The sequence below is a fragment of the Gopherus flavomarginatus genome, chromosome 3 (genome assembly GCF_025201925.1).
Source record: "Gopherus flavomarginatus isolate rGopFla2 chromosome 3, rGopFla2.mat.asm, whole genome shotgun sequence".
NCBI lineage: Eukaryota > Metazoa > Chordata > Testudines > Testudinidae > Gopherus > Gopherus flavomarginatus.
In genome coordinates this window covers 273,270,196-273,395,141 of record NC_066619.1, presented here as the reverse complement: position 1 = coordinate 273,395,141, position 124,946 = coordinate 273,270,196, and the positions used below count along the sequence as shown (strand labels likewise).

Here is a 124,946-nt window from a genome sequence, read left to right as displayed (position 1 = left end):
TAGGTGCACTTTGTTTTTTTCAGTGTGGACAGACCTGTTTGACCATATTTGTGTAACCATCTAAGTGGCACTCCTTCCTCCGAGCTGTTTGTGCGGTAGGGCATCTCAGAGCACCTTGACCCACATGTTGTATGAGCATCCCAACTCTATCCCTTGCTGAGGCATTATGGAGTAGCTGTCCAGACTTCACAATGCAGTAATATCAATATAGTGATGCAGCCAGGTAGGCATGGATGCACAAATATGGTGGTAGTGTGAAAGAAAAGCTAATGTGCAGATACAGCTTAATTGTATTTGTTTAGCTCTGGTTAGATTCATTTATACCACTGTACAAATTATACTTTGTACAGGACAAGGCCCAAATCCATGCATTACAAAAGCACAAGGGAAGGCTTGCTATTTTGGAATATTTTTTCCTCTTGAGTTCCAGCCAAAACCAGCTCTGTTTAAAAGTGGCTAAAGTCCATTTTGTAAGATCATGTGCTTGGCTGACACTCAGAAAATGACTACACCCAGCACCAACCCTGCTTTCCGCTGCTTTAACAAAAAGGGAGGTATCTGAACCTATTACATTTGAACAGAACTTCCTGAGACAATATGGTCACTCTCGACCATTTTCACTAGGGAAAGTGCCTTAAGAAAGACCTGAGAAACCCAAACCGTATGACCTGTAGCCAGGAATGGCTCGGCAGCATCAGTATGGTACTGGGGTTCAGATGAGGGCTTTGAAGTCTGCATGTAGGTTTCCTTTGTCCAGGAGCACCAGCTCCAAAGCCTACTCTCCACATTACAGAAACTTCCAGAGGGTTTCCCCAAGGCTGGTTGTTGGCTCCACTAGTCAAGCCAAGCCAAGCCTACAAATGTGTGTGATGGCGTTGGAAATGGTAAAGGAGTCCTAACTAGTTCAGCAAACAGTACCAACAGATGTGTTCCAGGATGGGGTCACTCAGGGCAGAGTGAAGAGAGGGATCCCCAGCTCGAGAGACAAATTACAAGCTAAAGGGACATGGCCCAATGCTGGTTAAGTAAGGACTTGTCGACGTTAGAAAGTTATTCCACTTTAGATACGCTGATATAATTTTTAGTATCCCTTTAATCTTGTTGTTGTTGCCATATCCCAGTGTAGTTAAATTTCATTCTGCCTACTTAAAATGTTACCCTGCAATCTCAAATTCAGAAATATATCAGTTGGATAAAACCTTCTTTTGTTTTTGTCTCTGTTATATTGTGTTTCGATCTGTTGCACTGTTCGAAAAGTTGCTGCATTTCACTCTGCACATGACAGGCTCTCAGTGGTGGTTGTGGGTAAAGTGGTGCTTATCTATGTAGTCCGTAGATTATGTCTGAACTCTTCTGGATGGAAAGCACTCTGTTAATTATCATCATTCTGATCAGTATTATTTTACATCACCCTTGGAGTGAGAGTCTCAAGGTACATTAATGTATTTTTCACTTGTTGCAACATGGACAGACCACAAGATGGCACATTATTTCTTTCACTGCCCAGCCCTATTAGTTATAGAAAGCATCTACCTGACTATAGTTCTGAAACATCATGGTAGTTTCCAAGCAGCGGACCAAATTTGGTGATGAATCTTGGTCACATACCATCTTAGGCACATTGCACATACTCTAAGAAGAAGATGGTATTTAGATGGAAAATACCTTTTAGACTGACTACATCTTCCGGCAATTACAGATTATAGTTTCCAGATAAATGACTGGTCAGATATTAAGTTGATACTATACTGGATCAAAATTAATCTCATATATGCCATCAGGACTAAACACAGTTCTCATCACAAAGAAGGAAGTTTTGTCTTCCTGGCACATTTCTTTTTTTTATATTGTGTAGCATAATTTCCTGCACATACTATAGGTGTTTGTTTTAAGGACTTGCATATATCATTGCCACATCATTTCTTGAATTAACCTCTTAGAAGAGAAAATCAATCAATGTTAAATTGCACAATGCTGTTGGTATTTATTTTATTCTAGGTATAATACAAGTTTTTATGAACCAGAACAAACTCTTGAGAACAAGTAAAATGATTTGAAGTTCAGTTGTAATCTGATATTTATTACTTTTTCTGGTTACTAGTATCTATAAACACCCTGAGCTAACTGTTATTGCAAAGTGGCAAGAGATATGTTACTACAATTCAGGTGGGATAGCACTATATTTACTCAGAGACAGTACTAATTTTTAAGTGTAATGGAGTTAACTTTGGGCATGGCAGTTCATAGCATTGCCCTTAGCATCGCATTCTGTTTAATACCTTGTGCTCACGTTGTGTCTAAATCTTTTCATGCCACAAGGCTGTGCTGCACCAGTGTTTGTAAATGTCATCTTACCATGACCCTACGTCTAAGGCCTTTGTTACCTGTTAGCTCTGTGTTCTTGTATCCAGCCTGTATCCAGCCTGTCTGACTCACGAAGGACACTCCTCCTCCCCCAGCCTCTGCTTGAACCAAAACCGATCAGAAGAAAGACTTACAAAAAGCAATGAAAAGGCAGTGGGAGACACACCTAAACCCCTCTGGACAAGGGTGAGAGGATTAAGGCAACTACCCTAGCCTCATTTGCATCGAAGATGGGACAGGGAGGCATCTCCATTAGCTACAGAATGGAGAAGAGAGATTCCAAGGCAAGAACCGCATGGAACTCTGGGACCAGAAAAGCTGGGAAGCAGTGCATGATGGGAGATCTTTGCTCCAGATGTTAATGAACCCGCCTGCACCCACCCAGCTCAGTGCTTATCAGACCAATTCTAGTAATAAATCCTTTACTGGTATCCAAAATACTGAAGCTGCCTAATTGCATTGTGAGCTCCCTTGAAGGAACACGACCCAGAGCCAGGAATGAGCAGTTCCTATTGTCTAGCCTGAACAAAACAACTTTGGTATACTCCCCTGAGCCATCAGTTTAACCATAAACAAATCTAGTGTTCTCCCTTGAACCCTTATTGTTTCCCTACAAAAAAAACCTAACTACTCTCAAGTGTTCTGATGCCTAGATCCAAAATCTGCATCAATTCCATTGGGACTTCATCTTCTCCTGACTGACTGTGCTGGGGGCTCTGCCTGTCTCCAGCACTCAGCTACCACCACCACCACCTGGGAACCCCAACCGGTTTAAGCTTCACGGAGTACTGAGAACCCGACTCTTTCTGTTTTTTTTTTTCCTACTCTAGGAATAGCTTTCTAACCCTGACTTGTATGATCAGGTATAGTTTTCTAAACCTGACTTTTGTAATCAAATGTAAGCTAGATTTAATATTGTAACTGTTTTGTTTGTTTTGCTCCCCTTGTATGGTTATTACCCAGCAATAAATAAGTTTTATGGTTAAGCAGGTTGCTTCCCTCCCTCTCTCGCTCTCTCTCTTTTGTTTTTTGGCTTCCCAATTTGCTTTGCAGCAACGCTCCTCTTACCTAAGCTAAAGACCCCTGCAACACCCAAATCCTGTAGGGTTTGCTCATCAAGTGGGTTACTACCAGAACAATTGTAACGTGAAAGTGAGGATAGATCCATGCTGAATCTGTGGCATAGGAAGGTGGCAACTTAGAAGTGCTGCTCGACCAGCCTGCTTAGGCGTACTCTATTCCGGTGCAGTGCCCATGGCATATGAGGATGGCCCCTTGGAAGTGCTGCTTGACCCAGCCTTCTGAATCCAGAGACATATAAGGGGTCATCTTGGGAATGCTGATTGACCCGGTCCTCTCAGCTGCTCTCTGTTAGAGAGAGAGAGAGAGAGAGAGTGTGTGTGTGTGTGTGTGTGTGTGCGTGCGTGCGTGCACGCGTGCCAGCCCTGGGGAATCAAGGTCCTGCAGGATAGCTCCATTGGGAGGGAACTTGCAGCAGGGAGAAGTAGAGCTCCGTATGAGAACGCAAGTGACACAAACAGTACATTGATAGAATTACCCACCCCAGAAGAGTAACCCTAATAAATGAGCATACCCCAAAGTAATGGGCAAATCTGGTAACACCTTGTCTACACTACAGAATTTTGTCAACAAAAGTTATGCTGATGATCAAAAAGTGCTATAATAACATCACTATTACATGTTCACACTATGCTCCCTGTGTTGGCAGAGCACATTCATGCTTGGTGCTTTAGCATCAATATTGACAGCAGTGCACTGTGGGTAGCTAACCCACTGTTCTATTCACCACCTTTGCAGCTAAGACTTATGAGAAGGTGGAGTGGATCGCAGCACAGCATGGGTATGGGTTCAATATCCCACGATGCATTGTTTTCTGTCCCAGTATTCTGTGGTCTCCTGACTGCATTTCGTGGCATTTTTCAATGTCCCAGCCCCTGTGTACTGTGAACCCGCCATCTCTATGTGAAAGGGTGGATCCCGCACTGCTCTCTACTGTTGCTGTAACTATCATTAACGTATGGTGGCTGGTCATGCAGTATATCATGAACTCCCAATGTGAACAGGAATCAGAATTGCCTGAGCTGCTGTGTGCCATGGAAAGAAATAACACCAGATTACTTTTGGAATTCACGAAGCAGTTGCACACGGTGGACCAGGGGTCAGCAACCTTTCAGAAGTGGTGTGCTGAGTCGTCATTTATTCACTCTGATTTAAGGTTTCGCGTGCTAGTAATACATTTTAACGTTTTCAGAAGGTATCTTTCTCTGAGCCTATAATATATAACTAAACTATTGTTGTATGCAAAGTAAATAAGGTTTTTAAACTGTTTAAAAAGCTTCATTTAAAATTAAATTAAAATGCAGAGCCCCCCGGACCGGTGGCCAGGACGCAGGCAGTGTGGGCAGCCAAAAACACAAGAGAGAGCGAGCGAGTCCATTTCGCCCCAGTCCCTTTAAGACACCCCCCCCATTTTACCATCCGCTTGGTTTGCCCCAGTTGCCTCCATTGAGACATCCCCTTTCGACACTCAGAATCGGCCACGTATGAAACACTAGCGTTGCCCAATCAGGAAGAGGCGGAGATTAGCGGACCCCAATCGTCGCGCTACAGCCGACGCCTCCAAATTATCCAATCAGAAATAGGTTTTAAGGGGACTAACCAATCACAGAGAAGGGAAGGAAGTGACTTCTTTCCATTGGTCAGTCTGATTTAGGAGGCGGGACTACGTATAAATCTTATTGGTCAACAGATGTGTTGACAAACATCGTCATTGTGCCCGCCCAGTCAAGCCAATTCGACCAATCAGAAACAGGTACCGGTTCGAATGACACCAAGTCTGTCAAATGGGCTTCCTATCTCTAATAGGGTGAAAACTAGCAGGGATGGTTGTATGCAGGACGCCGGTACGTGGCCGCGGGCAGGCGGGAGGGGGCGGGGTGAGCAGGGTTGGTTGCGGCGCGGTGGCGCCCCGTTCTCCTGGTGGCGGGAGCGAGTGTTCATGTCCTAGCGGCCGGCGGGGCGCGGCGCGGCGGGGCCGGGCTGAGGGGGCCGCTCCATGCGGGCGCCGCGGAGCCGGAGCGCTCTGGCTGCCCTGGCTGTGCTGGTGCTGCTGGGGGCGGCGGCCCCCGAGCCGGCTCGCGGCGATGCCCGCGGAGGCGAGGTCGGGTTCGGGCTCGGGGCGGCCGCGGCTCCCGCCGCTCTCCCCGCTGGGCCCGACGTGATCGTGGAGGACGATGAGGCCGGGGTGGCGGCTGCGGGGCCTGGGGAGCAGGAGCTCGAGGAGGAGCAGGAGGAGGAGACCCGGCCTGGCGGCAGGTGAGGGGGTTGTGCGGCAGGGGCACCGGGGGCACTTCAGGGGGGCTGGAGAGGTGGAGGGTCGGAGAGCAGAAAGGGATGGGGGGGTGGAGGGAGCTGTTGGGGAAGGGACTACGGGAGGGGGTACAGGGAGTGGGGTGTAGGGTGGGAGGGGGTGCAGGGAGTGGGGGTGCAAGGAGGAAGGGGGATTAGGAGGGGTACAGGGACTAGGGGGTGCAGGGAGGAAGGAAGGGGGACGGGGTGCAGGGAGGAAGAAAGGGGGACTAGGAGGGGGTGCAGGGAGTGGGGTGTAGGGTGGGAGGGGGTACAGGGAGTGGGGGTGCAGGGAGAAAGGGAGACTGAGGGGTGCAGGGAGGAAGGAAGGGGGACGGGAGTATAGGGAGAAAGGGGGACTGGGGGTGCAGGGACTGGGAGGGTGCAGGGAGAAAGGGAGACTGGGAGGGGGTGCAGGGAGGAAGGAAGGGGGACTAGGAGGGGGTGCAGGGAGTGGGGTGTAGGGTGGGAGGGGGTACAGGGAGTGGGGGTGCAGGGAGAAAGGGAGACTGGGGGGGTGCAGGGAGGAAGGAAGGGGGACGGGAGTATAGGGAGAAAGGGGGACTGGGGGTGCAGGGACTGGGAGGGTGCAGGGAGAAAGGGGGACTAGGAGGGGGTGCAGGGAGGAAGGAAGGGGGACTAGGAGGGGGTGCAGGGAGTGGGGTGCAGAGAGGAAGGGGGATTGTGGGGTGCAGACATGGTGCTGCAGGGAAGTTTCTTGGTAGAACCCACAAGTAGGTTTAGTCTTTTCTCCCCTCATGCTCTGTAGGGGAGAAGGGTGGTGTTGCCCTAACCTTCGTTTCATCACATGATAGGAGTTAGTCCTCCTTGTCATTGCGGGTAGGAAAGTGATAGCTGTGGGTGGGTCTGGCTCCTTCCCTAGTTTATTACTGGGAAGTAGCTCCTTCTTGTGCCTTCTTTAAAGCATCTGGACTTCTGGATATGTAGTTTACAAAGTCTTTCTTTACCCTATGTCCTCTCCCAAACCCTGCATAAAGTGTGTTATGTACCTTTCTGTCATCTTGCTATATACTGGAGAAGAAAAGAAGGATTCTAATTAGAGTTTAATTAGTCTTTTCCATTAATGAGTAATAATATAGCTTGGTGTGAGAAAAAGATGAAAGACAAACTACCTTTTCCACTGGTTTGTTTCCTCCCAGCTCAGTGAAGAAAGATCAGGAATTATGTCATTGCAGGAGCTAAAGGGGAAAGAATATGATCAAGTATCACTCTTTTCTGCTAATGAAGCAAAGTAGATTTCCAGACTTCGTTTTGAAGTGAGAGATTTGAAACCTTGAGTTCATAGACTTGAGAATAATTCAGTTTCTACAAGTAACTGTCTGGTTAACCCACATCCTGTGCCAGTTAAAGATTTTCCTCCTCCTTAAACAGTGAAGAGTCATTCTTTTGTGCATTGGCTCATTAAAAATTATAACCTGGCTTGCCGCACTTCTCATTCTGGCTGGGGAAAAAAGCAGCCTTCTGTTCTTCAATTTAAAATTTGCAAAATACATTTTACACTGAACTACAAGAAGAAATCTTGGATGATCTGTCTATATAAAATATTCAACCTAATAATTTGAAGCCAAAGACTAAAGGCAGCCATTCTCTGATGAGTGCAGTAGAACAGGCTATTGCTGGATGACAGGTAGAATTGCTATATAGCTGTAGTAAAAATGGGGGACTACCGTAAATATTAATTCTTTATCTTAATTGCCTGTACTTGAAAGATGCAGACTGTTATCTGGAGTCACACTTGTTCAGTTGCTCTTGAGCAATAGAATATATAGTATGGCACTGCTGAGGGTAGCTGTACTTGGGCCATTAATTGCTAAAATAAATTGGTTTTGCACTAACTGTTAAATCAATACAATGAGCATCCTATATTGTAGTTTGTGAGGGGGTTTTCCTCTACTCCCAAAATACAGTAAATATTTGGAGGGTTATGAAGTTGTAAAGTTCAATGACTCAAGTGCTGAAAAATGTTGTTATACATAGATCTTTAGGTGCATAGATTATAAAATTGGAGGAGCACTTTGCTATTTGCTGACTTAGTATTCTAAAGTCAGCTTGCTGTATCTTTTATATATTGTACCTGAGAAGATACTCATAGCAGTTCCAAATATGGCTTGATTTATTTGTTTAAAGAGCAGAAGGGATGCTAATTCTCAGGTGTTGGACTGACCTGACTGTTCAGTTTAGAGATTGGTTGTTTTTGTTTTGAGTTTCCTTAAAAAACGTTGACGCTTGTCTTTACTGCATATACAGCTGCTGTGGACCCAGTGACAATGCAGTTGTTTCCTGTCCTGGTTACATGTCCCTTTGCGTGGGTCTATATTGTGTTGTAGTCAGAATCTTAATCCAGTTTCTGTAACTGGGCAGGTGAGATCCTACTTATTTTGCTGATGGAATAGAGTTGTAATGGGGTTACTTGATACAATGGTGGTAGATGTAGTGCACTCTGTCCATAAATAGATACTGCTAGAGGTGTTAGTCTCCAGATTTGACCAGTTTTTTTTATCTGTGTGAAAAATCTATCCCTGGATTTTTCTGCATTAATTTAAAAGGCGGAATCAATGCTCGCAGCACTTAAGTATCATACCGGTATCTGTGAATGAAGGACAGAAAATTAGTAATTCCAAATGGATTGTTACAAACAGCTGGATGGAACAAGTTTAAAATTATGAGAAACACATGGACGTAGTTTATTAAATTTCAAATGTACTTGTATAATATTTCTCATCAGTGCAGTCCTTGGTTGTTTTTTAGGGTACTCGACTGTGTCAAGCAGATGGAAGGTGGTATTGACATGTCACTTTGTGCTGCTGATGTTGCAAGTGATAGGGCATGGTGTTTCTAGAACACATTTATTTGTAAAGTTCTCAGACTTAAAAAAAAATACAGACTAAAGGGAGAATGCAGTCACAGTGGATCCTCCATCATTTAAAATACTTGATCAGATGTCTGCGTGATGCGTACAGAATACACACATCCTCTCAAGTCTGCTCGTGTAACTGGTAACAGTTTTATTTGAAGCATCTTCAATCAACACAATACTTGTGAAGAGAGATGGCTAAATATGGTCATCTTATTCCTTAACAGTTCTCCTTTTCACTAAACATGTTCTGCTTTTAAGTGTGATCATTACTTTAAGAATTTGGCATAGTATGCTGATGTAATGCCAATTATAAGTCTCTTTCACACAGAAAAAGGGAAGAGAAATATTTTTAAAACACAAAAATGTGATTAAGAAACTACAAAAAATGATGGGTTCTTAGGGCAGGTGTGTAGTACCTGAAACCTTTTCAAAAACTGATTTAGATGTTAAGTTAACAGTGTCACTTCAACCTGGCAACCACCAAAGGGTGGGCAAATATAGTAAGATTGTGTAACATATAAAATATTTGAAATAGTAAATTTAAAACTAATCTTAATATCAGAACTAGGAAAATATTCTAGCAAATTTCTACTAGTCTTGAATTTTAAAATCTATAAAGTCCTAAGATTACTCTTTGACAGCAAGCTGAAGATTTGGACCAGAAGTATTTCAAATAATTACAAGACTGTGAATGTGGTGTGCAGCATTTTAGTTCAAAGTGAAACAATCCCCCAAAGACTACCAGGGGTAATCAGTTATTTATGTCAAGGTCCAAATTTCTGGTCCAGAAAAAATAATAATGACAATAATAATCATAATGACAATAATAAGGAAATAAAGATTTTGCGGTCCGTTCAAAAGCATCTGGCTGTCTGGATTTGATCCATGGTACATCTATTGACTGTTACAATCTAATACAGGAGAAGTGACTACTCCTGTAGCCAATCATTTGATTCCTGCTCTAAATGTAGCTAGCTGTAAGACTTGGATATCACTGAGCTGGTCTTGTCTTGTGACTGTGGTCTGTTCAAACAAAGTAATCATGGTTTGAAAGGAAGTATTTGCTTAGTAGGTAGGGCTTGTGATATAAAAAGTCCACTATATTGTAGCTACTTAGTGGGAAATGTGATTATGTATAATGGCATTCAAAAGAGTTTTGGGGCAGCAAATAAGTGGTTAAAAAAGAAAAGTTTTGAAACAAGCGTTTGTAACTGGTGCAGAGTATTTTTGTTTTTCAGTGAAGACATGAATGAATTCTCTCTTTTAACACACTAAACGTAAAACCCACGATGGTGCATCTTCTCAGCCATAGTTACTTCTTTCTAGTGAAGAGGCTTGAGTTCATGGTGTGTATATATATATAGGTAGACATGTGAAACCAATAAAGCTGGTAAAAATGCTTCATAGCCAGATAATTTTGGGAAGGCTGAAGCTTGTATCTGGGGAGGAAGGTAGTGTGGCTATGTATGTAAAATGCAGAAAGACAAAAAGCTGCTTATATAGAGACAAAGCAAGTTGGGCAAGGGAAATGGTTACCAAAAGCAATGGTTTAGGTAGGAAGGCAGTGTTTGGCACTGACTAGGTGCCAATTATTGTTTAATCATCTTTCTTTGGTGTTGATTTGATCAAGGTGAAATTTAAATTAGAGCTGTTGATTTAATCACAGTTAATTCGCATAATTAACTCAAAATTAATCATGTTTTAACAAAATAATTGCAATTAATCGCAGTTTTAATCATACTGTTAAACAATAGAATTCCAATTGAACTTTATTAAATGTTTTTGGATGTTTTTCTGCATTTTCATATACTTTGACTTCAATTACAACACAGAATACAAAATGTACAGTGTTCAGTGCTTGCTCTATGTTTTTTATTACAAATATTTGCACTGTAAAAGTGATAAAGGAAATAGTATTTTTCAATTTACCTCATACAGGTACTATAGTGTAATTTCTTTATTGTGAAAGGGCAACTTACAAATGTGTGTTTGTGTGTTACATACCTGCACTCGAAAACAAAATAGTGTAAAACTTTAGAGCCTCCAAATCCACTCAGTCCTACTTCTTGTTCAGCCAACCACTAAGACAAACAGGTTTGTTTACATTTATAGGCAATAATGCTGTCCACTTCTTATTTACAATGTCACCTGAAAGTAAGGCCACGCGTTTGCATGGCACTTTTGTAGCCGGCATTGCAAGGTATTTACCTGCCAGATATGCTAAATATGTGTATGCCCCTTCATGCTTTGGACAACATTCCAGAGGACATGCTTCCATGCTGATGATGTTATTTAAAAAAATAATGCGTTAATTCAGTTTGTGACTGAACTCCTTGGGGGAGAATTGTATGTCTCTTCCTCTGTGTTTTACCCACATTCTGCCATATATTTTATGATATAGTAGTCTCTGATGATGACTCAGCACACGTTCATTTTAAGAACACTTTCATAGCAGAATTGACCAAAAGCAAAGAAGGTACCAATGTGAGATTTCTAAAGATAGCTACAGCACTTGACCCAAGGTTTAAGAATCTGAAGTGCCTTCCAAAATCTGAGAGGGATGAGGTGCGGAACATGCTTTCCGAAGTCTTAAAAGAGCAACACTCAACTGTGGAAACTGCACAACATGAACCACCAAAAAAAATAATCAACCTTCTGCTGGTTGGCATCTGACTCAGATGAAAAAAATGGACATGCATTGGTCCACGCAGCTTTGAATTGTTATCGAGCAGAACCCGTCATCAGCATGGATGCATGTCCTCTGGAATGATGGTTGGTGCATGAAGGGGCATATGAATCTTTAGTGCATCTAGCATGTAAATATTGTGCAATGTCAGCTACAACAGTGCCATGTGAACTCCTGTTCTCACTTTCAGGTGACATAAACAAGAAGTGGGAAGCATTATAATTTAGCGGGGAGGGATAGCTCAGTGATTTGAGCATTGGCTTGCTAAACCCAGGGTTGTGAAGTTCAATCCTTGAGCAGGCCACTTAGGGATCTGGGGCAAAATCAGTACTTGGTCCTGCTAGTGAAGGCGGGGGCTGGACTCAATGACCTCTCAAGGTCCCTTCCAGTTCTAGGAGATAGATATATCTCCTATTATTATTATATTATATTATCTCCTGCAAATATAAACAAACTTGTTTGTCTTAGTGGTTGGCTGAACAGGAAGTAGGACTGAGTGGACTTGGAGGCTCTAAAGTTTTACTTTGTTTTATTTTTGAATGCAGTTTTTTGTACTTTCATGATTGTTCAACTTTCACGATAGAGATTGCACTACATTAATTATAATAAGGGAATAAAAAATACTATTTTTTGTTGTTTTACAGTGCAAATATTTGTAATAAATATATGTAAAGTGAGCACTGTACACTGTGTTCTGTGTTGCAATTAAAATCAACATTTGAAAATGTAGAAAATATCAAAAATATTAAATATTAACAGTGCAATTACTTGCACTATTAATCATGATTAAGTTTTTAATCACTTGACAGTCCTAATTTAAATAGATACATTTTGAATAGTCATTTGTGTTTGTTTTATTGTTAAGTGTGTTTGAGCTTTTGGGTTGTGAGTAAGCACAGTCATTAGTAGAACCCAGTTACACTGAGAGCTCCAATATAAAGTACAATTGTGTGATCATTAGAGTGCTTGAGTATAGATACACTGTACTACGTTATTAGCCTGCTTGTGATTCCTGTATCTTTATAGCAGTAATTATCATATTCCGCTTATAAAACTGGTAATAAGTTTGAGTGAAGCTGTAGTACTCAAATATTTGGCAAAAGAATTGATGCCTGTCCTAGTACATTAAAATTTACACTTCTTGATTCAGAAAACAAATATTACACTTGAAAATGTGGTGCTATTTTGTTGGAATAGGGGCGTGTGTATACTTGTCACACAGAGTTCAGATTTATTAATAACAGTGTGATAAATTCTTTACAAGGATTTGGTTTCTTCAGTGGTGGAATGTGTTTAAATTGAAAATTGCAGCACTGCACGTGGTCTCTTACTGTGGTAGATGTTTTACCAGTACGGTATAAGACACTGCCCTTGTGTATACCTCTTAGAATCATGCTTGTTTGGGGGCTTATTCCTTCACTCTCTCACTTCCCTGGTCCTTCTCGCATGAACAGAGAGCAACAATACCCGAAGTCCAAAGACGCAAACAACTTGATGTTTATTGGGATGAACTTCCAGCAAGCCTGATTCCAGTTTCCTTCCTTAGTGTCCCCCTTCCCAGCTCTAACACCTCAGAACTTGCCTGTGTCCCTGTTTCTGTTCCCATTCCCCCCCCCTTTACTTCCTGATTGACTGCAGACTATATAGTAAATCCTGAATTTTGATTAGCTATACCTTAACTAATCATTTTACTGAAATGTAACTAACCAATCCTAACATATTGTAACATGGTTATTTAACCAATTATATTCCACCACCTTCATTGGTTTATACCCAACAAAATTAATTATACAGCAGACAGAAACAATTACAGAACGAGACAGAGACCATGCAAATAAACATACAAAACAATACAGAAGTGGGGATTTCACAACTCCATCTATACAGACATAAGGGTTTTGCAGCTGTGTTTATTGATAAGTGAGTTCTTGCTGGACAAGTATCAGAGTAGCCATGTTAGTCTGGTTCTGTAAAAGCAGCAAAGTGTCCTATGGCACCTTGTAGACTAACAGATGTTTTGGATCTAGAGCTTTCATAGGTGAATACTCACTTCGTTGGATGCATGCTTGCCAGACAGGATGCTATCAAACTAAGTTTCCTTTTACATCTTCTAGACTCTTCCCTTTCTCTGGAGGTGATAGAAATATCTGGTCAGGATTCAAGTATCAGAGGGGTAGCCGTGTTAGTCTGGATCTATAAAAGCTGGTCAGGATTGTATTCCTGGTAGCCCAGTAGCACCTTATTTCAGTGTGTCTAGTTTACAATGCGAGGATGTGACCATACACTTCCTAGCTTATGACTGCCTTCGCTGCTTAGCCGAAGAACCAGGCCTCAGACTGTCACAGTAAAAGAAGGCCATGACACAGACAGTGATTTTGATTCTTTCTTTTATACCTCTATAATTAGCTAAGTGATAAGAATACACTTAAATTCTTAAAGTATAGGCCTTTGCAGAAAGGCCTGAATATCTATATCCTAACAATGTTTTATATTTTTTAGGGAAATTTTTAAAAGAATACTGACATATCCCTTAATTATATATATGCATTATATTGCTCTCTGAACTCCAAAATTGTGTGGTGTCAGTTGATCTGAGTCTGAATTTTCATTTTTGGACTGCAGTTGATGGATCAAATTTAGGTGGTCTTTAATTGCATTTTTACTGCTAGTCTTGAAAATATCTGTAAATCCAGCAACCTCCTTTCACATCCACTTTTGAGAGTAGCCAGCCAGAAAACTAAGAAAAATAGTGCATCTTCTCAACAAACACGTCCTTTATCTATGCTCTCTACTCCCCAAAAGCCTGTGAAAATAGGCAAGCTTTTCAGCATGTCCAAAAGGTCAACAGATTTCAGCCATCTGCCTTTTTTTTTTTTTAAACGAATTGTAGCCCAACACTTCTGATTTTAACTGTGGTACAGTCTCATGTGGATACACCCTCTCCAGTTGGCAGGTCCCAGGCCATTTAGAGCTTATATTCTAGAAACCAACAGCTTGCCCACTGCTATCATGTGCTGTCAGTTAGATACACCACTTACCCTAATGCTAAGGCAGCCTGCCTGCTTGTTATGTCTACACAGCAGAAATTATACACTGCCTAGCCTACATTTGAGAATGTGAGCCGAAAGTAACACAGGAGTTCTGTAGCAAAGAAGAGAATTGAACCAGATTTCCTTTTGTCCCAGGTCAGTGCCTTGGCCACTAGACAAGGAATTAATTCAGGAGGACAGACTAGTTGATCAGAGTGGTTGTTTATCTGTGAATCTATGACCAGTGCTTAAATTCAAGCTATCTTGAATCCAGATAACACTCGTCTCAATAGCAGTAAATACATCACATTGTGGGCTTCAGAGAGGGCTAATGAGCAGAGTGCATATCAGTGCCTAAGAACATAAGAATGGCCAGACTGGGTCAGACCAAAGGTGCATTTAGCCCAGTATCCTGTCTTCCAACAGTGGCCAATGCCAGGTGCCCCAGAGGGAATGAACAGAAGAGGTAATCATCAAGTGATCCATCCCCTGTTGCCCATTCCCAGCTTCTGGCAAACAGAGGCTTGGGACACCATACTTGCCCATCCTGGCTAATAGCCATTGATGGACCTATCCTCCATGAATTTATCTAGTTCTTTTTTTTAACCCTTTTATAGTCTTGGCCTTCACAACATCCTCTGGCAAAGAGTTCCAAAGGTTGACTGTGCGTTGTGTGAAGAAATCCTTCTTTTGTTTGTTTTTAACCCTGCTAAATTGTACTACTTGCAGTGATACCAGTGCTGTGCCGTCTTTACAGTTATTGTTTGATTTAGGCTAGCTAGAACAGGCTAGCCTGTTTGCTGTGTAGGCATAACCTTTGTTTCCACATGAGTGAATGCCTTTACTCTGCTATGTTGTTGTCTTGTAACTATTGCTTTCTTGTAAGACATTTCCTGACATCCAAATTTGTTTCCGTGCTTTGCTCAAGCTTTTTGCAGATTTGCTCAGTCTGTGTTGCAGTATTCCTTGCATGCTGACCTAGTGGGTTATTTGTTTTTGAAAACCACATGATGGTTTTTTGGTGTTTTTTGGTTAGGGTGCACAAATCATATGAACTTCAAATAGGAAGATTGATTTATGTTTTCACCAATCTTAACAGTGACAAACTTATTTTGCTTCCAAGTGACCTCTTGAAATGATTAGAAGTTGCTTCGTGACATATAAAACAAGTTTGTGAGCTCCAACTACAAACTTACAGCTGTTCTAGACCTGCCCAGTTAAATGATACAATGCAAAATGGAAACACAATGGTTTATTTAAAATGTAATCTGAAGTCAGAAAATATAGTTAGGCATATCTATAGCAGCTTTAGTTCTGAATATGAATGTTTCTGTGATTGGCAGGTCCTTAGTAATTATCAGCACTTTGGATGGACGAATTGCTGCTCTAGACCCTGAGAATAGTGGCAGAAAGCAGTGGGATCTGGATGTGGGATCTGGTTCTCTTGTGTCATCCAGCCTCAGTAAACCAGAGGTAAGACTTTGTATCTGTTACCTGATTTTTTTTGTTTTGGTTTTGTTTTATTTTTTTAGGCTTTGTCTGCATGAAACCTTTTTTTTTTCCTTTTCTTTTTTTTTTAAATAGCTCCACCATGGCGATAGTGGGAATTTTTAAAGGAGGAAGAAAATTAGTATAAACACAGCCCTTCAGATATATTGTATGGCTTGATAGCTATGAAATCTATAGATTATTAGGAATTGTATGCAGTTATGTATAGTTCAAAGTGGCCCATGAATCTACCTAAAAAGAAAAAGGTAATTTTGCTCATTGTAACAAATGATGTATCCTTTTCTGCTGGTAGCAGCAGAGGAAGTCCTTTTTTTCCTCTAAGACACTATGTAATCTTTTGTGCATATGCTACATAACATTCTATTCTGTCAGCAGGCTGGCCTAGCAATAAAGTGGAGCATTAAAAGTGACCTGTGGATGGAAGGAAGGGCTTTTAGCATCTCTCGCTGTTTTAATATTGTTTCAGTGGCAAAAAACTATAGTAACACACGGTTAAGATTTCTTGGTACTATGTAATCCCCTTGTAGACAACATCTAATATCAACATGGCCAGTATGAGTGTGTGCTATATGCGTATTGAGGCTTTGCTTGTGGAGGGGAGAGGCAAGGTGACGTGGGCAATCCTTTTGTTTCCTTTTTGTTCTTTAATAGTATTAAATGGAATCTGGTGGGTGAGAGTGAATAGGTTGTTGGAGGTGAAGAACTTGTATGTTTCAGGAACCTTGGTGTTGGCAGAGTAAAGATGTGGTATTGGGGTGTATTGGGATATTGCTGAAAGAAGGCATAGTTAATGGTGCACAGACAGCATGAATTGTGCTTTTTTTGGTTTTCAGACGTTTGAATTTGGCTCAACTCAGTATTCTGCAAGGGAACAACATACCACCAACCAATCTTAACTCTACATTAATGGAATTTCTTGCCATGGAATTTCCTTTTAGAACAGGAAAAGATGTAGTGTTGGTGCATATTGGTAGGCCTTTTAGGCTGTTGTACTTTTCATGTTCTGCAATTTGCATACTGAGCCAAATCAGTCCATAGTCAGCATTCCCCATGTCATGATGTATTCCTTGCTCTCCCACAAACTTTTGCAACCTTGTGATCCAGGATTTGCCCAGAATCCACACACTGGCAACCCTGGCAAGTGTGCGTGTCTTTTTCCTAAGGGATCAAGGTACCTGTGTTGTCAGTTCCAAACCTCTGTGTATGTCTCTTTTTTTGTAAACACCACAGTAATCTTCCATCAGATCAAGAAGTAGCCACTTGACCCCCACAGCCCTCCCTACACCATTCTATCAGGAGCTAGTAAAATACAGATATTCTCAAACAACTAATTCAAGGCTTGCCTACCACCTACCCTCATTTTCTCAACCCATCACTCCTTCCCCCCTCCACAAAATTCCTCAGTCTCCAACTCCTCTTCATCTGGTATCACAAAAATTTTTTTTTTCTCAGACTGGCTGCTGACTCTTCTGCTGTGCTTACAGAAACCTCTCCATAAAATAAAAACATGTTATAACAGAGACAACTTGTAGCAAGCAACAGGAGTTATTCAATTTTTATTGCACAGGTTTACAAAGGTTCAGCCTAGAAATGACAGTGGCAGAGTATACAATGGGCTTTTCTGTTTTGGGTGCGTGTGCACTATAATCCTTCAAGACTGCACATCTGCACGATGTGAATATGTTCTTAAATACCATTCACAGTTTGGGTCCCCCAAAGACTTAGTAGGTGCCCTCCACTACCTTGGGTAAACATTGATTAATTTAGATCATTTTGACCCACAGCAAGAATTTCATCTCTAACTCTGCAAGGGGAAAAAATCAAATGCCACCACTCTTAGAAGCTTTTTGCGAAAAGGCTTGCTTATTTATTTATGAATGAATGAATGAATGAATGACTTGGTGACTCAAGTTTGGGTTATTAACCCTACTCTGCACTACTTTGAGGTATTGCAAATGTCAAGAAAATCCATGCAAGCATGCAGATTTTAGAACACTTAGAAACGCTGTCTTTTTAAATAGGAAGTATAAAGCTACGATGGAGGGAAAAGGCTCCTCTCAACTGAGGCTTGGGTCTACGCTAGGAAATTAGTGAAAAATCCACATTTCTGAACAACATAGCTAAATCACTCTAATCCCCCGATGTAGAGAATTCTCCTGTCGACCTAGCTATTGCTTCTTGGAGTTGGATTTCTGATGACGACGGGAGACGACCTCTTATTGGCATAAATAGTGTCTTCACTGAAGCGTTACAGCATTGTAAGTGCGGACAAGCCCTTAATAAGACCACCCCAAGAAGAAATACAACTGGAAACAGTAGCCCTGAGACATGTGAACTGCTCCATTCATCTCGGGGGGGTATTCTCATCCCCCTTGGAGTGCTTTGGAGACTGTGGTATACATGAAGTATACCCATTCTCAGCTATCCACCCAGAGCGGCAGGACTTGCCCAAATCCTGCCTCACATGGGAGGCAGGGAGTGGGGGGTCTCAGACCATCTCAAAAGGGCAAGCTGTCCCAGAACCTGGCTCTCATGACGGGGATATGTGGGGGATCCAACCCTTGTAGATGGGAGCAGTGAGAGTGCCTCAGATGCCACCCAGAAGGGCAAGGCCCCCCATATCCTAGATCATGAGAGGGTAGGGAGGGGGACTTAGACCCACCTAGAGGGGCAAGAGTCCTTCCAGATCTGGGTGTACACATGAAAGGGGAGAATGTGGGGCTGAAAGATGTCCTGCCCTTCTATTCTCCGCAGTTCCCTCTCCCCATTCCTATTGTTCCACTTTCCCAAGCCTCCCTCACCTGAGTCCCCAACCTCTCTCTCCTCCTCTACCTTCCATCCCCATTTATTCCCCTCTCTGCAGCCCCAAACCCCTTTCAGGAAGCATTTGCATGTCTATGTTTTTCCTTAAAGAGTTTGATTACATCTCCTCCTTCCCCCCTCAAATAAATCGCCACACATGACCCTCAAATTGTTGCAATCTCAGGCCACCCTATCAAAACTTTTTTTAACTTAGGTGGGACTTGTGATTAGCTTTACCTTGGGGTAGGGCAAATGGAGGGCAAGTTCACAGCCATCAGTCTCAACAAGGTCGTCCCATCATTAGTATCTCTCAGTGTAACAGTACAAGGCAGCAGAAGGAAACTGATTTTATCGAGGGTCCTGTAACTCAGGATTCCCTTGGTCAAATGACCCCAAATCTGGATCACTCATGAGGCACATCAAATTTCAAAGTAATACCAGTAACTGTTTGGTTTTAGAACATTTGCAAGAATTGAGATATAAAGCATATAAAATGGTGGGAATGGAAATCCTCTAGCTGTTTTTCTGTATTGATACATGCACACTGTAAAAAATGTACCTTTTTTTACCATTATCCATTTGGGTCCCCCAAAGATTTAGTGGGTGCCCTACATTACCTTGAGACCATTTTGACTTGCATTACATCCGTAGTCTTACCTCTAGCTCTGCACACCCCACGTCACCTCTGGTCCCAGGAACCTTTTAAAAAATGGCTGTTTTTCAGGACTTGTATCTCCATATTCCTTGCTCAACTGACTCCAGATTTGAGTTGCTAACCCTATACTGCACCATCTGAGGCACACCACATTTCATGTGAATCCAACTAAGCAAAGGTTTAAGCAGAAGCTATGCCGTAACTTTAACTGTAGTAGTGCTGTCACACCATTATAATAAAAGAGGGTGAAAGGGTTTCAGAAAAAAAAAACTCCTTGTTTTTACACAAGGAGTTCAGAGCTTCACCAGCTGTCATACTCTTCCAAACGAGATGACTAATGCAGTTTTGATACCATAACAGTCCAGGAATGAAAGTTAAGCAGCTAAGTCCATGTCTACATTATAAATTACTTCAGTATAACTTATGTTGCTCGGGGTGAATAATCCATTCCTCCGAGCGATATAAGTTATACCGACCTCCGCACCAGTTGTAGATAGATGGTGCTAGGTTGGTTGAAGAGCTTCTCCCACCGACATAGCTACTGCCTCTTGCAGAGAAAGAGAAGTTAAGTTGATGGGAGAGCTCTCTCCTGTTGGCTTTGAGCATCTTCACCAGAAGTGCTACAGCGGCACGGCTGCATCGGTGCAGCTGCACTGATGTAAGTCATGTAGGGTAGACATACCATGAGAGGTTAAATCATTGTTGTTCAGACTGTTTGAACGTTAGTTTGTGTTTTTGCTGTTTAATTTAAATGGTGAACACTTTGGAGCAAGATAGTCTTTATTAAAGGCTCAGCTCTGCCTCTCTAGTTAAGCTGTGAGAGCTAGCAATATGCATCCTCTGAGATATACCTCAAGTCTCCCAGCAAAATAAAGGAACACAAGCGTTGATATTCTTGATATTTCTATGATTTAAAAAAAAAACTTAAGTTCTTTTTTTTTTAAAGAGGAAACAACCTTTTTTAGATCTCTCTACATCCTAAAGAAGTTTTTTTTTAAAAAAAAAGCAAAAGCGGGATTCTTATGTATCGTTTCAGATCAGAGTGGAAGGAGCAGGAAGATTTCAGAGAGCACTAAACATCTGTTCTATTTAGGAGTAAGACAGGTTCTGTCATTTTTTACTGCTATCCAGTAAAATGTTTTGTTTCTAGATGTCCCTTTGCAGAAGTGATGTACTAATTTATTCTTTAGCCAGTTTTGCCTGTAAATCCAAATGATGTAGGTTGATTGCATGACAGATATTTTTGCCACATGCAGTATCTTTGGGGACATATTGTATTACCTTTTTGAAAGGCGCATGCATCACTGTGTGCCAGGAATTGTAAGCACTTTGGGCAGGAAGGTCACCACAGCTTCTCCAGGAATTAAAAACAGTGGAGAGTGTTTAAGGTGAATCACTCGGGTTGTTAACACCTCCAGAGAGGTATCATCCCCAGGGAGATTTGCATTTACTGCTTCAAACTGGGTTTTCCAGAGACCAACGGACCAAGTAAGGACTTCTGGCATGAAGAGGCTAGGTTTGAATTGACATGGGGCCTTCTTTCTGATCCATCAAATGTACAGTATCTTCTGTCCAAGGGGCCACCCAACTTTCATGGAAGGGTTGCAAAGACGTTTGGCCTACTAGAGCCCCATAAGACTGATGCATGATGACTCCTGGTATGGTTAGTGTTTAAATTTTGTTTTGTATTGTTTTCTCTGTAATGCTTTAACCTTAAGAATAAACATATTTTGCTATGTGAAAGCTGGCTGGTAACTGGTACACACTGTTGTAGCATCTGGAGACGGGTTAACATAGGTGCTGGACCCCTGCTGGGGAAATCAGTGAGATGCAGAGGAACTGGAAGTCTGAACCCTCAATCTGAGGCAGAGAGATATGGGTACGCTTAAGGAAGACTGAGTGGTAGGAGTTTGGGGGCAAGGGGGTCAAAAGTGGAGTTAAACTTGAAACTGTGACAGGTTCTAATTGACTTCAGGTGCCAGATACCTAAAGTATTAATTGTCTGTCTGAATTTTATTGCTCCAGATGAACTGTATGTGCTGACTACTGTCAACAGGGCTGCTGTACTTTAAATGCATCTGTGGAACGTCTGAAGTTTTATGAAGTCAGTATTACACAACAAAACAACTAATGAGCTAAGATGCCCAGGCATTAAAAATTGGCTTATTTACCAATTTGTATTTTGTCCCTTTTCCAATGCTGGTATGATTTTTAGCAGCTGTGCTTGAAAATATGATAATAGATGCCATGATTTTTAAGGTCCAACATTTAATTCCCCTCCAGAACTAGAAATTAATTCAGTATACCGTGGGGCACTTCAAAATATCCTACTTGAAAATAATTTTATTCTCTTGCTTACCTGCCATAATAGATTATCACACTTTTGTATTTCTTTTGCTGTAATTAAAGACACTTACTGACAGCTACAATACAGTGGGGATCATAAATCTCTCTTCTTCTCAAAATATCAGTAATGTCAATAACTGCTGAAGAAATGGAAAATCCTAATGGGGTGTTGGTAGGTAAAACTCTTCATTTTACTTGTTAGAGACCTTTAAGGGTGTGACATATACCTTCCAAAATAGGACTTTCAGGGTTTAAAGGTTGTATGTAACATTTATTTTTTAAAAACAAAAACTTCAATTTCTAGTTTGTCAGAGAATGACAGTTAATGCTAACCACTCCAAATAAGCAACTCAGCCAGATATTTAAGGACACCAGTGACTTAAAGACTGATCTATTTCCCACTGAAATTAATATAAGCCTGTCCTTTTCAGTCAGTTACTTTGGATTCTAAAAATTCCTGAGGTAAAATCCTGGCCCCAATGAAGATGTTGTTAAAACTTCTATTGACTTTAATGGCGCTGAGATGTCACTCGAAGTGTTTTCTCGCTCCATCCCCCGAAGAAGGTAATCTTCTAATAAACTCTTACTTTTAAATAAACACTTTCTGATCACCTTTTAACAGTTAGTTCTTTGGGTTTTTTCATTTTCTCTTCTGAGTCTCCTTTGATAGAAGATGATTAGAGTAGCTTAATTTAGGCCTTGGCTACACTGGAGAGTCGCAGTGCTGTAAACCCACCACTAGCACTGCAACTTACTCACCGTCCACACTTGCAAGGCACATACAGCGCTGCATCTCCCTGATTGCAGCGCTGGCTGTACTCCTGCTCTGCTTGGGGTATAAGGATTGCAGCGCTGGTGATGCAGCGCTGTTCCACCAGTGTGACCACCAAAAGCGCTGTAATTGGCCTCCAGGGTATTAGGAGGTATCCCAGAATGCCTGTTCAGCCACTCTGCTCATCAGTTCGCACTCTACTGCCCTGGCCTCAGGTGACCCACCCTTTAAATGCCCCGGGAATTTTAAAAATCCCCTTCCTGTTTGCTCAGCCAGGTGTTGAGTGCAATCAATCAGTGAATCTTTCCAGGTGACCATGCCTCCACATGCCAAACGAGCCCCAGCATGGAGCAACGGCGAGTTGCTGGACCTCATCAGTGTTTGGGGTGAGGAAGCTGTGCAGTCACAGCTGCGCTCCAGCCGTAGGAATTATGATACCTACGGGCAGATCTCAAGGGCCATGCTGGAAAGGGGCCATGACCGGGACACGGTGCAGTGCAGGGTTAAAGTAAAGGAGCTGCGGAGTGCCTATGCAAAGCCCGCGAGGGAAACCGCCGCTCAGGTGCTGCCCCCATGACCTGCCCTTTTTACAAGGAGCAGGACGTGATACTTGGGGGTGACCCCACTGCCAATCCGATGACCACGATGGACACTTCAGAGCGGGGGGGGGGGAGGGTGAGGGGGAAGAGGGGAGAGGAAACAGAGAGTGAGGGTACTGGGGTTGGAGGAGACACCTCGGAGTCCCAGGAGGCATGCAGCCAGGAGCTCTTCTCAAGCTAGGAGGAAGCTAGCCAGTCGCAGCAGCTGGAACTAGTTGGAGAAGGACAAGCAGAGGAGCGGGTTCCCGGTAAGCAGTTTTTAGTTTCAGGTGCAAATGTTTCGGGAGAGGAGGGGGGGTTTGGGCTGCATGCATGCATGCTTAGATGTGGAATAGCCCATTGATGTGGTCTATCACGTTGTGGTAATCAGCCTTGGTAATCTCTTCAAAAGTTTCAGCCAGAGTGTGGGCAATGCGCTTGCGCAAGTTTATAGGGAGAGCCACTGTGGTCCTTGTCCCAGTCAGGCTAATGTGTCCGCGCCACTGTGCTGCGTGGGGTGGAGGGACCATTGCTGCACACAGGCAAGCTGCATAGGGGCCAGGGCGGAATCTGCATTGCTGTAGAAGACCCTGCCGCTCTTCCCAGGTGACCCACAGCAGCGAGATAGCTTCCAGGATTAACTCCTGTGGAAACTATTGGGAGAGTGTTCAGTGTAGGTGCCCCCTGCAGCATTTTGCTCTCCCCAATGCACAGAAACCCCTGCACATCCCTGAAGTAATCATTTCTCCTTACTCACCATTTCCTGCCTCCTGTGGGTTAGGTGCGCTCTGTTTGGTATGGGAAAAGTATGCTAAAGTGAAGACTGTAAACTCCTTCACTGTGTGGGAATAACTGTCTGGGTGAGATTATAAACAGTGCAGCCTGTGTCCTGTTTTAACTGTTGCCATTTTTGTCTTTCGAACAGTGTCCTTGACTACTGGACTGCCCGTATCATCCACTGGACAGAAGCTACAAAACCTCAGGAAGAAGCCGCGAAAAAGCAAAGAAGACATGCTTAAAGCAGTTATGGATCACTCTGCCAGAGAGAGTAAAAAACTGCAGGACTGGAGACAAAGGGAAAGCATGCTCCGCCAGAGAAACGCAGCAGCTGATAAGCATCCTGGCGCGCCAAACGGACTCTATCCAGTCACTCGTAGCCATGCAGGCAGAGCACTACCGAGCCACCCCCACCCCCCATCCCAAAGCTCTTTCCCTTGTGACCCAATGTCAGCTCCAAACCCCCTTCCCCAGCATCCAGGTTCTTACCACCACCAGCTGCCCCCAACACCTGTACGTTCACCAACCAGCTCTGAGAACTACGACCCTTACCCTCTGCACTCAACCCCCATCACCATGCAGTATTTTGATCCTGAAGTGCAGCAGTCATTGCACAGCACTCCAGACAGGACATATTCAAACCTGTGACTGTACAGTTCACCACCCCACCCCCATGTCCTTTTAGGTTCCCAAAATGTTGTGTGTCTGTCAAGAAAGTTATTTTCTTTTCAATAAATGAATTCTTGTCTTTGAAAACAGTCTTTATTATTGCAGAAAGTGAAAGATACCATAGCCCCCAGGAAAGAAACATGCACTGCAAATCATTTTAGGAAAAACAGATTCCTACTATTGTAACCACTGCACTTCACTCCCGTGCAAGGCACCAAACGTTACTGTTGGTTTTCAGCCTCAAATTCCTCCCTCAAGGCATCCCTTATCCTTGTATCCCTGTGCTGGGCCTCCCTAGTAGCCCTGCTCTCTGGCTGTGCAAATTCAGCCTCCAGGCGTTGAACCTTGGAGGTCCATTCCTGACTGAATGTTTCACCCTTCCCTTCACAAATATTATGGAGAGTACAGCACGCGGATATAACAGCGGGGATGCTGCTTTCCCCCAAGTCTAGCTTCCCATAAAGACACCTCCAGCGTCCCTTTAAACGGCCGAAAGCACACTCCATAGTCATTCTGCACCGGCTCAGCCTGTAGTTGAACCGGTCCTGGCTCCTGTCAAGCTTCCCTGTATACGGTTTCATGAGCCAAGGCATTAATGGGTAAGCAGGGTCTCCAGGGATCACAATGGGCATTTCAACGTCCCCTACTGTGATCTTCCGGGCTGGGAAAAAAGTCCCGGCCTGCATCTTCCTGAACAGGCCTCTGTTCCGAAAGATGCGTGCATCATGCACCTTTCCAGGCCAGCCTGTGTTAATGTCAATGGAATGCCCACAGTGATCCACAAGCGCCTGGAGAACCATAGAGAAATACCCCTTCCGATTAATGTACTCGGATGCCAGGTGGGGTGGTGCCAGAACAGGAATATGCGTCCCATCTATCGCGCCTCCACAGTTAGGGTAACCCATTTGTGCAAAGCCATCCAGAATGTCCTGCACATTCCCCAGAGTCACGGTTCTTCTTAGCAGGATGCGATTAATGGCCCTGCAAACTTGCATCAACACAATTCCAACGGTCGACTTTCCCACTCCAAACTGGTTACCGACTGATCGGTAGCTGTCTGGAGTTGCCAGCTTCCAGATTGCAATAGCCACCCGCTTCTCCACTGGCAGGGCAGCTCTCAATCTCGTGTCCTTGCGCCGCAGGGTGGGGGCCAGCTCCTCACACAGTCCCATGAAAGTGGCTTTTCTCATCTGAAAGTTCTGCAGCCACTGCTCATCATCCCAGACTTCCATGACAATGTGATCCCACCACTCAGTGCTTGTTTCCCAAGCCCAGAAGCGGCGTTCCACGGTGCTGAGCATGTCCGTTACTGCCACAAGCAATTTAGCGTCACACGTGTTAGGCGACTCGATATCATCGTCCGACTCCTCACTGTCGCTTTGGAGCTGAAGGAATAGCTCAACTGCCAAATGTGATGTGCTGGCGACACTCATCAGCAAAGTCCTCAGCAGCTCGGGCTCCATTTCCCACAGAAATCATGCTGCACACAAACCATTGGGAAACTCAGGTTGGCGCCAAACGTGGACAGAAAAACAGTGACTGATGGGATGTGAAGCATTGCACCACGGGCGTTGGGACAGGAAGCAGAATGACCCGCACCCTTCCGTCCCCTTCCCACAACCCACGGCGCCAAAATGGGATGAGGTGCTCTGTGGGATAGCTGCTCACAATACACCACTCCCAACAGTGCTGCAAATGTGCCCACACTGCAGCGCTGGTAGCTGTCAGTGTGGCCACACTGCAGCGCTTTCCCTACACAGCTGTACGAAGACAGCTGTAACTCCCAGCGCTGTACAGCAAAAGGGCTTGGCTACACTTGAGAGTTACAACGCTGTTGGTGGCTTTACAGCGCGGTAACTTAATCCCCGTCCACGCTGGCAAGGCACATACAGCGCTGTATCTCCATAGCTAAAGCGCTGGCTGTACTCCACCTCGACAAGAGGAATAAAGAGAACAGCGCTGCTCTTGCAGCGCTGGGGTGCCAGTGTGAACAGTGATTAATCTTACTATGCTGTAACTGACCTGCGGAACCTTCCCATAATGCTTTTTAAGTAAAGATAACACTCTTTGTTTTGTTGTGAACTCGGGGCTCCCGGAGCTGCTTATCTAAAAAACAAACACAGCTCCTGTTTGCTCAAGCAGAGGCAGGCAGGGAATGTCCACAGATAGTGTTTGCTTGAGGAGAGAAGCAGCCCGGAGGAGGGGGGTCGTTTTGGAGCAGCTGCTTATCTGGTCTGAAGGCTGTTTGCATTTAGTGAATGAGAGAGGGGTGGAGGAAGGGGTCGATACTTTTAAAATGATTGAAGATTGGTGCTGTGTATCTTCAAGTCCTTAGAACTTGCAAGGCAGGGAGCTGACACAGTGTCAGCTCCAAAAATTCACTGTCTCCCCCACGCTCCCTGTCACACTCCACCCCACCCCCCTCTTTTGAAAAGCACGTTGCAGCCTCTTGAACGCTGGGCTAGCTGCCCATAATGCACCACTCCCAACACTGCTGCAAATGTGGCCACACTGCAGTGCTGGTAGCAGTCAGTGTGGCCACGCTGCAGCGCTTTCCCTACACAGCTGTACGAAGACAGCTTAAACTCCCAGCGCTGTACAGCTGCAAGTGTAGCCAGACCTGAAATCTACACTTACAATGCTGCATTAGCACAGGTGCAGCACAAACTGTGGGGCATGCCCCCCTAGGGGGCAGGGAGGAACATTCAGGGGGTGCAGCAGGGCCCAGGCCAGCCTCCACCCAGCCATGCTCTGCCCCCTGCCTGGCTCCCAACCCAGGCCATGGCTCCATTCCTGGCCCTCAGACCCCGCCTGCAGCCCGCTCTGGGCCCCGCCCCCAGCCTCAGTCCTTGGCTGCAGCTCTGCTCCCAGCCCCAGACCTGCCCAAGCTGCGGCCCCAGCCTCGGCCCCTATACCTCTGTCCATACTCTGCTCCCAGCTCTCGCTGTGGGGGCGGAGAGGGGTTAAGGGGACGGCCGTGATGTGAAAAGTTTGGGGACCATTGGCTTCATTGATGATGCTCCTACACCAACAAGAGTATAGTTAGCTATCGCTTCTCGCAGAGGTAGATTATGTTGACAAGTAAGCTCTCCTGCTGACATAGCGCTCTGTGCGCTGGGGGTTAGGTCCGTGTAACTACATCACTCAGGGGTGTGGATTTTTCACACCGTTGAGCGGCGTAATTATGCCAATATAAGTCTGTAGTGTAGACCTCATCCTTGTCTCATTCACCAGCTGAAGTTGGTCCAGTGAAAGACATTACCTCATTCACCTTTCTCTGTGGCTGTTGAGACATCATTCAACATTTTTAACATTGACCATAGGGATTAAGCTCAGCCAATCAGGAGCTGGAAGTGGTCCCCCTAGGAATTGTTACTGATCACAACAAAATATGCCTGAAAATCAAAAAATATACATTAAAAAATTGGTGTACAATCATCAAAATTACCCTAATGAAGACATTTTATTTTAAATGTCTTCCATATTTTTGCTATCATATGGAAGCTCAGCAACTCTGAAACAGGAAAAGTTGACATTTTTTTGGCACCAGATTTCACCCAGCTCTAGTGTTTGAACATGAACATGTCATGATACTTACTTTCTGCAACAAGAGTTTGGTCATAGAATGAAATGTAGGAATATTATTTCTATTAAATAACTTATGGAAGCTTTAGCACTTTAGATTCCTTTTATGTCTGTTCATTTGAGCCCCTTTCTAAAATGAAATGGTAGCTTTACCCCTTTCCTGTCCCAGCCTGTACTGGAATCCCACATGTGATGCCCTCCTTTCCAGTCAACAGTCTAGACAATGAATTCCCTGGTAGCATGTGCCATTTCTTGTTGTTATGCCTTTTTGCTTTTGTTAAGGCTTTTAGAAATTGCATTACCTCACCAGCCTGCTTGGTGATTGTGCAGAGACTGATTCCAATTGGCTGCTTGGTATAATACTGCCAGCCAATGTATGAATTTCAACTTAAAAACTCTCATTTGAACTCTAGAGTGTGTATTTAAAGTGTTACTTCTGAAAGACACGCCACTTAACAATTATGTGCCATATTGCTGACCAGTGAAGCTGAACAAATAGCTATTTACATTGACAGATGAGAGGAATACATAAGTGCATCATGGTAACCTACATTTGCTGTGCCAAGAGACTTGCAGCTGACTGCCTGTGTGACTCACTCCTTGGATTAGGAGGTGAGGTAATGCTTTTGAGATAGAGGGTGATGTCATTTCTTTACCTGAGTTGCATACCGATGCTGATTTCTGTTGCTCTCAAGGAATTTAGTCCCTTTCTGCTTCCTCAGATATACTGGGTAACAGTTCAGATAACTCTTATGAATTCGGGTACTAATTTTCTATCTCTGTAGAGACCTTGCAAGTAAAATGGCTTACATTTTCTTTCTGTTTTTATATATATACCTAAACTGAGAGAAATTCAAAAAGTTTCTTTCAAACCTGCTTCAGAACTGCTGAGTGTAAATACACTGAAAACACCTAAGAAAAGACAAGTGTCCTGTATTCAAAAAAAGAACAGGAGTACTTGTAGCACCTTAAAGACTAACAAATTTATTTTAGCATAAGCTTTCATGGGCAACAGCTCACTTCTTCGGGTGCACAGAATGGAACACACGAAAGCTTATGCTGAAATATGGTGAAATAAATTTTAGTCTCTAAGGTGCCACAAGTACTCCTGTTCTTTTTGCGGATACAGACTAACACGGCTGCTGCTCTGAAACCTTCTATATTCAGATTTACCTCTGTTAAACAGATGGTGTAATATTATAAATCTGTTTTGGTCTCTGAAGTTAGTTGAAATGACAGTACAGAAGCTATTTCAGCATTAGTTCAGTTGAATAACTGATTAAAAAGAACTTGCAACATAATATCTGTCATTCAGTCTTCATATTTCTTATTCCATAAACTGTTTCATACCAATGGAAATATACATAAGGACAAACGTGCTGTTGAGCACTTGCTCGTGAGTAGTTCCATTGACTGTAAGTGCATGAGTAAGAGCTCACCAGCATAATGGCTCCACAGTCTGGCCAACTGTGTGTTTTTTGTTTTTTTGTTTTTTAATCCGGCACCTGCTGACCTGACCTGACAGTCTCACACCTGCTCTTTATCAATGTCCTTAGACTTGTACATTCTGGGAGAAAGTGGTTTAAATGCCTTTGTATTCAAGTCTGCATGTGCAAAACAGAGTAACATCAACCCAAGAGAACTCTTCAGTGCTGTAATTAGTTGTATGGGTGAAAATGGAATGTCATAAATGCTCAAATAGTGATGGACTACTTGATTCACTCTGTTCTTATAAACTGTACGTTTGGAAGGCTTTATGCCATCAAATAATGTTTGGAATCCTTCACCAAAAAATTACCACATTATAAATATCAGTGAACAAATTTATGCTGTGAAACAGATTTTTTGCACAGTATAGAGGAGTTTAGAATTACAACACATCTAACTTTTTAAAAATTTGCTCAAATTCTGTTTGAGATGCAACTTTGATGCCTGAAAGCATGTGATCATCTGCTAATCTTATTTTGAGAAAGATACCTTGCAAAGTCCTGATCTGTATTTCATGAGAGCAATCTTCAATGGTTTTAAACAGCAATTTTCAAACTGTTAATTCTTTCATTACTTTACTTAACCACAGGTTGCTATAGATCTTTATTATGCAAGTACTTGTTTTCTTTAGTTACTATATAGGGTTTTTTAATTATATACAAGCAGTAAATCAAAATGCAACATTTTTCATATATCTTACTCCTCCATACCTGACTGGATATCCCATTTTTGTCTTTCCTGTTTTATATTGTAAACTCTTGAATCTGGGAACATCTTTTACTCTGCTTTATAGTGTACCTACTAGCAGGATTTTATTTTAATTACTTCTGCCAATTAAACGTTTTTATAAATAACTATGCCCAGGAAGGATGTCATGAACTGCAGTGTCTAGGTTTGTGTGAACTTCTGCACTTTTTTTTTTTTTAATATTTTATTTTCCTTACTGGAGTGACTTTTTAGATGCTTGGGAGTTGACACACAAAGTAAAGCTTCTCTGGTTTGCTCAGTTCTAAAGACTTAAACTCTCAAATGGGGTATTTTTTGTTTAGGACTTGCTTTATCAGTGTGAGCGTTTAATTGCTGTGCTGGTTATGAATGGGAAAACCTGTGAATTTCACTTTGGTTAAATTTCATAAGTTCTGGTCATGCTAGAATTTGAACTGGGGACCCAGATATAAATGAAAAAAATTATTAAAGCACAATGAGACCATATAAGGTGCTGGCTGGCATCATGCTTTTTCATTTTTACTGAGAATAAGATCAGTTTATTATTGCTGAGTTGATTTTTATTCATATTTTAAATTTTGCTAAGGCTTTGTTTACACCTGGTAATTTTAGCTTGCAGGTTTAATTGATGTATAGTAAATGCTAGAAACTACCAAAGTCTTGTCTATAGCTGAACTGGTAATAGCACAAGTGGAAGTTTCTGCACAAAATTTCTGTTGTAGAAGTTGTCGTAGATGCTGTTCTGTCTAGTGGCAAGGCTAGGGAGGTAGGACTTCAGGCTCTGTCCTTGGCTCTGTAACTAAATTGCATTATAGCCTTGGACAAATCTCTTAAGGGTGACCTGCAAAGGAGTGATATTTAAATACATTAGGCTTGTTTTTTCACAGTTTTACAGTGTGTAAGAAGCCATGAAAAGTATTCTGTTAGATTTGTTCTGTAAATTTTTATATTTATTTGGAAGTATGAAATGTAAAGTATGGTCTTCCTTTGCTCTGTTGGAAGATCACTAATCTAGTATGCCAGATGTTTCGTTGCACTTGCACTTCAGAGTATGTGAATTCAATGAGATTATGTTGTTGGGCATTGACAAAAGAGACAACTGTTCTGAAATAGCATTGAGGTTTGTCATGTTAATCCACATACTGAAGAGTTAAGAATTTGAAGTTTTAGTTTCCAGCTATTCTTGGCACAGCAGAGCCATTGCGGCTCCATAGAATTAGTTGAGATCTATCAGGATGTTAAGATTGTTAATAAGTCCCCAAGTACTCATTGACAGTGAGTCATACTTCCGACCTGTGATCTCTGGTGAAAATCTGAATGTACTGGAGACTGAATTCTCTACTCCTTTGAGGATTATTTGACCTGCTGTATGTTGAAAATGAAATACTTAAAATTTAGTTGAACAATGTTTTTATTTTTAAAAGTACATATTGTGTGTGGTGGTGGTGTGTGTTTTCAGGGGAGGGGTTAGACCTACAGGTGTGGGAAGCAAAAAATTCAGAAATAAAACCCAAACTCTGAATTTAACATTGCTGTGACTCGTGTATAGGATAGGAGCTCAATAAATATGAAGGCACAGTGGTGTAAATTAGAGAGGGTTCCCATATTGCTTCACAATTTTCCCTTTCATGGGATTCAGTCTCCTAGCTATACTGCAAGGAAAGGTAGGTTTCATAGGTATCAGCCAATGGGCTCTTAAAAGAGCAGAGGGCAAAGGCAATGTAATATCTATAATATAAGAGAACTCTCTTTTGAAAGCATCGCAAAATGTATGTACTAACGGTTGTTCACCCTCTTATAGAAAGATCATCATTGCTTTCCATTCGCATCATATTTTACACAAACTAGATGAACGCTATCCCATCAACTTACTGAACTTCATTATAAATTTAACAATCCCTTAAAACCTGGCACAAAGCACTAACCCATCTTTTTTCTTTTTAGAAATTGAACAGGGCAGGTTTGATAGTTTTTGGTTTTGGTCTAAATGTACACGCAAATGCTCAGTTAACTTTATTTCTGACAGTTTGCCTTTCTAATAGTTGGGAAAAAAATTAAGGTATGCTGTCATCTAACACCACACTTGATTCTGTGAAACATTTCTGGCTCTGTGGCATTGTGTGTGTTGTGTACTCAGTTTTATTTAATGCTTTTAGGTATTTGGGAATAAGATGATCATTCCTTCCTTGGATGGAGATCTTTTCCAGTGGGATCGTGATCGAGAGAGCATGGAAGCTGTTCCTTTCACAGTTGAATCGCTGCTAGAGTCATCCTACAAATTTGGAGATGACGTGGTTTTGGTTGGGGGAAAGTCCCTGACCACATATGGGTTGAGCTCATACTCGGGGAAGGTAAACATTTGACAGTGGGGAAGGCGGTGTGTTTGTGTATGTATTTTTGAGAACTGTTTCTAAAAATGGAATTGGGGTGGGGGAGGAGGAGCAGGGGGCAGGTGGGTTTAGAACTAGAGATCTGATTCTAGTGTAAAACTCTGTGGCGCACACAAGATTTGATTAGCTTTGCAACTTCTTTGGTCAACAAGACTTGCTGGTGCCTGGGTTTAGAATAAACTTATCCTTGATGGATATTCTGTCATTAGCCTCCCAAATTTTCAAGAAAGAATTAGATGGTACTTAAATTTCAAGCTAGATTTTCTATTCTGTAATCAAAAAACCCAAAACATTTAGAGCAAGCTGAAAAGCAAAGGTGGAGGGTGGGGGCGTGTGTGAGAGAGATCAATATCTGGCTAAACCTGTGCTTATTTCTGGCAAGTTTATTTTAGTACTTGTTATAAGAACTATTATTTACACTTTCTAAAGTCATATAAGATAACTAGTAGAACTACCCACTGACTGCCCACAGAAGAGATTTTATTTTATTTGTCAAAAAGCAACTTTTAAAAAAATTCACAGAAAATTGTCTGCATTGTTGAAATATTTTGTTTCAATGAAAAAAAGTGTGCCTTTCTGTGTCTTCAAAATTTTGATTGAATATTGGTCAAATGGTTGTCTAAAGTTTGCTTAGCAAAAATTTGGTTTTTGCTAAAAGCAATCTTGAGAGTGTCATCTTGTGAAGTGAAAAAGCTGGATGGAGAATTGGAAAAAAAATAAAGTGGTTCTATTTTGAACTGAACCTTCTACAGTTTTGTGCAAATTTTTCAGTAAACTATATGGTGGGGTTTTTTTTTTTTTTTTTTTTTTTTTTTTTTTTGCCAGCTCTCTCTAAATCAACCAGGTGCTTTAGTGCAGCAGGCTGAATGTAGTACACCTTTGGGGAATGGTATGCAGCAGTCGCTAAAGATAGTGATGTTGAAAACCCGGGACTGCACAGTAGAGGAGTGCATGGGTTCCCTTTGAATCTCTGGTTGACAGTTTCACTGTATATGCTGCAGATGATGTTTGCCTCCTCCTTGGGGGGAGGAGGAGAGAAGCCTTTTGGGTTTCTTCTTTTGACTTCTGGCTAGAATTCAGAGAAGCAGAGTTGCTCTGAACAGGGAAGAGTGCCCAGCCTTCCTTGGCCACAGAGTTAGTGACTTACAGTAACTCCTCACTTAAAGTCATCCCGCTTAACGTTGTTTCGCTGTTACGTTGCTGATCAATTAGGGAACATACTCATTTAAAGTTGTGCAATGCTCCACTCTTATGTTGTTTGGCTGCCTGCTTTTTCTATGCCCCCCCACCCGCCTGCCAGCAGACCTTGCGGATCAGCGCCTTCCCCCTCCTCCCCCTTCCTATGGCAATCAGCTGGCTTGCGGTATTTTGGAGGGAGGAGGGAGGAGCGAGGACTTAGTGCGCCTCCCTCCTCCTTCCCCTGCCTCAGGAACCCAGCAATCAGCTGGCTTGCGGTGGTTAGAAGGGGAGGGAGTGGGGAGGAGCCAAGATGCAGTGCGAAGTAAAGGGGGTTGAGATGGGGGCGGGGCGGGAGAGGCAGGTCAAGGGTGGGGGCTTGGGGGAAGGAGTGGAGTGGGCAGGCTGAGGGTTGAGCCCCCTGCCCCTGGTGCTTGCAGAGTAGGGGAAGCTACCCTGGAACCCCCCCGTCATTTACATTAATTCTTATGGGGAAATTGGATTCGCTTAACATCGTTTCACTTAAAGTCGCATTTTTCAGGAACCTAATTACAACATTAAGTGAGGAGTTACCGTATAGCATTTTGCAGGATGGTACTGAAGAAGGGATTGAGGTTTCCTAGAGGGGAGATTTCCACCCACCTTCCTAAATTAAAATTGCCCACTTGGAAGACCTGAATTAGGAAAATAATTCCAGCCTAGCTCCCCTGGGATTAGGAATGCTAAAGTCAGTGCCCTACTGCAGCAGGTAGATTGTGATACTCTTAATCATTCTCCAGGCTAACTAGGCAGCACTGAAGGAGTATTATCTATTCTGTAGACAAGAAAATTGTCGTCTCAACATTTGATCCGTTACACTGGTATAAATCAGGAGTAGCTGGTTTGAAGTCATTGGAGCTACATTAATGTGAAAGTAGTGTGACATCAGAATTGGGCTCTGGAAGTCTTATGGAAGGGGTTTTCTGAATCTTTCTATTTGTCAGCATATGATAGGAGAAATGGAGAAGTATTGATCATGGTGGAGTTGTGACGACTTCTATATAAGTCACATAAGAATTTTCTAAGAATTTTAAGACCAAGATTTCCAAAAGTGACTAGTGATTCTTAGGTCCCCTGTCAGAGACTTATTAGCACTTTCTGAAAATCACAGCTTTCTGAGTACCCATCACCTGAAAACAAGGCCTTTTTAAGGTGCCTCAGGTTGAATCAGATTGGCCACCCAAAACTTAAGAACCCCAAAATGGCTACTAGTTTTCTAAACGTTGGCCTATGTCTCTAAATCATTTTGCTCATAAGGAGCCGAAAAATTCTCCAAAGATTTGTTGACTTTGAATGTCATCATTGAGCTATCTAGTTTGCATTCATGTTGATGTTTGATGTTCCAAGGTTATGTGAATTTCTTGTCTTCTCCCCTAGGTGAAGTACATATGTTCAGCTATAGGCTGTCGCCGCTGGGATGATGATGAAACAGAACAAGAAGATATTCTTCTCCTGCATCGAACCCAGAAAACAGTCCGCGCTGTCGGGCCACGAAGCGGCAATGAGAAGTATGTATGAGTACAGTTTGTGGTCTCAGAGAGTGATGAGTTCCCAAAATCCTAAGAACCAGTTCCCTACCGGGTCTTCCGCAGCGGGGATGGGGTCCTCACTCGCTCTGGGTTTTCGGCGGCATTTCGGCAGTGGGTCCTTCGCTCCCTCGTTCCCCATCCTGACTGCCCCTCCGGAACCTCTGCCCCATCCAACACCCCCGCCTCCCCTCTCTCCTGGAGCCTCAGCGTGTCGCAGCCAGGAGCGACCCTGGACAGCGCTGCAGTGGCGTGGCTCCAGCGGGACCTGAGCTCCTCCGCACTTGGAGACATGTGGTAAGGAGGCACGGCTGAGAGCTCTGGGCCGACTGGCAGGAGCTCAGGCTCATCACTGGTCTTAGAGCTGTTCTTAAGACAGTGTGACAGTAGTGAGTGGGAACAAACACACATGTCTTTTAATTCTTTTTGCTTCAGGATTTGATATTCTTTTACCCCTATTGAATTGGGGAATTTATGGGGTTTTAGCCTTCCCACTAGAGACCTGCCAGACTTCTGTCATTTGGATTCTTACCCTGTGCTTTCTAACATTTTGAGGAAATCTCTCTAACCTCAGGGTGTGTCTACACTACCTGCTGGATCGGCAGTTAGTGATCGATCCAGCGGGGGTTGGTTTATTGCCTTTAGACGTGATAAATCGACCCCTGAGCGCTCTCCCGTCAACTCCTGTACTCCACCACCACGAGAGTCGCAGGTTTAGTTGACGGGGGAGCAGCAGCAGTAGTGAAGACGCGTGGTGAGTAGGTCTAAGTATGTCGACTAGTTCAGCTACGTTATTTACCCCCCCCCTTCCCCGCCCCACCCATGTAGACCAGGGCTCTGTCTCCAGTTGTGTCATAGATGAAGTAAGAAGGTACCTGGACATTTAGTCTACCCTTCCTATATCAAATGGGAATGACTTTTCCTTGGGCTTGAATACGTCTGAGTTTGTCAAAGATGCCAAACTATGGAAACATTGCCACTCTGCTCATCCTAACTGTTACAAGTATTTCCAGATAGACAAATTGAAATGTCCTTTTCCAACTTAAGCAAGTTGCTCCTGGTTTGATTGCTATTTTTCAGTGTTCTTTTCCCCACCTCTTTACCTTAATAACCTTTTGTATATTTTTATACTCAGTGTTTACACTTGTCATTTTCAATGTAACTCTTTTAAAAATAAAAACACTTTAGTTCTTTAAACCCTATTCTCAAATCCCTTTATTTTGGCTGATCACTTACTTTATTTTATATGGGATCTTGTATCACAGAATCATAGATTTTTAACTTCCTAAGTGAAGTACTTTGCATGTGGCTTCATTGAATATCATCTTGTTGAATTCAGATCAGTTCACCAATTTGTCAAGATCACACTGAATTTCAGTCTTATCCTCCAAAGTGCTTACAGCCCCTCCCAGTTTGGTGTTATCTACAGATTTTATAAGCATACTCTCCACTTCATTATCCATGTTGTTAATGAAATACTGAAAAGTGCAGGACCCCACTTGATTTGCCCTCCTAGTTGGAAAGCGAACCATCAATAACTTTTTGAGAATGGTATTTCAACTAGTTGTGGACCCAACAGAGCTAGGGGCGAGGGATTTGGGGTGCGGGAAGGATTCAGGGCTGGGATAGAGGCTTGGGGTGCAGGAGGGAGTCAGAGCTCTGGGCTGGGGGTGCAGGCTCTGGGGTAGAGCTGGAGGTTTGGGGATTTGGTTGCAGGAGGAGGCTCAGGTCTGGGGCAGGGGCTCTGATCTGGAGGTGCGCAGGGTCTGGGGTGGCAATGAGGGTTTTGGGGTGCAGGAGGGGCCTCTGGGTTTGGGGGGTGCTCAGAGCTGGGACAGGGGATTGGGGTGAGGGCTTACCTCAGGCGGCTCCTGGTCAGCGGGCGTGCTACGGCAGGCTTCCTATCTGTCCTGGCACTGCAGACCACGCTACTCCACGGAAGTGGCCAGAAGCAGGTCCGGCTCCTAGGTGGAGGCGAGCAAGTGGCTCAGGATGGCTCTTGCCCTCAGGCACCACACTTCCCAGCTCCTGGCGAATGGGAGTGCGGAGTCGATGCTTGGGGTGGGGGCAGTGCACATAACCCTGTGGACCCCCCCTCCCCCACCCCGCCTGGGAGCCAGACCTGCTGCTGGCCACTTCCTGGGTGCAGCACTATGTCAGAATAGGTAGGGACTAGCCTGCCTTCACCGGGCAGCACCGTTGATGGGACTTTTAACGGCCCGGGTGGCAGTGCTGACCAGAGCCGCTGTGACCCAGTGCCTTACAGTCTGCGACCCAGTACTGGGACGTGACCCACAATGTGAAAACCATTGCCCTAGAACAGGGGTAGGCATTTGGCACGCAAGCTGATTTTCAATGGCACTCACACTGCCCTGGTCCTGACCACTGGTCCGGGGGGCTCTGCATTTTAATTTTATTTTAAATGAAGCTTCTTAAACATTTTAAAAACCTTATTTACTTTACAGACAATAGTTTAGTTATCTTTCTATAAGTTTATAATATATATCTTCTAAAAACATTAAAATGTATTACTGGCACGCAAAACCTTAAATTAGAGTGAATAAATGAAGACTCAGCACACCAGTTCTGAAAGGTTGCCGATCCCTGACTTAGAATGACTTTCATCAGGCCCCACTTATCTAAATATTTTTTTTAACCTGTTCTTTCCATATTTTGGCTTGTGTTCCTTCTACCTTTTTGTTAATATTATTTGTGTTAAGCATCTGGTCACAATTAACATTTTTAGTGAAGAATGAAGCCAACAGGCATTAAACACTTTAGCCTTCTTGATGTCATCATTTATTAGCTTTTCTTCCTTATTAAGTAGAGAACTTTCCTTCATCTTTCTCTTGCGCCTAATATATTTATTGACCCTCTTGTTACCTTTTTATGTCCCTTGCTAGATGTAACTCATTTTATGCCTTAGCTTTCCTGAATTTGTCCCTACTTGTGCTATTCTTTGTACTCCTCTGAACAATTTGTCCATATTTTCACATTTTGTAGGATTCTTGGTTTTTCAGGTCATCAAAGAGTTCCTGCTGGAGCCATCTTGGCCTCTTACTATTCTTCCTATCTTTCCTTCACCTCAGTATAGTTTGTAGTTGTCCCTCTAATACTGTTGCTTTCAGAAATGGTGAGTTCTCCTGAACCCTTTCCCTTAGGTTTCCTTCCTGTTAGACCTTATTTACCAGTTCTCTTTCTTCAAGTCTGCTTTTTTTGAAGTCCAGTGTCCTTTTTCTGCTACTTTCTCTCCTTCCTTTCCTTAGAATAATGAAATCTATCACTTGTTGATGACTTTCGCCTTCTGATTCTCTATCAATTCCTCCCTGTTGATCAGAATCAAGTAAAAAATGGCTTTCCGCCCTTCTCTCCTACACTTTCTATATTTAAACTTAAAAAAACTTCTATAGGCACCTATTCCTTACAGTTAAAAAACATAGTACAAAATATAAGAGATGGCCAGTCCTTCATACTGTCGACACAGTAAATATCCACCAACTACTTTGAGGATAATAAAACCCCTCTACGCCCAAGTTCAACTCTACCTCAGAAGCCTAAATTGGGGAATGCCCAGAAAGTTAGCAGCTGTAGGCTCTGGCAATAGAGTCCCCATTCTGAATCTGAGCAGCTTTGCAGCCCCATAACTCTGATTTGGAAGCTGAAACTTTCTGGCTTTTTTGTGATTAGCATTGGCCAGGATAGGGATAGTGCTAAAGTGTAAGGCAGCTGCCACATTTCCTCTTTCGTTGCTCCCTGGAGTCACCATGACGTCTGATTCATCTAGGTCCCTCTATGTGTAAGTGAGAGATCAAACGCAGTTCTTTCTCTGGCAACATTGCAGGAAGTGTTTATATGGTAGCTTTGATTTTGGTCCAGAATAGTAGCTTTTATTTTATACATTTCAGTAGAAAAAGTTGAGCATATTTTATATATAAATATACACATTTTAAATTGGTTTCAGAGTAGCAGCAGTGTTAGTCTGTATCCGCAAAAAGAACAGGAGTACTTGTGGCACCTTAGAGACTAACAGATTTATTTGAGCATAAGCTTTCGTGGGCTACCGTTTTAAATTTACAATTTTAAATGGGCAGTCTCTGGGTCCTGGTAAGTTTACAATATGGTCCTATATATCTTTGGGCACCCAAACCTATTGTTACTTATGAATAAGTATTTGGCCCCTTTGTCATTCAGTGTGAACTGCTGTCAAAACTGAGTGTCTTGACAGTTCTAGCATTGTTCTGCACAGTCTTTCTGTTCGTAATAATAGTTCTCAATGGTTCTGCCTTGGTTTATTTGTACCATAAAGCTAATGGATCTCTGGCATCCAGGATACAGAACTATCCCGAACCACATTGCTGATATAGTCTGTCTACAAAAAATCAGCCTTCTTTCTAGATTAGGGGATGATCAGTTCTAGTTACACCAATGTCCTTATCAGTAAATTGCAGTCGTAGTTTGCTTTGTCCGCAGAATCCCATCTCTACAACTGGCATAAAATTTCACAAGTTGTAAATTGCTTATTAGTTAAAAGCTGTGATATATTTTAAAATACTGTAAAGTTCTTAAATTTTAATGTTTTTTTTGTTATCTGATAAGGGCTTCCTGGGTAAACAGCTACACTGGTATTTAACTGACTGATATAGTCCTTAATGCTTGCCTCCCCTTCCTCCCTCCCTCATCAAACTTTGATGTCTCTTTAATTACTTCAACTTCTCAACTCATGAGTCATTTTTGGTGGAAAAAAACTGTACACTTGTTTTGTGTCTTGCATTCTGGAAATAACACAGTTAAGTGTGTTAACACTCCCTCTAGAAGTGCAGTTTAGTTCACTGAATGTCACTAGCATTTCTGCAGTAAATGTCATATCAAGTTTCATTTACGGATTTCTAAGATGGATGGTTGGGGTTTCCTTTTAAACCTCTTTTCTAGAAACCCTTTTTCTTTTTAACTTTAAGGTGGAATTTTAGTGTTGGTCACTTTGAACTGCGTTATATCCCAGACGTCGAAACTAGCGTGGGATTTATTGAGAGCAATTTTAAATCCAGTATAAACAAAGAAGAGTCTAAAATCATTTCGGATGTGGAGGAGCAGGAGGCTGTGATGAAGGATACAGTGATAAAGGTCTCAGTAGCCGACTGGAAGGTTATGGCTTTTAATAAGCAGGGAGGACATCTGGAATGGGAATACCAGGTACTGGACATGGGAAAGTATTAAATGTTATGGAAATTGAAGTTTTACAGCATTACAGGATAATGTCATGAATTTTTTGATTTAGTGCACATCTGCTGAGGTGAAAAAACTATCTCCCTGTAGTATTTTGTATTGAAGACTTTATATTTTGAGCTACTGAGGGTATGGCTACACTTGAAATTTCAAAGCGCTGCCGCGGCAGCGCTTTGAAGCGTGAGTGTGGTCGGAGCGCCAGCACTGGGGGAGAGCTCTCCCAGCGCTGCATGTAAACCATATCCTCTACGAGTGTAGCTTGCAGCGCTGGGAGCCGCGCTCCCAGTGCTCCGGCACTGATTACACTGAGGCTTTACAGCGCTGTATCTTTGCAGCGCTCAGGGGGGTGTTTTTTCACACCCCTGAGCGCGAAAGTTGCAGCGCTGTAAAGTGCCAGTGTAGCCAAGCCCTAAGCGGCTATGAACTGAACCAGGGATTTTCAAGCGTAAGAGTTATTTGGAACAAATCTCTGTTAAAGCTATTGTGTTATATTAAATTGCCCTTTCCTTCCTTACTCTTCAGTTTTGCACTCCAATTGCTTCTGCTTGGCTGGTTAGAGATGGGAAAGTCTTTCCCATCAGTCTTTTTGATGATACAAGTTACACCGCTAACAGCGAGATCCTAGAAGATGAAGAGGATCTTGTGGAAGCTGCCAGAGGAGCCACAGAGTCTAGTGTCTATTTAGGTGAGATGTCTACTGCAATGCCTTCTGTTTAACATTATCCTTCTCTGAGCCTTCTAAAAACCTCAGTCAACTAGGTAATTTCAAGTTATAGAGTTCACGGCCAGAACGTACTATCAGATCATCAAATCTGACCCACTATATAATACAGGCCAGAGAACTTCACTCCGTACTCCTGTGTTCAACACAATAACTTGTTTGACTAAAGAATGTTGTCCAGTCTTGATCTTTAGACTTTAGGAGACTAGTTGTTTGTTCTAGTGGTTCATCATTCTTGCTGCTGTAAATGTGTGCTTTATTTCAGAGTTCAAATTTTCTGCATTTTACTTCCAGCTGTTGATTCTTGTTATGCCTTTCTTGTCACCTGCCCCCTTATTTTGATTGGATAATTGAATCCCTGCCCTATAAACTTTCCAAGAAGCTACCATGCTACCTTTTTTGCCCTGACTGGATAAATCTGGTTCCCAGGGCAAAAATACTGTTCCAAATTTGAAATGTGTATTCCATGAATATTCTGTGCTTTGTGTTATACTTGTCAGTAATCCCTTTGGCTAGCACGTTCATGGAAACTGAACACCAAAGGGCATGAACACAATCATATCAAACGTGGTTAGAACTTTGGAAAAACAACTTTTGTGGATGAAGGAGTTGCTGTGTTCACTCTACAGGCTGCAGTATGCCCCCAGTGGTCACATGAATAACTCATCTGATCATTTTGACCAAATGTAACAGTGTAGTTGTGTGGGTTTTTTTGTTTTCTTATTATTTTTATTTTATTGTCTATACAATGCTCTTTCCATTTTGAGTCTGAAATGTGGGCTCATGTATAGTCTTGGTATTTTTGGACTAATAGAGTTCTAAAGCTTTTTAAACTGTGATTTAGTTAATGGGAGACAGTTTTAGTGCCTGATATAGACGTCTCTTCTTTCAGACCATTGGTTTTAGTCACATTAAGATTTTTTTCTGTATTGACTAGTGAGACTTAGTTACCATATATGAAATTTTGGCTGAAATTTCCGTAAATTAAGTCTCATCCAGTAGTCAGAATTTATTTGATGCGGTTTGTAACAGCCTTGAGTATTGTGCCATCAGCTGTCCTTCCCCTTAATGCCATTACATTTCTTACCACTGACTTTGCTCTAGGTAAATGCACTGTGGCCTCCTGAAGCTGTTCATATTAGACCTTTTTATTTTCCTTCTCTTTTCTCAGCAGGGATAACACCAGTATTGTTCTAATGGTAGTCTGTAGTGAGAGCATTTCCATGGACAAGTCAATGGCTTTTTGACTAGCATGTCATCTTGCAACATGTACTAAGAAGACAAATGTAAATCTGAGATTGACTGTGATTTTGCATCCACCCCCATTTTAACATGAACAGCAATGCTTTTATTATTGTTATGGCTGGGGCTTTGTAAGCTTATGTTGCTGGCTCTTGGACAAAAAGCGAATATCATGATTATTTCTAAAAGGGAAAGTATGTGTAGTTGGTTAGTAACTCCGAGAGCCCAGAACAATTAAAGGGCAGTTCTGATGGCCTGTGTTTTAGAATGAAGAGAACAGTGACCATATTCTTAAAATTCATCTAGGCTAGTTACCATGCGTATGAAGAAATCTATTTTCAAACACTTTCTCTTCAAAACAGCACAAACTGTAAAGGCTATATTCTATTACTTGCTAATATGGATTTCTGGTTCCTTTGTCTAAGCTGCTTGGTTTACAAGCACCAAAGAGTTCCTCAAGCTGCTTGGACTACCAGGGTCTGGAATTTTGCACTGTCTCTTGATTTAGGATAAGGAGTCCTTTGCATCACTCTGCCAATTGCTGCTTATGCTCTTCTTCTGCACCTGTTAGAGTTAATAATGGTGCTGCGGCAATGGACGCTATGCTGTCCCAAATTAAATAATGCTTAGTTGTGATGTTGGCCTGACTTCTCTGGCTGTAGATACAAATGTTTCTCCCAGCCATAGGTGCTGACTCTGTGGGTGCTCCAGGGCTCGAGCACCTATGGGGAATAAAAATAGGGGGTGCTCAGCACTCAGGAGTCAGAGCTTGAGTGTGGAATCTGATTTCTGGGCTGCTAACAGCTTCTGCCCTTGGAGCAGGAAGTTTTTTTTTTTTTTATAATAGGCATCTTATAATTAAGATAACAAAAGGCTTGTCATTAAATTGAATTAAGGGTTGTTATATGATCCTGAAAGTGTTCCAAGGCACTCCAGTTAAAAGTTAGGAAACAAAGCATAGGAATAAATGATCCATTTTCAGAATGAGTAAGTAGTAAATAGTGGTGTCCCCTGAGGAACTTGTACTGGTCTGGGACCAGTGCTGTTCAACGTGTTAACAGATGATCTGCAAAAAGGGATAAACAGTGAGGTGGCAAAGTTTGCAGGTGATACAAAAATTACTCAAAATAGTTAAGTCCCAAACAGACTGCAAAGAATTACAAAGATTTTGAACTTGGTGACTTGGCAACTAAATGGCAGATGAAAGTCAATGTTAACTGCAAAGTAATGCACATAGCAAAATATAATCCCAAGTATACCTACAAAATGATGGTGCCTAAATTAGCTGTTACCCATCAAGAAAGAGACCCTGGAGTCATTTGCAGTACTTTGGAAGCACTATGTTTCCGGAGAACTGCAAATTCATAAGAATCTTTCTCACTGTGCCTGTATCATCCTGAATTCATTCTCCAGCTTCAGAGGACTTAAATTATCTCCAGTCATCAATGGGACAAATGCAACTGAACAACATAGCTGTCTTTAACATGCATCAAAACAATACCAGGGAACCCACATGTAAATAAGATTACTGACAGTTTCATCCAGAAAGCTACAATGAGACTTCAATGTTTTTTAAATTGAGACATTAATGAAGACAGCTTTTAGGTGACTGCAATGATTTCAATATACTGTAATTCAGGAGACTGTAATTACGTAGTTCATAACAATTGAATCATTATTAAAATAGTAAGGAGACCAATGATAGACACACATTCAATAACTAGAGTATGAAAGTGTATAAATGCTGAAAATAGCCTCCCTCACAAAACTGGCAGAGTGCCCCCCCAACACACCTCTTCAGAAGCCCCCACCTGCAAAAACAAAAGTCAGCACCTATGCTCCTGACAATACAGTGTTGATTGCACTCTGAGGGTTGAGTGTGATTTGGTTTTAGTTTGGGTAGGAACCCTCTGAAATGTTTCATCTACTTATACTCCTGGGGAATTTTGTGCCGCTTCGCACACACAGAATTCATGTGTCCCACAGAATTTTATTTTTTCTGCAAAAATATTTTTTTCTGCTCCACAAGTGCTGCAGTTCTACCGTGTGCCCACAAGAGGCCACTGTGGCACCAGAACAGCTGGCTGTGTTCATGCTGTTGGCTGTTCTGGTGCCACAACGGCCTCTGTTGGGCAAAAGGCAGAATTGCAGCACTTGTGGAGTAGAACATGGGGCGGGGGGAGAGAATTCTGTGCATGCACACTGGCATAGAATTCCTCCAGGAGCAGAAGTTCATTACAGCACCCTGCCTGCGGAGCCAGGTTAGGACAGACAGTGGGGCACACAGGGCTGCTGGGGGGTTAACAGACTGGCATTCAGAATGGCTAGTGGGGGCTGGGCAGGAAGACTGAGGTGTGGGCTCAGGAGCTGGTGGAGTGAAAGCATTGAGCCCGGAGCTGAATAAGAGTGGGGGTGCAAGGCCACACGGGGGACAGGGAGGAGTGCTGCAGGAACACATGAAGATGGGGAAGGAGGCTGCATAGGCCCATGGGGATGTGGGGTGCTCAGAGAGGAGCAGATGTGCCTGACTGAATGGGAGAGGCTTGGGGTCAGCAAAGGTCTGGATGGGGGAGGCTTCCGAACCCTTCTCCCCCCCCCAAAAAAAACAAAAATAAAATAAAAACAAACAACCTGTTCCATACTTCTCCCACACACACTGTAGACGAGCTGGACTTGCCCCTGCGGCACCTCCTGCTGGTTGTCCTGGAATTAGCTCAATTTCCAGCCAGGAGTGCCCTCTGCAGGCCAGTGATCCCTCCGAGGACCCTAGTGCCCCTTTAACTGGATCTCCCGCTCCCAGGGGAACCCTCACCCCACTATCCCCACTTTGCCAGTATTGGCTACTGCCCAGTTTCCATCTAGCCCCTGTTCACTGGGGCAGACTGCAGTGTAAGCCACTCATCAGCAAAGGGGTTTGGACCTGCTGCCTTTTCCTACTCCTGGGCTGCCCCTGCAACGCCCAGTACCTCTTGGCCTAATGCTAGGCTGCAGCCTGGGGCTTTCCAGGCAGAAACTCCCCAGCATCTCTGCCTTTCCCCAGCCCTGCTTCACCCAGGTACCCTGTGTCTAGCTTCTAAGCAGTCAGGCCCTTCTCCCTCTACAGCCAGCTGTGGCCTGACTGGGGATGTGGCCCAGCTGTGGCCATTTCCCCAATCAGCCCAGCTTTTAGAGCTGCAGCTTTCAAGCCCTGCCAGGCCACTTTTTAAACCCCCTCAGGGCAGGAGTAGGTAACCACCCCGCTACACACACCTAATAACCCTCCAGGTTCACTCCAGACTCCTTCCCTCTCCCTCAGCTCCTCTGTTACCCTGACTCCCCCAAGCCTGTCCCTTCTGAAGCTTCTGAAGGGTGCAGGAAATATAGTTCTGTATTCTCATTTAAATTAATTACTCAAAAGTTCTGTACTAACGTGCCTAATAAGGAATTTATTTGTCAAAAAAAACAAATTTTTTTTTTTTGGTCTGTATTGTTACAGGCAAACTTGCAGACAGATAATTTATTTAAAAATATCAAAGTAATTGAAACTGGAATTATTATATTTGTGTATTGACAAGTTTTGCATAATTTTTAATGTTTTGGTGCAGAATTCTCCCAGGTGTATACTTACAAGCAACCCTCATCCTCAGTGGCACTCTGGTCATTGGCTCTGCATGACTCCCAGGCTCTCTTAGTGTGGAGAGCAAGAAATGAGCCATAAATGGCTAAAACATTCTTCGCTGATTCTGAAGAGAAATCAATTGTGCAGTACTTAAAAAGTTGTTCTTAAATCCTTCATTTTCTCTTGAAATGCTAGGACTCTTGAAACCATGTTTCTGGTTGTGCAACTTCGTGCTGGGGGGTGAGATGAACTAAATCTGAAGTCAAATATGCTCTCTGGTTTATTACTCAGGAATGTACAGAGGCCAGCTTTACCTTCAGTCATCAGTCAGAATTTCTGAGAAGTTCCCAACCAACCCAAAGGCTCTGGAGTCCCGAAACGACAATGCAGTTATCCCGCTGCCCACAATCAAGTGGAAACCTTTAATTCGTAAGTGATGATCCAGAGTTTTGCAAATTTGTCTTTTTCAAAGCAGAAGGTGACAAGAATTAGGCTGTCTCTAAGTGGAAGATTGTTTTCTCCTTTGAAAACTGATTCTGTTCTGTGCTTTAAAATTTTTAATCTTAATGTTGAAGGTGAACTGCCTTTGATTTGTCATAGTGATTGACAGACTTATTTTAATAATCAAAACTTTCACTGCCTGTAAATCAAAAAGGCATACTAGTCCTATCAGAAAAGAAAGAAATAATTATAGTGACATGAATGGCAGTTACTTGACTTCTTTAAGAATTGATGGTGGGTTTGTGGGGGAGGCGGGGTGTTTGGTTGGGTTTTTTGTGTGAAGTGGTGGCTTTTTTAAAGATTTATTTCATCCTTAATATTTTACTTGCATGAAAATCAGTCAGTTCTTTAAAGTATTTATATTTTCTATTACTGAACAACGGGAATGGTCACAGAATGAGATCTAGTCAGAAAATGGTGGGAGTGTAGTGGGTTGTTAGAACACTTCTGGCTTTTAAAAAGAAATTTCCTGTCTCTACTTAGATTCTCCATCCAGGACTCCTGTGTTGGTGGGGTCTGATGAATTTGATAAATGTCTCAGCAATGACAGGTTTTCTCATGAAGAGTACAGTAATGGAGCACTTTCAGTTCTGCAGTATCCATATGGTATGTGGCAACAGTGATGTGTGTTTTGTTCATTAACTGGTAACTATTGCCACTTGAAGCACACTGTTCAGAACTTGGGACAGTGTTTACCAGTAAAGCTCAGTAAATGCATTAGATAGCTCTTAAATGTTAAGTATGAGAGCAACTTGATTTATTGACCCTAAGTAAACCAGAAAACTCTATTGTCCAAATGTTTATGTCTTTGGAGGTTTGATATTGGCATATAAAGTTTTGTATGTGAAAAACATCATGCATTGAAGTCTTTAAGCACGTTTGCTTCTGGAGTTCATTAACATTGTAGGAGAGGCTCTTCTTGCTGTGGAGTTTGACTTTGGATAATTGAATTTGTGTAGAAGTGTGATCGCTTAAATTTGATCAGTATTACAAAAATCTCTTCAAGTTTAGCTATGTGGAAGCAATCAGTGTGCTGTTTTTAGTAAGTAGCCACATCTCTTGAAAGATCAACTTCTGGTGCAGTATTTCCACATCTGTTAAGACAGACACATTTGTCCAAAAATAGAACTGCTTGATAGGTTGGGATAAGCAAACTTACCTTTTTGTTTTTTGTTTTTTTTTTTTTTAAACAAAGACAATGGTTACTATTTACCATACTACAAAAGAGAGAGGAACAAACGCAGCACCCAGATCAGTGTTAGGTTTGTTGACAATATGAACTACAAGAATATCCGCAAAAAGGATCCGGTTCTGCTTTTGCATTGGTGGAAAGAAATAGTTGGCACCATCTTATTCTGCATTGTAGCAACAACTTACATCGTCCGCAAGCTCTTCCATCCCCATCCTCACAACAGAGTAAGTGTCTTGTTTAATCCTGTTGCTTAATCAAATCAGTTCAAAAAGTATTAAAATCCTATTCAGGGTTGTTTCTGTTGGTTTCCAGACTCTCATGTGCAAATATAAGTAGTTGACAGACCTTTAAATTATTAAAGAAATTGTGGGAATGAAAACCTGCATTGATTTTGAACTGTTTTTTGAAAGCTGTTGACTGCTATGTGGGATTTACTTAGCAGCTGTGGAAAGTAAATTACATTGCTTTACCTGTTTTTATCATCTTTGGAAATCTTTATATTGAAATGATTTTTGTCTCCTAATTTGACAATATCAACTAGTTTCAACTTTATTTAGTTTTGTACAAGATTTTTTTGTTTTCTGTGATCCTTGTCAGCAGCGGAAGGAATCTGAAACACAGTGTCCGACTGACAGTAAATATGAATCGGTTAGTGGAGAGGTTAAAGATAGCTGGAATGACATCAAGTGCTCTGGATATGTGTCAAGGTGAGAAATCAAAGTATCCTCAATTCGGCAAAATACATAGTGTCTTAGTGTGAGAACTAGTTTTAGCTAGAAAAGCAGGCTAGTGATTCTTAACTACTTTTAAAAGCTTGTTTATTAACTACTTGAATTTTTTTGTTATGCATGAAAATTGACAACTAATACTCTAAGGCCTTATCTCTACATTATCAGTCAGACTGCTAGATAAGGTCACTCTAAACAATCTTTAGGAGATCATGTGACCAGTTGCATGTGTTTTTGGACTAATGTTATCTGTTGTCATGTGGAGTGATAAAATAACCCTTGAGATCCTCAGTGTTTACCTCCTCTATTGCTGTGTTTGAATAAAGTTGGGGGAGAACTGAAGATGACCCTTCACATGTGAAAGAAGGGGAGAGAGTGTTTAATGCTATAAGCAATTCTGCTGTTGACATGAGAAGGGGTGTTTGGAAAGGGGATGCATATGGGATCATGTCATCTGTAGATTGGGGAAAATATAGAGAAAGGGAAATAAGAGATATTATTACTGGAATACCTCCAGTTCAGTCATAACCTAGTAAAGGTAGGAATTCAAATGTTTTAAAACAATATGAGCAATGGAGTAAAGGGAATGATTGTATCTAAAAGGAGATGCTTTTAGGAAGAATGACATAATAAATGAATAGTTTGAGGAGGACCTGAAGCAAAAGAGGTTTTGAGGAAATGGGCTGCCCTTGAGAAAGACTAGCCTGTAGGAGTTAAAAATGAAAAATACCACCTTGGTTATATGACAAGGTGGTAAAGCTATGTTTTTTGGGATGAAAACTTACCCTTAGTCTTCACTCCAAAACTAAAAAAGTGTTGCTAGCTTGGATTAAAATATAGTGAAGACAGATGTTGCTTTTAACTTGAGTTAGCAGCTCAAGTTAAAGCTTATATAGGATTCTGGAATTGAATTTGAGCTGCTACCCCAGGTTAAAAAATGAGTTTACATATCTTCACTGCTGTTGTAACCTGGGTTAGCAAACATGGATTAAGAACACCTTGTTGTTGTGTTTTGTTCATTTGGTTTTTTTTACTGAGAAGACACCTTTTAATGGCCATAATCTTTATATTAAGCACACATGCCTTATTGTGTAAAGTTTTGTATAATTTGTATAACAGTCACACCTAGAGGCTGCAGCCGACATTGGGATTGTGCTAGGTACTGTAGAAGCACATAATAGTCCCCCGTCCATAAAGAATTTATAATCTAAATAGACAAGGCAAAATATGACAGGGGAAATGGAGAAACAGAGAGGTGAAATGACTTGCCCAAGGGTGCACAGCAGGTCATAGTTTAGACAGAAATAATTGACATTCAAAATGTTAATAATTAGTATAATTTTTTGTCCAGGTATCTAACAGATTTTGAACCAATTCAGTGTATGGGTCGAGGAGGATTTGGAGTTGTCTTTGAAGCCAGAAACAAAGTAGATGACTGCAACTATGCTATCAAAAGGATCCGTCTACCTAACAGGTAATGAATGATCTTATTTATAGTTAAAAAAGATAATTCATTATGGGGTGCGGTCTTGCAGTTAATTATATCCTGTTGAACTGATACCTTAGCATCAATAGGTTAGGATGAGTGATGCATTTTTTTTTTGTTAATTTGAGGTTTTCCTGATGTCAAGTGGTTGACAAACTTAACCATAGCAGAGTGGTGGCCCTTTTAAACAGCTTTGTGAAAAGCTGTCAGGGCATAATTTTGCAATGGGATGCTCAAGAAGATGCCAGTGCTGAGTAGGAATTCTCTTAGGTTCCATGAAGAGTGGAAACTGGACCTCTTATTATTTGCAGCACTATTAATTTGCCTTTCCCCCCTCCACTCCTACCTCTTTTGCTACCCCTTTTCCTTCTCTTTTCTTCCCTCACTCTCCCACTTTGTTCTGTCCAACCTTTTCATTTTCTAGTTCCACAACCCTTGCCTTTCTTTCAGCCTTAGGTGGTCAAGCCAAGCTTCTGAATTGCCTTACACAGAGCTTGCAGCACTTCCTTTTAGTGTGAGATGAGAGACTCTGCTCCTGGAAATCTCGAATTAGGGCTTATGTCTACACGACAAACTGTGATCGATGCAACTTACGTTGGCATACAGCTGCCAAAGTTTGTGTATCACTTGGGCACATGCGTACCTGACTGCTTGCAGCAGTGCTGCTCATACTCACCAGGAGTGCTTGCGTCGATGTAACGTGCTGTGCATCACAGGTAGGTATCCCAGCGTGCCATGCTCCACCATCTAGCGCAATGCCTTTTGAGACATTTTTGCACTACTTTGTGAGATAATAGTGTTACCCAGGGATCTCTAGAGGAAGGAATCAAGTTCACAGCATGCATCCTTCTGCATCCCATAATGTCATCCTTATTGTGATTTTCATGCCTTTTTAAAAAAAAAAAATCCACAAACCCCTACAGCACTGTTTAGGGTCTGCAATCTGTGACAGAAGCCTGAAGAGCTCTGCATTATTCTCTTGAAAGTTTCAAATACAGAGGACATGATTCTCTTGTATTTGCAAAAGCAGCAAAGAATCCTGTGGCACCTTATAGACTAACAGACGTTTTGGAGCATGAGCTTTCGTGGGTGAATACCCACTTCGTCAGATGCATGTCTTGTATTTGCACGTCCTTGGGAAGTTTTGCAACGATGGGGGACGTGAAGATTTCTTCAAGGATGATTTGCTGAGGGATATAGTGAAAAACAATTCAAGGTTGTTGGAGTTCATGGAGCAGCTGCAGACATTGAAGTGCCACTTGTGGGCCTGAGAAACCAGCACAGACTGACGGGATTACATCAAAATCCAGGCACAATGAGCTGTGGTTGCAAAACTTTTGCATGCAGAAGGCCACATTCCTGGATCTGTGTGCTGAGCAGGCCCCCGCCCTTGTGTACACAGACACGAGAATGAGCACTGCATTGACCATGGAGAAGCAGGTGGCAATCAGACTCTGAACGCTTGCAATGCTGGATTGCTACCATTTTGGAACTGGGAAAACTCACAATGAGCGTTGTTGTCATGCAAGTGTGCAGGGCCATTAATCGTCTTCTACTGCACATCACTGTGTCCTGCACATTGCTCAGAGCCATAGTGGATGGATTTGCAGCAGTGGGGTTCCCAAACTGCAGTGGGGCGATAGCACGTATATCCTTAGTTGGGCACCAGCCTGCCTTGCCACAGAGTACATCAACACACAGGGCTGCTTTTCTGTGGTTTTCTGTTGGTGGATCATCAAGGATGCTTCATCGATATCAGTGTGGGCTGGCCAGGGAGGGTGCTTGATGCTCACATCTTTAAGACCTTTGGAGATTTTGAAGTACTAGTAGTGATCCTGGGGAACCCAACTTACACGTTGCTCAAGAAGCTGTATACCGGCCACCTCAACAGCACCAAGGAAAGATTTAACTACTAGCTCAGCAGGTGCAGAATCACTCAATGTGCTTTTTGGTAGATGGAAGAGACGCCGGCAATGTTTACTTGCTAATTTGGATCTCCATGAGAAAACATATCCCACTGGTTATGATTATAGCTGCCTGCTGTGTCCGGCATAGTATCCGTGAGGAAAAGAGAGGAAAACTGTTGCAAAGGTGGAGAGCTGAGATGGAGTGGCTGGGCACTGACTTTGAGCAGCCAGACCAAAGGCCACTAAAAGAACCCGACTGGAACTGTGTGCTTGAGGGAGGCTTTGAAAGAGCACTTTAATGATCAGACACAGTTGTATTTTCTGCTGGACTGTTCCCAGCCTGGAGCATTGGGGGCTGCTAAGAATTACATAATGCTTACTGTACATTTATAAATATGACTGGGTGTTTTCCTGAACCTATGAATTAGAGACATCCCTGTGTACATAAACAGAGTGCTCTGCGTGGCCTTCCCTCCTAACCCAATGGGGGAATGAAAAGCGGGTGTGAACTCTGGCTCTCTTTGTTGTACCTCTGCCTCTTCTCATATGAATATGACCAATGACAAGTCGATATTTGTGTCTTATTAACTTGGGGAAGGGCTAGGTACCATCTTTAATTTAAACATTATAAGGAAAAATGCATGCACATGTTTACCTGAGTTCTCTTCCCCATTGTCACACTTACCTGCACTCGCCTGATGGGACTGGCTAGAATGTGGTGGAGTCTCAAATAGGTCCTGGCTTGTGGCCTCACTGGAGCCTCCTGCCCAGTCTCTCCCGTCCTCCTCCTCTCTTCCTCCTCATTGTTCATGGCTAGGGTATCTGTCTTGGGTTCCTCTGCGATATCCATGGTGGTCTGCAGGGTGCTGGTGAGGATTGATGGGTATGGCATGCAGCTCACTCTAAAAATGGCAGGTCTGCAGCTCAGCACAGATTGATCATTGTTCTCCCTGGCTTTGTAGGACGCCTGGCATGGTCCTTTGCTTTCCCGGAGCGCTGCTGATCGCTGTTGTAACCCTTTGGCTGCATCCCCGTGGAATCTTTTTTTATCGATACAGCCTTTTCTCCCCACAGGGTCAGGAGATCCAGCACCTCTTGCTACTCCAGGCAGGAGCATGTCTAGTGTGTGTAGTTGGCATGGTTGTTTGGGCAGTTGCACTCAACAAGGGAGAGCTGCAGGGTGTGCTTGTCGAAGTGGGATATCAGAAAAGGCATTTCAAATATATGTGGTGAGTTTTAAAGAGGGCTTCTGGTATCTGATCTCTGGGCAGTCACGTTTACCATTGCGATCTTAGCAGCTGCTCTTTCAGGGCATTGTGGGGCAGCAACTGGAGAACTGTTAGGCTCAGCACAGGTCACACAGTGTTTACACTTGCACTGTGTCGACCTCAGCAGGTTGGCCTAGCTCCATGCCATTTGGAGAAGTGGTTTGACTGCATCTGCTGTAACAGATCACTTACATTGGTGAGAAACCAATTTGAAAGTAGATGCATGCTCAAATAAGTCAACTTATGTCACACTAACGTTGCAGTGTATACCAGGCCTAGAACAGAAGCAGCCCTGCCCGAAGGGAGAAGGAGCTAAGCTATTAAACCTGTTTTCTTCGTAAACATTGTGAGTTATTTTTACTTATAGGTTAAGGTTTTGTTCAGAAAATTTGTGCAAGTATCTGAATTTTACCCTGTCCTACAGGCAGCTGTTGAATGAAACAATTGTAACTTGACTTTAGTTAGTCTTCTAAAGAGATTTTGCACTTGGCTCAGTAACTAGGACACTGGTCAGGGAATCATAGGCCTGAGTTCTATTCCCTATTTGCTGTGTTTTCCCCATCCATAAAACCTGGATAAACTACTTTCTTGTAAAGCTCTATCCGTGAATGATGCTCTATAAATGCCAATTAAAGTATTATGCAGCATAACTAATTTTCTAGATTCTTTACTGTAATTAAGGGTTGTATTTTTCTGCTGTTCCGGTCGGAGTTAAGTGGGGCAATGACTCTAAACACAGAGACTTCTATATGTTACAGTTTAAAGTCCTTCATAAATAGTTTGACATAAAATGAATTGAATTTTATCCTGCAAAACCTTAATTTCCTTTGTCTAGTTTTTGCTTTTGTGTATCTAAGGGTCCTCTGCCTACCTGACGATACTCCTTCTAACCCTTTCCTCATCTCTAGAGAGTGACTGAGAACAGAATGAGATGAAAAGTCTTGCCTTTTATGTTGCTCCTTCTGAACTGAAATCTAGGCTGAGGAATTTAAGATGGATCTTCCTGAAGTCTGTGCAGAGTAATACCAATAGGCCAACTCGTACTAGTCTGGCTTTGTTAAATTTTAGTGCTTAAATCCTCTTCAGAAATGCCTGAGTAAGACTGCTGTTTTATGTGATATTTTTTGTTTAATCCTAGGGAATTGGCTCGTGAAAAGGTGATGCGTGAAGTTAAAGCATTAGCTAAACTTGAGCACCCAGGTATTGTTCGTTATTTCAATGCATGGCTAGAAGCACCACCGGAGAGATGGCAGGAAAAAATGGATGAACTGTGGATAAAAGACGAAAGGTAACATACAATTTCTGTATCTTTTAAAGCAACACTGTGTTTAGTGATGGGATGGGAAGGCTGATGTATTCAAGAAGTATAGAGACCAGCCAGTATAGACAGACTCCTACACTTTTAAACTCAACTTGATGGACTTAGTTAGCAATGTACAAATATGTTACATCTTGTTTTTAAAATGTTTCTCTTAGCCTGCGTCCACTTGCTTTTTAATAAAATTCCGTTTTGTGCCTATTGGAGATCCTAAAGCACTTTGCTTGACTTTTGCACTTGGGCCTTTGTGTGATTTAGAATGTTCTTATTTTGCTAGAATGTAATTTTAAACTTTATAACCCTGGCTTCAGTTTCCAAACTGAATACAAAAGCATCTTTTAATCACCATTTCAAGGGATAGTCTTATTAGTTTAACCCCTTCTGTGCTACAGTAAAAGCATAATTATGCACAATGAACACTGAGATACTGCCTGCTAAAGTTTTTTGTTTCATTATATGACCTCTGTGTGTTCATTAGGTGCATTTCGGGATTTTTAATTAATAGGGACTTCATAGTATATTACAAGCATAGAGGGAAAACACTGCTGTCAGTAAGAAGTATTAATAATAAAGGATCCTGTTGTTAATGATAACTCTGCTTGTGTTTGCTGACTTATTACTATGATATGCTTTACTTTGCATTAGCAAAGCTAATAGAGGTCTTGCTAGATCCCCTTAAATGATCTGTATTATCTCCAGACAACGCATTTAGGATTAAACACAATTTTGTAGTATTAATCTGACTTTCCTTTTTTTAGTACTGATTGGCCACTCAGTTCTCCCAGTCCGATGGATGTTCCATCATTCAAAATTAGAACAGAGCCATTCTCTACCAAGGAGCACATTGAAGTTATTGCTACATCATCACAGAACGTTAAGTCTTTCTCGGTGGGGATAGCTTGTGGCCAGTCCGATTCCTCAGAGAGCCAACTTTCTCCGGTGGAGTTCTCTGCCACTTACAACCGGGACTTGACCCAGGCAGAAGATCTGATGTTAAACCTGCAAGACAGTGTCCTTACAGATTGCGATATAGAGGACAGTCCTGCTGATGAGACTGATCCAGGCCACTCCGTTGAACTTTGTTCTCCAGCTGTGCCTGGTGTACCGCTGAGAGAGAGGACCTCTTCCTCCATTGTATTCGAGGATTCTGGCTGTGATAATACTTCCAGTAAGGAATGTAACAGAAGTGATGCTTCACATGACTACTGCCATTGTGCAGAAAAAGCAACAAGTGCAAAAGGATTTGAGAATAGGCAATCTCCTTCAGGAAGCTCTCTGTCTGTTTCTCCACCAAGACCAACAAGTTTAAGTCTGGACCTTTCTAAAAATACTGCAGAAAAAGTCAATCCCATCTCACCAAAAGTGTACCTCTATATCCAGATGCAGCTGTGCAGGAAGGAAAACCTCAAAGACTGGATGAACAGAAGATGCACACTAGAGGAGAGGGAAAGAGCAGAGTGTCTGCAGATATTCCTGCAGATAGCTGAGGCAGTTCAGTTTCTTCATGGTAAAGGACTAATGCACAGGGACCTCAAGGTTTGTATTGATAAGGAACACTATCCAGATCTTATCCCTCTGACTATCCAGCATGATCTAGTGAACAGTGTGCATCACTAGAAGCCTGGAGCTCCTGAATTGTAAACCTAGTCGTGTCTCTAACTCAGTGTCCTTGGGCAGGTGTCCTTTCTCCTCTTCTGTGGCCTTGTCTTTGTGGCAGTGTAAGTGCAAGTTATGTGCATTCCAGTTACCTCCTCTTGACTTAACCTGGCTCAAGTGAGAACAGTCACACTGCAAAACAACACGTGGGTAGCACAGAGTGTTTTAACAGCATGGGGTAGCTGAGTCCACACTGCATTATTAGCTTGAGCTTCAGCACCTCTTGAGCTGCAACCCATACCCCCAGATAGGCCAGTTAGCTCAAGTTTAAAGCACCACTTTAATCTAGCTTGAGTTTTTTGGTGTGTGTATGGGATAGAGCTAGGGGTAGCACTAGAACTCAAAGTGAGGCTGCAGTAAAGCCAAGCCCTGTCTCTCTTCCACACCGAGGTAGTCAACCATATCTCCTATCTTGACAGGGTGTTGTGAGGGTTAGTTAATATTTGCACAGTGCTTTGGGAATACACTTGTCCAGGTGGGGTAAATATTACCATTAATTATGACTATGAAGCTTTCCCAGCTGTTAGATTATTCCTACCAGGCACAGTTAAAGTGCATTCATTATGACATCCTTTAGTTCACTCTGTTTCCAGTGGAGTTACTTTATGGTAGCATGCACCTTAGGTGGTGGTTGAGCTGAAGGCCATAGTTGGTTTCCATTCTGAAATCAGTTCTACAATTCAGAGTGAACCAGCTAATACTGGTATCTCTCTTCTTCCCTTTGCTGTGGTGATGCTGCCTAGGAACTCTGGTTATCAAAGGTAAAAAGTGCTGTCACTCCAGAATTGAAAACTAAACTACTCCCAGTTGAAGTCTTGGACCAATGCCAAAACCTAAATACAACTGGTCTGAGGGTTGTAATGACTTTGTAATGTCTGATATCTATTAAAACATCAGGACTAGAAGTGAATGCTGTTGGCCATGGGGAAGCTGTTGTAGTGTTTGTTTCTAGTTCTGATGGGTTTGAGATATTGAGGTCATAAATTAAAATTGCATCATTCTGATTGTCACTGTGCCTTTTCCCCCTTTACTTAAATTCTGACCTGACGTTCGTGGCTGCTACCTCTAGAACTTCTAGCATCAGAATCACTATTGTACACCATTGGTATGTGCTGATGAATATCGAAACTTAGATACTATAGGTACTTCACTGTTGCTGCTTCTCCTAATGAATTCTGAGAAACTGAGTCCCATGCTGTTGCTGACATCAGAGGTAGTTCCTGTTTGGTTGAGGAGCTGTCATTTCCCAATTAATTGGAGTAAATATTGAACTTGGAAGAACAAGATAAAGTCCACTCTTTTTCTCCACTTATCTGAAATGTTGTTATAGCTCCTCAGACATGGAAACAGTAACTATTTTGACATGGACTGAAACACATAGACTGTGCTGGGGAAGGCAGCCATCACAGGTACAAAGAATTTTAAGGTTTGTGAAACTAACAACATTTTACAGAGTTCAAAATGAGTTACAACAGCAAAAATATGCCAGAGTTAGAAACACTTGGAACCAGTCCAGTTATTTTTGGGACCAGCAAACTTCTTTTACTATTGATTTTTTTTGAACCAGGAATCAGAAATTTTAATCCCTGAGAAACGGAACAGAAGGATACTTTTCAGGTACTTTAATTGTAAACATATTGGTACCTTGCCCCACCCATGGAAAAAATGTTGTTAAAACACAATAGTAGTAATAATACTATAGGTAAGTATCTTATAGCTTTCCCAGAGCCTTTCATTGGGATCAGTGGCTTAAACTGGTTCTCCAGTACAAGGGTGCTGAGGTGGTTCTTTGAGTGCTTGCTCATATCTGTTCCATTGTAGATGTGTGTGCTCGCCACGTGCCGATGACAGAAGTTTTCCCCTCAGTGCTATCCATAGGGGACTGGCTCTGGGGCCCCCTAGAGTGGCACATATATGCCACGGTATAAGGGGCACTGCCGGCTTCCCCCACCCTCAGTTCCTTTTTGCCGGAAACTCCAACAGTGGGGAAGGAGGGCGGGTCCTGGAATGGATCTGAGCAACACATCTCAAAGAACACCAGTTGCACAACAGGTAACTGTCTTTCCTATAGATCTTGATTTAGAGCTCTGACCTTCTAAACCAGCAGTTGTGAGTTAGAATCTTACAAGAGCCTCCTAAAAATTTTACAGACACTGGCAAGGAGGTGGATAAGATGCTCTAAATCTCTCTCCTTTCTAAATTCTTGCTTAGTATAAGTGGCATTAGGGGTATTCCCTTGAATGAACAACATTCTTTATTGAGTGTCCTAAAGAAGTGTCTAAAATCTGTATCTTGCAGCTACGATATTCAGATGCTGTTTTAGGAGGGAATCTTATTTGTTTTTTCTTGGCAGAATCAACAAGCTAGTTCATTCACTTTTCTGTGGTTCTTGAAACTTACTGGAACAAATCTTTACCTAATTCTGTGGTTTGTCCAATATAATAAGAGGTTGTTTGTACCATTTTAGTAAGTAACCACACTTCATTAACTGTGTAGTTCCAGGATTGTTCATTGTAAATACAGATATTTAAGGCTCTCATTGATCAGAGCTGGCCTCATTTCAAGGTAAAAGGAATTTATGCTATTTCCTCAACCAATGAGAGACATCACACTTGGATTTTGTTGGAAGGGAATGAGCAACGTGAACCTAAAGCTGTCTGTCTGGTTTTCATTATAATGCCAGAATGCACTTGAAAAGGTATTATGTGACACTAAAAGAGAAAAGAGGCCCCATTGGATGGGGCAAATTGCAGCCAGAGTTCCCTAACCAGGCAGTAGTTTTCCAGAAAGGCAGTTTGCTCCATTGCTGACGTGAAAAAAGCATACTAGTGAGAACTTCATCTTGTTCAAAGAATTCTCTAGACAAGTTGTCTGAGTGATTGCCACATCTCTCTAAAGTTTCCTTGTGACCTGTTACCTTTCATCAGAGAGTCTACTGCTTGATTTTTTTTCCTCTCAGGAAGTTATTCTTCCTTGTTTACTCATTGGCCTGTTTTTGCTGCCATTTGCAATGTTTGCAAGTTCCAGGTCTCTCCTTGATTGCTTGAAGCTATAGCCTAGGTAAAGGGAAAGAGGATTGAAAGACTAATATCTGTTCTTGGGGGTCCAGTTCCCCTTCTTTTTAGAATCCCTCACTCTCCCTATACATAACACTGTCTTTCTTTCTCATTGTCTTGGAGGAGGAAGTGTGATCTTTTCTTCAACTTCCTGCCTGTCTGTAAACTGGAGACAAACTGGGGCTATGGTATCTAAATCACTAGTGGAGGAATCTGTGTGCCCAGCAGACTAGTTCCATACTAGTCTAAAATAGGTATTTTGATAACTCACCTACAGGAAGAGAAGATTGGGGAAGGGAGAGTTTTTATTCATTTCAGTTGGGAGGTGTTCATACACTGGTGATGAGGGCCATATAAATACCTTTTATAGATCATTTTGAGGATGTTCTGCGTTTACAAGGTGGTAATTATCCTGAACTGAAACTCTCAAGGCCATGGTATTCATTTTAGGAAATTATTGTAGGAAACAAACCCTGAGGGTGAGTTTACCAGCCACGGAAGTGATTATTACTGAATTAAGAAGGCACTCCCTGTCGATAGATTTATACTATGTTCATCTGAGAGCTTTCTAAGCTTTTGACGCACAATTCAACAGACTTTTGTTTGCTCTCACTCATCGCTCCACCCCACCCCATGGGCAGGTGGCAATGGTAGAAAAGCCAAGGTAGTGGTGTGTGCTTTGCAGATGATGGTGGTCAGGTTTGTAACCATTATTTACTATTGTGGAAAAGCATTCCAGAGCTCCAGCTGTGCCAAGAAAGTTCTGTTCCCTGCTCCATGGTTAGCGGACAATAAATGTGTCCTGTGTCCCCTCAGCCATGCACCTCTCCGTGCTCTGGTGATGAATTCTGAGGGGAATAGACTTCCTCAACTCCCTCTAGCCATTTCTTCACCTAGCCCCATTCCTAATATCTCATCCATCCCTGGTTCTTCTGGCCCCTTCTTAAAGTCCACCCTTCCTCCACTAAACTAACTCCTCTCATGGGTTTAAAACCTGGGGTAGTGGGAGGGTAGATAGCCATGTCTGTTGTGGTCATGTCAGTAGGAAGTCTGAGGGCATTGACCAAACAGAATAGAGACTTGCACTACGTCATTTAGAAATAACCATCATGATATAGATGCTCTTTTCTGTGTACAACAGTGTGTGTATAGACACACACCATAAAGGTCATTGTGGCTCAGAAGCAGTAAGGCCCTTCTGAGCTGCTCTTTGTGAGATCATTCCATTTCTATATCATTCAGAAGTGGCTCTTGCTAGTGATTGTGTTTTCTGGCAGTTAGTAAGCTGAGGCTGACGCAAAGCTGAGACTAGTTCACTACTACATTCATAAACAATAAAAATATTAAATTTTAAATCAGGAATTACCTTTTTGTTCCATTGTGGATATACTGATCTGGCTTTCTAGCAGTTAAATCAGCATAGTATCGGTAGGAAAGCAGGACTTAATTCTCAGTTTTCCGTTATGTTTATAATGTTGTGATTAAGAGTAGTGTTATAGTCTGGGTCAAAACTCCTCAGTGTGGTCTACAGGTCAGATGAGGGGACTGGGAGTCAGCACTGCAGACATCCATTCCTGACCCAGCCACTGATTTGTGACTTAATTCCCAACCAGCCATGTGATCAGAGGGAATCAGGAACCTCTCTGTGACTCAGGCTATGTCTACACAACAATGTAGACAGCGTTTAGGGTATGTCATGTTACATGTTGCAGTGAAAAGCAGGCTGTGTCCACACGGTGGCATGTAGCTACATGTCAGTGGAAGGCTCTGGCAGGGAGAAGGCTGGAGAGGAAGTGTTTGGCAGTCCCTTGCTGCATTCCACCTCCCAGAGCCTTCTCCCCACCACCAGAGTACTTCCCTGTGACGGGGAAAGGCTCCAGCAGCAGGAGACTCCACTGCTAAAAATAGCAGTGTAGGCAGGGAGACACTGCTTGGGTGAGTAGAGACCATATTGGGTATATACCCAGGTACATACCCACAGACTTCAGGCATGTCTTTACCTGTCTACACTGCTATTAACACCCCTGCTGGGGGGCTTCCCATGTAGGCACACTACATGCTGCTGAAAGAAGTGTGCCTTGTCGATGCACCTTGAGTTGCCCCCACTCTTACTCAGGAGTGTTTCCCTCAGGGGTGTTGACAATAGATATTTGTAAAGTATGTTCAACCCTCTACCAGCCATTGTCAGTTAAAGGGATTTAAAGAAAGTGAGACTTCAATTAATGCTGAATGCTCTTTGCCTAGGTAGCTGGAATTCTCAGTTAAGTAAATTAATCTTTATTTTGCAGTTCACCGTTAATATAGTCTGCCTGAATGAATTGCTGTAAATATGGAGGTGAAGGCTTTTGTTTCATCTTTGTAATTCTTTTTTTCTCTCATCTGATTGGTTTTCCAGCCTTCCAATATATTTTTCACGATTGATGATATAGTAAAGGTTGGGGACTTTGGCCTGGTAACTGCTATGGACCAAGATGAGGAGGAAGAATCTGTTCTTACTCCAATGCCAGCTTATGCCAGACACACGGGACAAGTTGGGACCAAACTTTATATGAGCCCAGAACAGGTGAGATTTTTCTCTTGCATGATGCATTGTCATGAATGGATTTAATTCTCTTCTTGAAGAAAGATGCAATATTTTTTTAAAGTTTATTTAATTTATTTCTGCCTACCAGAAAAGTATTGAGTGGTCAGGATCAACTTCATGCTTTGCATGTGTATACTCAGATATTGGAGTTATCAAGAACTGGAGTTTGGCATCCACTTGTGTACACACATGCCTCTGTACACGTCTTTCCAGCACTGACTTATGTGAACCCAGGTGATGGAGTTCACGCAAGCTTTTAAAAAAAAGTCCAACTGCATATGCAGGTGCTGGTGCTGGTGCTGGAAAAGAGCATATGTGAAATTGGATGAGTACATGTGGAAGCCGTGTTGAGGCCCCACTGAAAATCTAGCCTAGGAATTGAAGGAATAATGACCTTATTCCTGGCAATATATAGCCGATTCCCAGGATGCTGGACCGTGATCTGTGGTTTTTTTTTTTGTTTGTTTTTTTTGTTTTTTTTAAGTTTCGAGGATTATAACTTGATGTGATCAGAGTTCTGTTCGGATTCTTATGCTGTGCCCATCAAAGTAAAATTTCAGTATGAACTGAAATCTGATATTGGCATTTTCAGTGTTACTTTTTAAAAAGTACTTGTAAAACATGTTCAGTTATGCTTCTAAGGAAAGACCATTACTGTTCTCCTCTATTCGGATAGAACCTGAATACTTGAATATAGTGCCTGATGAATCACCCTCTTCAGCGCTGTAAAGAACTGATTGTGTGCATTTAACTTAATGGGGGTTTGTGTGTTCCATAGTGATTTCAAATGCACTGATCAATGCTGTCCGAACACTGCAAGTAACATGAACCTGATTTTTGCATTTTCCAGATTTATGGGAACACGTATTCACACAAAGTGGATATCTTCTCTCTGGGACTGATTCTGTTTGAGCTGCTTTACCCCTTTAATACTCAGATGGAGCGGGTTAGGGTAGGTTTGCTCTTGTGCAAAAATAATATTCTCAATTCCACCGTTTCTGTATATCATGTACTGTATGAAAGTGGCTTACCAGATATTTGTATGAGATTATTATAATATAGCAGTAAGACATGCCAGAGTTGGTTGCAGTGTAATAAAGAATTGTTTCTGTCTCACCCACAAATCAGAGTGACATGGAGCAGTGTGCAGGACTTGTACAGTAGAGCAAATATGGGCAACTTAATTATGAGGCCATAATTTCTTCATTTCTAAAGCCATCTAAGGGAAGCTGTAGAACTAGAATTTACCAGAACTCAAAAATCTCATTACAGTTTTTGAGTTGAAACCCAATTTTTGGATCCATTTTCTATATGTCACCCTTCTTCCTTTCACCCCTCCCACTCTCTCTTTTCTTCTCCTCCTCTTCCTCCGAAACACCCAGGGAAGGTCCCTGCTGCTTTTCCCTGCTTTTGAAGTACAGTCCGAGTAGACTTCCTGACCTTACAGCAGCCTTACCTACTTCTCCAGCAGTTGGGTGACTCTCGTTGTTCACATGTTGCATTAGCCAGGAATTGGGGAGAGGTTAATGGTTTTTCCTGCTACAGTCCGTTATATCCTAATTCCCACTTAGCAGTGTTCTGTTAGGAAAATCTGATTTAGAAAAATGCATATAGATCCTTCCTGGCTCCTTGAGAATTCATTCACAGCCAGGGAAGGAGCCTTGCCTGCACATGGTGAATAATGGTCTGTGTAGGAGAGGACAAGTGTTTGTGTTTCCACCAAGGTTAGTTATTGACACGAATGGTGGATTTAAATTCTTTGTGAAGTGGACTGTTTGGGCATAGTTCAAATTTTGTCTCTCAGCCCTGCCACTGAACATAAGTCTGGCCTGAAAGCATCTCTCCTAATACAGTATTGCACTCCACTGAGTAAGGAGTCCTAATAGCTGTGGGGTTTTATAATCTATATGAACACGCCCCCAGAAGAGCAAAGGTCTCTTGAGTCACTTGTTGCCAAAACCACTTCTAATTCTGCTTTTCCACTGTGAAATAATAACATTAAATGTACTGGGACACATTCCCCCCAGAACACTTTCCTTCTCATTCTCAGTCAAGAAGCCCATAAAATAAGTAAGATCATTGTCTGTCCACTTTTTGCCATGGATGCAGAAGCAAACCTGTCAGTTAAGGGAACAGGGCCTAAATCACGCTGCATCCAGAGTGCTACTTCCAGGGGCTTGTCTGTACAGCGATTTCAGCCAGGGTGTAAATCTGCAGTGCACCAGCAGTAGAGCAAAGCACCCTACAGAACTGGCAGCAGGATCTACATGGACACTTAGTGCACGGCAGGCTGGGGTGCTGTAGGTTTACACCCCAACTTGCCATGCAGTGAGTGGCTGTTTGGACAAGCCCCATGAGTCTATGGCTAACCAGAAGAGAACTCTCCCTTGTTTTTTGTTTTCGCTGTATTTTCTTCAGTGTTATTTTGTGTGTGTGTGTGTGTGTGTGTGTGTGAGACCCTTGACTTCAGCTGATCCTGCTCAGAATGGCATTTTACCTAATCCTGTGCTCATTTCCTCCCCCATCAGCTGTCTCCCACTCACCTGTCATGCTGGTAAGGAATGCTGTTCAACTGGCTCTTTGAACTGGCCATGACTGAGCACTAGTAGCCAAAACTAAGAGCCCTCTCCCTGACTTGTAGCTTGTCAGTAGTGACTTACCCCCAATAAAACCTGGGTGACAGACAAGGAACTGAAAGCTCAGGACTCAGAGCATGAGAGTCACTTCTGCCCCTTGCTCAGACCAAAGCAGCAGGGCTCAGGCAGATGTGGGGCTGTGGCAGTGCAAGTTTCTTCTAAATTAGAACACCAAGTGCTGATCTATTTAGTCCTACAAAGAGAGCAGGATTCTTCAGACAACACCCTGCTTAATCCCAAGATTTCAGTGCCCTTTTCCCCTGAAATTGTTTTTCCTGGCCATGTTAGAACGGCAGTCACCACCCAGCAGTATGACTCATCAGGGGTTTAGACTTCACGGTTCCCGGATAATATTTGACTGACTTTAAGCTTCAGATTTTGTGTTCAAATTGCTGCAGATGGAGCCTTTTTTTTTAACAGTCAAATGCAAAGCATCTCCTGTTTCCGAGGCATGCTCAAATGGGTCATGGATCAGTACTGGAAATTAGGGAATTTCAAATTCATTATTAGCTGCAGCAGCGTAGTGATTTGTAACTATAGTTGACTAGGGAAAATATTTCCAGTAGAGGGAGCCAACATTTTTGGTATGAAGTGAACATAGACTGTAATGGAGATGGGTTGTGTTACACAAAGGCAACCAAGTTTCTAATGAATTATAACTAGAATTCTAATGAATTATAAAACTTGTAATCAATCTGTTCATTAGTCTATAAACATGAAGTAGGTGTGAGTATACATATGGCTTTCTAAGATCTGTAGCCGGTGATCTTAACCTCGAGGGTCATAGGTGTAATACTGACTATTTATTCCAAGTGTCCCTAGCAGTACGCTGTCCACAGTACTGTCAACGGAGCAGTATTAGGCGGGACCAGAAAAACATTACTATGGGAAAGTGGCTGGGTTTCTTAGCATTACAAACCCTGAACTCTTCTGTCATGTCTGTGAGTGCGAACTCTGCCCCATGGGAAGCAATGACTCGCATGTTTATTTAAGTGCATAGTAATTCTAACCAATGATGCAAGTCTTAATAAACACTACCGCTTTTCTCTTGTTCATCAGCAGTATTAAAAGTATTGTGCAGGACTGATTTGTTTGCATAGTGCATTTTTGTTAAGTTAGTATCTTAACTTGGAGAACAATAAGTAAATGGGCAAGATGTTTAATGACCTTTTTAATATTGTTACAGACATTAAGTGACGTAAGAAGTTTGAAGTTTCCACCATTGTTTACTCAAAAATATGCACAAGAGGTAAATCTATTTGATCTTAGTTCTGTATTACAAAGTAACTGGAATGCCAAGTGGCAAAGACAAGTGAAGTAGTCTTAGCTGGTCTGTTTTTAAACCAAATTCCTATTTCAGGTACTTTACTGTGCCTCTGAAATAAAGCGTAGTCATTTTTAAATCACATTGCTATAACCTGTACACTGATACCTTTTGCCCCACATAGTCTAATTGTTATGAGTTGAAAATATATGGTTTTGCTAATGTAGGAGCATGCACTTTACATGATCCCTTTTCCCATCCGTCCCATTCTCGTGTTTTAAATCCATATCGTAGTGCAGGAAACAGTCCTAGATAAGTGAAACTGGGGCTGCAAGTGAATTCACACACACACACACATCCTTGGGAACCAACAATAAGAGTTAGATGTCTTTAAGGGGAAAATTGTATAAGCAAAAATATATCATGGGGCATGACATGCCATATTTTGGGGTTGTCAAATCTGTCCCCCTCTAAAGTAGTAAGATAATTTCAGAGGAAGAGGGTCCTAATTTTCAAAACCCCTTCATGAGAAATTGTGAGTCTCTCACTTCCAGTTTTTCTGGCTGCTTCAGCCCTGTACTCAGACTAGATCAGCCTCCTTCTCCTGCTACCACTTCAGCCTGACTTCTACGGGTGTGGTCTGCTATGAGTACTGTGCTGAAGTGAGATTAAAGGTGCTTTATTTCTCTGAAGGTACGGTAAATATTTAGTTTTAACCATTTAAAATATTTATTGAATGTGTATCTACCTATATTATGCTTTGACACATTGGAGTTTCCCTTTAAGACTAGCTACCGGGAGTTCCTTTAAATCAAAGAATTGAGTGCATGCTTAAGGGAAACGTGGCCCAAGATTTGTAGAGTTTGTAAATGTGCAATTATTATTTTTCCCCTTTTGCTTTATTAAAAGATCTTGGGCCAGATTTGACTAGACAAGTGGGTCGTTAATCCTTTAGGCATAGGGATCAATCTGATGCCACTGTGCATCCAGATTTCAGGCCTTTTATGTACTCCCAACCACTGTGCCGAAGGATTAATGAACAAATTACTAGAAAAGCATTTTGGGGTGTCTTCTGGTTGTTCATGCGTCTAAACGTAAAGCTAAACATTAAATAACAAAGCCATCTGAAAATAGTTTTGCTGTCTGAAATGTCACATAGCACATCATTTGTTTTCTTCTAGTACGCTATGGTAAAGCACATGCTTTCTCCAAGTCCCACTGAAAGACCAGAGGCAGAAGACATCATAGAAAACCCTTTATTTGAAGACTTAGAACTCCCAGCAAAATCACTGCTTAGGCAGAGGTCACGGACAATGAGTTCCTCTGGAATTAAGCATTCAAGACAACCAAGCAAATAATTGGGCACAGTTATCCTGAGTACACTCAACACATCTCAAAATGGTTATTCAGCAGGCCGGAACCTCTGTCACATAATGTTGATTTCTGAAACAGTTCTTTATTTCTCAGATTATGTAGAAAACATGATGGATGGAGCTCAGTTAATCTTGTTTGCTATTGTTAGATGACCCGATGAAAGCCAGTAACTAAACTTTTTGCATTCCATTGCTCTTTCTGTCTTGATCCTCATAGGTTGGTTGGTCCAGCACACTGCTTACATTTGTTAGGATACTGTAAATTTTAGCTGTCGGGGGAAACTGGAGAGATCTGTTTATGTAAATAGAATTAAAATGCTGTATTTTTATAGAATAAATTAGTCTCTAAACCGGATGGATATATTCCCTGATCACTTGCTCTCTGGAGAAATGAAGGTGATCTTGAAACTTTGAAAAATCATGACTCCATTTTTGTCCCTGGTGGGTAAACTGGGAATCTGCACTATTTTTAAAGTAAAAGTATCACAGGTGTACATACAGTCACTATTCATAGCCTGTATTTAGAAGAACTGGTGGATTGTATTTCCATACCACAGTAGATTTTAGGGAATGTGTTTTGTACTAATAAGCCAGTAGAGGGCAAAAGGAGGTTTTTGTCCCCAGCTCCTGAAAAAGGTTATAGATACTGTTATGAAGAGCCATAGTAAGAAATTAAGCATATATCAAAATCTTGAAATTCTGGAATTTTTAAACCTAATTAAGTCATAGGTATATTATGTAATACTGTAGATTTGTACTTTTCTAAATCAACTATAGGCGTTAGTGTAATCTGCTAATTTAACTGCCTAATATGAAGCTTTTATTCATTGTAAATATGTTCATTCTTATTTATAAAATGCAGAATCAATCCATTTGGGTTGGTGGTGTACAGAATGCACTTACTACAGTTGTGGAGTGCATTAATTGTGACTTCTTTCAAGTCTAAATGATTTAATAAAGTTTTTTATTTAAAGCTTATTATTTGCTTTTCTTTAAAAACAAAAACTACACAATAAGCAACCCTGATGGCAGGTTTACATGGGCGGAAGGGAATAGAAAAGCCAGTCCTCCAACTTGTTTTACTTTTGTGCCAAGTTCAGTTTTATAGTCTGCACTGTGACAAGTTGGATTCTTACTAACTTATAAGACTAAGGTGGGAATTTCAACTGTGATAAAATACCGGTTGATGGAGGGGCCACACGAGGAGGAGACAGACACTGAGACTTTCTCTTTGGAGAATTAACCTTTGTCCTGAAATTTCTGAAGGCTGGTCTTAGTCTAGAGAGGAATGTATCGGGGAAGTGTGAAGAAAATGTTTTTAGCTTTCTTGTGGTGAGGGGGAGAAATAATTTTAGTACTAAAAATGTTTTTGTGTTGGTGCTTTTGTTCTGCACTCCAATAACTCAGAGGTTTGTCTGATATCTTTTGAAGCCCTAGTCCTTGATGAGGACTTTTTCCATCTCTTTAACCCCCCTCCATATTCCACAAAATGCACTTCTAGTTCTGACCTCTGAATGAGTCAGGTTGGTATACTATAGACCATAGGAGCCTCAAAGGCCTGCCACTGAATCCAGTTGACTGCAGCATCTGACTGAATTGAAATTTTATGTCATGGTAACAGTAGGCTCTAAGGATGTGTCTTCACAGCAATTAAACATTTGCAGCTGGCCCACGTCAGCTGACTCGGGCTCATTGGGCTTGGGCTTCAAGGCTGTAAAATTGTGGTGTAGACATTTGGGCTTGGGCTGGAGCCCAGGCTCTGGGACCTCGCAAGCAGGGAGGGTCTCAGAGCCCAGGCTCCAACCTGAGCATCTACACCTCAGTTAAATAGCCCCGTAGTCCAAGCCCCCGGGAGCCTGAGTCAGCTGACAAAGCCAGCTGCGGGTGTTTAATTGCAGTGTAGACATACCCTAAAAGGTCCTTCTTCGTGGCTTCCAGCCAGTGGAAGTGTTCTGGATGGTGGGTTGCCTGATGAAGCCAGATTGCCTTCAGGAGGTTGCTGTGCTGAAAAATGCATCAGATTCAGGGTATTCTGGAGCCAGACTATAGCAGAGTCAAAACAGGAGGGATTGCGTACTGCCTGCCTTGAGAGATTTACCTAGCTTCACACTCAGACTGAGTAGGCACAGGGGGAGTTTCTCTCAGCCACCTCTGAGCCCCAGTACGCTTCACCTCTCATCAGCAGGGTGGTTTTATTATACAATGTCTGGTCACATTCAAACTCGGGTGAATCCCTCCTCCTCCCAGCCCCCCCACTTCCTTCTACAGTTGTTAATGTTATACTGTTAAGCAGCCGCTGAACTCCATACCAGAGGTTTATGTGGTGTTGTAGTGGTAGGATAAGTGATGTGTTGTTTTTTTTTACATCCCTTACCTGCCTCTCCAATGTCCTGTGCGGCTTATTTAGACCATTGTAAACCACTTAAAACATCTTGGACAACAGGGGCTCTACAAATTCTATAGAATAAGTTTCCATACTTGTTTCAGCCAGTCATATTTGGTTAGGCAGCCTTCCAAAGGCCTGGGACACAGCAAGTTCCTTTTATGCATTAAATGACAAGATTCCTTGTGGAAAAAGCACAGACCACTGCCTGGAATCAGCACTATTTCGTTTTACAAACTGAACTCACACTTCACGTACCCGAACACCTCTCCTATCCATCTGCACTTGCTGTTGATGAATCACTTATTTTAAATCTCTCAGACTTAGTTTGGAAAGTTTATAAGCTTTGCAACTACACAGTTATTTCTGAAGAAAATTGGGGTGAAATCTACCACGGTGCAGAGAGCCAGCACAAGACCTAGGCACCTCTGAGGTCACTGGTGGCTGGGTCTTGTACTGTCTCTGCACATGAGTGAATTTCATTCATAGGCTAGAGCCTACCAGCACTTCTGTGCATGATGAACTTTATTCACAAGTAGTCCCAGTGAAAATGTGCAAGTAATGTTGAGCCCTTTGTAGCACCATGGCTGTATTCAATTGCCTTGAGACAGCACGGATCCTACACAATTGTAGAGTACACCCGGCTAAAAGGAGCTCAGTGAGCACAATTCATGTTTTCACCTACTTTTTCAACATGAAAGCTGAATCATTCACAGGAAACTTTTCTGCCATTTATATATAATGGATATGCTTGCTCTTTATAAATATATCAGAGGGATTAATATTAAGGAGGGAGAGGAATTATTTAAGCTTAGTACCAATGTAGATACAAGAACGAATGGGTATAAACTGGCCACTAGGAAGTTTAGACTTGAAATTAGACGAAGGTTTCTAACAGTTAGAAGAGTGAAGTTCTGGAACAGCCTTCCAAGGGGAGTAGTGGGGGTAAAAGACATATCTGGCTTTAAGATTAAGCTTGATAAGTTTATGCAAGGGATGGTATGATGGGAGAGCCTAATTTTGGCAATTGATCTTTGATTATCGCCAGATAAGTATGCCCAGTGGTTGGTGATGGGATGTTGGATGGGATGGGATCTGAGTTACTGCAGAGAATTCTTTTCTGAGTGCTGGCTGGTGAGTCTTGCCCACATGCTCAGGGTTTAGCCGATCGCCATATTTGGGGTCGGGAAGGAATTTTCCTCTAGGGCAGATTGGCAGAGGCCCTGGAGGTTTTTCGCCTTCCCCTGCAGCGTGGGGCACGGGTCACTTGCTGGTGGATTCTCTGCAGCTTGAGGTCTTCAAACCACAATTTGAAGACTTCAATAACTCAGGCATAGGTTAGGGGTTTGTTATAGAAGTGGATGGGTGGGGTTCTGTGGCCTGCTTTGTGCAGGAGGTCGGACTAGATGATCACATTGGTCCCTTCTGACCCTAGAATCTATGAATCTATAGTGTAATTTTTTTAATGGGAAGCTAGCCAATTGGTTATGACGACTCAGCTGCAAGATCAAGGTCCTTTGCTGTTCTTTCGGAAAGTGCTACTAATTTTGTTCACAGCACAAAGGAAGATGAAAGGACAATATGGCATCACTCTGCTGTGCTCACATTTCACACAGATTACAGCCAAAATAAAAATACATTTGTAATCTTGCACCTAATCTCTTCCAAAAAAAAGTTCAATTAATAGACCCCCTTCCCCTCCCCGCCAAATAAAAAATACACACCAGTCACCATACACTCTGCATCTGTCTCATCCTGCAACAAGTAACCCAGAACTTGGTTTGTGCTTGCTCTTCAGCCCTCCAGTAGGGATTGGGACTTTAATGCTGTATTCTGGGTCTTGAGCAGTCTTGGAAAAGGTGGCTATTGAAACCATATCTTCTCCAATATCCACCTGAGACCTGCGCCTGCAGATAAACAGCTTCTTCAGAGCCCGTTGGAAGTCTCGATTCAGAAAGGCGTAGAGCATGGGGTTGATAGTAGAATTGCAATAACCTAACCAAGTTATGATCTTGAAGGCATCAACCAGAACTGCGCTGGTGGAATTGGTACCTTTAGCAGCTAGCCATACATTCAGAACAAAGTAAGGTAACCAGCACAATATGAAGACTGAGATGATGATGCTAATTGTCCGAGTGGCTTTGTTTTCCAGCTGCAGGTTGTTCTGCCTCTTGCTGTTGGGATGGTAGTGAATTTCAAGGGACTGAGACATGATGCGGGTGGCCTTGAGTCGTGATGCTCGGTAGATGAAGAAATACATGCTGCACATAATCATGAACGGGACAAAAAACGCCAGGGCAGAAGCTACAATGGCAAAAGTCCAGTTGGTGACAAAGATGCACTCTTTGCCAGTATCAAAATCTACACCAGGTATCTCATTCCAGCCTTGCATGACTGGTAGGAAGGAAATGAGGGAGGAGTATACCCAGACCATGCAGGTCATTATGATGCACCTGCAAATGGAAGAGCAAGAAGGTAAAAATTTGGGAGCACAAGTTATTCTGAGATCTTCCTTTGAAAACAGCTGACAGTAATGATACTCCACAGGTGTGTGGTGGAGATTAGTCAGTGCTTCTGAAGAGGTAAGTATAGAGAAGCCTGAGACACAATGTTTTGGTCCAAATTTGAACATTTCCAAAGTCTGGGTTATTTGGATTAGGCTTAGGTTTAGGCCAGTCTGTGTATGAGGGACCGATAGAACTGTTTGGAAAAATAGGGGGAAACTTGTTTCAGGGAATATTTTCTTTTCTGTTAGAATATTGAAACATTTTAAAATTTCCAACCAGTTGTAGGGTCAGGAGATGATAGTCATTTTATGCTTTTAAGACGTGATGCCCAAACTTTGCAACCCTTTGCCACAGCTTAGCAGGGCCCTCAGGCCCACTCCCTAATTTCCCATCTAGATTTGATTTTTTTTTTATATGGACACATGCAGCCATATTATTAGCTAGAGCTCTTATCTTGCTAGAGAGTGATACAACTAGATTGCTGGCTGCAGAGGGCAAGGCCAGGGCACCTGGAAAGTCTTATTTACCTAAAGTGTCCCAGCAGCCCTCTCCTGTGGGTTTCCTATGGAACACTGGTAGGAGCTTAAACCCGCCCTCACCACTGGAACTCCTGGGTTAGGATGGTGAAGGTAAATCCATGACAAGCCCACACCTTGAATACTGCAACCAGTTCTAGTCATCCCATCTCAGAAAAGACGTGTTAGAATTGCAAAAGGTACTAAGAAGGGCAATGAAAATGGAATGGAAAAGCTTGTGTATGAGGAAAGATTTAAAAGACTGGGATGGTTCATCTTGGAAAAGAAATGATTCAAGGGGGGATATGACAGAGGGCTAAAAAAATTGTGCCTGAAGTGGAAAAAGTGAATAAGGAAGTGTTATTTATCTTTTCACATAACACCAGAAACGGGTCACCCAACGAAATTTATAGGCAGGTCTACAACAAACATAAGTACTTCCTCACACGCTGCACAGTTAACCTGTGGAACTCATTGCCAGGGGATGTAGTGAAGGCCAAAAGTATAACTGAGTTCAAAGAAGACTTAGATAATTTCATGGCTTATAGCCATGGATGGACCTATCCTCCAAGATGGTCAGGGATGGGAACTCCATGCTCCAGGTGTCCCTAAACCTCTGATTGCCAGATACTGGGACTGCATGATGGGGGATGGATCACTCTAAATTGCCCTGTTCTGTTCATTCCCTCTGAAACGTCTGGCACTGGCCACTGTCAGAAAACAGGATGCTGGGCTTGATAGACCATTGGACTGACCCAGAATGGCCATTCTTGTGTTTTTCAGAGTGTCCGACTACCTACATTTTCCCAGACATAGCTACCTCCTGAAACATGTAGGTGGGCCTACTGACTACCTTGTGCCTGCAGGTATTTATGAAGCCTGTAGCACTACCTAAAACTCTCAACCAGCCAAATAATTTTGCAACATGTTCCTAATTCAAAAGGGGCATTCATAGAAGGGCATGGAGGCCAAGTCAGCCATGGGGTTCTTTATATCTTACTGCATCCTCTACACCAAAAAAGCACAAAAGTAGGGCTCTATAAATGGTGCAAAGGGCTGCTTATCAAATATGGATCAGATTTAGGGTGGTGGTTGTGAATGGCTCATCTGGAACTGTCATGGTCCATAGTAAGGGTGTGTTCCACATCTGAGTAAAAACTCTGAAGGATTTGGGCACTCAAAAATTAGCTCTATAGGGAGTTAAATATAAATAAACTAGTAGCTGAAAGCCTGTCCTGTCACACAGGTGTGGCATTTGGGCCAACTAATCCACCATCTGTGCAGTCTCCCTCACAACCAATGAAAGTGTTGTATGCAAATTAGCTGTAGAGTAAGAGTGGTGATAGGTGGTTACTTCTAAGATCACAATGGCTTAGGACTCTTGGCATGGAATACATGCCTTACTGTAGCTGTACATGGATGTAATTCATAACATCAAAATGTCTGAGAACTTAAAAATTGGACAGTGATGGACAGTGAACCCCAGTGGTGACTGAACCTGGTGATATTTTAAACAAAGAGAGCTCTCTGCCATGCCTGTTGCTGTTTCCATCGCTTCACACTGTACAGATATTCTAGGCTTCAGAGTGACAATCCTGGGATCTTATTACATAGATACTATTTTAGAATATGAGACTCAATAGGCTGTGTCTAGGTACTTGTATGGTCTCCACTACTGTAGTATTTGACTGCCTCACACTCTTTATTTAGCCTCACAACACACATCTGTAAGGCAGGGGCAGTGCTATGATCTCCATTTTCTAGATGGCGGAACTGCGACACAGAGACTCAGTGACTTGCCCAAGGTCACACAAGAAGTCTGTGGCAGAGCAGGAAATCAAGTCCCTTGCTAGCACCCTAACCACTGGATAAGTCTTCCTTTCAATTCTTGATCTTAAATTATTATTGTTTTAATGGATGCAGTGCTTAGCTCCTATTTGAATCTGAGGTGTAAGAGCAGAGATGACAGTCTGTCCAAGTTAGTTGGGACTGATGATGATGGAACATCTGGCAGGTCCTAAAACCTCCCTCCATTTTCACGATCTTTTGAGAAGAATACTCGCCTTTGACGTGACATCCTCATCGAATAATGATAGGGGGTCACCACGGAGCAATATCTATCCAGACTGATAAAGCACAATGTGACAATGGAGGCCGTGCAGAACATGACATCAAAAGAGATCCACACTTTACAGAATAGCTTCCCGAACAGCCACATCCCCGTCACCTCATAAATTATGCTGTGGGGTGGAAAGAGAGAGAGACCACAATATATTGTTACAGTTGAAATGATTATTTGTCTGCTATGGAGAAGCCTATTTACCCAAGACCCAAGTTAATGTTGTACCCTGTTGGCAAGATTAGTGAAAATATGGTGACTTCTATTGAGATACATTGACATTTTGTTAGGAGGCAAATTGGAGTAATCCCCAAGTTTGATGCCCAAGGCTTTAGCCTGATATGGGACATAGCTAAGGTCCCACTTATGCTACCAGCTGGAACACTGTTTTAATGGTATCCCTTGGCATTGTTGCAGTTTTAGTACAGATCACCTCTAATTTATTAGTATTTTCATATATTGTTATGTTTGTCACAGGCTTTTTCAATGCCTCAAGAAGACACTTATGGAACCAAAACGAGAGAGCTAGTCTTCACAACAGCTCATATTTTTGAACTCGTTTTGAATGAGTGATCAAATCCTCAGTTATGTAAGACATGTATTTTAAGATTCCAAACCATGGAAACATAAAGTCTAAGAGAAAGTTACTGCAGAAGCTAAGGGCTTTTATTAAACTGGTAAAAGTAGGAAGAAGCAAATTGCAGCTAGGTAAATGTTGTTATAGCATCGCAGATTACACAGCCCATTATACTCCTGCCTCAAGCTTCCTGACTGGTTATTCATTTGTTACTGTTTCTCTACCTTTGTTGGTAATATTTTGGTACAGGTGAGTGGTTTTCACTGGCTTACTTGCCTCCGTGAGTCATTTATAGGCTAAATAATATGAGAACTGGAGAAAATTTCCTTCACATCTTCATTTTTGCCCATCTAAATCTGGAGCATTGGAAGATCAACCTCATTTTATGCATTGTAGAATTTTTCAGCATGCTGGAGTTTGCCTCTTTTGTATTAATTTTTTTTTATCATCATCCCAAAAGATAATGTCTTAATTTTTTTCTCAGCCACTGGCAGTAATCAACTCAGTGGCAAATTTTCCCCTTTTTGCACTATGCTGAAGAAGAGAGATTATATTAGGTTCTAACTGGCATTTTGATGTATTATCTGGATGGTGCTGTTTTAGATTGTGTGTTTTTGTATTTGACAAAGACAGATGTCATATGTGATTTAATAAAATTGAACTGCATAGTCTTTTCAGGATATTTCAATTCCTGGGCTTGGAATAGCTTCCCTCCTCCAATCTTCCAAGCATCTTTGGTACTTCCCATCTGGTCTGCCTCTTTGGATCTCATGCTTTTAGCTTCTGGATAATGGGATTCATATGAGAACCCCAGTTCTCATGTTGTTTAACCTATAAATGACTCACGGAGGCAAGTAAGCCAGTGAAAACCACTCACCTGTACCAAAATATTACCAACAAAGGCAGAGAAACAGTAACAAATGAATAACCAGTCAGGAAGCTTGAGGTAGGAGTATAATTGGCTGTGTAATCTGTGATGCTATAACATTTACCTGGCTGCAATTTGCTTTTTCCTACTTTTACCAGTTTTATAAAAGTCCTTAGCTTCTGCAGTAACTTTCTCTTGGACTTTGTTATGTGACACAGCAAACAAGTCACTGCCTTTGTGAGAATTAATTCTTTTCTCCTTCCCTGCAACTATATAGCTCTTAGCACTAAAACCACAGCAGTTGCTCTAACCTGATTGGAGTTCTTTCAGCTCTGCTGGCTAGAAAGAGGAAAGGAATAAAATCTATATATAATGCCTTTTTTAAATGCTTGGGTTTGCTTTAACTAATTTCATTAGTATTAATTAAAACTACTTTTACAGGTTACAATTGTTCTGCCTCTTCAGGATGGTAATGGCACTCACCGTATTAGCATCTGTGCTACAATACGAGCTAGAGGCCCCAGTCAGTACCAGAGCCTTGTTATAGGGCAGGGGTCGGCCACCTTTCAGAAGTGGTGTGCCAAGTCTTCATTTATTCACTCTAATTTAAGGTTTCGCGTGCCAGTAATACATTTTAACATTTTTAGAAGGTCTCTTTCTATAAGTCTATAATATATAACTAAACTATTGTATGTAAAGTAAATAAGGCTTTTAAAATGTGTAAGAAGCTTCATTTAAAATTAAATTAAAATGCAGAGGCCCCCGGACTGGTGGCCTGGACCCAGGCAGTGTGAGTGCCACTGAAAATCAGCTTGTGTGCCGCCTTCGGCACCCGTGCCATAGGTTGCCTACCCCTGTTATAGGGGATGTTGTACAAACATTTATCTGAGGAGTTAAGGGGAGCTCTGTGTGTTGTCTTATATGGCCCCATTACAGTAGTATTTGAGCACCTCACAGTGTATAACATTTATCCTCAGAACACTCCTGTGAGGTAGGCAAGGTCTGTTATCTCCTTTTTACAGACAAAGGAACAGATTCACAAAGGCACTTAGGGGCCTAAATCTAACATTCTGGTGACATTCTCAAAATCACTGCTCATCAGCCACTTAGCTCCTGATTCTCTGAGCTGCTGCCAGTCAGTATTTGCAAAGCTGCCTGAGTCCTGATGCCTCCCCACCTCTAATCACCTGCTCAGAGGCCTAGTGCAAGCCAGTTCCCTGGTGGCCTTGAAGCAGGATTTTTGAAGTAGGTATTCCCCTGCCTACCTCCGCCCAGGGTATGCTCTCAACTTCACAACTTTCCTGTTGGACATCTTCCACTTTGTAACAGAGCAGGAACTAGAACCTGCATCTCCTACAGCCAAACAGAGTGCCCTAACCAGTCAGCCAAATGGATAACATGCACACTCTCTAGAGCTCAATAATCTTCTAAAGCTTTTTACACAGAAGGAATCATTCTGATTTAAAATAGATGCATTTAGGGTCATACAATGGGCTTAAAATTAAGTGACCTGGCAAGCTGGAGTTTTAAAAAGAAATCAAGTGTGTTTCATGCCAAAGCGCTCTGCAAAGTACACATATGCATCACCCCTGAGATCTAGCCATGTCTGGCGTGGAGGGCAGCAGGCAAGCACCATACAAACCACACAAGAGTTGAGGAGATGACATTTTGGCTAAAAGCATCATGACAAACTCCCCAACCTTATGAGAAGTGCTGTAAAGCTCCCTCTCTTGAGATGTTTAAACTGGACAAAGAGCTCAGGTTCTTGGAACAATCCTATACTGGCAGGGTGATGGATTAGCTGACTCAACTGTTGTTTCCCTCTAATTTCACCTTTTTCTAAAGAATAAAGGTGTTATGATGATATCAAGAGTGACACCAGCACAGCCTGTCCATTCACTACCAAGCACCAAATTAGGGGCCATTAATGAAGGAATAATATGAGATTGACAGTATCCAATCTCTATGCTACACATATGCTGTTAACATTCCCTGAAATGTTCCGATTAACAAGAGGAGAAGCATCCAGACAGGGGTAGATGCTAGTGCTGGTTGAAAATTTTTCGATGTAACAGTTTTCCCTCCTGAAAATACAATTTTGTTGAAATTGAAATCTTTTCCTGGAACATGTCAATTTTGACAACATTTCTGATAGGGAAAAGAGTCAAAACCAAGCATTTTAATAATGTTGAAATGTTTTGTTCCAAAATGCTTCATTTTGACCATCATTTGAATTCATTTTGTTTAACTTGTAGATATAATATATATATTTATTATAATGTTTCCACATTATCAGAATGAAACATTTTACCTTATTAAAACAGAACATTTTGATTATTTTAAATTGTAATATTTTGGAGTTTTCATTCCATGATAAATCTGCTCTTTTCATTCTGATCTGGAACAAAAACAAATGTGGAAATCTCAGAATTTCCCACCGAATAGAAATTCCATTTTCTAGTCAGTCCTATAGGCACTAGTGGACATGGGGAGAAGAATTAGGGGCTGATTGCCAACTTTGCTCACACAATAGTACCTTACTCCACAAGTAGCTTCATTGATTTCAGTAGGAGAATTTGTGCAACAAGGTACTACCCAATGTACGGATGGCAGAACCTGTCTTTTAAGCCCCAATACTGCAAAGACTTATGCACATGCTTAACTCTAGGCATTGCGAGTACCTCTAGTCAACCACTGAAGTTGATGTAACTACTCAGAGTGTGTACAGTTAATCACCTGCGTAAGTCTTTGTAGCAACAGGGTCTTAGTTAGCAGTGCACTGTAGGAAGGCCAAAGAGTTTGAGACATAGAATAGATGACAATCTGTGTACACACTGCCAGCTGACCTAATGTCTTCTTAGTGGTGATATCAAGTGCTATTTTGTAATGCTTGGAAAATACAGATACTGAACAAATCAGAGAAATTTCAACATCAGAATCACACTTTTTTTTACCTTCTTGCTGCATCACTAATCTGAAATCAAGTGAAGCATTGTACGAGGATCCCTTTGCCTCTATAACTAAACCTCTTTTATTTCACTAAAGCTGCCTAAGGAAGGACTGAATGTTCCTTCCATTGAATCACACAGGCTTGTTCTTTTTGGCATGTGGCTAATGAACAAAACAACGCAGCATATCTGATCTGCTGCAATTCAGCTTAAAAGCTGAAACAGCCAAGCTGGAAAGTTGTGAACCTAAATCCACCCCTATTGTACTTGCGGCAGATGCTAGCCTGCTAGCCAGCCTATGGCAGTCTTGGTTCTACTCCAAAGATGTCATGTTGCTTGACAGAGGGTCTCTATAACCTTCAAGTCCACATATGTGATGTCCATAGTACCTGAGCTAAGTGCATACCGAGAACTTCCCCATTCTGGGAGTCTGTGACACAAAGACCCTTTGGCAAATGTTCCCCTGTTCTTTGCAAGCAACTCTCACCTCAGACCTGACAAAGTCACTACACCAAACACATGTCTTACAGGATATTGAAGGGTCAGAAACCATTAACTATGGATGTAAGATCTTAACTACAGTTTCTCCTGAGAACTTTTCATATAGGCCCAGAGTCCACAGCTTGGCTTGGGCTATAGGGGCTGCCTAACAGAGAACAATACATAGCTAAGAGGAAGCTGGAGTAAACAGATAACCGTGTGTGTTTCAAGTCAATGAGCCGAGTCAGCATAACTCCGAATGTAATTGGGCGTCCTTATCACTAGTTATATACACATGAAGTGCTGAGAAAGGCCTCGTGGTTACTCCCTAATGCAGGGAGGAGATAGTGGTACAATACTCCTCAGATCCTAGATAAAGTTTGGGGAAGAGGCCTAATATGATTGACATGACATGACACCCTCCCCTCACAGATGTATGCCAGTCCTAGCCCACAGAAATGCAAGAGTAAACTTATAAACAATTGTTATTGTTAAGTACTAATTACTGCTTTTTTTATTTAAATCTCTAGGAATGTACCTGTTGGTCAACGAGAGAGCTGCTACCTCATTCCCCTGGACCCCAAAATTAGGATTTAACCTACATACTTTAATAGACATAGTCTGGGGGCAATTACCTGTGTGTCACCAATATGTTAATTTGGGCCATGGGCGAAGCCATTATGTAATCTTTTAGACCATTGTCTTATTGTGCTTATCTTGTCTTGCTGATAGAACCTATGCAGGAGCTTGGGAAAACCCATCCCTATCGCTTCTCTCAGTCCAATGAGCACCATATATAATCTATAGTAATTAATCGTTTTGCAGTGTCTCTGAGCCTGATATGCAAAGTGACACTCCGCCAGCGCTGTGCGTAAAAATCTCCTGTGCTTGACTCTATATGGTGTGGATTATTGGTCCATCAATATCTATCCATAAAGAGTAGCATGTGAGGAGCTACAAGAAAATTCATAATTCACAAGCTTCACAATCATTGCAAGATGAATGTACAGGTAATATTTGAGGAATAATATATTTATATAGAAAGTATGCTCTATGAACTGGGATTAGAAATTAACCACCAGGAGGTAACGTGATGTGGTGACAGCCCGTGTGGGCAAGGGGAAGTCATCACCCTGCCCTGCTTGGCTGGTGATACAAGGCCAGGCTCAGTTGTTTAGCCTTGCACAATACTAAAACTTTCAGTGGGAACTCATCAGGGGCAATGGCAAACAACTGAAACCCTATTCACTGCAGCACATTTAGAATGATAAACTGGAGCATTTTATTTTAACATGCTGGGGGTGCTAGTTGCCATTAATCAAAATGTCCATCGAGCGCCATCTATGACTCACCTCACCATGGTATTTGAGCACCGTAAAGTATCAGTTAACAATGCAGGGGAATATTGCTAAATGCTAAAACAACAGATTAGAATCCTTCGGTCATGGATGAGTTCCTCCACTAAGGAGCATGTTTTTCTGCACGATGTTTGTTTTCACCTTCGCTTTTCCAATCAGAAGTGTTGTGCTGAGCTACTCGGTGCAAACGGCTAGCTAACTCTTTCTCCCCCTAGTGGCTGACTTGCATAGTACAAGAGCCCTTCTACTGCTGAGAGCTAATGGAGAGTCTCTATTAGCTGAAATGGGATTTTGGAGGCAAAACCTGCTGGATTCTGTGCTGGCTGACAACAGTGATGCCTATTATCTGCAGCACTTTGATGTGCTACGTCAGAGCACCTGCAGCCTCCTAACTCCCCAAGCCTCGTAGTAGTTCTGTGGTCCCTTGACATAAAAGATCTTACTGCTGGACCCCTGCGGTGCTTAAAATGGCACCTTGCCTAGCAGGCTATTTTTTGTTCCCCTCATAGTTTTCCTGATAAATATGGTGTCTCTCTCCTAAGTGGGTTATTTTCTCTCTAACTGTATAATTAATTTATTGGTTGTCATGGAAATACTTCCCCCTTTTTTTTTTCTCAGCCTCTACTGCTCCTCTTCCCTACGAGACGTAAGCACAGACAGATTACTCTTTGCTGAGCACCAGTTTCCTCAGCCTTTTTTGTTACCTCCATTTCCTTGGAGGTGAGAACCCCTCCCTTCTGAGCTCTGCTGCTGACCCATGAGGAAATGTGGCATCAAATTCTCCACTCCTCCTTTGCCATGAAGAAAGCCCCTCCTAGTTCGAGGAGGTGAGCATTTTGCTTGGGAAATGGTCCCCCCTGCCTGTGCTGCTGCACAGCAGTGCTGGCTCTAGCACTTCTTCTCAGCCTAACCAGGAAGGCTGTGTCAGCAGGTGGATGGCAGAGAGGACATATGGGTAGTTTGGCAAGTGGGAAGCTCTTTCAGGGAGAGTTCTTATTCCCCTGAAGGTCCAGGAAGGGATTCCCCTGGCCACAGGAAGAATGTGGGAACTCCAGAGGACTGCAGTGTGATTAAGGGTCATGCATAGAGTGAGAGGAAGAAAATCTGAGAGAAAGGGGTAGATTGAGAGGAAGAACCTGTCAGTTGGGTGGGAGCAGGGAGCCTGATATATCTGTTGGGGGAAGGTGGGGCTTGTTAACCCGCCACCACGGGAGACCCAGGTTCCACTTCCAGCCCTGGTGACTTGGGGGAGAGGGATAGCTCAGCAGTTTGTGCATTGGTCTGCTAACTCCAGGGTTGTGAGTTCAATCCTTAAGGAGGCCATTTAGGGATCTGGGGCAAAAATCTGCCAGGGACAGTACTTGGTCCTGTTGTGAAGGTAGGGGACTGGACTTCATGATCTTTCAAGGTCCCTTATAGTTCTATGACTTTGTCCCCACTGCAAACTGGCAGGGAGACATGCTGGAGAAAGGCCCTCAACACAGAGCAGAAGGTAGAAGGAGGCAGTACCCTCCCTTCCAGTGTGGAGTCTTGAGAGAGGGAGACTAAACTGGCAGAGGTAGCAGAGTCTCTGCTCTGGACTCCAACAGGGACATGGAGGTACCAACAAACCTGAGGAAATGGGGGTTGGCAGAGAGACTGCTGGAAGCACATCCCTGTTGGGTACACTGTAACAGCTGTTATTAGTTATCCTTTATTTGTGATGCTGCTTTCCCTGCTCCAGGCAGCTATTGTTAACATGACTCCTTTTGTCATGGTCACCATCAAGAAAGCACCAGCCCAGCCCTGGCTCTAAGGGTTCCCCAGTTCACTTGTGTTCCCACTGCTAGAGGGAGCTTGCAACAGCAGAGCACTGATCACAACCAGACCCCTCTCTGGAGGGAGCCATCAGGTGTGTAGGCCCAGCTTGGCAGTCTCCTCGCACTGCAGCGAGTATGTAACTGCCAGCTACTGCCTGATGCCACCCACTCTGCCTCTCAGGCCAGGCAGCAAATCATGATCCCACTCCCCTCGCTTCCTGTTCTTGAGCCATTTTGGCTTGATCCTGAACCATGCCCTAGCCACATGCACCTGGCCAGCCTCAATCTGCAAGGAACTGCCTGCTGACAAATCTGGGGGGCCCTTTTCAGTACAGAGCCTGTATACCAAACATGGGCTCTGACACACTTCCCCTACCCCCAACACAGCACATAATGAGGACCCCAATGTAAACGATGCAAAGTCCCTAATCTTACTCCCAGTGAAGTCACTGCCAATATTCCCAATGACTTCCCATGGCCTGAAGGAGGGGAGTGGGTTATTTCATCATGCAACCAAAGCTGGAGCTGTTGGAATTCATACACCCAACAAAGCAGACGTAAGTTTGTGTAGCAACAGGTGAGAGTGGGAAGAGATAGAAGCATGGTGCCAGTGATGATATTGGAACAAGAGCTGACTGGACCATTGCCTTTTGAGGCAATATTCAAGCTTTTGAAATTTGATTATGTTCTGCTTTGGAAGGAAACCCAAACTGTTGAACATTTGCATGAAAACAGAAGCATGTGGATCCTGTTATTGACCTGGGATGCAGGAACCCCAGGTTCATGTCTTTCCTCTGCCTGATTTAGAGCACAGTCTTTCAGCCCAGTGCACTCTACATCAGTTAGAGCAGGGAGCTGACCATTGTCTCCCACCTCCCATTCCCAGGTATGCCAACCTCCCAGGTATAGAGTCACACTCTTCCCCTGTGCCCAAAAACCTTCCTGATGAAAGTTTTGTACTAACTGCTGCATCTCTGTTAAACATTTCAGCGATGGTAAAACAATATATAGAAAATATTTCAAGCTGGTCTAGTTGGAAACTGAACTGAGATTTCTTGAGTTTGAAACTATGACAATCTATTCATGTGCTTGGAAAGGGTAACTTTAACTCTCTTCTAACACCATTTTTGTTTTCCTCTGAAGCTATTTAATAGGCTTCCACTCAATTTGTAACTCTCTCCTTGCTGGGAAATCCATTGTCCATGTTATTTTAACATTTTTATCTTACTTCTTACACATCAGGGTTTAAACTTAAATAAAAGGGCCAGATTCACTTGTGGGCTTTGGCTGCTTTGCATTGCTGAGGTCTGAAAGCAGATGCAAACTCTATTTAACCAGTTGGTTAAACTGGGTTTATGGCCATTTCGTATCACCAGAGGAGAGGAATGCAGTCAGAGCACAGTGGTGAATCTGGCCTAAAAGGTCTAAAGCAATTGGTTTAATCCCTCGTTAGTCTTTTTAGCCTCATGTCAATAATTAGAGCCGTGAATTTGTTGTCACCAGTGAAAGTGCAGTCAGAGTACAATAATAAAGGGAAACAATCCAGATCATTTTTGCCTTCTCAATGCAGACAGCTTTAAACAAAACTAAATTTTTAATCTTCAATTTATAAATCACATGCAGATCCAGACAGCTGACAATGACAGCAATTGTCCTGTTCTGTTTATGTAGGTAAAACATTTATTTTGCAAGAACAGCACTCCCCTCCTCCACTGGTGTTTGGACTGGGTTAGAAGAAATATTAAAGAGGGTATTACTGCGATAAAAATGGGATGTATAATTTAATCTTTAAAAATAAGTCAGGTTAATAATACAAGTGTTATGTGTTACATGGTTAAGACATTTTTTGAATATATGAGCTCAGATTTTCTCTCACCCTGGTTTTATACTGGTTTAGGTACATTGACTTCAGCGGAGTTTCTCCTGATTTCGATGAGTGTAAATAAGAGAACAATCTGATCCAAGAGATTATCTTAATGGAAACATTATAATTATTAAATTGAAGACTGGAACTAACTGAGGGCCTGATCTTGTATTCCTTGAGCATGCAAAACTCCCATTGCCTCTAGTGGTTTTCGTAGGCTCACAGGGAATGCCAGAGGGAGGGAGAGCACATCTATACTACAAGCCAGCTGAGAGCAAACCTGTCTGGACCCTGTGGGTATGTATTCAGGCAGCTAGCTCAAGCTGCTGCTAGCGCTACCCACAGCTACACTGCTGGTTTTAGGGCACTAGCTCAAGCAGAGCTAGCACGTGTCTATCTACTCATGTGGGAAGCAGGCTCCAAGCTGCAGTGTAGACATTCCCTGAGTGTATTATTCCCATTTTACAGGTAGAGAAACTGAGATACAGGGAGGTGAGTTTGTAGCAGTGCAGGGACTGGAGCCCAGGAATTCCGTTTCCCATGCACCATTTATTGGACCATTAGACTTGCCTCCTACATAGTAGCCACTGAACTAAGCGCTACTGAATGCCATCAAATAAGTGCATTACTAACAGGTCTTACCTTACAAGCAGTTCTTACCTAAATGGCATGACCAGACAAGCAACGAGGAGATCTGCCATGGCTAAGGACATAATAAACATGTAAGTTGTAGTACGCAGCCTCTTCTCTACCACAGGGCAGATAAAAACCACTGTATTCCCAAACAGAGTGATCAAGTCTATAAAGGTTAGTATCAGTCCAACAGACACCTCCCGGGGACCAATTCCTGCCCCTGTCCAGTTGCCATCTCCTCTTACCCAGGACAGGGCAGTGGAGGAGACGTTGGAGAACAATGATATATTTTTGTCCATCAGCATCTTCCCCCGGTGTTCAGAGCTGAAGCAGAGAAGAAAAAAAACACAGGCTTTGAAGCAAATTAATTCCAGGTCTATGGAAGAAAAGATGAAAACTATAATTATGTCTCTTTCACTTAAAAAGTCCCACGCACCCTCCTGAGCAATCTCTCCTTGCTGTGTCATTGTTACCGATTCACTGGGAGGGCTTATGCCCAATGATAATGTTATATATGTGCAACGCTGGCTAAAAGGCATCATGAAAATTAAAAGCCTTCCTGTGAATGAAAAGCACATCATTAGGTGAAGCTTGATACAGGGGGAAAGCACTGAGCGCTGGAAAAAGAAGCAATGGGAATCTAGAATTAATGCAGTTTTGCTAATCCCACTCACCTGGGGTGAGTAATCTTATTTGATGGGCAAGGAAATATTTTCTCATTATCGTCTTGGTCACATTCAGACATCCTTCATACTATACCCGGGCAGGTTAATCTCTGAAATGTAGCAACTGAAACTTGAAGGTGTAAATTAGAATATACACAGTCCTACTTTTGGCTTTTGATTTGTAATCCACTTTATCGACACAGACATATTTCAGTGAGTGAAACTTCCTGGGAGCTGGTTTCCTACCGCGCCCCCCATTCCCCATTATCAGAACCTTCCTTGCTATCAGTACCTAGAACAACTGCCAGCTTTTGTTTGCTTGCTTGCTTGCTTCCCACATAATCCATATTTTTCCTTTCATCAGGAAAAAAAACCTTATAATCTTATATGAGTAGCACACTTTTCATATCTGTGAGGCATGCAGCATTTTATATTTAATATGTTCACCTATAACCAGCTCCCAGGAAGTTTCACTCACTGAAATATGTCTGTGTCAATAAAGTGGGTTACAAATCCAGAGCCAAAGGTAGAAATATGCGTATTCTAATTTATACCTTCACAGTCAAGAGGCTAAATTTCAGACATTTGTTGTTAACCATACTGCTGTGTCCATACTATATTTTTTCTTGGATGAGTGTAGTTGCACAGTGTGCACATGTCTTTGATCTGGATATGAACACAACTGTGTAGTGAAAATAAATGCATAAGAAACAGGCACTTTTACATGCATTTTCAATATGTGTGCTTGTCTACATACGTACTACACACACACACCACATTCTGTATTCTCTCCATACTGAACTTTGTACTAACTATTAATTGGCTGCTAATTAAGACCTCTGCTACATAAAACACAGTGGAACTAACCATGTGTAGCTGGCTTTTGCTAACTGTGGTACCTTTTAAACTGGAGAAAAGAAAATCTACTGTGCCCTTTTCTAACATCCTTTCCTCCCTCCTCCATTTGACCTTCCAAGTTTTCAAAAATAATAGTTGTAATCCAGCTTTTAGATGCCATATAATTAAAACCACAAATAATGAGGTAATATTGACACTGCTAGATTATAAATTCCTTGTTCCTCCTCATGTCATGCCAATTAAAGTGTTTAGGTTAATGTGTTATTCCAGTTGATGCAATTGGATTTGGGGGAAAAAATGATTCAGTGAATGGATGGATGGATAGACACACATCAAAACACAAGACCCAGAGGAAATGCAATACCTGTGACCGCTGAAACACAGCGGGCAATGAAGGGAGTCAGTGCACGTGCACTCACCTTTCCTTCCCTAAGTCTCCTGGCTTGAAGTTATTTCCGTGTTGTTTCCAGGAGAGCGGCAAGGTGGAACAGCAGCATCTCCTTCTCCATCAGTGAGTGTGCGTCCAGGGGGTGCCTCCCTTCTGCAGCACATGGGCGCACGCAGTCCTGGACGGCTCTGATTCAGCAAATCCTACCTTTAAAAATGCACCTGCTCTGCCTACACATCCTGGGCTGGCTGCAGAAACGGAGAGAATGCGAGACTCGCCCACCCACCTGCTCCAAGTGGCAGCATTAACACCTAAGGCCACCCGGGGGCGCGTCCTCGCCAAAGCACCGAGCGCGTCGGTCTCCTGCCGCTGGCTGGGCTGGGGCTTCCTGTCCTTCGCTGGTCAGTGGGGTCTGGTGGGGGAGGCCATTGCAATTGGCTTCTGTGCTTGCAATAAGCAGGGATTGCTTCGTGGGCGGGAAGCCAGGGAATTCTCTCCCCAGCCCCATCCAGGCTGTACCCTGGGCCCCCTCCTGTCCGCAGCACTAGCGCTCAGCCCCTGGCAGCTACTCAGTGACCAGCCCAGGGAATCTCCCTCCCCTACGCGTTCCCTGGCCCCTGTCAGTCACTGACCAGCCCAGGGAATCTCCTCCCCCCATGCGTTCCCTGACCCCTGTCAGTCACTGACCAGCCCAGGGAATCTCCCTCCCCCGTCCATTCCCTGGCCCCTGTCAGTCACTGACCAGCCCAGGGAATCTCCCTCCCCCATCCATTGCCTGGATCTTGTCAGTCACTGACCAGCCCCAGAGACTCCTCCCTCCTCCATCCATTCCCTGACCCCTGTCAGTCACTGACCAGCCCAGGGAATCTCCTTCCCCCATCCATTCCCTGGACCCTGTCAGTCACTGACCAGCCCCAGAGACTCCTCCCTCCTCCATCCATTCCCTGACCCCTGTCAGTCACTGACCAGCCCAGGGAATCTCCCTCCCCCATCCATTCCCTGACCCCTGTCAGTCACTGACCAGCCCAGGGAATCTCCCTCCCCCATCCATTGCCTGGCCCCTGTCAGTCACTGACCAGCCCCAGAGACTCCTCCCTCCTCCATCCATTGCCTGGCCCCTGTCAGTCACTGACCAGCCCCAGGGAATCTCCCTCCCCCATCCATTGCCTGCCCCTGTCAGTCACTGACCAGCCCCAGGGAATCTCCCTCCCCCATCTATTCTCTGGCCCCTGTCAGTCACTGACCTGCCCCAGGGAATCTCCCTCCCCCATCCATTGCCTCGCCCCTGTCAGTCACTGACCAGCCCCAGGGAATCTCCCTCCCCCATCTATTCTCTGGCCCCTGTCAGTCACTGACCTGCCCCAGGGAATCTCCCTCCCCCATTCATTGCCTGGCCCCTGTCAGTCACTGACCAGCCCCAGGGAATCTCCCTCCCCCATCTATTCTCTGGCCCCTGTCAGTCACTGACCAGCCCCAGGGAATCTCCTCCCCCCATCCATTCCCTGGCCCCTGTCAGTCACTGATCGGCCCCAGGGAATCTCCCTGCCCCATTCATTGCCTGGCCCCTGTCAGTCACTGACCGGCCCCAGGGAATCTCCCTCCCCCGTCCATTCCCTGGCCCCTGTCAGTCACTGACCAGCCCCAGGGACTCCTCCCTCCCCTGTCCATTCCCTGGCCCCTGTCAGTCACTGATCGGCCCCAGGGAATCTCCCTGCCCCATTCATTGCCTGGCCCCTGTCAGTCACTGACCAGCCCCAGGGAATCTCCCTCCCCCGTCCATTCCCTGGCCCCTGTCAGTCACTGACCAGCCCAGGGAATCTCCCTCCCCCATCCATTCTCTGGCCCCTGTCAGTCACTGACCAGCCCAAAGAATCTCCCTCCCCCATCCATTGCCTGGCCCCTGTCAGTCACTGACCAGCCCAGGGAATCTCCTTCCCCCATCCATTCCCTGACCCCTGTCAGTCACTGACCAGCCCAGGGAATCTCCTCCCCCCATGCGTTCCCTGACCCCTGTCAGTCACTGACCAGCCCAGGGAATCTCCTCTCCCCATGCGTTCTCTGGCCCCTTTCAGTCACTGACCAGCCCAGGGAATCTCCTTCCCCCATGCGTTCCCTGGCCCCTTTCAGTCACTGACCAGCCCAGGGAATCTCCTTCCCCCATGCGTTCCCTGGCCCCTGTCAGTCACTGACCAGCCCAGGGAATCTCCCTCCTCCATCCATTGCCTGGCCCCTGTCAGTCACGGACCAGCCCAGGGAATCTCCCTCCCCCAGCCATTGCCTGGCTCCTGAAAGTCACTGACCAGCCCAGGCAATGTCCCTCCCCCCATCCATTGCCTGGCCCCTGTCAGTCACTGACCAGCCCAAAGAATCTCCCTCCCCCATCCATTGCCTGGCCCCTGTCAGTCACTGACCAGCCCAGGGAATCTCCTTCCCCCATCCATTCCCTGACCCCTGTCAGTCACTGACCAGCCCAGGGAATCTCCTCCCCCCATGCGTTCCCTGACCCCTGTCAGTCACTGACCAGCCCAGGGAATCTCCTCTCCCCATGCGTTCTCTGGCCCCTTTCAGTCACTGACCAGCCCAGGGAATCTCCTTCCCCCATGCGTTCCCTGGCCCCTTTCAGTCACTGACCAGCCCAGGGAATCTCCTTCCCCCATGCGTTCCCTGGCCCCTGTCAGTCACTGACCAGCCCAGGGAATCTCCCTCCTCCATCCATTGCCTGGCCCCTGTCAGTCACGGACCAGCCCAGGGAATCTCCCTCCCCCAGCCATTGCCTGGCTCCTGAAAGTCACTGACCAGCCCAGGCAATGTCCCTCCCCCCATCCATTGCCTGGCCCCTGTCAGTCACTGACCAGCTCAGGGAATCTCCCTCCCCCATCCATTCCCTGACCCCTGTCAGTCACTGACCAGCCCAAGGAATCTCCCTCCCGCATCCATTCCCTGACCCCTGTCAGTCACTGACGAGCCCCAGAGACTCCTCCCTCCCCCATCCATTCCCTGACCCCTGTCAGTCACTGACCAGCCCCAGGGAATCTCCCTCCTCCATCTATTCCCTGGCCCCTGTCAGTCACTGACCTGCCCCAGGGAATCTCCCTCCCCCATTCATTGCCTGGCCCCTGTCAGTCACTGACCGGCCCCAGGGAATCTCCCTCCCCCGTCCATTCCCTGGCCCCTGTCAGTCACTGACCAGCCCAGGGAATCCCCCCTCCACTGTCCATTCCCTGGCCCCGTCAGTCACTGGCCAGCCCCAGCGACTCCTCCTTCCCCCATCCATTCCCTGGCCCCTGTCAGTCACTGACCAGCCCAGGGAATCTCCCTCCCCCATCCATTCCCTGACCCCTGTCAGTCACTGACCAGCCCAGGGAATCTCCCTCCCCCATCCATTCCCTGACCCCTGTCAGTCACTGACCAGCCCAGGGAATCTCCCTCCCGCATCCATTCCCTGACCCCTGTTAGTCACTGACCAGCTCAGGGAATCTCCCTCCCCCATCCATTGCCTGGCCCCTGTCAGTCACTGACCAGCCCCAGAGACTCCTCCCTCCTCCATCCATTGCCTGGCCCCTGTCAGTCACTGACCAGCCCAGGGAATCTCCCTCCCCCATCTATTCTCTGGCCCCTGTCAGTCACTGACAAGCCCAGGGAATCTCCCTCCCCCATCCATTGCCTGGATCTTGTCAGTCACTGACCAGCCCCAGGGAATCTCCTCCCCCCATCCATTCCCTGGCCCCTGTCAGTCACTGATCAGCCCCAGGGAATCTCCCTGCCCCATTCATTGCCTGGCCCCTGTCAGTCACTGACCACCCCAGGGAATCTCCTCCCCCCATGCGTTCCCTGACCCCTGTCAGTCACTAACCAGCCCAGGGAATCTCCCTCCCCCATCCATTGCCTGGCCCCTGTCAGTCACTGACCAGCCCAGGGAATCTCCCTCCCCCATCCATTCCCTGACCCCTGTCAGTCACTGACCAGCCCCAGGGAATTTCCCTCCCCCCATCCATTTCCTGGCCCCTGTCAGTCATTGACCAGCCTCAGGGAATCCCCCTCCCCTGTCCATTCCCTGGCCCCTGTCAGTCACTGACCAGCCCAGGGAATCTCCCTCTCCCATCCATTCCCTGGCCCAGGTCAGTCACTGGCCAGCCCCAGGGAATTCCCCTCCTCCATCCATTCCCTGGCCCAGGTCAGTCACTGGCCAGCCCCAGGGAATCATAAAGTCATAGGATGACATGACTGGAAGGTACACTGATAGGTCACCTAGTCCAGTCCCCTGCTCTTATGGCAGGACTAAGTATTATCTAGACCATCCCTGACAGGTGTTTGTCTAACCTGCTCTTAAAGATCTTCAATGATGGAGATTCCACAATCTCCACTGCTGGAGCAGCCCCAGGGACAGCCACACCAGCCGCTGCTCCAGCAGTGCCCAGCAGCGGTCTCAGGCCATCCGTAGCAGCCATAGTCCATGGCCCCATGTAGCAGTCCCTGGCCAGCTGGCTGGAGTAGCCGCAGACCGCTGGCCCTGGCAGTGGTCCCTGGGTGGTCAGCCGGAGCAGCCGCAGTCCACGGCCCCCAGCAACTGGTGCCATTGGCCCCAGGTTCCCCCCCCCAGCAGCCCCGTTTGTTCCCCCCCATTGCTCCCCCAGCACCTCTCCCCCAAGATTTAATCACAGTTAGTTTTCATATAAGTAATGGACACATCACAGGTCATGAATTTTTGTTTATTGCCCATAACCTGTCCATGCCTTTTACTAAAAATACCCGTGACTGAATCATAGTCTTACTCATGAGAAACAGGACCTTCCTGGAGGTGTGTGAGGAGCTTGCACCAACCTCTGAGCACCAGAACCCTTGATTTAAGGAAGCCATACCTTTTGAGAATGGGTTGGTATTACCCTGCGGTGCTAGCTATCTCGGACAGCTATAGGTCCATGTCAGACCAAATTGGGGGTGGGAGGTCCACTGTAGTGGTTGTGGTTTGTGAGGCAGGTAACATTGTGGTTAGCCCATGGGTAGTTGGTGTAAGTAACATTCCTGAAAAAATAACTAGTTTTGAGAGGCACTGGTTTCCAAACTGCTCAGGGCCACTGATGGAACTCATGTCCTAGTAGCTTGTCCCACCATAAGGGGCAAGTGAATAAGTGAACAGGAAAGGGTACGACAGTAGAACCTCAGAGTTACGAACACCAGAGTCAAGACAAACACCTCATTTGGAACTGGAAGTATGCAACCTGGCAGCAGCAGAGACCAAAAAAAAAAAAAACAAAAAAAAACCAGTACTGTACAGAACTGTGTTAAATGTAAATGGCTAAAAAAATACAGGGAAAGTTTAAAAAAATATTTGACAAAGTAAGGAAACTGTTTCTGTGCTTGTTTAATTTAAATTAAGATTGTTAAAAACAGCATTTTTCTTCTGCATAGTAAAGTTTCAAAGCTATATTAAGTCAATGTTCAGTTGTAAACATCTGAAAGAACAACCATAATGTTTCATTCAGAGTTATGAACATTTCAGAGTTACGAACACCCTCCATTCCTGAGGTGTTCATAACTCATACCTCTGATGTTCCATTGTTCTGCAAGGCCTTGTGGATCACAGAGGCAGATTTATGAACACTGAAGTGGGGTGCACTGGTAAGCTTTACGACACAAGTGTGCTGAGGAGATCAGGATCGTAAATTAAAGTGGAAATGGGTACTTTATTCCCCACAAACAAAATTGTCCTGTATAGTGTATCTGCACCAACTGTTATTTTGGGGGACCTTTCACACCTGTTCATGATTTGGCTTATGAAACCATACGCTGTTGTCTATGACCCTGGGAAAAGGGATTTCATGTTCAAACTAAGTAGCTGCAGAATGGTCATGGAATGAGCCTGTGGTAGGCTGAAAGCTCATTGGACATGCTTACAGGCATGTTTTGATGCTAATGTGAAAAGCTCAGTTATAATAGTCCATGCTGCATGCTCCACAGCATTTGTGAGCACAGAACAGAGTGGTTTTGTCCTGCGTGAGCTCAGGACAGATCTGGTTTGAGAACTGTTTACCAGGCAGCCAGATCCAAAATATATGCATACAGATCTTGGGTCCCAGTAGGCAAAGGAAATTAGGGACACCATATGTGCATGCATCATGGCACAGCAGGAAGAAAGAAGATGATAGCAGCCTATTGCTTATGCCAAGGGACACCCTATCATCCTTTTCTTCTGCCTGCTGTCCATGTAAATGAGGGGGAAAGTTTAGGGACCTATGTAGCATTATGACTGTTTTGTTCCATTTTGAGTTGCTGTTAATGATGTTTACTATCCATCCCCACATGTCAGAGTGCACACATTAAGTAAGGCAATTATTGCTGGGCAACCACTTTGTGTTATCAGGATGGTGTTGGTTAGCTGCTTTTGATGCTAGCGGCTGTATTGTTTATACGCTCACTGCTATCTCTGTCCTGTTTTGTCTAGATGGTTAATAAGCACATTAACAAAGAAAGACATTGATTCCACTCTTTACTGTCCATATATGGGGCCCAAACAACAAGGAAGGTCATACTCATGAGAGGGGAAACAGACAAATTGTAAACTTTAACACTAAGAGATAGCAGATGGAGCTTTATTGTCAGAGAAAAACACCTCTGAATAACAGTAAACCACAGTAAATGGGGGAATGTATAAACTGGTATAAACAAAACTGCAAAAGTAAAATTATTAGAAAACTATTATCACTGCAATATTATGGAAAACAGAACAATGTATTTTGTAAAAATAACTTGAGCGCAGTGAACACCACTCACCATTTATTGCCTTTGGTCCCCTTCCCCTTCTACTCCTCAGAACGGGTGAATACTGGGTGAAAAGGTCTCTTGGGAAAATGTGGGTACATCTCCTCCAAGGAGTTTTGGGGTCTGGTACAAGCTGCTGTTCCTGGATTCCAGAAGGTCCAGCATCGTCCTCCTTTCCAGTTAGAGGGGTTTCTGTAGGAGGACGTATATGCTCCATAGTGGCAGCCAGTGGCAGAGGAGCGTGAGAAGGCACCTGATAGGTTGGAGCTGGGGCTTTGGCAGCAGGTGGACACTGCACTCTTTCAGCCATCGGTTCCATTAACCACTCCATTAAGGGAATGCTCTCATTCCTTTTTATGCCTTTCCTCCTCCAAAAATCAGCCAGCCAGTCTTCTCCTGGGCAAGGGAATGGTCCTGTCTTGCCCAGAAGAAATCCAAGTGCTTCTGGTTCCTCCTCTCCATCCCAGCAGGTGGGTCCTCTATAGCCCTGCTCCTATGCCTGCCCATGCCCTCCATGCTGGGGTTCTGCTTCGGGCCTCCTATTGGAATGGGCTTGCTGTTGGGAGCCGCAGGTCCTGCCAATTCAATGAGAAAAAACATTATATTTTAGTCCTTGGGAAATAGCTGAGAAATCCTCCCACTTAACATGATTTTTCTGTAGACAGCCATAATGTTGATTCTGTTGAGCATTCCAGGTATATAGCTTGTCTCCACATCCTTCGTTCTCAACCAACTTTTACATTCCCATGAGGAAGTAGCAGACACAAATAATGGTGAGAAAAAAATATTACTGTTTTTAATTATTAAAAATCTTACTACTAAATCAAGGGATTTTATGAATTGTCAATGTTAGTAACTTCTGAAGCATTCGTAGTGAAGTAGGAAAATTTGTTCTAGGGACCACGTTGCCATTTTCTATTTTGTTCCTTTAAAGGTTGGCCAACATCTTGAGAACATTGTGGTTTTCAAAATACTGAAATGTAAAAAGTAGGTGGCTTTCCAGTACTGTGCAGGTGATCCAGAGAGATGTTTCGGCTAATGACCACCCCTCTACATATTTGTGAACGGTGGGGTTTGGTAAGCTATGATGGTAGCCCAAGTAGATTTCCACTGCTAGTGAATCTCAAGAACTAGCTGGGGTTTCTACTGCACGATACATTTGCTGAAATATGCTTGGAGGACTGGGATCACACAAACATGGAAATAGCCTATATTCCCGGCTATGATGGGGAAAGGAGGCCCAAACTGTGACTCCAGCACGCACAACACCCTGGCTGACCCAGAATTCCCTGTGTCCCTTGTGCCTGCCAAACTTCAGGGGAGTGGAGAGGGATGGAGAAAGACACTGCATTAGCTTTCCTTGAAAAATCCCATACAGCAACACATGCTTTTGATTCAAGCAACTGAACAGGGGCACTTAGCAATTTTCAGTGTCTACAAAACTGGCCACTGAACCACCCCATGCACCAGGCTTAGCCAGCATGGGTCTCAGCTGGGACAGAGCAAACAGTGGAGATAGTCTTTCTTCAGAAAGGTTGCAGGGACAAAGCTCAACACCTGAATCTTTTGGTTCAGGCAACTTCAAAGAGATCCTGCACTGCCATTCTAAGACAGAGAGAAGAGACCATTTCACCTTCCTGCTCTGGCCAGGGTTTGCTGCATGGGTCTCTACAGACACAGTGCAGAGTGGAGTGAAAATACTGCAAATACTGTTGCTTTTACAAGGACATCATGAACCTCTTCAGGCTCAATACAGGGGTGTTGGACAGCACCTGATCCAGTTCCTTATAGAAGGGTGACGTACAATATCCTATGCCAGACTGATTGTTGGAGTCCCTGGCCCTCCCGTGTAGGAAGTTCAGATGCTTCCTTCATTCCCTGCTCTGCTTTGATGCCTGGTGGTTGCCCTCCCACATCAGCCTCTCTGAAATATCACTGGAAATATGAATATTCCTACTGCTCCGATAATGGAGTATGATGATGATGACTCTGGGAGATGGAAGTAGGAAAGTGTCAGCTTTTCCTCTTACTTCCACTGCCCAGAGCCATCACAGTGGTGTTTGTGAGGGGTTGGACCCGTTGGGAAGCCACCTGATGTGCTGAGATACCACTGAGTCTACCCGTTCTGCCAGCATGGGCCCCCTTTAACCTGTCTTGCTGAGCCAGGCTCTTAAAACCTCCTCTAACACACCCACAGGAAGGCCACATCCAGCTGTAGATCAGCTCTGGGAAGGCTCAGCTTCAAGGACTTGTTCCAGCACTCTGATGTCCACCTCCCTTGGAGCGCAGACCCAAAGATATATTATGAAATTCGCCCACTTCCTAAATGTGGAGAGAGGTGTGCACACTTTTTGCCTCTTCCCCCAGTTAGAAATTACAGAAACTTGGTTTAGTAATAAACAAAACAAATTTGATTAACTATAAAAAGCAGATTTGAAGTGGTAAAAGGGCTAAAAAACAGAACAAAGCAGATTACTAAGCAAATGAAATCAAACACAAACTAAGCTAGTTTCACTAAAGAAATTGGTTATAAATAGTATTTCTTCCCCTATATATTGGTGCAGGCAGTTTGCAAAGTTTCTGTGGTTCAGAGTTTTAGTTATATTCCTTTTCAGACTGGACCCCTTCTCAGTCTGGACTCCCCTCTTGCCTTCCCATTTGCAGTCTTTCATCTTGGACAGACAGGCCATGGAGAGGAGGAATGCTGTTTGCCTTCCTCCCCACCCTTAAATAGAACTTACATAAGGCAGGAATCCTTTGGTTCCGAAACTTGGCCCTCCTTTCCTTACAGTGGAAAGTTACAAGAAGTCTCAGATAATGTTTTAGTGTCAAGTGACAAGACCACCTGACTCTGTAGTATCACAATATCCATGAGTCAGTGGCAGTATGGAGGGTTCACAGGAAGGCCAAGCTTTTCAGTCGATTGTTCTTGCTGATGGTCCATCCACCCTGTCTGGCTTTTCCATTGTTGTATCTGACATGTTAGCAGTGGGCGTCATCCAAAGTAGCAAAGTCGAAATACAGATACATAGTCAATATTCCTAACTTCAGATACAGAAATGATACAGGCGTACAGATTGGATAATCACATTCAGTAAATCATAACCTTTCCAATGGGATCTCACGTGAGCCATCTTGCATAAAGTATATTTCAGTTATGTCATATTCATATCATAAGTATATTTTCATAAATCATGTGGAATGACACATCACAGTGTTCTTTGCCAAGCTGTTGATAAGCGCCCAGATATGGTCGGTGGGCCAAGCGGCTGCTCTCAGAAATTCCTCCATGGAAAGCTGGTATTGCTGTGGGGAAAAAAGTGTGTAGCAGGAAGCTGTTCGGAGGTGGTCAGTGCAGCATGCTACTCCGGGTGCATACAGGGAACAGGGACCTTTATAGATCAGATTAGGGGTCAGGAAGAAAAGAGTTCAGTGCATTGCTGGAATGGAAGTGGAGAGCTACTGAGAATAGAGTCCAGATCCAAGCTCCTTAACATTGTCCACACTGCAAACTGGCATGGTTATGGAGGCATGCTGCAGCCTTAGGTGTTTATTTGCTCCCCATCTCTCAGGCATTTAGGGCTGCTCATCCTCTACTCAACTTGAGAAACATGTTTCAGGGGTTTTATTGTGGGCAATAGGGGATGGACAATGTACTAAACCACACAATGACAGTCACTACTGTAACCATGCCCTTAGGCGCTATCTGCACTATGAGCCAGTGGCAGGACTCCCAGCTCGCTTACACATCAAGCTAGCATGAGTACAAGCAGCAGTGAGTGGTGTCAGTGGAGGCCCAGCTTAGCCAGGCCAACTACATACTGTGATGTGGAGAACCCTTCATTGCCAACTGTGAAAGGGTTCACTGTCATGCAGCAGTAACTCCAAACAGGCCTGACAAACTTACTACATCTAGCACACCGCTTGCATGGTATTCATCCATAAATGATGTCCTGTGAGGTCTCTAATGAATAGAGTGACTAGATGTCCATTTTATAGGGACAGTCCCGATTTTTGGGTCTTTTTTTTATATGGGCTCCTATTACCCCCCCCCCACCTCCATCCCAATTTTTCACATTTGCTGTCTGGTCACCCTACTAATGAAAGCCTGTGTCATCTTGATCCTCAGAACTGTAGGGATGGATGACATTTCAGGAGTTGTGTATAGGTACCAAAAATATGTTTTTAAAGTTTGGCACCAACGGGAAAAAAGGGTTTCTTCCAGACATGAGGTAAGAGGCCTAGCTCTGTTGAAATGTAAATGGAGCATTGTAAGCCAACACAGTGGAAGTCTCATTTACATAGCCCCGGAATCAACAGGAAAGGAGCACACCTGAAAAGGAACCACAGAAGGTTGCCCTCTCTCTGAGGGCAAACAATGGACTTTGGGAAATAAAAGGGGAAGGCAAAAGAACACCACTTTATCCTGCACCTGAGGGTGAAATTGAGCAATGCGATTAAACTCATGAAAAAGGGATCCGATCCTGCCCTGGTTGGAAGCTCTGGAAAGCACATTGGGGTGAGATAAACTTCCTCAGACAGAAAGTTAGTCTGTTTAGTCTCTAGAAAGCATGTTATGAATTTTTTTTATATATAACCTTTCTGTTTCTATTATCCTTACTCGCTAGCTCTTAAATCGTAACCTTTGATAATAAATGTGTGATTGGTTTTACTATAAATGTAACTCAGTGTTGTGGTATTAGACAAAGAGCTGATCCTGGGTTGAACCACTCAAGCTGGTGCATATGCCGTCCCTTGGTGGGTGCAGGAGGACACAGAAGACCTGGTGCTTCTGTGAGTGTTCAGAGGATAAGGGCTGGACACTAAAGCGGAATGCTTCAAAGGGGGTTGGGGGCAGGAAGGCACCTATTAATACACCCACAAAGTAAAATAAGAGCTAGTATAGTCCAGAGGAGATTGTTTGGGTGGGTAGCAGACTGGAGGTTTCAGGGAGCCAACACTCAGTTTACCACCAGCAAGTCTCTCTCTTGATGAAGGCAGGTGGGTAACAAGGTGACTCACAGTCCTGGGCACCCTGAGAAAATGTCAATATACCCACCAGTTTCAGGCAGGTTTGTACTCGGGGCAGTTAGCCAGTGCTGCTGCTTGCCGCAGCCTGAGCTACCAAGGTTACACTGCTATTTATGCTTATGCTAGCTTGGTGACAGCTAGTCTGAGTATAAGTCTGGGAGCTTGGAATCACACCCCTCGCTCTTAGTGTAGACATACAGTTAGAGGCAAGACAGGACTGAGGCACAACAGCAGACTCCTGTGGCACAGTTTACACTGTGGCTGCCTGTCCTGTGACTGACCTGTAGAAATTCAGCACCATTCTCAAGCACTACATTGCTATTTCCATTAAAAAGCTAAACGCATGCAATCTGTCACTGGGCTCTCAAAACAGATTTCCCAGAAGGTTCCTGCTAGGGAGAGCCCTTTGGCCATTAGATGAAGCCCTCATCTGAAATCTCAATTCCTTTTTGATCCTGCCTGTCTCTGCAAGCCCATGGTTTGAAATATTTAATGTTCCCTTTTGCTGCTTGCATAACGCTGAGAGGTAAAACATCTCATAATCTTAGCAGATTGCACTCCATCTGACTCATGCGTTTCTCACCCCGAGGGAATCAGTGGCTATAATAATTTGTTTGCTGGACTGCATGGCAACCTTACACTCGGTCTCAGGAAGCAGCAGTTTGCGTACTGTCAGAAAATGAAGGAAGCCAGATTTACTATACCATCTTTGCTATTGCTTAACTGCTTGTTGGACCCAGTGCCTCTCTCAATCTTCAAAGCTGCATTTGACACCAGCAGCCAAAATGTGTGACAAATGACCAAAAGATGGAATACTTGTAATTGATTGCTTATTGCCCCATAAGTGACAGGTTATAATGTGTTGAACTATAAATCTGTTTTTAAGGATGCTTTCTCATTGTGCAAATGAAATAACCATATGTGTTGTTGTTTTTTTATTAAAAGTAAACTGGAAAAACAAGTTTTGTCACAGCCAACCATAAAGGCCTCTCGCATGACTCATCTGCAGACCGTAACACCCCCAGCATAGACCTCTACAGCTTGAGCTACAAGAGTAATTGTTATTGTCAGTGTGAACCAGCTACTAGAAGGACACTGAAACACCGACTTTTCCAGTAGGCTACAAACTATTTTCTAGACAACAGTAGAATATTGGAGACCATTTGTCAGATCCAGAATTAGTACTCAGAAGTTCCTGGCTCCCAGTTCTGTGCTCTGGCCAGTAGACCAGACTTCCCTCTCCTTTAGTTGACCTCAACAGGTCAAATCTTGACCTCCATACTCATGCAGGTAGTCCCATTGAATTAAATGGGACTAAATGTGTGAATAAGACAAGCAAACTTTAGCCCATTGTACTGAAATTCCTTTAAGGAATTAACTTTTTTAAATGGTATAAAACAAGCTCTTAACTCCAATACATGGAGCCATCAGTAAAACAGAAACTCAAATCAAGGTATAGAAGCAACAAATACTTGATATTTAAATAATAGCTAGTTTGCCTCATGTAACTAGCAGAGTCTTTCTATATTTTTTATCTTTTTTCCTCCCCTAGTCTCATTTCCAAGACCCGTATAACACAGGGACAGTTAAAAACCAGGCAATTAAACTCTATTAGTACCAATACATTATCATTCGGATTACTGCTGCTAATACTATAGGCTCCTATCAAACAAAGCACTCAGGCTTAATTTTAACAGCGTGAGTAGTCCCATTGACATCTATGATTAAGTGCTTTGCTGGATCAGGGCCATAGCACCCTTCAGACTTCATTCTGTCCGGTAACATGCTCAATTACCTGTCCATGGTACTGAAATCTTAATGGCAACATGCCGTCCTGAGTGGAGAATTTTCAGTCTGGTTCCAAGCTGGTATGATTGTTGTGCTATAGCTGTGATTTGCTCTGGCCTAACATAATCTAGACAGACTCTCACACTGACGTGCACAATGCTTAGAGTAATAATAGCGTTTCATAGTTCTGCATCACCATTCATCACAGGGAGCTGGCTGAGGTATACAGAATAATGAATAGCACAGAGATGGTAAATTGGATGCTCCCATTGACTCATTCTCATCATGTAAGAAGAATGAAAGTGAAAAGCAACAAATTTAAAAGAAAAAGAAATACTCCCCTCCCTCCACCAGAATGTCTAATTTGCCAGTGAATGTCATTCTCTAGGTAATACTTTCTGCCGGGTCGCTAATGGACTCTTTACTGAAGATTAACCTTCTTATAGGAGCCTTTTACGATGTGCTCTTCTACAAAACTGATCCATTAAATCCAGGAGAGACGAGTAGCTGCAGGCCTTAGGTGGTCATTTTGCAGCAGAGCCCACCCATCCCCTGGCCAGCAGGTGTTTTGTGTTCCCATTAAGTTTCTCCCAGCTTTTCTCTTTTATTCTTGAGGTGGTGAATTGCCTCTTATGTTACTATGCCATTTCTTAACACTAAGCTATCCATAGGGTGGCAGCAGCAGAAGAAAAGAGGGAAGAAATGAGAGACAGCAGTTCCACTCATATCTGTCCTGAGATAGAGGACTATTAAAATCTGAGGAGAGCTGAGTAGTAAACAGAGATTCTAACTGGAATCCACAAAAGATACACTTACTGATTACATTATTTTTTTCTCTGTTACAAAGGAAAGAAACATATTTTGTTCTAAGATGCTGCATCCTGTCAGCTCATGTCTATTTGCAACATCACTCAGTTTCTGCTCCAACAACGTAATGTTATTCATTAGGACTAAAAACTAGATTTCTTTGAGATGTGAAACCTGCTGAGATTTGACATACTCAGTGTTTTGTTTAACTATATACTACATTATTCACACACAAAAACACTAAGTTTAAAATACCTTTCTGAAGTTGGCCAAATCAAATACTCAATAGTTAGGAAATGCCAAAGACAAAGTTGCCAACTGATTGGCACCCTGCCCTATATAAAACCCTGGGACATGCCGAGAAGTGTTTAGGGGAAGTGTGGATTTTCTGTAGCTGCTACAACCAGTCCTGCTCCTTGCTTTTGAATTCCTGGCTTGACCTCATCTTGATTTGGACTTCTCCTGATTCAGACCCTGAAACCTGACTCTGATTTTGACCCTTGATATTGACTCTGGCCTGGACCTGGCTATGAACACCTCGGCTACTCCTAGCCTCAGGTTTGCCTCTGCTCTGACCCTTGGCCATGACTGCCCTTGGTGGGATCCTGACAATTGGTTCAATGTTGATGTAGAAGGGGGAGTGCCACTGCGAAGCCACATCCAAATTTCTCTAGCACATTCAAGATCTCCTAAGTGCTACCTTAGCCAAACTTTGCTCAAAGGATCACAGAACAACATGGCTGCCTCCAAATGTAACATTTTATTGACATTTAGAATAAGAGGAAAATCCTCTTCTGTTTACTGCTCTGTGCATTTTTATGCCTGAGTCTGCATTTGTTCCACAAACAAAACATCTGATATCAGAGGGAATGCAACTTGTGAAACAGGTACAGCATACACGAGTTCTGTGCTAATTAAGAAACTCCATGCAGGTGGGAGAGGAAAATGTTGATGTAAGATAATAACCAGCACTCTTTGCACATCTTAGGGAACTCCTACAGAGACAGTGGTATTCCTATATAAATGTACTAAAAACAGACAAGTAAGTAGCTGTCATTTGCTTTGTTTGTTGAGCAGTATCCACATATAGGCATCATAGAAAAAATGCTTGACACTGTCATTCTTGAAAGAATTAAACATACAACAAGGCTAGCAGCATTATCGGCTAAAACATGAATACTGAAGATGCTTTCATAGCCTGGAAAAAAGCAACAGATTATAGCTAACGCTATTACTGTGGCAGGAAGAAACCACTAAGTAGGCAAACTAGCCCGCTATTATATTGACAGTTGTGTTCTACAGTGTCTTACAACGAATGACCTCAGCAACATTATTATACAGCATTTAAGGTTGTTTAGGATGGAGTGCTGCATATTTCTAACAGTAGAATTTTGCCTGCGAAGGATCAGATCCTCAGGCGGGGTGAATCAATTCATTAAAATCAATGGAGCATTTTACAATGGCTCAGGATCTATCCCACAGTGTGTCTCACGTTTTATGGCTTAAGCTTGGTGTCAGTAAGAAATAGGCCTCCCTAGTAAAGAGTATTGCACTGCTGGAATTGTGCCTTCCTCTGAACTATCCAGCACTGGCCATTATTATAGGATGGATGCCAGGTTAGATAGGTCACTGGTCTGGTCTGATGTGGATGTTTTTATTTTATCACTGTGAAAGATGTGGGGCTGCTATGCATGGATTAAGCAATATGATACATGCTGTGTGATTGTCCAGTTGTTGTAAGGGGTGTCTCCTGTCTGACTATATGCTGTTAAGCTAGTCTGTTAGGAAAAACAAACTAGAAATGAAACAGTGACTAGAGACAGGACTCCTCTGGGTAAACCATGTCAGGGTGGTTAAGAAAGGATGGCTGTAAAGAGCCTACTGTCCTTAGCTCTAGCCAGGTTGCACAACTGTTTCCCAAGGCGGGGACCCTAAGATCAAAATGACACTAAAGAGTTAAAGTAACTCTTGACTGAGGGGAGCAGTTATCAGGAGCTGCCTGGGGGATCAGGTCAGCACAGGGGAAGTGTGAATAAATTGGACCCAGGTGGCTAGCATTCGGGGGGAGATTAGTAGCTCTAGGTAAATAGGCCTGTTTTATTGTTTTAAAATCCTCATTCTCCAATGCTATGAGAGGTTTTCTTGTTAAGAATAAATGATACATTGTTTTGAAAAGTCAACATAGAATATCATAGAATCATAGAATATCAGGGTTGGAAGGGACCTCAGGAGGACCTAAGTCTGTATGGGAGCTGTGATCAGTGTATATACAGAGTGACCAAAGGCCAGAACTGCAGGTGCTAAACCTAAGCCAAGCCGGCTGAAACAAACATGGTTAGTGCACAGGGATCAGTAATCCAGGTCCTGGTCTAAGAATCAGCAAATGGAGTACTTCTCCCCTGAGAGAGGTGAGAGCTCAAAGCTTGTCATCTGTGGGAGCGCACTTAGCCCCAGAGAGAGGAGAGCAGTGTCGCCAGCCCAGTAACCGACTATTACTCAACGCTGTACGCTGTTCACAATTGCTTTGTGCAGTTTCTCTTCATTTTAATACAGTAAAACTATTTTTGTTTCCCAATTCAGTCTTTGACTATTATTGTACATATCTCTGCTACAAGAGGGCCGTAGTTTGTACTAGAGATAAGTTTCATTAGTAGTGTTAGGCATAGAGCCACTCCACTTTCACTGGCTGACCAACAGCCAGCACTGGAACTAGAATTGTCCATGAGATGCTCTATAATTCAAACAGCAGCATCTAAAGATGGCAGGGAAAAGTTCTTAACCCAAATCTACAGCCCTAATGACACATAAAATAAGACCAAGTGTTGCATATGAAGTGTGCCTGTCGTACCTTTTGTGAGTTTGACTGTGTGTGTGCGTGTGTGCGTGTGTGTGTGTGTGTATAAATTCTAAGAATGAAAATAGTTGATTTCTAGTTGTTAATTTCTGTAAAGTGGCTTGTTTGCTAATCTCTATATAGCCTCTGGGTAGATTTCTTGTATCTGGGTGGGTGTTTATCACAGAATCTTCTCTCTATCTCGTAAAATAAATAATTTTGCCTATAAAAGGCACATCCTACCTATCATACTGTAGGGTATGCACCAACTCCTATTCACACTTATGCAAAGCCTTCTGGAAATCTGAAACTTTCAATGCACTTTGCAAACCTAAATTACTATTGTGAAGTAAGGAAGTATTATCCCCATTTTATAGATAAGTAAACTGAGGCACAGATTAAGCCCTACATTTCCTCAACTGTCCAATTATGGGTGCCTCAATTTTTTTTTAATGCCCAATTTTAGAGACCCAGAGATAAATTATCAGAGGAACTGAGCAACTCTTCTCTGAATTAAATGAGTACTTTGAATACTCAACACTGTGGAAAATCAGGCTCAAGATGTCTCAAGTAGGGCACTCAAAAATAAACTATCAAATTAGTGGACTCTTCTGTAAGCTTCCATGACTTGCCCAACGGTGCACAGCGAGTCAGGGGCAGAATTTGGAATAGACTTCCAGTTCTGCGCATTAACCATTAACCTTTAGACTGAAATTCCAGTGTCTGGGTACTGTGGGCATGATGCAGCTCCCAGTGACTGTGGATCAGATCCGATCTGCGGACACAATGAAGTACAGTTCACAGTGCACTGTACTGAATGACGAGTGAGAAATGAATTCTCATTTCCCCCATGCCTCACACCCTGACAAAAAAAAGAAATGGTGTGCGGCATAATGTGTCAGGGTGCACTACATCTCCCATTAATAGTTTATTTATTATCATACACCTGCATTATTCCCTGGCTGCTGGCAATGCTAAGTTGCAGCACAGACGTTCTACATTTCCAGCAGGAGCACCCTTCTGCAGTTTTCACCTCTCAAAATAAGAATCAAGGAAAAGTCATCCAGGAAACTGTTTATCAAGTTCAAGAAAGCTGCCAAAGGAGGTTATTTTTTTTTCTCCTTTCATTATTTTCCTGGCAAACTGGACAAGGGCTGTTTTCTCTAACAGCAAAACCTAGCTGTGGAAAATAAGTAGGTGGCACTACCATTTGCCTGGCCTGACTCACGGCTCTAATTCCAAATGTCATAAATGCTGGCAAGCAAGCAGAACCTCCAACACATCACATTACTTTCTCACAAGGCTGCTTGGCTTGACTGCCTTTTAATAGTGCTTTGGATTGAGTAATTTGCCTCAGGGCTGGGGGAGGACTGGGATTATTGTATTCTGGAAACCATTTGAAAAAATCAGCTATTAGGATACCATCTGGTGCATTCCAAAGGCAAACTGTCGGGGCTCTGTTATAGTTCATAGAGCCCGCCACAAATTAGAGAAGAGAAACATTGCCCAAGAGGTTGTGGCTTAAGGCTTGGGGTCTGTGTAGCACTTAGAGCATGCTGAGGAGCAGTACTTTCCACCCTTGTATTTGGGAGTTAGCTTGAGCTCCTATCCAGTGCTGTCCGGCTTCTGCTGGTGCACCCAGTTCTACATCTGGAAGCTCAAATCCGCACTGAAGTCTAAGTTATTATGCCTAAAACACAGGATTGAGATGCCTAATTGGGCCCCCGACTGTGGTATGAATACTGGCCTCTCCTTCACTAGACAAAAATTTCATTCTAGCCAGATTCATTGTGGGCCTAACTGGCTCTGTAATCACACTAAACATATCATCACGTCAAAAAATACTGAGTGGTTCTGAAGTAACTTCCCTGCTCAGTGAGGTACTCCTGAGAGTGTGCATGAATTTATAACACATGCTGCTCCCAAATTCAGCTCATGACAAATTGTGTTGATTTGTTGAAATGAATCCCAGTTGCCAGAATCTGTATGTTGATACAGAGCTGGAGTCATTTATGTTTTACAAGTCTCTTTAAATTCATGTCCTAGCTCTTTAAATTCCAGCCCACAGAGGTAATATGCTACACTTTGCCTCATTTACTTGCACAGCACCTGCAGCGCAGTTTGAAACAAAGACTTGGCTCCTGAGCTGTGACATATGCCTTTCCACTTTGCTGGCCTTTGCCTCAGTGCCCACCATGGGTATCAGTGTTTATCTTGCTCGCTGACGTCAGAACAATCCTACCTGATTGTCAAGGAAGAGTCACAGTAGAAAGCTACAAATCAAAGAGAAATATTCAAACTGGAGGGGAAGAGGCAGAGAAAAAGAAAGAAATATACACATTGAACTGCTGGTAACACTGCACTAGACAGTCTAAATATCAGCCCTTCAAGGGATGATGTAGTTCCTTCTATAAATAAACTAGGTGTCACTTTTCTATTTTAGCAAGTTAATTAGGGTTTATTTTTAGCAGTAATTGTACAGATCATTTCATATCCTATAACTGATCATTCATATGATTTGAATTCAAGCTCCACTTGGGATGAGAAGGAGAGAAGACATGACACCTCCACAAATCTAAACACACTGTAATGTCAACAATATAATGAAAGAACTGTGCACAGGAAAAATAACCTTCTCTGAGCCATTTCATCCAGATTCTAGCAGGGACCAAGGACTTGTTTACTGATGTGATTCAAAGCGGTAACAATCAGCAGTTGTCTGATAACTCCAAGATATGTTAATATTTTACACCTTAATATGTTTTCATCTGAGGATCTGAATGTTTATAAATACTAAGACTTAAACACAGGCTTTGTACCACTATCACTGTTTCAGTTCGAGGGTTTTTTTTTTTACCAATATAGATATACTATACATACCCTACTGTCAACGCAGTTATTATCAGTATAATATGCCTTATATTGGCATATTTTATTCCCCTTCCTCTATGGGAATAAGCCTTACTGATATAAGCATAACAGTGTCCACAGTAGCAGGATTGTACTGCTTAACTATATACCATTATAATTAAACCTGTACACTTTTTATATGACCATGTCAACACTACAGACTTTGGTCAACACAAGTTACGTCAGTGTAAAGCCATCACAGTCCGTATATTGCTCATGTGTGCATAACTGGCTACTTGCATCTGTGCTGCACATACTCCCCAGGAATGCTTGTGTTGATGCAAAGAGCAAAGCACCATGTGTTACCTGCACACAATTCTGTTACAGACACTCTAGGGCACCCACCTTTACCCTTCCATGGGCTCCAAGGCATAACTCTGTTAATGTAGGCACACTCACCCTTTCCCAGTTCCTAGGGCTCCAGGGGAAAGGCACCTACCTGTACCCAGTTCCTAGGGCTCAGGGCATAATCTTTTGAGGGTTTATGGGGTGTTTTACCAGTGAAAGAGCCTTATACGGTAATATCCTACTTAACCTCTATTTATTAGCAATCACCAAAACAGAATGCACACGCTAAACATACAATGCTCACCACTGCCAATAAGGCAGATGAACTTTTCTTGATGGCTAGTCAGGATCAGGTCATCTTCTTCATGTTGTGATTGGCAGGGTGTTGAGATCTGGGAGCTCTGAGCCTGGGGCTGTGTCCTGGAGTTGGTTCTAAAGAACTTCCTTTTGGATCTCAGTTTATATAGTGAAACTTGAGTCCTGCCTAGCTGTAGCTTAACCAATCACTTTACTAAAATATTATTAATCAATTTTCTAACCAATCCTGACATATTGTAAAACAATTCTTTAACCCATCATACCCTGCCATCTTAATTGACTTACACCCAGCAAAATTAGTTATATAACCGAAAGAAACAATCAAAGAACCAGACAGAGACCATACGGATAAACAGTAGAGAAATGAGGACCATAAAGGCAAAACAACAGAAGTATAGATTTCACAACCACAACCATTGATAAGTGATTTCTTGCCAGACAGACACTATCAAACAAAGTTTTCTTTAACCATCTTAAGATCTGTTTCTCTTTCTGGTGGTGATGGGTACTATTAGGACAGGATCACTTTCCTAACAGCCTTATATTACATTCTTTTAATGTAATTTAGACGGAATGTGATGTGACGTTCTGCTTCTTAGCTCATGGCTGCTGCTCTAATATGGCTGTGCAAAAAGGCCTCAGACCTTACAATATGGCTACAAGAAAAGGCCTCACCCTTATACATGGGTAGGTATCCCGATGTGCCATGTACCACTTCTGAAGCAATGCCTGCTGGGGGATTTTTGCAACATATGGTGGGGTTGAAATGAGTCTCATAGGGAACTCTGGGAGCTAAGAATCAAGTTCCCATCATGCAACTTTCTCCATTCCATAATGCCATATTCTTTATCCTATAATTTTGTGCCTCTTTTAAAATCCCACAAACCTGCGTCCACTTATTGCTGTCCACCAACTCTGACAGAAGCATGGAGACCGCACAGCTATGCACTATTGTCTTGAATGTTGCCGAGATAGGATGAACAATCCTCTAGTATTTGCAGAACTGCAGGAAGTACCACAACAATGGAGGACACCATGATTTCTCTGAGGACAGGTTTCTAAGGGATAGGGATAGGGATAGCTCAGTGGTTTGAGCATTGGCCTGCTAAACCCATGGTTGTGAGTTCAATCCTTGAGAGGGCCACTGAGGGGTCTGGGGCAAAAATCAGTACTTGGTCCTTCCTAGTGAAGGCAGGGTGCTGGACTCAATAACCTTTCAGGATCCCTTCCAGCTCTGGTAGATTGGTATATCTCCAGATATGAAATCAATTCAAACTTGTTGGTGGTATTTACAGAGCAGCTGAAGATGGAGTGTTACTTCTGGGCTGCAGAAACAAGCCCTGACTGTTGAGATTGCATTGGAATGCTGGTTTGGGAGCAGCAACTACAGAACTTCCAGATGTGAAAGGATGCATTCCTGGATCTGCATGCCAAGCTCACACCAACCCTGCAATGCCTGGACACCAAAATGAGAGTTGCATTGACAGCTGAGAATTGAGTGACAATTGCACAGTGGAAGCTTGCAGTGCCAAATCGTTAGTGGTTAGCAAAATCCACATCAGGGCCATTGTCATGCAAGTGTGTGTAGGGTCACTAATTGTCTCCAGCTATGCAGGGCTATGACTCTTGGCCAGGGGCAGCTCTAGACATTTTGCCACCCCAAGCACGGCGTCATGCCGTGGGGGGCGCTCTGCCAGTCGCTGGTCCCAGGGCTCCGGTCGAGCCGCGGTGACCAGTGGACCCTCTGCAGACACGCCTGCAGGAGGTCCACCGAAGCCGCAGGACCAGCAGACCTTCTGCAGGCATGCTGCCAAAGGCTGCCGGCCTGCCACCCTCACAGCAACCGGCAGAGCGTCCCTTGTGGCATGCTTCCCCAAGCACGTGCTTGGCATGCTGGGGCCTGGAGCCACCCCTGCTCTTGGTCATGTGCAGCTCCACTGATGAATTTGCAGCTATGGGTTTACTGCAATGTGGTGGAGCAATAGATGGCATGCATATCTCTATATTGGCACCAGATCACCTTGCCACGGAGTAAATCAACATAAGGACTACTTTTCTATGGCTATGCAAGTGCTGTGGATGCTTCACTGACGTCAGCGTGGGCTGGCCAGGTGCATGACTCTCACTTCTTTAAGACCACAGGACTATTCAGAAAGCTGCAGTCAGGGACATTCTTTCCTGACTGGCAGATTACCATTGGTGAAATGCCAGTAGTGATCCAGGAGCACCCAGCCTACACCTTACTTCCCTGGTCCATTAAGCCATTCACTGGCCACCTTGACAGCTCCAAGGAAAGGTTCAACTACCAGTTCAGCAGGTGCATGACAGCTGAATGTGCTTTTAGCAGATTAAAGGGATGCCAGCAGCATCAAATCATGAGATTAGATCTCAATGAGAAAACTATCTCGGTGGTTATAGCTGCCTGTTGTATCCTGCATAATATCTGTGAGGCAAAGGGGAAATGTTGCCACTTGGGTTGGAGAGTGCAGATGGAGCAGCTGTTGGCTGACTTTGAACAGCCAGACACGAGGGCAATTAGAGCTCAGCACAGAGCTATGCAGCTGAATGATGCTGTGGCAGGTCATTTTAATGGTCAGCCTCGATAATGTGCTGTGCTGTACCTGGCCCTGAAGTTTTGGAGGTTGTTAGGAATTGTGCAGTGCTTGGTGTACATTTATGAATATCCCGCTGTCTTTTAATCAACTTAAATGATGCAGTGTTCACTGTAACTTTATAGTCATTACAAAGTGTTTTGTGCTGTATCATAACCTTAGTCCCAGATTTGGACCTTAGCGTCCAAAATATGGGGGTTAGCATGAAAACCTCCAAGCTTAGTTACCAGCTTGGACCTGGTACCTGCTGCCACCACCCAAAAAATTAGAGTGTTTTGGGGCACTCTGGTCCCCCTGAAAAACCTTCCCTGGGGACCCCAAGACCCAAATCCCTTGAGTCTCACAACAAAGGGAAATAATCCTTTTTCCCTTCCCCCCTCCAGGTGCTCCTGGAGAGATACACAGACACAAGCTCTGTGAAACTACACAGAGGGACTCCCCCTCTCTGTTCCCAATCCTGGAAACAAAAAGTACTTTCCTATTCCCCCAGAGGGAATGCAAAATCAGGCTAGCAATCCAACACACAGATCTCCCCTTGATTTCTTCCTCCCACCAATTCCCTGGTGAGTACAGACTCAATTTCCCTGAAGTAAAGAAAAACTCCAACAGGTCTTAAAAGAAAGCTTTATATAAAAAGAAAGAAAAATACATACAAATGTTCTCTCTGTATTTAGATGATACAACACAGGGTCAATTGCTTAAAAGAATATTGAATAAACAGCCTTATTCAAAAAGAATACAAATCAAAGCACTCCAGCACTTATATTCATGCAAATACCAAAGAAAAGAAACCATAGAACTTACTATCTGATCTCTTTGTCCTTACACTTAGAAACAGAAGACTAGAAAGTAGAAACTGCTTCTCCAAAGCTCAGAGAAAGCAGGCAGGCAGACAAAAGACTCAGAGACTAAATTCCCTCCACCCAGAGTTGAAAAAATCCGGTTTCCTGATTGGTCCTCTGGTCAGGTGCTTCAGGTGAAAGAGACATTAACCCTTAGCTATCTGTTTATGACACGCCCCCCAAATTGCAGACAGTGGGGAAGCTCACTGGCGGCGATTTCCTTCTAGAACATTAAAATAAACAGATTAATACAACACATACACCTTTACATATACTCCTAAGTATATAACTAACAGACTTCTACATTTTAAGAACACTTTTTAACTACTGAATTCTGGGAAACTCTCACAGGAGAGTGCATCAGCTACTTTGTTAGAAGCTCCTGTGATGTGTTGAATTTCAAAATCAAAATCTTGGAGAGCTAAACTCCAACGAAGAAGTTTCTTGTTGTTCCCCTTGGCAGTATGAAGCCACTTTAGTGCAGCATGGTCAGTTTGTAGTTGGAACCGCCGTCCCCAAACATATGGGCGTAGCTTTTCCAGGGCGTACACAATGGCATAGCATTCCTTTTCACTGACTGACCAGTGACTTTCCCTCTCAGACAGTTTCTTGCTGAGAAACACGACAGGATGGAAGTTGTGATCTGTTGCTTCCTGCATGAGCACTGCTCCTATACCACGCTCAGATGCATCCGTGGTTACTAGGAATGGCTTGTCAAAGTCCGGGGCCCTGAGCACAGGGTCAGACATGAGCGTTGCCTTAAGTTGGGTAAAGGCCTTTTGACACTCATCAGTCCACTTAACTGCATTTGGCTGGGTCTTTTTGGTCAGGTCGGTCAGTGGGGCAGCGATTTGGCTGTAGTGTGGTACAAATCGCCTGTAGTATCCGGCCAAGCCTAAGAAGGATTGGACCTGCTTCTTGGACCGTGGGATAGGCCACTGTTGGATAGCATCCACCTTGGCCTGTAGGGGGTTTATGGTTCCTCGACCCACCTGGTGCCCCAGGTAAGTCACTCTGTTTTGGCCTATTTGACACTTTTTGGCCTTAACAGTTAGTCCGGCCTGCCTGATGCGCTCAAAGACCTTTTCCAGGTGTAGTAGGTGTTCGGGCCAGGAGTCTGAAAAAATGGCCACATCATCGAGGTAGGCAACTGCAAATTCTCCCAGTCCAGCTAGTAGACCATCTACCAGCCTCTGGAAGGTGGCGGGTGCATTTCGAAGGCCGAAAGGAAGGACATTGAATTCATACACCCCCGCATGGGTGACGAATGCTGACCTCTCCTTGGCAGGTTCATCTAGCGGTACTTGCCAGTACCCCTTGGTTAAGTCTATTGTAGAGATGAACTGGGCACGTCCCAACTTCTCCAATAGCTCATCGGTGCGGGGCATTGGATAGTTGTCCGGACGAGTTACAGCATTTAGCTTACGGTAGTCCACGCAAAAGCGTATTTCCCCATCTGGTTTGGGTACCAGAACCACTGGAGATGCCCATGCACTGGTAGATGAGCGGATTATACCCATCTGTAGCATGTTCTGGATCTCCCGTTCTATAGCAGCTTGGGCATGAGGAGACACTCGGTAGGGTGGGGTTCTGATTGGGTGAGCATTACCTGTATCAATGGAGTGGTATGCCCGTTCAGTCCGTCCTGGGGTGGCTGAGAACAATGGGGCGAAGCTAGTGCACAGCTCCTTGATTTGTCGCCGCTGCAGACGTTCCAGGGTGGTTGAGAGGTTCACCTCTTCCACGCCACCGTCTTTTTTCCCGTCGTAGTAGACACCGTCAGGCCACTTAGCATCATCTCCCTGGACTGTAAACTGACAAACCTGTAAGTCTCTGGAATAGAAAGGCTTGAGAGAATTAACATGGTACACTTTAGGCTTTAGTGAGGAATTGGGAAATGCTATGAGGTAGTTTACAGCTCCCAGGCGCTCTTGGACCGTGAATGGCCCTTCCCATGATGCTTCCATCTTATGGGCCTGTTGCGCCTTCAAGACCATAACCTGGTCTCCTACCTTGAAGGAACGTTCTCTGGCATGTCTGTCATACCAGGCCTTTTGCTCTTCTTGAGCATCCTTTAGGTTCTTTCTAGCAAGGGCTAAAGAGTGTCGGAGGGTGCTTTGTAGGTTGCTTACAAAGTCCAGAATGTTAGTTCCTGGAGAAGGCGTAAACCCCTCCCATTGCTGCTTCACCAACTGTAATGGTCCCTTAACCTCGTGACCATACACAAGTTCAAATGGTGAAAACCCTAAACTGGGATGTGGTACAGCCCTGTAGGCAAACAGCAACTGCTGCAACACTAGGTCCCAATTATTGGAGAATTCGTTGATGAATTTTCGTATCATGGCCCCCAAAGTTCCATTGAACCTTTCCACCAGGCCATTGGTTTGATGGTGGTACGGGGTGGCAACCAAGTGATTCACCCCATGAGTTTCCCACAGTTTTTCCATGGTCCCTGCCAGGAAATTAGACCCTGAATCTGTAAGGATGTCGGAGGGCCAACCTACCCTGGCAAAGATGTCTGTTAAGGCCAGGCACACAGTGTTAGCCCGGGTGTTGCCTAGAGCTACTGCTTCCGGCCATCGGGTAGCAAAGTCCACTAAAGTCAGTACGTACTGCTTTCCTCTGGGCGTCTTTTTTGGGAAAGGGCCCAGAATATCCACAGCTACTCGCTGAAATGGGACCTCAATTATGGGGAGTGGCTGGAGAGGGGCCTTGACCTGGTCTTGAGGCTTTCCCACTCTTTGGCATACCTCACAAGACCGGACATACTTGGCAACGTCCTTGCCCATCCCCTCCCAGTGGAAGGACTTCCCCAACCGGTCCTTGGTTCTGTTCACCCCAGCATGGCCACTGGGATGATCATGGGCTAAGCTTAAGAGCTTCCCCCGGTACTTAGTTGGAACCACCAACTGTTTTTGCGGCTGCCATTCTTCCCGGTGTCCACCAGAAAGAATTTCCTTGTATAAAAGTCCTTGGTCTATAACAAACCGGGATCGATTAGAAGAGCTGAGAGGCGGTGGGGTGCTCCGTGCCGCCGCCCAAGCTTTCTGAAGGCTGTCATCCGCTTCCTGCTCAGCCTGGAACTGTTCCCTTGAGGCTGGGGTCACCAGTTCTTCCTCAGACTGTGGACTTGGGCTTGGTCCCTCTGGAAGCCATGTAGGTGATGGGGTTGTTTCCGTTGCTGGTGAACCGCTCTCCGCTGGTGCACCTGAGGGTATTTCAGGCTCTGGCTGAGCCTTTTGGGTATGGCTGTCTTTTGCTTCTGCCAGTTCTGGCTCGCTGGCGCACTCTGGCGTTGAGTTTGAAAATGTGGTTGCACTTGCTGGTGCTGGTTGCTGTTCCAGTTCCGGGCCTGGGACTGGAGATGCTGTGGCTGCTTCAGTGGTAGGCATGGAATCCGGGTCCACTACCTCTGCCTGGGTCTCTGGTAACACAGACGGGGCCTCTGTGGACGGCTCAGGAACAGGAATGGGTCTGGAAGCTTGCCTGGTTTGGCTACGTGTAACCATTCCCACTCTCTTGGCCCGCCTCACCTGGTTGGCCAAGTCTTCCCCCAGTAGCATGGGGATAGGATAATTGTCATAGACTGCAAAAGTCCACATTCCTGACCAGCCTTTGTACTGGACAGGCAGTTGAGCTGTAGGCAAGTCTACAGCTTGTGACATGAAGGGGTAAATTGTAACTTTGGCCTTTGGGTTGATGAATTTGGGGTCAACGAAGGATTGGTGGATAGCTGACACTTGTGCCCCCGTGTCTCTCCACGCAGTAACCTTCTTTCCGCCCACTCTCAAATTTTCCCTTCGCTCCAAGGGTATTTGAGAGGCATCCGGGCCTGGGGATCTTTGGTGTGATGGTGGTGTAATGAATTGCACTCGCATGGTGTTCTTGGGACAGTTGGCCTTGATATGTCCCAGTTCATTACACTTAAAGCATCTTCCATCTGATGGGTCAGTGGGCCGAGGTGAGTTACTGGAGACTGGTGAGGTTGAAGGGTAGGGTATGTGTGGCTTTACTTGGGTGGTATGTGGGGTCTTTGGCTGTCCTCGGTTGTAGGGTTTATGGTTTGTGTGCCCCCTGGGGTAATCGTTCCCCTTGACAGTAGCTTTCTTGCTTTCTGCCAGTTCCATCCATTTGGCTCCAATCTCTCCCGCCTCAGCGATATCTTTGGGATTTCCATCTTGTATGTACCGTGTGATGTCTTCAGGAACACCATCCAAGAACTGCTCCATTTGTATGAGGAGGTGCAGTTCTTCCAAGGTTTGAATGTTGTTTCCTGTTATCCAGGCCTCATAGTTTTTTGCAATGTAGTAGGCGTGTTTGGGAAATGACACCTCTGGTTTCCACTTTTGGGTTCTGAAACGCCGACGGGCATGATCTGGGGTTATCCCCATTCTGTATCTGGCCTTGGTTTGAAAAAGTTTATAGTCATTCATTTGCTGCTTAGGCATTTCAGCTGCCACCTCTGCTAAAGGTCCACTGAGCTGTGACCTCAATTCTACCATGTACTGGTCTTCGGGAATGCTGTACCCAAGACAGGCTCTTTCAAAATTTTCCAAGAAGGCCTCGGTGTCATCACCTGCCTTGTAGGTGGGAAATTTCCTGTGCTGTGGAGCAATAATTGGCGCCGGGTTGTTAGGGTTGGCTGGCACATGCAGCCCAGCTTTTGCCAACTCCAGTTCATGTTTTCTCTGTTTTTCCTTCTCTTCATTCTCTTTTTGTTGTTTTTCCATTTCTTTTTGGTGTTTTTCCATTTCTCGGCGGTGGGCCACCTCTTCTTCTGCTTGTTTCCTTCGGTAGGCCACCTCTTCTTCTTCTAGTTTTCTTTTGTGTGCTGCCTCTTTGATTTGTTCTTCTCTTTCTTTCATCTCCATCTGTCGCCTGTGTTCAGCTTCTTTGTATTGCTCTTCGGCCTCAATTTTTGCCTTAGAAGTCATGGTTCCTGTTTTCTTGTGTTGGGGTGCCCTCCGGTGTTTATCTTCTGAACTGCAGGTTCTCTGTTGCCTCCTGAAGTCTGCCTAGCAACAGTGCCTTTAGCTAATCTTCAATGTTAAGTAAACCTGAAAAACCACTTTATTTGCATGTGTATATAGTGCTGGAACTTGCCTCCTAATGGGAGGGCTATTGCATGACAAAAGACCCTTAACAGTCTGGTAATGGCTTCTTGCTTAACATGCAAGCCACAAACTGCCAGAGAGAGCAGAAAAAAAAATTCTCTCTGGTTCCCTTTTAAAACCAACTGTTTCTCTCTGCTAAAAAGCCCTTAGCAGAGAAAAGAAAAATATAATATTCCTACTGGCTTCTGGATTCTGTCTAGATCCCACCTGCTGCTACACCATATCATAACCTTAGTCCCAGATTTGGACGGGACCTTAGCGTCCAAAATATGGGGGTTAGCATGAAAACCTCCAAGCTTAGTTACCAGCTTGGACCTGGTACCTGCTGCCACCACCCAAAAAATTAGAGTGTTTTGGGGCACTCTGGTCCCCCTGAAAAACCTTCCCTGGGGACCCCAAGACCCAAATCCCTTGAGTCTCACAACAAAGGGAAATAATCCTTTTTCCCTTCCCCCCTCCAGGTGCTCCTGGAGAGATACACAGACACAAGCTCTGTGAAACTACACAGAGGGACTCCCCCTCTCTGTTCCCAATCCTGGAAACAAAAAGTACTTTCCTATTCCCCCAGAGGGAATGCAAAATCAGGCTAGCAATCCAACACACAGATCTCCCCTTGATTTCTTCCTCCCACCAATTCCCTGGTGAGTACAGACTCAATTTCCCTGAAGTAAAGAAAAACTCCAACAGGTCTTAAAAGAAAGCTTTATATAAAAAGAAAGAAAAATACATACAAATGTTCTCTCTGTATTTAGATGATACAACACAGGGTCAATTGCTTAAAAGAATATTGAATAAACAGCCTTATTTAAAAAGAATACAAATCAAAGCACTCCAGCACTTATATTCATGCAAATACCAAAGAAAAGAAACCATAGCACTTACTATCTGATCTCTTTGTCCTTACACTTAGAAACAGAAGACTAGAAAGTAGAAACTGCTTCTCCAAAGCTCAGAGAAAGCAGGCAGGCAGACAAAAGACTCAGAGACTAAATTCCCTCCACCCAGAGTTGAAAAAATCCGGTTTCCTGATTGGTCCTCTGGTCAGGTGCTTCAGGTGAAAGAGACATTAACCCTTAGCTATCTGTTTATGACATGCTGAACCTGAGTTCTGGGGTCCTGTTTAGTTACCGTCAATATGGGCTTTCGGTAACACTAGCCACTCTTCTGTATATGTTATGAAGTAATAAAGATTAAATTTCCAAAAAACAAAACATTGCATAATAAACAGTGCAAAGAATAATGTGCAGTTAAAGAAACAATACAATAGAAATCTTACAATAAATTGACAAGACAGAACTTTAAAATTAGAATGCCAGAAAACATTTGTGTCCATTACAGGCCATTTCTGCCAAACTTACACCAACCATGGTTCTCAAAGGTCTGTGTATGTGAAGCTGTGGTTTTCCTTATTGCACCCTGGCACAGAGGGGTAGGGGCAGGGATGCAGCCCATGATGCCACGTGGAATGCTGGGGAGTATGGGAAACAGCTGAAATGTAGTTTGCCATTGACTGACAAGGGAGGTGAGCACATGAATATTGGATCTGTAGGTCAACAAGAATCTGGAGCTTTTGTGTTTGATACCAGAGAAGCTCCATTATATCCTGGTTCATCTCCCTGTCCTTCTCTGATCTTCTCTTCCCTTCTCCAGGTTGTCTGTTATATTAGCACTCTAGGCCCTCTGCTCAAGGTTCAATGGAGCACTGGTTTGCATGATCTCAGTGAACAAGTCCTACCTAGTCCCTAGTCCACTCCAAGTCAGGTGTTTCATGGATGTGGAAGGATGTCACATTCTTGGGTGCAATTCAGACCAGTAAGGGGGTGTCACTGCCTGACCTGTAATCCTGGATGCTTTAAATGTTCTGCCGCTGTGGCACACTGCCTGGTCACCAACAGACAAGCATGCAGAATCCCAGGTGTCTGTGTGCTATGCAGCCCTCGTTCTGCACTCTGATCCCAGCAGCCTGCCTATAACACAACAGCTCCACTCTGGTACCCACTCCTCCTTGGTTACTACTTGCAGAGGTGACCCCAATACAATCCCAGTCTTGAATTTCCCCAGACCCATCTGCCCTGAAGTGTCCAGTTCTCTCCTGAAACACTAAGAAATAATGTTTGTTTGCTCCTTTAAAGAGACAAGAACATTATTGCTTATTAACTTAACTGGGGTAAATAAACCCTTCCCTTCAAGCACAGCATTGAGTTGGCTTATTGTAGGAACAAAATAGTGTATTAACAAAAGGACATAGGTTAAGTGATACCAAGTAGAAGGAATAAAGTTAGAAGGGGTTACAAAAATGGCTTTCTAAGGGCTAAGACTGAACTTAAAAAGCTACAGTCTTTGTTCCACGTAGTTTCTTCATCAATATTGAATTCACAGTGACTTCAACTGCCAGGGTTAAAGGACCCATCTCTCTCAGCTTGCTAGAGCTCTGGCCTTTTGTGGCTATCTAGTGAGGGCTGCTAAGATGACTACTTCTCCTGCCTTTTATTAACTTTCCAAACTCACTATTTGGTACCCAGACTTAAGGTGACCTCATGCTGTTCTTCCTTTCCTGTGGGTTTCCCACCCCTCTGCTGACTTCTGTGTAAATGGGTTTTCCATTGTTTTTGGTCACACTTTTCTTCATTTCATTGGAGACAGATAGTTGCCTTCCCTCTGGCCTGGGAGGGAACCTGTTTCCCCCTGTATTTGATCAGACTTGAAAACATAATATCAGTGAGTATCCATAATTTCCCAGTGTTAATACAGACATTCCACAATTATATTAATCACCAGTGTGTCATTAGCTTTCAGAAAAGATCTTACTTGATAATCTTATCATGCAGTAATATTGTATATAATCAGTTGATTCGATTATTTATCATTTGAGGTTCAGACCCACTGCCCAGTAAAGTTTTTCTCTTCTCCTATGGTGCAGATGTCATGTTGCCTTCTGCCCTGCCTAATAGCTTTGTTTTTACCTTATATGTAAATAGGCCTTCTTTGTCTGTGCCTGATGACAAGAATGGATTGACAAATACACATTTTTACATCTAGGGCAGACTGGGCTTATGCATTGCTTGCCCAACACATTAAGAATATAATTCTAGCACATTCAAAACTTTTTATACACACCCTGTAGATACATCATGCAAGAATATTAATGATCAGTGAGTTATTTGTTTTCCAATGATCTTATATGCAGCCTTTTAGATTCCAGTTATGACCATGTGTTAGGTGTAATGAATGTGAGGCCTGAGAACAACTGCTGACACAATAATGAATCACTGTGTCACAATGGGGCACCCCCTCAACCACAATGGCAGCAGCCACAGATAAAACAGATGGATGTATCATTGTATTTACAGTCACAATGGAAAGTGAAAGATAAGTTGCAGAACTCCCTTCCCTTATTCCCATAAGTTAAATCAGACATGCTTATTGACACATCAGCTTTGGAATCCCTCTGTACAACACCACTGTCCAGCCACAGTCACAGTGAATATAGCCTGGCTGCGTGAGCGGGCATGGTGAGAAGAGGATTGGGGAGAGGCTTGCTGAGTTACCGCCACAGAAATTTCATAGAGATCTCTCAGGTGGCTACAAAGAACATGCCTATATACATAAACTCTAGCTCTGCAAAGGTGTAGGCAAGGTGGTAGGTGTTTTTAATTGGCTGTAATAATCTATAAGATGCCATATAGGGGATGAGAAATCTATGGAAAAGGGAAACAATGATCTACCAAGGACTGGAAAATGGCTTTTTTGGAAAAGAAAAAGGACATCTAGTCCAATCTCTGTCCTCTACCAGAGAAAATATATTAAAGTTGGAGTAGGAAGGAATCAGGAATGAAATTACATGAAACATGGCTTCATTGATGGGGACATGTCTCCATCAATCATCTCGCTACTGTCAGGAGCTGTGCCTATGGGGTTGATCTGAATATCACCACCTTGTTTTCACATTTCTTAAATCCCTCCTTTTCCAACCATTGTAGGTGACACTTCTCTCTGAGCCAGCACCAAACCACTGCCATAGAATGGTTTCAGGGGAGCTTTGCTGCCAGAGGAGCCAGCATTTTGCTGAGGCATAAAACCAAGAACTAGACCACTTATATTAGATAAGTGACTATTAATCAGTTAGGAACCAATCCAATGGCCTCTGAAGTCAATGGGAATCTTCCCATTTCCTTCAGTGTATGTTGGATCAGACCCTAAAGATCTCATAACATTTTTCAAAGGAATGTCAGCTCTGGCATCCTCATAATATCCCAGTTTGAATAACAGTATTCCGTCTGACTAAATTATCCTCTGTAGTTTCAATGGGATAGTGTACACTTCTTCACTTCCTGTCCTAAACTTGCATGTGATATTGCTGTTAGATGTTAAAACTATTCTTACATTCCAACACAAATGTCAGAGAGTCAGTATATTAGTGAATGACACATTTTCAGACATTTCAGTCTGCACTAACTGAGTAATGCAGTAAATACAGGGAGAATGCATTACATTTTTCAAACTTAAGTGGTTGAATTACTGTAAGTGTAAATTGGAACACCTCCTTCATTATGGAGGCACAATCAACACCTCCATAACAAAAGCGGCAGGGTTCCCAATATTCTAACTTCCTCCATGACGTTCACTCTCGCAATCCCTTAGATCAGGGTTTTGACAGTGAGGTCTGATTACTGAGAATCTGTACTGATAGTTACTACAGCACCCCAATTAATGATCAAGGTCCCATTGTGCTGGGCACTGTACACATATGCAAAAAAAAGTTGGTCTCTATCCCAAAGAACTTACAGTCTATGGGCCTGATCCAAAGCCCACTAAAGTTAATGGGAATCTTTCCATTTATTTAAATGGTCTTTAAATAATGAGATCTGTTGGGTTATTTTAAGGGGAGATAATAGGCCTTGTCTATAAAAATCAGCCCTTTAGTTAAACTGGTGCAACTTTGAATAAACTTATTTAGTTAAATCAAAGCAAAATACAGAGTAGATATTATTTCATTAAAACCAGGCTTCTGTCAGTTTAGTTTAATTTGATGAAATATTAATTCAGTTTACATCAATTTAAGACTGGTTTAAATACAATTAAGATTATCTATTGTTTGTACCAGTTAACTAACTTGATTTGATAAACCAATTTAAGATTAAACTTGTGAAACTATGAATATCGACAAGGTCTTTGTTAAATATTTGAGGGTCATTTGGAATGATAGGTGCTATATAAATGTAAAATATTACTGTGGCAGAATACACCCCTGTATTCACAGTCTACATAGAATTGTAGTAATCTTTGTACAAAGTATGCCTTGTAAGGTGGTCTTTGAAAACTCATAATTTGCTGATCAGTATTATCCGGGTAAAATATGCCTGGCAACATTGTATGTGAAATTAAGATTTCCCTGTATGGTATTATTAACACATGTTCCAAACCCCACAGCCCTGCCCAAACAGAAGTTGGCAAATGGGTTTGTCCTAAACAAAGGAATATGTGCTCTCCTTAATTTGCATTTAGCAGTAAACAGTCATCAAGCAGAAAGAGAAGACAAAGGAAGTTCAAACAGGTGAAAAAAACCAGCTGGGAACACCTTTCACATAGTCTTAGTGCCCACCTAGAAATGTCTTTCAAAAGGGGTACTGAAGCTATAAAAAGGAAGGACAAACACCAAGGCAACCCTATTTCTCCCTGCCTATCACATTCACTGCATCTGAAGAGACAAAAGAAGCAGGTGATGGACTCCAGAGGAGGGGTCCAGAACTATAGGGTTTGGTCAGTCATCTGACGGAGCATGCGGTGAGGAACTTTGCTTGAATCGGATATAGTTTGTTAGACATTTAGTAAGCATTGTCTTGTAACCATTCCTGACTTATTCCTCATTACTTGTACTCAATCTCTCTTCATAGTTCAACTCGTTTTATGGTTATATAATACAGTGTGTTTAAAATGAAGTGTCTGAATAACTGAGATAATAAATTGGCATATTATTCCCTTACAGGAATAACGGACTTAAAATGTCTGTATTGTCTAGGAGAGGGCTGGGCAGTACAGAACATTCATTTCTGGGGGAAATCTGGGGGTGTGTTGGGGTCCCCTTGCAGTATAACCAAGGCTGCTGAGAGCCAGAATGTAACCCAAGTGTGACTGGCAGGCTGTGGTTACACACAAACACTCAGGGTGACTTGCACGCTGGAAGGCTGTTTGTGAGCAGCCCAGGTGGAAGCTACTTCAGCAAGGCATTGTAAGGCACCCAAGGGTGCAGGGCAGGGGTGACACAGACCCCCACAGTCTGGACTCTATCCTGGTATGTCACACTTACATTTGCAGAAAGCCACCTTTTGATCTCTGAGCCCTGTTATCATGTCTTTGTTTTGGTCATTTGCTCCTACTGATCAAGTCATCCTCATCCCTAAATCATTGCATTTCCCAAGCCAGGAACATTCACAGAAGGAAAATCAAGAACAGAGTGTTCAGCTAGGAATTTTTGCGAACAATCAGGCTATATATAACTCTGATTGACTCTACCCCAATCTGTAATTCTTTACTTGCAGCTGAGTAGCATAAGAGATGTGCAATTTTTGCCTTTCTTTGAAAATACCCAAGAATTGTTGCCAATCTAAGGCCAATTCCTGCTTCCACTGAACTCAACAGTAAAACTCAGACTTTAATGGGAGCAGGAGCAAGTCCAGGAGTCCCCACTGGTCAGTATAAGCAGGGCTTGAAATAAGAAAATACATAGGGGTACAGTGTGCTCCCACCTCCTTTATGTTGCTATCTTGTGCACTAGAATCTCAGCTTCCATTTAAAACAAGTCCCTCATCTATGGCTGCAAAGAGTACCTTCAAGATGTAACCAGTGCAGTGATGTCTGCAACCATATCTGAGAGGTATGAACTGCCTGTCCAAGGCTGGCTAGCCCTTTAAGGCTAGTCGGGCACAGCCACACCTGTGATGGTCAGCAAGCTCTTCCCAGCTGGCCCTGGTCAGCTGGGGATTAAGTAGCTTGAGGCAATTATAGGCTCAGCTGAGAAGAAGCTAGGTGATTTCCCTGAAAGGTTGAAGAGAGCTCAGCTGAGGGCTCAGTTGACAGGGGAGGTACCAGAAGGAAGGTGTCTCCTGTGGCTAGCCCTAAAGGAAGAGGGCAGCTGAAGAGGAGGAGGCGGCCCTGAGGTGGATGCTGAAGAAGGCTGACCCCCAGCCATATAGAAGGGGGTAAGGATCTAGTCTGGGAAGAGACAGAAAAGTAGAAGAACTCCAGGGATGAAGGAGAGCAGGTCAACAGCTTGAGAGGAGCTGGTCCTTGTAGGAGAAAATCCCAGGGAGGCAGTGATTACAGAGCACTGCTCTGTAATCTTCATCTTTCGTATGGTGGGTGTAGAGCAGTAACTACAATTTCACCTGAAGCTGATCGAGCCAAATGGCTACATCAGGAGTAGCAGAATTTACTGCAGCAATGCCTCTTTCATATTTATAAATTGGGCAGTAGTGATATGTTCGATGGTCTGTTGTGGGGGACCACACTTGCACACTGGGGAGTCCTTGATTTTTCCATTTCTGCGTTAGATATCTGCATTTACCATGGTTGGTTTGAATTCAGTTCAGAGTTGACCAAGATGATCATGGAAGGTCAAACCCAGGAGCCTTCTTCATAGGATCTGGCACAAGGTGCTTATTTTTTAAGTCTTGTTTAGCCCAATCTGCTTTCCAAGCCTCCTTCTGATCATAGCTTGATTGCGTGAGGCTAAATGAATGTTCCCAGAAAGGCTTGTGGGACTAAAGACATTGCTGGGAGGGGGTGGGGTGCGTTGTCAAGGTCTTGGTGAATAGGAAGGCATCTATTTTCCTGGATTCACTGCGCTTCATGAAATGTTGCAGCAGGTAGGTGTATCGGGGTGGAGGGAGCAATGTTAGGACAGGCAACCATGGTGTTGGAGTCGATTTAAGGGTTCCCATGATGCACTACATCACTGTATTCAGTTGGGCATCCACAAGTCGTGTGTGGCTTCATCTGCTTCATACCAATGCACAATATTCAGCTACTGAATATACAAGTGCTATTGCAGATGTTCACAGCACTGATGCTGGTACATCCCATGCTGTATCTGCTAAGCTTCTGGATTATATTGGCTCTTGTTTTTATCTTTACAGCTACCTTCTCAAGATGATCATGGAAGGAGAGGTTGAACTTCACTCCAGGATATATTGGAGTTTAATCTTGTTGCACATTTTTACCACTGCTATTTTCAGTGTGTTTTTGGCACTCCTATTATCAAGATGGAAGGCGCTTACTATTGTTTTTCTAGGGTTTGGTTTGAGCCTCCATTTCCAGAAATATTGTTCCATATTTTGGAGGTCCTCAGTTAATGCTTTCTCACTGTCATGGAGGTTTGATGCTTGGATTGTCATGGCACAATCATCTGCATATCCACATTTTCATGATTTAGTTGGAGGCATATCACTTACCTAAATATTGGCACAAGTACAGAGCCTTGTGGTAGTCTGTTGTTTAGGCTACAGAGTGAGCTGGTCTTATTACTCAGGTACACGCATAGGTGTCTGTTTCTTAGCACGGTCCACA

The 124,946-nt window shown here is 43.5% G+C and overlaps 2 protein-coding genes across 2 annotated transcripts; one reads left to right on the top strand and one right to left on the bottom strand.

Annotated features, from left to right (window-relative positions):
• Nucleotides 1–5,354: 5,354 nt before the first annotated feature.
• Nucleotides 5,355–68,095, top strand: EIF2AK3 (eukaryotic translation initiation factor 2 alpha kinase 3). The gene is made up of 17 exons (XM_050943343.1): nucleotides 5,355–5,700; nucleotides 15,670–15,799; nucleotides 32,390–32,584; nucleotides 35,216–35,346; nucleotides 40,320–40,554; nucleotides 41,110–41,272; nucleotides 46,440–46,577; nucleotides 47,133–47,255; nucleotides 47,845–48,065; nucleotides 48,439–48,548; nucleotides 49,921–50,043; nucleotides 54,369–54,518; nucleotides 55,307–56,084; nucleotides 61,656–61,823; nucleotides 62,695–62,796; nucleotides 65,667–65,729; nucleotides 66,926–68,095. The coding sequence occupies exons 1-17, from the start codon at nucleotides 5,441–5,443 to the stop codon at nucleotides 67,100–67,102; spliced, it is 3,267 nt and encodes a 1,088-aa protein (XP_050799300.1). The 5' UTR covers nucleotides 5,355–5,440; the 3' UTR covers nucleotides 67,103–68,095.
• Nucleotides 68,096–70,843: 2,748 nt separating this feature from the next.
• LOC127046453 (histamine H2 receptor-like) lies at nucleotides 70,844–87,292 on the bottom strand. Its single transcript, XM_050943503.1, has 4 exons — nucleotides 87,111–87,292; nucleotides 85,196–85,492; nucleotides 74,586–74,762; nucleotides 70,844–71,953 (listed from the first exon to the last, which is right to left on the bottom strand). The coding sequence occupies exons 2-4, from the start codon at nucleotides 85,471–85,473 to the stop codon at nucleotides 71,251–71,253; spliced, it is 1,158 nt and encodes a 385-aa protein (XP_050799460.1). The 5' UTR covers nucleotides 85,474–85,492; nucleotides 87,111–87,292; the 3' UTR covers nucleotides 70,844–71,250.
• Between the last annotated feature and the right edge of the window lie 37,654 nt (nucleotides 87,293–124,946).

What these genes read in the sequence shown, in the direction of transcription:
- EIF2AK3 (XM_050943343.1), top strand. Translation starts at nt 5,441, where the DNA reads ATGCGGGCGCCGCGGAGCCGGAGCGCTCTGGCTGCCCTGGCTGTGCTG. An exon ending in AGTTCTGCAGTATCCATATG is followed by an intron (nt 47,256 to 47,844) that starts GTATGTGGCAAC and finishes TTTTAAACAAAG; the next exon opens with ACAATGGTTACTATTTACCA. An exon ending in CTCAAAAATATGCACAAGAG is followed by an intron (nt 65,730 to 66,925) that starts GTAAATCTATTT and finishes GTTTTCTTCTAG; the next exon opens with TACGCTATGGTAAAGCACAT.
- LOC127046453 (XM_050943503.1), bottom strand. Translation starts at nt 85,473, where the DNA reads ATGCTGATGGACAAAAATATATCATTGTTCTCCAACGTCTCCTCCACT. An exon ending in TGTCTGGTCATGCCATTTAG is followed by an intron (nt 74,763 to 85,195) that starts GTAAGAACTGCT and finishes TCCACCCCACAG; the next exon opens with CATAATTTATGAGGTGACGG. An exon ending in ATGAGGATGTCACGTCAAAG is followed by an intron (nt 71,954 to 74,585) that starts GCGAGTATTCTT and finishes TTCCATTTGCAG; the next exon opens with GTGCATCATAATGACCTGCA.